A 130,572-nucleotide genomic window follows, 5' to 3' on the forward strand; every position below is an offset into this window, starting at 1 on the left:
TTCGTGAGCTGCTATGGCATCAATGCTACTTGTTTAAACTTGAACCGTGTATTAAACCAGGCTTACCTATCTTTTAAATGAATATACCGACATTTGTTGTTTTTATTGTTAGGTGCTGTTGAGTCTATTCCGACTCACGGTGACCCTATAGGACAGAGTAGAACTGTCCCACAGGGTTTCAAAGGAGGGGTTGGTGGATCCAAACTCCTGACCTTTTGGTTAGCAGCCAAGCTTTTAACCACTACGCCACCAGGGCTCCAAACTGACATCTGCTTGCCCTGGATTCTCTGTCTTGTTCTCCCTCCCCACTCCATGTTTTATTTTGCTAAAACTCTTTAGTATTATTCCATCAACATCACAATCACAGGACTCAGCCTTGAGTTCTGCACATTATGTTGTGACGAGATCTCTGCCTTTCTCTTGCACTGGTAATTTAAAAGCAATTGTGAGGTTGCATAGGCAGTATGATTTTTACACATGTCTAAATGAATATTTTCCTTCAAACTTATCACCTTCTTGAAATGTCTGTGGAATTATTTTCACATCCATTTCACACATTTTTATTAGCGTACAGTCGCAGGTTGTTTTCATGGCCAATTACCTCCTCCCCTGTTTGACTTAATTTGGTTACATCCCAACCTCCCCTGGCACTCTTGACTGTGGATTCAGACAGTGAGGTGGAAATGAAGGACACAAAAAAGTGGGCTATTTCATGGAAGCGTTTTCATGTATCAGCTGTTTGCCTGCTCTAAGTGCCTTATCAAACAAACCTGTTGCTGTCCAGTCGATTCCCAGCCATAGATTTTCAGAGGATCAGCTGGTGGATTCGAACTGACAACCTTTTGGTTAGCAGCCATAGCTCTTAATCACTGCACTACTTAGCAAATTATAACTGATTGTGTAACAGAAAACATGATCTGAGAAAGTCCAATTGTTATAACTCCAGGGGAACCCCAGATGCACTGCCCAAAGGCACTATATCATAGAAAACATAGATTTATATATTTATTATGACAATTTTCTGCCAAATCAAAGTACAGTGTATTGGGGAAGGGGAGCCTTTTCCAGCTTCCAACTAAAATGCCAGGCAGCCTAGCAGCGGTTTTACCCCAAGAGTCCCTATACATATGTGTACACACCCGCACATACAAACACACACATACATACATACAAAATATTTCCTCTTGACCTGTCTTTGTGCCTAAAAAAGTCGCTCTAAGTTTTCTTCTGTAATACTTCAGATGTTACGGGATCTGAAATGCATGACTTATTAGGGTTTGATACCTCATCTCAATCAATTATTAACCCATTATTGCCTTTTCACACAGCGGTCTCAGCAAAGCATCGGGTCAGATTCAAAGAACAATTATTACCAGGTGCTTTCCCAGTCTCTTGGTTATTGCAGTCGAAATACAGGATTGGCTTTAGACCAGACAAGGAAGGATGCTGTCCATGTGATATGGAAGCTTTTCCTCAAAATTATCTCCTTCATCACTTTTTAGAACCTGAGATCTCCCATAAAGTTTCTGAACTGGAAGGGAACTTGCAGATAGAAGAATGAAAAGCAAAAAAGTCATACATCCCATAGTGTCTGCCCCTTTCTCCTCAACCATGCACACATTACTAACAGATCATAGCACATTTTCCTACTGAGTCTAGATGCAAGAGCCCTTCCTAACTCAGAGCTCCAGGCAACCAACCAAAAACCAAATCTGTTGCTGTCGAGTTGATTCCAACTCATAGAGACCCTATGGGACAGAGTAGAACCTCCCTATAGGGTTTCTAAGGGTGTAATCAAGTCAGAAGTGACTCGATGGCACCTAACAACAACAACAATCTTTACTGAAGCAGACTGCCACATCTTTCTCCCACTGAGTAGCTGGTGGGTTCGAACTACCAACCTTTCGGTTAGCAGCTGAATGCTTAACCACTGCACTACCAGGGCTGGTTTCCAGGCAACCACTATATTTCTACTGCAGTTGGCATGCATTTGAAACATATTTGCCAACTTTGAATTCTAGTCCAGGAGTCTCATTAAAATGCAAACACCTGGGAGGAAAAATACCTTCAGTCTTTACTGAGTAACACTCCAGGAAGACATGTCACCCAGGCATACAACATCAGAGTTATACTTAATTTATCTTTCTCCCCTTTGATCTCTCCAACCAACTAGTTGCCAATTTCTGTTGTTCTACTTCTGAAATTACCATCAAATTTATTTACATTCCCTTTCACAAGAACTACTAGCTTATTTCTGCTCCTGTTTTCCCAGGACTATTATTTCCATTCACCTGGACCATTACAAGAGCTGTCTAAGTCATGCGCTTTTGATGAGGTGGTTTGCCCTCCAACCATTCCATTCAATGCTGCCAGAACAATCTGCCTTAGCAATAGGAGCTGTCTGCCCAATAATGGACATCATATCTCATTGTCTACAGAATAAAGACCAGACTCTTTACCCTAAAGGAGTCCCTGGGTGGTGCAAATTGTTAAGTGCCTATTAACCAAAAGGTTGGTGGTTCAAACCTATCCAGAGGCACCTTGGAAGAAAGGCTTCCGAAAGGTCACAGCCTTGAAAACCCTATGGAGTGCAGTTCTACGTAGGATCACTGTGAGTTGGAATCGACTCAGTGGCAACTGGTTTGGCTTTTTGTTTTTCTTTACTCTGATTAGGCTTAAGAAGATATTTTAAGGGTGACACTGGAGTACTTCTTAGGAAGGGAACTATATTTGCTCAGAAAGTTATTTTTATTAGTAGGTTGAGGTGAGGAAGATGAGGGCTCTAGGGTGTGACAGTATGGAGGGGAAACAAAGGTAGCCAAACTGTACTGCATAGAAGTAAGTGGGAATTCCAGGGGCATGGGGGATGGGAATGGGAAGCAAAGAAGAGAGAAGAGGGAAGGTGTGTGTGTGGAAGGTGAAGAGATGGAAAAGAGCTTGCACAGATAGCCATTCACAGTGGTGAAGTGGTCAAAAGACTGTACATACATGTATCCTATACCCATGCAGAGTGGAACTGAACAGTTAAAAAAATGGATGGTGGTGGGGTGGGAGTTGGGTCTCTCACTGTTGGAGTGAGAGTTTACATATAAGGGAGGAGGTAGAATGTTCCGTGCGGTAATGAATTTAAGTTGGAGAAATCAATATGAACTCATGTTTAGATAAATACAGACACAGATGTTTCGTTATTAGTTGCCATCAAGTTGATTCAAACTCATGGCAACCCAATGTGTACAGAGTAGAACTGCTCCATAGAGGTTCAAGACCGTGAACTTTTGCAAGCAGATTGCCAGGCCTGTTTTCTGAAGTGCCTTTTGGTGGGTTTGAACCAACAACCTTTGGCTAATAGTCAAGCATTTAACCATTTGCACCACCCACACTACCTAGGTACAGAGGGTTACCTGTATTTATAGATATATGTACACAGGTTGTTGTTGCGTGTCAGCGGGTTGATTCCAACTCATAGCAACCCTATATGACAGGGTAGAACTGCTCCATAGAATTTCCTAGTGTGTAATCTTTATGGGAGTAGGTCACCAGGTAGTTTCTCCCATGGAGCCCCTGGTGGGTTTGAACAAGGGGTTCAAACTGGAATGAACCAGTTCAATGATTTCTAATACAATTCTCCAATAAAAGGAATCAAGGCTCCCTGGAGAAATGACTGATTCTAGGATTGCGACAGAAATTTCTAGGTGGTGCAGATGGTTAAGGTACTTGGGTACGAACCCAAACATTGGTGGTTCAAGTCCACTGAGGTACCTTGGAAGGCCTGGTGGTATGATCCAAAAAATCAACAAATATCAAGTCAATATCAGGTCAATATCAAGTCATAAACAGTTCTACTCTGACACACTTGGGGTCGCCATGAGTTGGAATCTACTCAACAGCAAAGGACTGGGACAGAAAATATACTAGATGGGTCTGAAGAATGTTATAGTGCCAGAAAGTAAGGAAGTGCTAACACAAACAAACAAAACCAAAACCCCCCACAAAGCTACAATGATGGGGTATGTCAAAAGGACATAGGAGCCAACTGAAGAATTTCCAATGGCTAAAGCCAGAAAAAATTGAGCAACAAAATAAACAGATTATAACCCAAACTATAAAATAAATATCTATGCATTGATACTGATATAAATAAATGATTTAATAAATTGATAAACAGGAGAGAATAGACAAATCTTCCTTGCAGAAGAATAATTTATGTAGACACTCTATCCTCAAGGAGGTGCAGCCTAACTCCCCACTCCTTAAATGTGGGCTGCGCATAGTGACTGTCCCTCAGAAAGTACAGTATAGAAAGAGTGGCGAGCACAGTAACCTTGCAGTGGAGAAATCTGACAGACATTAATTCAGCCAGATGATCAGGTCAATATCAAGGCATAAATCACGTTGCTCGTATGTACCCTCGATATAGTGTAATGACACAAAGGCATCTGACTGTGTGGATCATAACAAATTATGGGTAACATTGCGGGAATGGTAATTCCAGGACACTTAATTGTACTCACATGCAACCGGTACATAAACCAAGAGGCAGTCATTTGAACAGAACAAAGGGATACTGCGTTGTTTAAAATTGGAAAAGGTGTGCCTCAGGGTTGTATCCTTTCACTATACTTATTCAAACTGTATGCTGAACAAATAATCCAAGAAGCTGGACTGTATGAAGAAGAACTCAGCATCGGGATTGGAGGAAGGCTCATTAACAACCTGCAATATGCAGATAACACAACCTTGCTTGCTGAAAGTGAAGAGGACTTGAAGCACTTACTGATGAAGATCAAAGGCCACAGCCTTCAGTATTACACCTCCACATCAAGAAAACAAAAATCCTTACAAATGGACAAATATGCAACATCATGATAAATGGAGAAAAGATTGAAATTGTCAAGGATTTAAATTTACTTGAATCTACAATCAACGCCTATGGAAGCAGCAGTCAAAAAATCAAATGACGTATTGCACTGGGCAAATCTGCTGCAAAAGATCTCTTTTAAAGTGTTAAAAAGCAAAGATGTCACTTTGCAGACTAAGATGTACCTGACTCAAGCTGTGGTATTTTCAATCACCTCACACACATATGAAAGTTGGACAACGAATAAGGGAGACCAAAGAAGAAGGAGTTGATGCCTTTGTATGACGGTGTTGGAGAAGAGTACTGAATATACCAAGCACTGTCAGAAGAAGATACAAATCAGTCTTGGAGGAAGTATAGCCAGAAGGCTCCTTAGAGGCGAGGATGGCAAGACTTCACCTCGCTTACTTTGGACACTTTATCAAGGAGGACCGATCGCTGGAGAAGGACTTTATCAAGCAGGACCAATCACTGGAGACGGACTTCATGCTTGGTCAACAGAAATGTCCATGAGAATTAACACAGTAATTGCAACAATGGACTCATACATACCAACAATGGTCAAGATGGTGCAGAACTGGGCAACATTTTGTTCTGTTATACATAAGGTCACCATGAGCCGGAGCTGACTCCATGGCTGTCATCAACACACCAGAGGGATGTTATAAGGATTACATAAGATGATACCTGAAAGCATCTAGCATAACAGTCCCTGGAGCATGGTAGTTTAATCAACGTTAGTTTTCTCCCCTCCTTAGTCTTTTTATACTCTAGGGGAGGCGCCCTAGTATGATTCATTTTTTAATTACCCCTGGCGTCAAGAACACTGCTTTGTAAATAGTAACTGCACAAAAAATATTGTTGTTAACATACCCACTGAAAGAAAGAAGGAGTGGATCAAAAGGGCAAGGTACGGGTGGGGAATGAAACTCAGTACCTGTGTGGGGAAGGAGGGATGGGTGAGTGGGTTGGAAAAAGGGAAGAGAAAAGGGAGGAGAGGAACATGCCTGAGCCCAAGGTTTCCCTAATGAGCTTGGAAGGGCCTCTTTGGCACCTCCTTTCCCTCAGGCCTTCTCTATACCATCTCAGTCTCACTGGTAAACACTTCTTATCTTTACGCCTCAATTCTGGCTTTGCTTGAGCTGGACATTAGTCTTAGGCTACAAACAGCCTTCAGGGTGACAATAATGACGGCAGCAGCAACCACTTTAACTGCAGCTGCTGATGGTATTTCCCTCAACTTATTCCAGTGGGACAGGAAAAGCTGGAGACAGTGTGTAGCAGCAGAAAACAAAACAAAACAAAACTAGGAATCCTGGATTTTAAGGTGATCTATATGGAAACCCTGGTGGCACAGTGCTTAAGAGCTACAGCTGCTAACCAAAGGGTCAGCAGTTCAAATTCACCATGTGCTCCTTGCAAACCTTATAGCGCAGTTCTACCCTGTCCTATAGGGTTGCTATGAGTTGGAATTGACTCAATGGCAAGGGTTTTTTTTTTGGTTACATAGAAATGGCACATGTCTCATAATATATCTCACATCTGCTTAAGTTGATAACAGATATGGGGAAACCCAGATGTCTTTTTTTGTTTGTTAGTTTTTCAGATTTGCCCTAAGGTCAAATCAGATTGAAGCTTATAAGATTTCAAGTGTATTAATACACGTGTCAGTCTGATTTGACCTTAGGGCAAATCTAACAAAAAAATTTTTTTACATCTCTGTTCTTCATGTTTAAACTAAAAATCATGGAATAGGAGGACTTCAGAGCTCTGCCTGCTCTAGTTACTTCTCTTTTAAAAACCACAGATCTAACTTAATAACAAGGAAACTCGGCACAAAAGAAGACTCTGTGACACGAGTGGTTTGCAATCAGCTGCTGACCGAAAGGTTAGCGGTTCAAACCCATCCACCCAGTGGCACCACAGAAGAAAGACCTGGAGATCTGCTTTCTCAAAGACTATAGCCAAGAAGATTGTAGTTGTCAAGGATTTCAGTTTACTTGGATCCATAATCAATACCCATGGAAGCGTCAGTCAAGAAATCTGCTGCAAAAGACCTCTTTAAAGTGTTGAAAAGCAAAAATGTCACCTTGAAGACTCAGGTGTGCCAGACCCAAGACATGATGTTCTCAATTGCCTCATAAGCATGTGAAAGCCGGACAATGAATAAAGAAGACCGAACAATAATTGACGCCTTTGAATTATGGTGTTGGTGAAGAAATTTAATATACTGTGGACTGCCAAAAGAACGGCAGTGGGTTTTTTGTTTTTTTTTTTAGCGGGCCAAAAGAACGAACAAATCTGTCTTGGAAGAAGAACTGCCAGGATGCTCCTTAGAGGCAAGGATGACGAGACTTTGTCTTACATACTTTGGACATGTTATCAGAAGGGATCGATCAGTCCCTGAAGAAGAACATCATGCTTGGTAAAGTACAGAGTCATCAAAAAGAGGAAGACCCTCAGTGACACGGATTGACACAGTGGCTGCAATAATGGGCTCAAGCATAACAACAACTGTGAGGATGGCACGTGAACTGGCAGTGTTTCGTTCTGTTGTACCTAGGGTTGCTCTGAGTCGGAACTGACTTGACGGCACCTAACAACAACATAGCCAAGAAAACTCTGGAGCCCTTCTACTTTGTGACACATGGGACCACCATGAACCTGGGGTTGATTTGATGGCAGCTAACAAAAACAATCTAATCCCAACATTTTAACAATGAGGAAACTAAGATTCACAGACAAAAAAAAAAGACTTGTTCAAGGCCTCTCTGCTGCTGGAGGCAGGGCCTCTTGGTTCTCACTCCAGAGGTCTACCTCAATGGAAGTTCTATCTAGCTGTTTCCTCGGATTCAGGATGGCTGGCATCTTTTAAAGAGCTTTGACTGCCCTTCCCTTAGAGAAATCATTCAGCCTGCTTCCTTCAATTCAATGATTCTCAATGTGTTTGGGGAGAGAGGTGGGGTGAGTGGGAGAGGGTGCATCAGAATCTTGGGGATTTGTGCTGTGCGATTTGCAATATGTACAAAATAATTATGATTTTATAGTATTTATTTTCCTTGCAAGTTTCTAATAAAGTTATAGGAGGGTAATCTATTGCCAAAAGAACTAGCATATCTGTCTTGCAGGAAGTATAGCTAGAACGCTCCTTAGAAGCAAGGATGGTGAGACTATGTCTCACATACTTTGGACATGTTATTAGGAGGGATCAGTTCCTGGAGAAGGACATCATGCTTGGTAAGGTAGAGGGTCAGTGAAAAAGAGGAACACCCTCAACAAGATGGACTGACACAGTGGCTGCAACAATGGGCTCAAGCACACCAAGATTGTGTGGATGGCAGAGGACCAGGCAGTGTTTCCTTCTGTTGTACACAGGGTCGCTATGAGTTGGAACCTAACAACAATTGCCTCTAGTGTTTAGCAAAAGGGCCGGGAGTTCCAGGAGTTCAGAGGCAGTGCTCTAATTTCTACCTTTGGCTGAAGGTCAGCACTCAGCCAGCAGCTCGCGAGCACTTTATATTAACGTCTCCCCTGACTTGGCATCACACAGATCCTTTCTCCTGTATGGGACCAGCTCTTCCTGTGGTTTTGATGAGCTTCTAATATCTCTGTATCCTTCGACACATCTCCTTGCTTACAGTGAGCATTCAATAAATGCTTATCAAAGAAATAAATTCAGGGATCACATACCAATCATCACACCACAACATATAAAATCAATTCACCCCCAAAAGTATGTTACCATATAGACACGCAACAAAAAGATTGCAATGATCGTCCCTGATGAAATAAATGTTCGGTGTTTTGGCACAGGAAAGGCAAGAGAGGATTTCATCCTTTCATTTCCTTTTTTTAAAATTTATCCTAAGTATACACCAGCACTAGTTTTTTTTTTAATAACTTCTAAAAACCTTGATTTTTCAAAGACAGACATCCTAGTTGGTCACAGCAGAGAAAAAAATGCACCTGGTTTTGCCTTCAGGCTGCTAAGGGATTTATCATTTTTGCTGCCGCCACGGAAGCCAACCAAACAGCCCAGAAAAAGTCAACTTTCTGTGGGAGGAGTTCAAAAAACTTCAAAGACATGCCAAATTAACCGTGGAGGGTTTTACACGGACCAAAAAACAGCGTAGATAAATACAGGACATATTTTGTTTCATAGCAACATTTGAGTGCCTACGACATCCCACCCACTAGGCTAGGTTCGGAAACCACCAAGGCCGTGGTCTTGCCTTCCAGGACGCATATGGAATTCTTTCGGGGACGCGCCTTCCCTACACAAATAAGGCAGCACCAATACCCAGCACAGCGCTGCGAAGGAGAAAACAAGACCCAAACGCACAGCAGGCTCCCGGCCGCGCATGCGCAGCGTCCGCGCCCAGGCCACCCCTCCCAGCCACATTCTTCGAAAACCGAGGTACGAGCTGCAGCGACTGCGCCTGCGGGGAAAGGCGCTGCTAGGGTGGGGTAGCGTGGAGGAGGGAATGGCGGCGGCGGAGACGGGGGCGGAGCTGCGCTTGCGCAGTGGCCCTACCGGCAGGAAGCCTGCCGCCCAGGGGCGGGGCCGGCGCGGAACAGCCGGGGGGCGGGGCTTACACACGGCCGCTGCCGCCGCCGCCGCCGCTGCCGCCGCCGCGCGCTTTGTGCAGCAGGCGGGCCCCGGCGCGCGGCAGGGTCCTCGACTAGCGCCGCTCCCGGGGATGGTGAGCAAGGCGCTGCTGCGCCTGGTGTCTGCCATCAACCGCAGGAGGATGAAGCTGCTGCTGGGCATCGCCCTGGTCGCCTACGTTGCCTGTGAGTGCGAGCGCGAGGGGCCGGCCGGGAAGCCCCCATTCATTCCTCGCGGGCGCCCGCGGCGGGGCCGGGGTCGGCCGGCGGCGGCGAGGCTGCGACGGCCGCGCCGCCTGGCGGTGTGCGCTCCCCGAGGGGCAGCCTTCCGGCTCCGGTTCTTCCCCTCAGCTCCTGGAGCCGTCTCCCCCGCCGCGGGCTGGACCTGCCCGTCCCACTCCGCAGCCCCTTCCGGGGGATCTGGGTCTCCTCGCCCCCTTTTTAACTCCAGCAGAACACCCATGGGTGAACTTCGCCGCAGACCCTCTGCTCCGCTTAGGCCCCGGCGCAGACGAGGGACCCGAGCGGAGTTACCCCTGAACTTGGGCGCGGTGACCGCCACTCAGGGTTGCCGAGCGCTCCGAGGCGTCCGCCGTCCTCGGGCAAACCTTGTGCGCGCGGTGGCTTCAGCCTCTTGCCCCGAAATTACCTCCCCGCCCCTGTCGCCTGGGACTCAGTGGCGGTTTCGGAGGGGTGTGCGCGGCGGCACCGCTGTCACGGCGTGGGGTCTGGGTGTGTGTGCGTGTGTGTGGGCGCGAAGCCTCCGTCTAGCGCCCCCGGAGCCGGCCACGTCGCCCTGGACAGCGGGCGAGGGTTCCCGGCTCAGCGGTTCCGGAGTTGTTCCGCTCGCCGGGGCGCAGCCCTCGGGGACTCCCGCAGCCGCGGCCGCCTTGTTGATTAAATCGGTTAAAAATACTGTTGCCGTTGGCAGAGCCCCCTGCTCGGACTGTTTGCTCCGCGGGGAAATTACTCAGCATTTAACTATTCTGGTACGAAATGTTACCAGCGCGGTGCCTCCTCCCCGGGTGCGCCGAGGTGTCCCGGGCAGTGGGCGGCGGCGCCTCCGGACGCGCGCGGGGCCCTCGTGGGCGGCGGGGGCGAGCGAGGGGCCGGCTCCCACGAAGACGGGGTGCTAGTGGCAGAGCTGACCGTGGCGGGGTGGGCCTGTCTGGAGCGCCGGGGGCCGAGCAGGGAGGCGTAGGGTGGTGGGAGGAACCGGGGCGGAGCATGAGCTCGTGGCTTTGGTGTTTTGGGTTCTCCTTTCTGTCATCGTTATACAGCCGGCTGTCTTGAGACAGGGTAGGAGGGGGGCCCGTTTGAAAGCAGGTGGTGGACCTTGTCTCCCTTAGAGGAGGCAGAAAGGGTGACTTTTTTTTTTTTTTTTTAAAGATCGATTCGATAGGCCTGTGTTTTAATTGCTGCTGTTAGTACTTTACCAAGTACCAGAATTGGGTTAGAAATAGCTCTCAGTGTGAGCTCCGTTTGAATCCTGGGTACTAGACAGACGGAAACTGAAACGAAACCACCTGCTAACTTGAGTTACTGAGACTCGATTATCAGGGGTAGGTACTGAGGAAAGTGACTTTAGTTGAACTCCAGGAGACTGTGAGTTAGACCAGCTTTCCTGGTACAGCCTGGCTCCTGCAGGAGTTGGAGCAGAGGAAGCTCAACTAGGGCTCCTGGTTAAAACGGAAGCGTTCAGGGCCCCCAGAATGAGCGCCTAGATGTGACTGGTTTTGGAAGGGAGAGAGAGCTGGTCTGAAGTGGGTATAGTCAATCGAGTTAAGTGAGAGTATATGCTGAGAATCGCAAATCCAGCAATGCCAACATTCTGAGAAACAGAACCACTTTATAGTAAGTTCTGGAGTCAAGCAGGCCTGGGTTCAAATACTCCACCTTAAAAACCTGTTATGAGGATGAAGTACGATAATGTAAATAAGGGGCACAAAGCAAACATTCAATAAATGCTATCTATGGTTATTAAAGAAACCCCGGTGACATAGTGGTTAAGTGCTATGGCTGCAAACGAAGAGGTCAGCAGTTCAAATCCACCAGGTGCTCCTTGGAAACTCTATGGGGCAGTTCTACTCTGTCCTCTAGGGTCGCTATGACTTGGAATCGACTCGACAGCAGTGGATTTGTTTTTTTTTTGGTATGGTTATTAATAGTTCCCTGAGTGGCCCAAATGGCTTGAACTCAGCTACTAACTGAAAGATTGGTTTGAATCCACCCAGCAGCACTGCAGAAGAAAGGCCGGCAATCTCTTTCCATAAGATTATAGCTGTTGAAGACACTCTGGAGCACAGTTCTACTCTGACACACACGGGGGTTGCTATGATTTGGAATTGACTCAGTAGCCAACGTTTTTGTTTGTTTTTTAATTTTTGGCATGGTTATTAATGAGGGCAGTGATGGTTCAGTGCTAGCATTCTCCCCTTCCATGCGGAAGACCTGAGTTTGATTCCCGGCCAAAGCATCTCGTGCAGCCACCAGCTGTCAGTGGAGACTTACGTGTTGCTGTGATGCTGAACAGGTTTCAAGAGCTTCCAGGCTAAGACAAACCAGGAAGAAAGGCTTGGCAACCTACTTCTAAAAACGAGCCCTTGCAAACCCTGGGGATCATAATGATCTGATCTGCAACTGATTATGAGGATAGTGCGTGATTGGGCAGCATCACGCATGGGGTGACTGTGAGCCAGGGCCAACTGGATAACAATGGCTTTGAATAACCGTTTTGCTCAATGAACTTTATAGTACATTCACCCATATTTCTGCATTTTATTGGAAAGAAAGCTGAGACCCAAGAGGAAAGCCACTTAAAGCTGAATAATTATTATTATGACAATAATAATACCTAAATCTGTGAAATGCTTGCCATGTATGTATAGGCATGATTCTTAGCACCACTGTCTCATTTAATTATGTCAGCAGCCCTAGGAAATAGGTACTGTGATTATTATAACTTCAGGGATGAGGAAATTAAGGCCAAAGGAGATTAGGTAATTTATGGATGATGGCATAGATGGTAAAACTATGGAGAGACAAGATTTCAGCCCAGGAAGGCCTGGGAGCTGGGGCAGAATCCAGGTCTTCTGAGAGCTGGTTAGTGGCTTTTAAAGTTAGGCAGAAGGATTTAGAGTTAGTAAGGGATATAGGGAGCTATGGAAAGTTTTTCACCAATCCATCATTCAACCAGGTAATCTTTCTGAGGCCTTACTGTTGCCTGGCAGTGTACTTGGTACTAAGGCACATCTTAGAGTGCAGAAAAGCACCTGTACTGAGCCACCACGGAGTTACAGCTTAGCCCAGTGGTTCTCCAACCTTAGCCTGCATCAGAATCATCTGGAGGGCTGTTTTTACAACACAGATTGCCCCCCCACCCCACCCCCGAATTTCTGATTCAGTAGGTCTGGGATGCTGCCTGGGAATTTGCATTTCTGATAGATTCTTAGGTGATGCTGGTTCTGTGGTCCTCTGGCCTAGAAGGGGAGGCGGGCGTGGATTGGGTAATCACCAAGTGAGGGTTTAGATTACAGACTGGCATAGAGAAAAGGAATCCATGAGAGTTTATGACCTGGGTTCCTGAGTTAGAGCAGTCAGGGGTGTTTGCTTCCCTGAGGAAACGGGTTGAGCTGAGAATGGAAGGGTATGCAGGAGTTAACAGGGGAAGGATAGAAGGAAGAGCCTGTGCAGAGGTCCTGTGACCACCAAGAGCAGGGAGTGTTCTGGGAACGCAGAGAAGGTTAGTGTTGGAGTGTGAAAGCCAAGTACAGTCATGCGGCTGCTCAGATAGATGGGAGCCAGGGCAGACAGGGCCTGGATGATTTTAGATATGAGGGGGGTAAGAGAAGGATAGAGGCGGTGCTCATGATAATGAGCTCGGGATGCTACATCTGAGACACAGGGAAAAACCACAGGCCTTCTTTCTGATTGATAGTGTCTGGGGCTCTGGAAATGTCAGAAGTCAACAGTGATACCTATGTGTCTAGTCTCTGCTTTTGCTTTTTCATAGTCTTGCCCCCTTCCCCCCATATGAGTTAAATCTCACCTTTGCTTGAAAAAACTGTCCATGCTTCCAGATTAGACATACCCTCATTGTTAGCCAGTTCCCCTTCTAGAAATGCCCTTCCTTTTTCTTCTCAAGTTCTTTCTTAAAGCCTCTGTTGCCTGCTCTGGCCTAGTCTCCCCTTTTCGCTACCACATAGCTCTTCTACACACACTGGGTGGTGATCGCATTGCAACTTGTTTTGCACTTGAGTTCTTTTCCGTGCATATGTTTTATTAATAAAACACCACATCTATAAGGACAGGTGTTGTCTCCTGTGGTTTTGCCCTTGCAGCACTTAGGGCATGGCTGTTAGCTCATCAGAGATGTTCAGTACCTACTTGCTGGATTGAATCGAGAATCATGCCAACCTGCTAGGGAGGTCCCTACGCGGACTCTGAGCTTGAGTTACCTTTAGTGCCTTTTTTTAATTTAAATAAAGTTACACATGCATGTACTGTATTTTTCATAAATAATGAAGTTAAGTGAAAGAGCTCTGGCATAGGGGAGTTAGCAAAAAAATGTTTAAAGCGCACATTATTTGAGTAAAAATATGGTAGTTTAAAAAGTCTTCAACAGTTTCTGCAAGGTTTCTTAGGAGAAACAGCATCCCTTCCTACCCAGAGGCAAGCATTTTAAGTCCTCTTAGCTGGTTATTTTGGTATTTGCTTTTATGCCGCTAAATCCTAAACGTCTTTATTTTTTAGTTGTAGATGTTACCTAGTACTTTCTGCTTTGGAAGATGGATGTTTACTCTGTTCCCATTTCTCCCCACGGGTGCTGATCCCTCTGCCCCTGCCCCCATGTAGACCTGTCATAATTTGTAGGAGACAATACTTAGTGTTTAAAAAAAAATAGTGTTTACAAGTATGATTATTTAAATGCTGTTCACAACGAGCCATGTCGTACATTAATTTTTGTTTTCTGTGCACCTTTTTGTTTTCCTCTAGAGCTAATAATTGACTTTTGTGTGTGTGTGTATGTATACGCGCTTTATTTTTTATGTGATGTTACTGTTTGAGAACTGTGCCCATGCGGAGTGTGTCTGTAGACCAAGAAGCAGTTGTTCAACAGAATAAGAGGATACCGCGTGGTTTAAGGAAACCCTGGTGGTGTAGCGGTTAAGGAGCTATGACTGCTAACCAAAAAGTCGGCAGTTCGAATCCACCAGGTGCTCCTTGGAAACTCTCTGGGGCAATTCTGCTCTGTCCTATAGGGTCGCTATTAGTTGGAATCGACTTGATGGCAACGGGGAATGGGCATGGTTTAATATCAGGAAAGGTGTACGTCAGGGTTGTATCCTTTTACCATACTTATTCGGTATGTATGCTGAGCAAATAATCCAAGAAAGTATATATGAAGAAGAACATAGCATCAGGATTGGAGGAGACTCATTAACAACCTGCATTATGCGGATGACACGACTTTGCTTGCTGAAAGTGAAGAGAACTTGAAGCACTTACTGATGAAGATCAAACACTGTAGCCTTCAATATGGATTACATCTCAACATAAAGAAAACAAAAATCCTCACAACTGGTCCAATAGGCAGGGTAGTATTATGGCTCACTTTTGTGTGGCCTTTTTAGCCAGGGTCCTGTACCTCCCGCCCAAGTGACTAGGTGGGACTGTGTGATAGGGTAATTGCGGCCCAGCCAGGGGATTGGTCAGTTTTCCCATCCCACTGGGCTTAAACTGAACCACTCCAGAGGTGGAAGAGAGAGAACCCAGCCACAACCAAGGAAGGGGACACCCGGCAGCAGGAGACAGTGTGGTGTGCTTCCCGGCCCACGTAGCGAGAAAGCTCAGTGCCTTTGGGCAGAGGCTGAGGGCCAGGGAGAGGCGTGCCTGTGAGCACAGCTGGAAAGAGGCTCTCCTGATGGAAGAACTGTACCCTAAGAGTTCCTGAACAAAAATTGTAACCTGTTATTTCCCTAATAAACTCCGTAATTGTGAGTATTGACTGTGCATTTTGTGTGGTTGTTGCAATGAATTATTGAACCCAGCAGAGAAGCAGAGAATGCTGTGGGAGAGACAGGCAGCATCAAGATAAATTGAAAAAAGATTGAAGTTGTCAATGATTTCATTTTACTTGGATCCACAATCAACACCCTTGGAAGAGGCAGTCAAGAAATCAAACAACATATTGCACTGGGCAAATCTGCCACAAAGGACATCCTTAAAGCGTTAAAAAGCAAAGATATCACTTTGAGGCCCCAAGCCATGGTATTTTCAATCTCTTCATATGCATGTGAGAGCTGGACAGTGAATAAGGAACACCAAAGAAGAATTGATGCCTTTGAATTATGGTGTATTCGAAGAATATTGAGTATACATGGACTGCCACAAGAATGAACAAACCTGTCTTGGAAGAAGTACAGCCAAAATACTCCTTAGAAGCGAAGATGGCGAGACTTCGTCTCTGGTACTTTGGACATATTATCAGGAGGGAGCAGACCCTGGAGAAGGACATCATGCTGGGTAAAGTAGAGGGCCAGCGAAAAAGAGGAAGACCCTCAACGAGGTGGATTGACACAGTTACCGCAATGATGGTCTCAAACATAACAGTTGTGAGGATGGCGCAGGACCAGGCAGTGTTTCATTCTGTTGTATATAGGGTCGCTATGGGTCAGAACTGACTCGATGGCACCTAACAACAGCGACAAAGACAACAGCTGTTTCGACTCCAAACTCTTTATTAGTTTTCTAAGTCTTGCCCCAGGATGTTCAGGTGCATCAGGAATTCTGTTGCTACGCCTTCCTGAAGAACCTCTCCCCTCCCCCCAGCACCCTCTGCTTGTTCCTCATACCTGAGAAACAACTGCCAGCCTCAGCCCTCCCTTTGCTATCCGTCTGGGGTGCCTTTCATAGGTCTCCTGTTTCCTGACTTCCTCTTTCTTATTTGTTATGGGTTGAATTGTGTCCCCCCAAAATTTGTATTGAATTGCTGGCTTCTATACTTATGGATATAATTCTGTTTAGCAATTGGGTTTTTTTTCATTAAATGAACTAGGTCATAACCAAGCAAGGTGAGTCCTAACCCTAATCACTTCTAAGTTATAAAAAGAACAGAATAGACATAACACACAGGGGGGAAACAGATGATGCCAAGGAACACCAAGGGTTGCCAAGGACTCCCACAGACACTAGAAACTAGAGAGAGGTTCACAGAAGGTACTGACATGGCCAAAACCTTGGTTTGGACTTGTAGCCTCCAGACTGTGAAAAAATAAATTTCTTTTCTTTAAAGCCACCTGCTTGTGGTATTTCTGTGATGGCAGCACTACACTAGATACCTAAGATGTTATTTTACTCCCTTGTTTTGATATGTGGAGCCCCTGGGTGGCGCAAACCGTTAAGCGTTCAACTACTAACTGAAAGGCTGGCAGTTTGAACCCACCCAGAGGTGTCTGCTTTGGAAGGTGCAGTAAACAGTGGATTGCCCTTCCTTACCTTGTGGCGTGGTGATCATGTGAGCATTCTGTCCAGGGAGTGGAAGTACCTTGCATGACTTCTGGGCGCTTCTCCCTGTATTCTAGGAGAGTAGGAGAGAGGGTGGTAAGTCTTAGCAGTAACTTAACTGTCCCAGTTGCAGTTGACGCTCCCCAGTCCAAAAGCCAAACCAAACCCATTGCCTTCGAGGTGATTCCAACTCACGTTGATCCTACAGGACAGAGTAGAACTGCCCCATAGGGTTTCCAGAGAGCAACTGGTGGATTCGAACTGCTGAGCTTTTGGATAGCAGCCAAGCTCTTAACCAGTGTATCATCAGGGCTCCTCCCTAGTCCAGAGACCCTCTCTTTTACATTCTCCAGAGATGGAGCCAGCAGCCTTCTGCCAGGGGGAGACTGGATCTGGAAGTTTTACTGCTTCTTAAGCACACTTGAAAGTAAAACTTAGCCTCTTAGCTGCCTCATCAACTCATTTCTGTATGCACCAGGTCTTCCTGATTTTCGACCCTTTCTGGTTACAAATGTGTGGTTGTTGGTTCTTGGCTTTTTCCGCATCCTCCCTCAGATTCAATTTTCTCTCAGTTTCTCTACCCCTCATTGGTTTTCTGTCTAGCTTCCAGGAAAACTTTGTTCCTGTTTTTTCTTTGCTCTTTTCTGTTCCATGTAGGTTTATACCTTATATGATAAGAACAAAAGAAGTCTATTTTCTGACATTTTAGTGGGCCTTGGGAGCCATTATCTTTTCACCTTCATCTCTTTGAAAACTAGAATTTGTGGTACCTAACAATAAGTATTTAATTTTTTATGTATCATGGATTTTGTTGTAATGAAAATTGTTTGAGGTACCTTTCTATTTTCTTGTCTTTCCTGTCACTGTTATTCATGGAAGGGAAAACACTAACTAAATTAAACCCAAACCAAAAAAAAAACAAACCTGTTGCCATCAAGTCGATTCCGACTCATAGCGACCCTGTAGGACAGAATACAACATCGCCATAGGGTCCAGGGAGCAGCTGGTGGATTTGAACTGCTGACCTTTTTGGTTAGCAGCCGAACTCTTAACCACTACACCACCAGGGCTCCAAATTAAACCCATCACCATATATTTGCTAGCTTTGCATTTATGATAATAGACCTCAAACTTCTCTGAGGTCGGGACTTCAGAGTACAGCTTTGTCCTTATTGGTATAATCAGCTCTTACATGATTGGCAATTGCCCTCATAAATTCACTCAGTAAACATTTACTACCCTGGTGCCTTGGAGAATATATAGCAAGTTGGACATCATTCTGATGCCAACAGATAGATGTAAACATACTACAGTATAAGTGGTGTTCCTAAACTTACCTGATTGTTAGAATCAGCTGAAGGTTGTTAAATGCAGATTCCCCAAATTTACTGAATTGGAGAAAGAAACCAGAGAATGTTCCCTCCCTCTCTTCCTTTGGGAGTTGGGGATGTGGCATAGTCTTGAAATGGTTTTGATCCCTTCAGCTTTTTATTTTGAAAATCTTCATACCTGTAGAAAGATTGAAAAAATAATTCAGCCAACACCTGCCACCTAGATTCACCAGTTTTTTTTATCTTTTTCCACATTTGCTTCATCTTTCTTTTTATATGTACTTTTTTGTTGTTGAACTCTTTGAAAGCTGCAGACATAACAATATTTCATCTTTAAATACTTTGTCTCACCAAAGAATAAAGACATTCTCCCATATAGTTAGGAGTTCCTGAGTCTGGTACAGTTAACCTGCTCGGCTGCTAAACTAAAAGGTTGGAAATTCAAGCCCACTCACAGGCACTTTGGAAGAAAGACCTGGCTGTCTACTTCTGAAAAATCAGCCATTGAAAACCCTGTGGAGCACAGTGCTACTCTGACACACATGGGGTCGCAGTGAGTGGAAGTCAACTCCATGAAAACCCTGTGGAGCACAGTGCTACTCTGACACACATGGGGTCGCAGTGAGTGGGAGTCAACTCCATGAAAACCCTGTGGAGCACAGTGCTACTCTGACACACATGGGGTCACTGTGAGTGGGAGTCAACTCCATGAAAACCCTGTGGAGCACAGTGCTACTCTGACACACATGGGGTCACTGTGAGTGGGAGTCAACTCCATGAAAACCCTGTGGAGCACAGTGCTACTCTGTCATGCATGGGGTCGCTGTGAGTGGGAGTGAACATCATGGCAGCTGGTGGTTCTGTATACAGGCATACCTCATTTTATTGTGCTGTGCTTTATTGCACTTTGTAGCTACTGTGTTTTTTTACAAATCGAAGTTTTGTGGCAACCCTGCTTCAGGCAGGTCTGTGGGCACCATTTTTCCAACAGCATGTGGTCACTTCGTGTCTCAGTGTCACATTTTGGTAATTCTTGCAGTGTTTCAAAAACTTTTTCATTATTATCTGTCATGGTGATATTTGATGTTACCAATTTAATTGTTTTAGGGTGCCAAGTTGTTTTGAACAGCAGCAATAAAAGGAGGTAAACTTACTCAATAAATTTGTGTGTTCTGACTGCTTCAAAGAACCAGCCGCCCCGTCTCCCTCCCTTTCCTCGGGCCTCGCTGTTCCCTGAGACGCAATAATATTGAAATTAGACCCATTAATAACCCTACCGTGACCTCTGAGTGTCCAAGTGAAAGGAAGAGTCAGCTGATGTGGCAGATGGCAGACTCCATTGTTGTCTTAGTTTAAGAAATTGCCACAGCCACTCCAGCCTTCAGCAACCACCATCCTGATCATCAGCAGCCATCAGACTTTTTATTGAGGCAAGACCCTCCACCAGCAAAAATATTACAACTTGCTGAAGGCTCAGATGATGGTTAGCATTTTTTAGCAATAAAGTATTTTTTAATTAAGGTATGTACATTGTGTTTTTAGACATAATGCTATTTCACACTTAGTAGACTACCAAAACCAAAACCCAAACCCAGTGCCGTCGAGTCGATTCTGACTCATAGCGACCCTATAGGATAGAGTAGAACTGCCCCATAGAGTTTCCAAGGAGCGCCTGGTGCATTTGAACTGCCGACTCTTTGGTTAGCAGCTGTAGCGCTTAACTGCTACGCCACCAGGGTTTCCAAGTAGACTACAGTATAGTGTAAATATAAGTTTTATATGCACTGGGAAACCAAAAAGTTCACGTGACTTGCTTTATTGTGATATTCGCTTTATTGCAACGGTCTAGAACCAAACCTGCAGTATCTCTGAGGTATGCCTGTAATCTCATTACTATTAACACACCCTAAAAATTAACAAATTATATCATCTAATATACAGTCCATATTTAAATTTTGCCCTACTTGTACCAAAAATGTCTTTTATAGCTTTTTCTGTTTTATTTTGTTTTTTAAATCTAGAATTCAGTCAAGTATTACACATTGCATTTGGTTTTTATGTCTCTAAATCTTTTATGCTATAATAATCACCTGATTTTGGATTCTTGCAACATTTACTTTTATTTAAAACAAAAAACCTCTGGGTCCGTTGTCCTATAAAACATCCCACATTCTGGGTTTATCAGATTGTTTTCTTAGGATTAAATTCAGGTTAAACATTTTTATAGTAATACTTCTTGATTTGGATTACATCAGGAGACATGTGATATCAGGGTTGCCCCCCCGTCAGTGATAGTCAGTGTGATCCCCTGGAAGGGCTGGCCACCACCTCGTTTTATTTAAAGGTGTGTTTCCCTAGTACACAGTCTGAGGGGATCTGTTGAGACTGTGAGCATCCAGCCCACCAGCCAGTGCTTTTCATGGCCATTGAGGAAATTTGCCTGAATCAGTTTTTATATTGGAGCTTGCAAAATGGTGATTTTCTAATTCTCTGAATCCTTCTACATTTACAAGCGGCATTTTTCTGAAAAGAACTCTCTCTTTCTTCTGTCATATTGATCTCCTTTGGCTGCTGTAATGAATGGAACCCTGGGGGCACAGTGGTTTAGAGCTCAGGCTGCTAACCAAAAGGTCGGCAGTTCGAGTTCACCAGCCACTCCTTGGAAACTCTGTGGGGCAGTTCTACTCTGTCCTGTAGGGTCGCTAGGAGTCAGAACTGACTCGACGGCAACAGCTTTGGTTTAGTTTTGGCTATAACAGATTATCGTAATCTGGATATCTTAAAACAACGGAAATTTATTCTCTCACAGTTCTGGAGGCCAGAGGGCCGAAATCAAGGTGTCCGCAGAGCTGTGCTTCCTCCTGAGGCTCTTCTGGTGGCTCCAGGCGATCCCTGGCTTGTGGCTGTGTTACTTCAGTCTCTGTTCAAGGCCTTCTCTTCTGCCTGTCAAACCTCCCCTGTGTGTCTCTTTTATGGGCACTTGTCAGTGGATTTAGGGCCCATCCAGTAAGTCTGGGCAAACTCTTCATCCCAAGATCCTTAACTTAATTACATCTGCAAAGACCCATTTTTTATGTAAGGTCAGATTCACAGGTTCTGGGGATTAGAATTTGGACATATCTTTTGGGGAGCTACCATTCAACTCACAACACTTCCACATTTTTAAATCACTGTGGTCTCATGGAATCTTTTAGTTTTTGACCTTTTCTTTGCTTTCCAGATGTTGTAGGTCCATCTTGTCATCTCCCTAACCCAAATCCAGAATCAGCCATTTCTCCAAGGATCCGTGCTTCCTTTTCATGGAGAATGTTGTTTAGAAACCAAGATCTGAGCACTATTTGTGCCCATTGCTATTAGGGTGTCGTTGCTTCCAGGCCCTGTCAGCTGGCAGAGCCAGGTAATGTACGTATTATTTTCAGTCATGGGATCATGTTGATACCTGCAATTTAAACCTTAATACCACAGGTTTTCTCCTCCCCTTCCCCTATTTCGTATTGCTACTCCTTTTTCCTATGATGAAAACCTTGTTCCCAGTGCTAATATATTTACTCATTTGCTCTATACTACCATGCAGGCAAAATAGTTTCAAAATTACTATATCAATACCACTACTAACAATCAACAGCCGTGGAAGCAGCAGTCAAGAAATCAAAAGATGCATTGCATCAGGTAAATCTGCTGCAAAGGACCTCTTTAAAGTGTTGAAGAGCAAAGATGTCACCTTGAGGACTAAGGTGCCCCTGACCCAAGCCATGGTATTTTCAATCGCATCATATGCACGTGAAAGCTGGACAAATGAATAACGAAGACTGAAGAAGAATTGATACCTTTGAATTGTGGTGTTGGCAAAGAATATTGAATATACCATGGACTGCCAAAAGAATGAACAAATCTGTCTTAGAAGAAGTACAACCAGAATGCTCCTTAGAAGCAAGGATGGCGAGACTGTGTCTTATATACTTTGGACGTGTTGTCAGGCAGGATCAGTCCCCGGAGAAGGACATCATGCTTGGCAGAGTACAGGGTCAGTGGAAAAGAGGAAGACCCTCGACTAGGTGGATTGACACAGCGGCTGCAACAATGAGCTCAAGCATAACAGCGATTGTGAGGATGGCGCAGGACCGGGCAGTGTTTCGTTCTGTTGTGCGTGGGGTTGCTATGAGTCAGAACTGACTCAACAGCACCTAACAACAACAACAACTAACAACAAACCTAAGAAAAGCCAGGATTTCTTTGCAGTTCTTTTTGTTCTTAGACTATATCCCACTAAAGGTGTACAGTTATTGTGTTCAACAGTGGCTTGAAATAATTTTTTTCTATTCCTGATAATCAGTTAGGTTCATTTTTTCCCCCATTGGTGTTCCTTTTTAGGTCTGTCTGATTGTTTAAAATAGGTAAGCCATTTACATGTTCAGAAGTCAAACTATATCAAAAGTTATACTTAGACATTTTGCTGTGATTCCCTAGCCCCTCCATCCTAGTCCCTTTCCATAGGTAACCATTTTTTATTAGTTTGTTTTATGTGTCTTTTTGCAAACATGGGTGTGTATCTGTGTATATCCATGCATAGATACTCGCATAGATTGCACATGTATTCTAATTTACTATTTGTTTTTCCCAGAGGTAGCATACTATATAGACTATTTCACATGTTTTTTTTTTTCCCCTGGTCAATATTTCCTGGAAAGCACCCTATATTGGTTTATAGAGATCACCTTCATTCCTCTTTATGGCTTATACTTCTTGGTACTGCCAGTTTTCTCAGGAGCAGTGTTTAAGTTATTTCAAATACTTGGTGCAATAAATAAACATATACACAGGCTCCCACCAACAGCGTATGAGAGTGGCTTTTTTTTCATAGCCTCGCCAAAAAAGCATGTTGACAAGCATTTGGATTTTCACCAATTTGACTGAAGAAAAAGTGATACCTTCCTGATAGTTTTAATTTGTCCTTTTCTTATTATGAGTGAAGTTAAGCATCTTTGCAGATGTGTTGGGGTTACTAAGCACACCCATGGTGGTGCAAATGGCTTGCACTCAACTATTAACCTGAAGGTTGGTGGTTCGAACCCACCCAGCGGTGATTTGGAACAAAGTCCTGGTGGTCTGCTTCCGTGAAGACTGTTATTGTTAGGTACTGTCAAGTGGGCTCCGATTCATAGCAGCCCTGTGTATAACAGAACAAAACGTTGTCTGGTCCTGTGCTGTCCTTGCGGTCGTTGCTGTGTTTGAGCCCATTGTTGCCACCACTGTGTCAGTCCGCCTTGCTGAGGGTAGTCTTCATTTCTGGTGATCCTCTTCTTCACCAAGCATGATCATAAAGAGTACAGCCAAGAAAACCCTATGGAGCAGTTCTACTCTAACATAATTGGGTCGCCATGAGTCAGAATCGACCCAAAGGCAACAGGTTTGGTTTTTGGGGGGGAGGGGGGGTTAGGACAGGACTTCTAACTGGTTCATCCTGGTTGGAACCCCTGCTGATAATTTGCATCTCCATCCCATATATACTGGATCAGAATCAACATTTTAACAAGATCCCTAGGTGATTCTTATGCATAACTTCCTGGGAACTTTTAGACATGCAAATTCTCAGCAGGGGTTTGAACCAAATGAACTGGTTCCAAGCCCTGATTTTGAGTTAATCCATCAGTTTCTTTGACTTTCTGATTAAGCTTTTCAAATCGCTCTAACCAAATAGACGAAATAAAGGAACAGAAAGCATTTGAAGCCCTTAAAACAGTCTTTTTCAGAAGGAGTTTAAATGTCCTAGCAAATGAAAATTTTGTTGTTTTTAGCAAATGAAAATTTTGTTAGGCTAATGGGATCTTGGGATTTTTTTTCTTAATTTCAGACATGGAAAAGAAAACATGCTGGTAGCATATCTGGATTTCTAAGCTCTAAAAAATCTTAGAATTTGGAAATTCAGATTGTTGACCTGGTGTTCATTTTTTTTTTTTTTAAGATGTGAGCAGACAGCTATGTTATATCAGCAACAGGAGACCAAAGTTGTAGGACAGCTTAGTCATTAACGAATGAGAGGAGAAAATTAATCTGCCACTCATCAAGGGCACCAGTGGTGTAGCTCCTGCAGAAATGGACATTAGCTGTAAATGATACCAAAAAAACCAAACCCGTTGCCATCAAGTCAATTCCGATTCATAACGACCCTATAGGACAGAGCAGAACTGCCCCATAGGGTTTCCAAGGAGCACTTGGTGGATTAAGGGGTCCTTGTAAATGGTGGTCCTCAGCATAATTTGTTAATCGCCAAATCGGGATGTGAGTTCTTTTCTTCCTCACTTTCTTTGGATGTTACATAGAATTCACTTCTAATTTCCTATTTTCTATACCCCCTTTCACAATGCATCATAATTATTTAAAAGACAAAATTTCTCTCCTGTGGTTCTTACTGAAGGAAAGTCTTCTCACCTGCTCCATACCTGCAGCTTTCTCGTAGGCTTCACTTCACCTGTGTTCCTTCCCACCCAGCCCACTGATAAAAATGCACGTGCAGAAATGCAGCTGTCGCTTTGCACACTGCGGCAAAGGGCGGGGGCGGGGGGATTCTCTCTCCATTCCATAGCTGAGAACACTGAGCACAGAGGTTAAGTACCCTGCCTCAGGTAGGTCTCAGTCTGGCCACAGAGTGATTCCTTGGAGGTGTAGAGGGACCTGAAGGTACCCCAAGGCTGCTGCTCCTTCACTTCTTAGCTTGGGTATAGGCTTTCGTGAAACATGCCCTGAAAGGAAGGTGACACTTTGAGGCAGTTCTCACTGATGGGGTACCTAAAGGATGGAAGAAGGCAGGGGGTATTTTGGCCAACCCCTGCCCACTCTGCCTTTGTCTTGTCGATGGGTGGTCCTGCTGCCTCTGGTCTTCTCATAGTGGGAGCCCCTCCTATTCTTTACACCTCTCATGTGGTTAATGGCTAGAGAGGGTGCTGGTCCCAGGTGACTCCTTGTCATCAGGTTCTGGATCGAAACCCTCAAAGTCCCAGTTTCCCCAGTTTAGGCGGTTGGAAGTTCTGTTCCTTTGGGTCCTGCACTGTCCTCTGTAGGCTGGAAACATGGGAATCTCACGGCTGGGGGCTGTGTCTCCAGGGGTTCTGCAATCCAGGAGTGGAGACCAAGAGTCTTGTGAGGAGCACCTGCCACTCAGGCTGTACACATGCTCCCGGCCTCACAGCCCCAGGCTCCCCAGGAGGCCTCCCAGCACAGGACCCCTCTTCACCACCCATCTCTATTCCCAGCCCACTCCTCCCCACACCCACCTTGCAGTGATAGTTCCCCCCTCCCTTTAGAAATTGTGAGAAGGTTGGAATTGACTTTTTCTTCCCAACTAGTATACCTTTTTATTTATTTAAAAACAAAACAAAAAATCCCCCCTTATTTTCTTTGCCTTAAACCAAAAAATAAAACAAAACAAAAAAACCGAACTCATTGCCATTGAGTCGATTCTGACCCATAGTCACCCTGTAGGACAGAGTAGAACTGCCCCATGGGGTTTCCAAGGAGCGGCTGGTAGATTCCAACTGCTGACCTTTTGGTTAGCAGCCGAGCTCTTAACCACTGTGCCACCCGGTCTCCTTCTTTGCCTTAGGCATTCTAAAAATAGATTCCATCAACCATTTTTTATTACCAGACTTAATGGATGGTGCTATTTCAACAACTTGTGCAGCAGAGCTGTTTACATTTCAGCAGCTTTCAGGGGAGGGGTTGTGGATTGAATCGTGTCCCCCCAAGATACATGTTATAAATCCTAACCCATACACCTATGGATGGAATCCCACTGGGGCTAGGATTTTTCTTTGTTGTGTTAATAAGGCCATATCAGGGTAGGGGGTGTTTGAAGGCACTCACCTTGGATATAGGAAAAGAGCAGCTTAGGTACAGAAGCAAGCGCAGAGGGGAAGGTACATACCACGCGCAGAGATCTCCTGGGAACGCCAAGAAGAACCCTGGAGGAGCTGAGACAGGGATTTTCTCCCACAGAGGACAGAGGGCCTTCTCTAGGGCTGGTGCCCTGAATTCTGATTTCTAGCCTCCTGAACTGTGAGAAAATGAATTCCTGTTGGTTAGAGCCACCCACCTGTAGTGTTTGTTACAGCAGGACTGAGTAAGGTGGACAGCATTGTCATCTTGGCATGTTTGTGGAGTGGCCTGGTCTGTGCTAGGGGCGCTGAGATGCCTGAGCGCGCTGCCTTTTCATTTCTTCTGTTTCCACAGGGAAGTGATTAGATCAGCTCGAGGGGAAGAACAGAGGGTTAATTTCAGAATGCACCAGTAAAACAGGAGGTCTGTAATGTGATTCGATACCTTACCAGTAAATGACTCTTTCCCTGCAGGCTCCTCGTCTGATGCTGACAAGTAGGTCTAGAAAGGCTTACTTTTCTTTAATGACTCTATCCTTTCTTTTCCATCATTAAACTAAGGGGATGCATTCGTTGGTAACCTCAAGGAAATATATTTTGTTTTTTATAATATGAGAGAAAATAATGCCCTGTTTTCTTAGGCTGACCTTACATCGGTTTATGTGGGGAGAAAATAGAAATAATACGGCGACGTTTTCTGCTCTTGGTATTTGTGAAGTCGCAGGGATGAAGAGAGTTCATTTCTTGTCACTCATATTTGTCTCTGGTAATTTGGAGAATAAAAAAGTTTACTTTTGCTGTCTGGATATCCGTGGTCTGGCATTTTTCTATCTCTTGTTCTTTACCGCCTACCCCAAATTTGATGCTATTATCTAGTGTTTCAGATTAAGAGATTTTTGAATGTTTACACGTATGGGGTCACCATGAGTCAGAGTCAACGACAACTGGTTTACTAATTAAATATGAATACTAAAAACCAACGAAAACCAAACCCCTTGCCATCGAGTCGATTCTGACTCATAGCGACTCTAGGACAGAGTAGAACTGCCCCCATAGGGTTTCCAGGGAGCAGCTGGTGGATTCAAATTGCTGACCTTTTGGTTAGCAGCCGAGCTCTTAACCACTGTGCAACCAGGGCTTTGATACTGTTAATACTAGAGCTTTAAGTAATATTTATGAATGGCATGTGTTTATCAGATTTCTTGGCGTCTTACTGTAACTAGGCAGAAATGGCGATTTTCTCTGATGAAGATTTGCAGACGGAATGGATCTTAATTCTAGCTCTCAGACTTAGTCCAGTAATTCGTATTGTACATGATACCGGTAGCTTTCTTAGTTATCTGGTGCTGCTATGACACAAATAAATACCACAAGTGGGTGGCTTTAAAGAGCAGAAATGTATTTTCTTACAATTTTGGAGGCTAAATGTCCAAATCAGGGTCTGGGCCTTGTCGGTCGCCCGGCATCCCTTGGTCGCCTGGCTTGTAGGGAATCTTCACGTGGCATCTGTCTTCCCCGTGTTTTGCTTGTCTCTGCGTCTAATCTGTTCTTTTTATAACTCAGAAGGGATTAGGTTTAAGACACATCCTACACTGGTATGGCCTCCTTAACATAAATCCACATCACATTACATTACACCACAGGTCTAGGGATTAGGACTCCAGCTTATATTTTAGCGGGGGACACAGTTTAATCTATAACACTTTGTTGCTGTAGGGTTGTTGCTGCTGAGTGCTAGGTTGAGTTGGAGAGCCTGGGAACCAAGGTATTTGGCAGCTAAGAGAGGTTAACAGTTTGGACTAAAAGGAAGGTGCAAATGGTATTGATATTTTCTATATTTGGGGGGTACTTGTTTTACTTGGAGCCCTGGTGGCACAGTGGTTAAGACTTCTGGCTGCTAACTAAAAGATCAGAAGTTCACATCCACTAGCTGCTCCTTGGAAGTCCTCTGGGGCAGTTCTACTCTGTCCTTTAAGGTTGCTATGAGTCAGAATGACTGGGTGACAGCGGGTTTTAGTTTTAATTAAGGAGCCCTGGTGGTGTAGTGGTTGAGCACTCTGTTGCTAACTGAGAGGTTTGCACCCACCAGCCGCTTCTCAAGAGAAAGATGTGACAGTCCATTTCTGTAAAGATTACAGCCTTGGAAACCCTGTTGGGCATTTGTGCTCTGTCTTACAGGCTGCTGTGCATCGGAATCGACTCGATGGCAATGGGCTTGGTTTTTTGCTTTTAGTTTTAATTCACAATTTAAAAAAATAAGAGTAAACATTCAAATAATGTGGAAGCATATGAAAAGCTCTGTCCCTCCCCTCCGGCTGTTTCCTACCCACAGACTACAAGTTGACAGTTTAGCACTGTATGTGAGAATCATCTAGATTGTTTCCTTTGCATTATGTGTTTGAAAAATATAATTAAAACAAAAAAAAAATTAGGTGCTTTTAAAATGTAAATGGTTTTGTGCCATAAATATGTTTCTGTGATTTGCTCTTTTACTTAATACATGAAGGCAATTTTTCAGTGCAGTGGTCTACCTCATTTTAAATGCATAGAACTCAGTGGTAGTTCTGTCAGGCTATATCTTCATTTAAATAAAAAGATTTTTGCATGGCCGCGGCTTCTAATGGGAGAGTTCTTTTCCATCAAACCGTTGCTCTTACAGCTTTCTGAATAAGAGTGGAACCCCTAAAGGGTGTAAGTAAATATTCGGAACATTAAAGCTATACCTTAAAGACCAAGGATCCCTGGTGGTGCAACTGTTAAGCATTCAGCTGCTAACCAAAAGGTCGACTGTTGGAATCCACGCAATGGCTCTGTGATCTGCTCCCCTAAAGACTACAGCCTCGAAAACCCTATGGAGAAGTTCTGCTCTGTCACACAGGGTCGCTGTGAGTTGGAAATCAACTCAACAACACCACCTTAGAGACTGTCTTGAGCTCCCAAGGTCAGTTGTTAAATGTTGTGAAGAAAGAACCTCTTACTACAGTTGTCATTCTTATATGATGTCATGTACAAGGATGAATAAGACATGGACCCTGATGTCTGTGTGGACAGGGCTGATGTGTGAACAAAGGGTGGCAGAGAGCCTGGGTGTAAGGTTCTGGAGTGGTACAAAGGAGGCTTTGGAGTGCGTGTCTGAGGGGTGATGAGACCCAGATAGAGTTTGAAAAGAGGAACCAAGTAGCAGATGGAGAGATCTGAGGGGGAAGAGCGCTTGTAAGCTTGTAAAAAGGGGAAGAACAGGGGCAAGGGCTTGACCATCAGAGCAGGCATGATGCGCTCAGCTACAGAGGTTCAGTGTTGCAGTGGAGGAGACTACAGCGGGTAGGTGGGTTGAAGGGGCTGCAGTCAGGAGCTTCATCATAAAGGGCATCCCTCCAGTATCATGCCAAGAAATATGGGAAGGGGAAGCCCTGGAATTGGTCTGGGTTGGAGAAAGTGCTCTGGCATGTGCTGTATGCATTGAAGGAGCCAAGGAAGGAAGGCCTGGAGATCCTTAGAGAAGAGAAAGTTGGACACGCCAGTGATTATGCCAGGATGTTAAGGCTCAGAGGGGATATAACACAGAATCCTTGCTCCCAAGACCATCCAGTCTGGCTGGGGAGACAAGGCACACGCGAGACCCATTGCTGAGCAAACTTTATCTCAGTGCTGTTGTGCTGTCCTTTAGAAACGAGTCCCATACTGCTTATTTCAGAATAAAAACTCAAAAACTCATTGCCATTGAGTCAATTCTGGGTCATAGCGACCCTATAGGACACAGTAGAACTGCCCCATAGAGTTTCCAAGGAGTGTCTGGTGGATTTGAACTGCCAACCTTTTGGTTAGCAGCCAGACTCTTAACTGCTATACCACCAGGGTTTCCTGTTTCAGAATGCAGAAGTGCAAATATGATCTAAGAAGCCAGAAGGCATTCTAGCAAGGGGGTAGGTTGGTGAGGGGTTAGGAAGGCTGGTGAGGGGTGAGCCTGCTTGGAACTAAATTGCTCTGATTGCCCCAGCAGGTGATGGAGAAATGGGAACGAGGGGGCGGGTTGGTGGTGAGGGCCAGTGTATATATGACAAGCTTTGAAAACCTAGCATCCTGTGGGGTGGGCTTTAGTGTGGGGGCCACTAGAGTGTGGGGGAGGGTGCAGAAACACCCAGAATACCGGGGTATTGTGGGAATGAATTTTGGAACTTCTCTGTTTTTTATTTTTGTATATGTTATGACCATATGTAATAAACTTAATACGGTGGTGCATATACTTTATAAGTAAAAACGTATGAAGGGCACACGTTCAAGATTTTTTGATAACAAGAATGGGCAATCAAAATAGTTTGGAGAACTTGGGAATCAAGAGCTATTGTAGATTCTTGAGCAGGAAAATGATGACAACAACCACAGGAAAGCCAAAAACCAACCACAAAGCCCATTTTTAGGATGAGTAACCTGGTAAAATGGTAAAGTGCCTTGTGGAGATAGGAGAAACACAGAGGGCAGCTACCTAAGTCCTCTGGGAGTGTGGTGGTCAGATCCTGGACATGGCTGGCACAGAGATGGAGCGGGGGGATAAGAGAGGAGAAGACAGAGAAAGGAAGACTCCTCAGGGTCAGCCCCTGGGAAGGAAGGGCAGTGAAGAGGGAGAAAAGGGACATTGTGAAGAATAGCAGTGCCTGCAATTGCTGTAGGTGTTGTCGAGTCCATTCTGACTCATACAGAGCGACCGCGTGTGACAGAGTAGAACTGTCGCATAGGGTTTCCTAGGCTGTAACCTTTACAGGAGCAGACTTCCAGGTCTTTCTCTTGCAGAGCCACTTGGTGGGTTCAAACTGCCAACCTTTCGGGTAGCAGCTGCTTAATCATTGCTCCATTAGGGCTCCTGTGCCTGCAATAAAACAAAACAAAAAAAAAATGTTGCTGTCGAATTGATTCCAACCCATAGTGACCCTATAGGACAGCGTGGAACTGCCCCATAGAGTGGTGCCTGCAATAGAGGGGGAAGATTGGGAGAGTGCTTATTTCTGACATTTATTTAACTGTTGTTTTTTGTTGGTGTCTTACCAAAACACAGATTATCTTAAGAGAATTTCAGCAAATGAGAAGTAAGGTGGTTCTCAGACTTGAGTGTGCATTACCGTCACCTGGAGCAGTTATTCGAATACAGATTGCTGGGCCCCACACTGGAGTTTCTGATTCAGGAAGACGGGTGGGGCCTGAGGTTGGCATTTCAAACAAATCCCCAGGTGATGCTGCTCCTGCTCACTGGGGACCACACACTGTGGTGTTGTTAGCAGACTTCAGGTCAGCCCCCGACTCCTGGCAGCCCCGCGCACAGCGGACTGAAACACTGCCCAGTCCTGCCCGCCCCGATGGATTGTGGGTTGGATCGCTCTGACCCATAGGGTTTTCATTTGTAACTTTTTGGGGTAGGTCACCGGTCTTTCTTCCTAATCTTGTCTCCTGAAACCTGTTCAGCATCTTAATAACATACAAAGCTCCAGTGACAGAGGCTGGGAATTGAAATCGGCTCTGGTCTAAACAACATTTGGTCCTGTCCACCTACAGTGGGTTTTGTAGAAGGCAGTTTCTCTTCTCAGCGGGGACCATTTTCATCCTGTGTGACCACGTGGAGTCCCCAGGTGGTGTAAATGGTTAATGCACCCTGCTTTTAAAACAGTTTTATTCCTTTCCCAGGGCTACAGAAACACAGTATCACAAACTGGGTGGCTTGAATCAGAAATTTATTCTCAAGATTCTGGAGGTTGGAAGTCGGAAGTCAAGATGTGGGCAGTGCCATGCTTCCTTCAAAGGCTCTAGGCAAGACTTGTTCCTGCATTTTTCAGTTTCTGGTGGTTGCCAGCTCATCCTTGGTGTTCCTTGGTGTTTCGGACTGAATCCTGTCCCCCACTGTTAGGTTGAAATCCTAACCTCTGTATACCCGTACACATAAACCTTGGTGGCGTAGTGGTTAAGTGCTACGGCTGCTAACCAAAAGGTCGGCAGTTCGAATCTACCAGGTGCTCCCTGGAAACTCAGTGGGGCAGCTCTACTCTGTCCTATAGGGGCGCTATGAGTCGGAATCTACTCGAGTGAGATGGGGGTGGGAGGGATGGGGGCGGGGTTGGTACCTGTAAACGTGGCGCTGTTTGGAAATAGGAGTTTTGTTATGTTAATGAGGTCATACTGCAGTAGGGTGGGCCCAGACCTAATCCCTTCTGAGCGGTTTCTAATAAAAAGAGCAGACTAGACACCATAAACACACACAGGGGCAGGACTGACAGACGCTATGTGCAGGTCCCTCTATAAGCCAAGGAATGAGAAGGAATGCTTGGGGCTACCGACAAGTAAGGGCTCCCCCAAAGTCCATGCCCTGATTTGGATGTCTAACCTCCAGAACTGTGAGTCAGTAAATTCTTGTTCTTTAAACCTGCCCACTTAGGTATCTGTGTTACAGCAGTGGCAGCAGTAGGTAACTAAAGACACTTGGCATTTGGCAGCAGACTCTCATCTGTACTTCCAGCTTCACATGGCCGTCTTCTGTGCATCTATGTCTACATTTCCCTCTTCTTATAAGGGCACCAGTCATTGGATTAGGACCCATCCTTATCCAGTATGACCTCATCTTAGTTTGACTGCCTCTCCAAATAACCCTATTTCCAAATAAGGTGACAGTCACAGGTGCCAGGTGGGCATGAATTTTGGGGGTATACTGTTCAACCCAGTACAACAGAGTAGTAGATTTCCTTGAGATCATAGTTAAATAAGTGGTTTTGAATTTCTGCCTCTTCTAACTTAGAAGTTTGAGGCATTTTAATGGCTCACCCTACCTTTACAGTGCTGTGATGATGATGTGAACTAGACAGGACAGTGTTCTCTACAGGCTTAAAAACTTTCTGCCTATGAGTCATAGAAATTAAAATAATACAAAAGTATATACAGTTTTTACCCCCGGCCCGCAGACTTGCTTGTATGAATAAGCAAATAACTCGTGTGTAGTTTTAAAAATGCTTCGGTATAGTTTGAAAAAGCAAAGCCCTGATTCTGCTATATGTATTATTCTACAAGTTGCTGGCTTCACTTCAGTTCGACATTTTTATGTGTAAAGGCATTTTTTAAAGGACCAGATGTCATTTACAGAGCCCATGGTTTCTTGCACTTTTAACCACTTTAAAAAAAGTAACATCTTAGGGCAAAATTTTTTCCCTATGAGAGGGCAGGTACAGTTTTATGAGGCGAGTCTTTGCAACGGTATGAGTCACTTAAAAAATGTTTTATAACCAGATTTCAGGACTTAGCAGCTGTAGCTCCAGGTGACTGCGGCGAGGTGAGTTGAAAGTACCTATGTCTTGCCTCGCTTCTGATGCTCCTCCCTGACGTCCTGGCCTCTAGGAGGGCTTAGAGCTGGATGAGAGCCAAAGGGAGGTCTGATAAGCAGGCACCCTAAGCTGGAAATGTGAAAACACCCCAGTTACCACCTCCTGCTCGGTCACCCCAAGTATCCTTTTCATTTGGGACCATTTTCATCCTTGTGTAACCACTTAAACCCAAAAACCAAACCTGTTGCTGTCGAGTCGATTCTGATTCATAGTGACTCTATAGGACAGAGTAGAACTGCCCCATAGAGTTTCCAAGAAGCGGCTGGTAAATTTGAACTGCTGACCTTTTGATTAGCAGCCAAGCTATTAATGACTGCGTCACCAGGGCTCCTATCACCAAGAATGAAGAACCAGGAGGGGAGTGCGGCCTTTGGACCCAGGGTCCCTGCACTGAGAATCTCCTAGTCCAGGGGAAGATTGATGACAAGGACTGACCCCCAGAGCTGACAGAGAAAGCCTTCCCCTGGAGCTGGCACCCTGAATTTGGAGTTCTAGCCTCCTGGATTGTGAAAGAATAAATTTCTCTTTGTTAAAGCCATCTACTTGTGGCATTTCTGTTATAGCAGCAGTAGATGACTAAGACAGGGTTTGTGTGACCTCTTAGGAAGAGCAAAAGCCTGGTAGGCTTGAGGGTGGTGGAATAAGACTTTGTCAGGCTGGTTGCAATTCAGTTTTATACTAAGGCTTCTTCAGTTTAGGGGTTGGGCCGAGTTCTTGGTTTAGTGACTGCGGCTTGTTGGTGTTCCTGAGCGGTGCAAACAGGTTAATGTACTTGGCTGCTAACTGAAAGGTTGGATGTTCAGTCTACCCTGAGTTGCTTCCGAAGAAAGGCCTGCTGATCCATTTTCAAACTGCTCTGACACTTGGGGTCGCAGTGAGTCAGAGTGGACTGGATCACAACTGAGAAACAAACAAAAAACCAAAACAGCTCTTCGTTTTATGCTACCTGACCTCTCAGGACCTAATTCTTGCGGCGGACACTGGAGACTGGAAAACCCTTCGCTTCCACACATCTGTCCTTCTTACTTGACGAATTAAAAATGGAATAATATTCATCTAATTTGTACCTTCTGATCAGTTTAAATAAAGCTTTTGATACACTTCTTATGAGTCATGCATGTTTTTATTTTTTAAGGTAAGTCAAATATTGGCTGGTTTCCAGAGTAGTGGAATGTTGAGGGGCGTCTTTCTTATGCGTATTTAATGTTTTGTTGGCTAATTGAGAGGTGGGTTTCTTTTTCAGTCCAGACGGGGCCTGGAAGTGTAGGGTCAGGTGGGGGCCGTCGGCCCGGACGGTGGGGGGCCATCGGCCCGGATGTTGGGGGTAGTCAGCATTTCTCTAGGACTTCAGCCTTGACCCAGGCTTATGACCCAGGTGGTGAGTCTCGGTGCAAAGCTGTTCCTTCAGCCTGAGGAGGGGGTACAGATGCCTTGGTAGGGAGTGCATCAAATGGGGAGAAATTTAACCCTGTGTACCTGAATTGGAAACCTATTTGGGATATTGGTTAAGAGCTACAGCTAACCAAAAGGTCAGCAGTTCAAATCCTCCAGGTGCTCCTTGAAAACTCTATAGGGTAGTTCTGTTCAGTCCTGTAGGGTCGCTATGAGTCGGGATCAACTCAACAGTAACTGGTTTGGTTTTTAAAAAATTTTTTATACCTAAATTAATCTGAGGGCTAAGACCGAGATTGATTTGAGGACTAAGACCAATATCAGAACGTTCGTAGATTAAAGGGAGACAGATGCCTGTCTGTATTTGTTTCCTGTTATATTTGCTGCTTAACCAGCTGCTTCAAGTCTTAGTAATATAAAACAACCTAAACCAAAACCCACCGCGACTGAGTCGATTCCGACTCATAGTGACTCGGTAGGACAGAGTAGAACTGCCCCATAGGGTTTCTAAGGATTTGAACCACTGGCCTTTTGGTTAGCAGCCAAGTTTTAAGCACTGTGCCACCAGGGTGCCCATAAAACAACCACCACACTGCTATGCTCCTGGAGTCTGTGGTTCACGAATTTAAAATGGGGATGGGTCTTTGTTTCATGATCCCTGGGACCTCAGTTGGGATGACTGAAACTGCTGGGGCTGGAGACTCCACCTCCAGGATGGCTTCTTCCCACACAGGTGTCACCTGATGGATAGACTCAGCTAGCACTGAGCACCTGAACATGGCCTTTCTAGTTTTGGGTTAGGCAGACTTACTACAGGAAGGCTCAGGACTCCGAGAGAGTGTTCCCATTAAACACGGTAGAAGCCACATGGCCTTTTATCATCCAGCTTCAACAGGCACATAGTGTCCCCTTCCTCTGTTCTCTGTGGGCGGAAGCAGTCCCAAACCCACCTCATTCAAGGGAAACCAAACCACCAAACCATCTGCCGTTGAGTCGAATTCGACTCCTAGTGACCCTGTAGGACAGAGTAGAACTGCCCCATAGAGTTTCCAAGGAGCGCCTGGTGGATTTGAACTGCCAGCCTTTTGGTTAGCAGCCATAGCTCTTAACCACTACGCCACCAGGGTTTCCCATTCAAGGGAAGGAAACATAAATCCCATCTCTTGATGAGAGGAATGTCCAAGAACTTTGGGCCAAGTTTTAGAAGTGTTGGGGTGGAATTCTCCTTTCCTGTAAAAAAATACAATGTAACTGTACAGCTTTGCAGTTAGAGTTGAGCAAACAAAAGTGTTACAGTTGGATTAAGCATTTTATTGCAGTTAACACTGAGAAAACCTTGAGAAGGACAGTAAGCAAAGTGAAACAATGGAACCATACAACAGTTGTTGTTGTTGTTAGGTGCCGTCGAGTCGATTCCGACTCATAGCGACCCTATGCACAACAGAACGAAACACTGTGCGGTCCTGCACCATCCTTACAGTCATTGTTATGCTTGAGCTCATTGTTGCAGCCACTGTGTCAGTCCACCTCGTTGAGGATCTCCCTCTTTTCCACTGACCCTGTACTCTGCCAAGCATGATGTTCTTCTCCGGGGACTGATCCTTCCTGACAACACGTCCAAATTATGTAAGACGCAGTCTTGCCATCCTTGCTTCAAGGAACATTCTGGTTGTACTTCTTCCAAGACAGATTTTGTTCATTCTTTTGGCAGTCCATGGTATATTCAATATTCTTTGCCAACACCACAATTCTAGGAAGAAGAACCCGGCAGTCTACTTCTGAAAAGCATTAGCCAGTGAAAACCTTATGAACAGCAGCAGAACATACAACAGTATCATACGTTAATAAGTATTCCTGGAATTTTATCTGTCAACAGTGGTTCTGTCCTGTGCCTGCCGGGCCTTTCCTGTTCACAGCAACCTCTAGGACAGAGGAGAACTGCCCCATAGGGTTTCTAAGGCTATAGAGAAACCTTATGGGGCAGTTCTCATCTGTCCTATAGGGTCACTGTGAATTGGAATTGACTCGATGGCAGTGGTTTTCAGAATCTTTACAGAAGCAGACTGCCACATCTTTCTCCCCTGGAGCAGCTGGTGGGTTCGAACTGCCAACTTTTCAGTTAGCAGCCAAGGGCTTAACCACTACACTACCAGGGCTCCTCCCTGTAAACAGCACTCACTTTAAATGAGCTCAAGGTGCCCTTGTTTTTACAGGATTTCTGTTTTGAACACTTCCGTAAATTGATGCGTTTTTGGCCTGAGGATGTGGAAGGTTGTGATCGTTATTAATTCTCCTCAGACGGGGAGCATCTGCAGCGTTTGAGTACTCTGCCCTTCCCCGCCTAAGGGATTCATAGAGCTTAATACCGCTCGTTTTCATTTTGAACACACGCTACACGGTGTCCAGGGTAAGGGGTTCCCTAGCTTAGAGGCTAGGGAAAAACGGCCGTGACACGTTTGGAAAACATTAAGATGCCTTTCTTCAGAGGCACTACTCTGTGTGTTCACAGATATGAATTACTCTGGAGCCTCTTGACAGATCTCAGGTCTTGGAATGAAGACCTCACACTTGGAAGTGGTATCATGGGGGTTTGGGTGGTTACTAGCTGTACTTTGAGCAAGTCACATAATACCTTTTGACTTTCATCTTCTCGCTTTGAAATGGGTAATAACATAACCTTGTGACTAGAAACAACAGTGTGTGAAAAGGCCTGACGTGGAATAAAACTCATTGAGGTCAAGTCGATTCCAACTCATAGCAACCCTATAGGACAGAGTAGAACTGCCCCATAGAATTAACAAGGAGTGGCTGGTGGATTCGAACTGCCAACCTTTTGGTTAGTAGCTCGTAACCACTGCACCACCAGGGCACCAGTCTGGCATGGGATAGGTGCTCAATAAATGGCAGCGATACTGATCTTGTTACTCTTACTAGAAGGCGTACCATGGCATTGTCAAGGGATCCCTCTAGGCTGTGGTTACCACCCAGTTGGATGTAGTGCCAAGTTCTAGTGAACTTCCAGTGTGTTAATTTCATGCAGGTCTCATGTCTGCATCTCTGACTGATGCTGATCTTCCAGGCTCCAGTCCCCAGTTTCTTCCTGCCTACTAGACATCTTTGTGTGGATCGCTGCAGGATAACTCTGGCCGAGCTTGTGCCTTTCCTAACCACTGTCCTCTTCACCAGTAGTCCTCCACCGTTGGTGCCCTTGTCTGGGTGACATCACCATCCTCGCAGTCATCCAGACCAGAAGACCCAGCGAATTCTGAGACCTGTCACCTCACCCTGACTCATTGCCCATCCCCAGGCCTTGCCAGCTCTACCCTCTGCATATATTTTTTAAAAATTTTATTATTTTGTTGTTGTTGTTGAGTTATACACAGCGAAACACACCGTTTCAACAGTTCCTACACGTACAATTCAGTGACATTGAGTACATTCTTTGAGTTGTGTAACCATTCTCACCCATCTTTTCTGAGTTGTTTCTGCCCCGTTAACAGTAACTCACAGCCCCCCTAAGCTTCCTATTTAATCTTTCGAGTTGTTGTTGTCAATTTTATGCCATATAGATAGTTCTTAAAAGAGTGTAATGCTCAAGGCAAACATTTTTTGCTAGTTAAGCTAAATCATTGTTTGGTTTTAAGAAGACTTCGGGGAGTATTTTTGATTTAAGATTTAAAGATTATCTCAGGCCAGTGGTTTCAGGGGTTCATCCAGCCTCCATAGCTCCAGGAAGCCTGGATTCCAGGAGAATTTGAAATTCTTTTCTCTGTATCCTTCACTTTGGATCACCTTTCCTGTACAGAATCTTTGATCAAAACGTTCAATAATGGTTGTGTCATAGTCATCGAGTGCTGCTGTAGCACAAATACCACAAGTCGATAGCTTTTACAAAGAGAAGTTTGGCTTCTCACTGTAAAGTAGGCTGAAAGTCCAAGTTCAGAGTGTCAGCTCCAGGGGGAGGCTTTCTCTCTCTGTCGACCTTCTCATCCATCTTCCCCCCGACTAGGAGCTTCTTCAAGCAGGGGCCCTGGGTCAAGGGATGTGCTCTGCTGCCAGTACTGCTTTCTGGGTGGTATGAGGTCCCCAACTCTCTGCTTGCTTCCCTTTCCTTTTATCTCGTGAGAGATAAAAGGTGGTGCAGGCCACACCCCAGGGAAACTCCCTTTACATTGGATCAGGGATGGGACCTGGGTAAGGGTGTTGTTACAATCCTACCCTAATCCTTTTTAACATAAAATTACTATTGCAAAATGGTGGACAACCACACATTGCTGGAAATCATGGCCCTGCCAAATCGATACCCACATTTTTGGGGGGACATAATTCAATCCATGATAGGTAGCCAGGCTCCACCCAGTTTTTCTGGTCTTGTGGTAAAGCAAGCAGTTGTTCATGGAGGCGATTAGCCCCATATTTCCTCCTCCTGTTTCTGACTCTCTTTCTTCCTCTATTGCTCCAAGCAAACAAGACCAATTGTTGTGCCTCTGGATAGTTGCTTGCAAGCTTTTAAGACCTCAGGCACTATGCAGTGAACTAGGAGGTAGAACAGAAGCAGCAAACATGTTATTAAGCCAATTAACTGGGATGTCCCATGAAACCATGACCCTAAACCTCCAAACCAAGAAACCAAATCCCATGAGGTGTCTGGTTGTACATAAGCAGCCTCGGCAGCTCTTTTTTTATTTTTTGTCATCATTGTAAATATGTCTATCACACAACTTTTCCCAATTCAACTTTTTACAGGTGTAAAACTTACTAGCAGCAATTACAGTCATTAGCTGTGTACCCCCTGCATTTACTCTCAGCCCCCACAAATTATTGCCATCAATTGCCCCTTGGCCTTGCTCACCGTTTCCCTTGCCCACTGTCCCTCACACTGCTGCTCGCAGTTAGGCTAAAACAGTCTGGAGCATCTCACTGTCCTTTATCAAAGTGGTTACTCATTGCCTACAAACCGGAGCCTAGCTTTCTTGGAATGCTATAAAAGGTAAAGCCATGGTGCCCACATTTGGTTTATTAACAGAATCGCCTGAGGGATTTGTTTAAAAAAAATTGTGCCGGCCCAAATTGACCTTGCAGCCTCCTCTTCCACTCCTGGGAACGCCTTCACTGCCCTCCTGTCCCTGTCTCCAGAGCATCTCTTTCAAAGCCCAGTACAAATGGCCCCTCCTACGTGCCGCCCACACCCATCTTCACAGGTGCCCTGTCTTCTCCTTTCTGCTCCCACAGCACTCTGGGGGGCCTTTCATTCTCTGACCTGTATTCTACCTAGGTGACTGTTGTCTGTTTCTCCTCAAGGCCCAGAAGCCCCTGGGTTGGAATTATACCTATTCATGCTCGCATTCCCTAGAGCAGAGGTCTGCACACGGTAGCTCAGAGGCCAGCCTAGCCTGCTGTCCTGATAAGGCCAGTAAGCTAAGAAAGTGTTCAGTTTTTAAATGGCTGAAAAAGGTATCAAAAGAAGGAAGGTGTTCCATGGACATGGACATTTTATCAAATTTAAGTTTCAGTGGCCATAAATAAAGTTGTACCAGAACACAACCTTGCTTTCGTGTATTTACTGTTGACTTTGTTCACCCCACAGCGGCAGATTTGAGGAGCTGTAACAGAGATCACGTGGCACACAAAGACGAAAATATTTACTTTCTGGACCTTTACTGAAAAAATTTGCAGACTCCGGCCTTACAGCGGAGGAGACTCTGGTGGCATAGTGGTTCAGTGCTATGGCTGCTTGCCAAGAGGTCAGCAGTTCGAATCAGCCGGGCGATCCTTGGAAACTCTATCGGGCAGTTTTACTCAGTCCTATAGGGTCGCTATGAGTTGGAATTGACTTGACGGCAGTGGGTGGGCCTTACAGTGGTGATTCCCTGTCATTTTGGGGAGCTTCTCGTTCACCATTTCAGTAAATATTTAGTGAGCGTATATTACGTGTGTGTCTCTCCGTGCCATAGATAACAGCAGTGAAGCAGACATAGGGAATCTTTGCTCTTTTGGAGCTTAAACATTTTATTGGGGGGACATAGACAATAAACAGAAATTTATAGATAAGTAGATAATGTATCTGACGGTGACGAGTGCTGTGAGGAAAAGGAAAGCCAAGTGAGGATAAGGAGGGAAGAGGTTGGGGTGGGAATACTATGGTAGAGAGTGGTAAGGGAGGTTTCTTGGAGAAAGTAACTTTTGGACTGAGACCTGAACGAAGCTATGGAGGGAGGCAGGTGGAGTAGAGTCAGTGCAAAGGCCCTGAGGTAGGAGCAGGCTTGGAAGTGGGAGAAACCGCTGGGGGCCAGAGTGGCTTGAGCCAGGTCTTTGAGAACAGAGAAATAGGCAGTGTGTGAGGTATAACCGAGTCAGGTAACCAGATCCCATAGGACACCTGGGACACTTGAGAATACAGATGCCAGGACCCCTCTGCAGAGATTCTTATCCTGGTAGTCTGAGGCAATTCTGAAGTGCAGGCCTCGTAGGGCCTGGGTCACCCTGGAAAGCACTGGATTTTATTGGCTGAGATAGGAGAATGCAGATCCCCTTTACTGCACCCCGTCCCCATTCTCCATCATTACTGGGCCTGGGAGAGCCTTCTCAATGCTCAAAATCAGCCTGGATTGGGAACCATTGCTGCAAGACCTCACATACTGCCTGGCTCCTAGCTGGGGCTCAGTAAATAATGTTGGAATTAAAAAGAGGCCTGCATTAGTGCCCTCTCTCCCCACCGTCCTCTCTTATGGCTGTTTGTGGGCAAGTCCCTTCTCCTGTGACTGCTCCACCCCTCAACAACTGGGTCTTAATTATCTGTGTCAATTCCCCAGCGCCTTGTCTTGCCCGTGGCTGGTGCTCAACTGTATCAGTGAAGTAATGCCTCTTTCCAGAGTCTGTGAATGGACTCCTACAGCTTCTAGTCAGCTTGGCCTCACCTTCCTGGGAAACCTCCTCCAGGCCCTGTTCTCTTGGGGTTCACCGTGCGCATCATATTGCATTCAGTTATAGTCCCTCTCCCGCAGTGGTTTGTCTGTGTTGCCTTCCAGGTGGTGAGATTGTTGTGCCTGCTCTCCTGTGCACGCACCTGCAGCACAGCTTGGTGGGTGAATGGCTAGTGAAGGAGCAAGTAAGCGTTGTACAGAGAGCTGTGCGTGAACACCAGTGCCGCCGGTGCTGTCTCACACCACTAGGCAGAGCTGATGAGCATTTTGCAGGCTGGTAATAAGAATGTTTTAGACTGTGGTGTGCTTGCGTGCGGGCACGCCGTGTATGCATTGTTACATAGGTGTGTGCCCTTGTGAAGGGGCAAGAGAGCAGCTTTCACAAGACACACTTCTTCTCAGGACTTATTATAAAAGTGTGTATGCTTTCCAGCTTAAAAAATGGATCAGAATACCCAATAAAAACATGCCAACCAGTACGGCAGCCGCCTAAAATGTGCAGGTTTAAATGGAATTGGTCGTCGTGTCTGATCCAGCATTATCCCGAGACTTAAGATACAGTAAATGAAATTGCTGCCCCAGGCCTCGGTTCCTTCCTGGTGAGAAATTTGCCTTGTGTGGCCTGCCTATTCAAGGACCCCCAAATCTCTTCCTTTCCTAAAATAAATGCACCTCTTAAAATTCCAGGCTTTTATTGGATTCTGAATTGCTGAGTCTTAATTTGTTTGGGGTCTTGAACTCATTTGGGAATCTTTGAAAGCCATGGATGCATGATGTTGCATGCACTTTAAAGGGACTCCCCTCCCGCCAAGACTTGCTGAAACTTATTCATGAATCCATAAAAACAGCAACATCAAAAAACCCCGTTGCTGTCTAGTTGATTCCGACTCATTACGACCCCACAGGACAGAGTAGAACTGCCCCATGGGGTTTCCAAGGCTGTAAATCTTTACGAAAGCAGACTGCCACGTCTGTCTCCTGTGAAGTGGCTGGTGGGTTCGAATCACCACTGCTGACCTTTGGGATCGCAGCCGAGTGCTTTAACCACTGCACCACCAGGGCTCCTCATGCTAAACCTGGATGGCTATAAAAGATCGTGTTTTCAATTCTTTTTAGTCAGACCAAACTCTTTGGAGTACAAAGTGCATTTTATCGTCTTGATGAACTATGATTTAGGTTTCTAAGCGAACTTTAAAATATTGTTTAAAATTGTAAAGATTTAAAATCTTATGAATGGGAATTTCTAAATGTCGTGAACTTAAATATTGTCTTTTTTTTTTTCCCTTACAGCTGTGTGGGGCAACTTCGTTAATATGAGGTAATTTTTCTTTTTTTTTTCACTAAGATAATGGAGTTGAGTTTTACAGACACATTTCACTTGTTACATATGATGACGTGGTTTGGGAGAAAAGTATTTTTAAAGGAAATGCTGACTTTCTTTGCTATTCGGTACACATCTGGGCCGTTTCTAGAATCCTCTATCATCTCGAACAGTGCAGCTGATTTTGATGTTTGAGGAAAGCCCGCAGGTAAAGATCAGTCTTGATGCGGCGGGCATCTGCTCCACTGTGTTGTCCGTCTCGTCCCGCTCCTCCTTGTGTGGATAGTAGACACTTAACCCTGCCTTTCACACTTCCAAGATGTGAATTGCATTTCTGGGCCACTTGAGGAGGAATACGGGGGCTTTTCCAAAACCTTTTCAGAAGAGAGCTGTCTTCGAGAGAAGATGGTGGTCCGTGGCCCCAGAGGGACAGACTAGTAGATACAGGTGGCCCCAGGAAGCCGCCTGGCGCGTGTGTGCGATATCTGCGCTTGTGATAGGTCAGGAAGGACACTTGTAAAATTCTAGTGTTGATTTTCTTTTTAACCAAACAGAAGATAACCTTTTTATTTTAACTGGACAAAAAGCAATAAGCATTCATTGTGAAGACAAATTTGGAGCTTTTAGTATAGTTTTAAATTTTCAGAAAAATCCACATTGCTTTGTATTTCTTTGTATTAAAAAATACGGGATAGCAATCATGATTGTGAGCTGATGAATTGGGACTGGAATTTTAATGCCGCTGCACACAAGCCTAGCTCCGAGGGTAACCTGTGGTTACTGTGCCCCCACTAAGCCTTCCATGTTGAGGTGGCTTTGCAAGGTGGGTGGGGCAGCGTTGATCTGATTCCTACCGTGGGGACCTGTGCCTGTCTCCTCGATAAAGAGACTTCTGTGGGGGCTAGGTGTGGTGCTCAGATCCATTTAAAGGCATTCTGTTTTTTTTTAAACTTGGAAAAAATTTTGCATTAAATTCCCAGGAAACTCCAGCAGATAAACATGTACTCCTGTAGATGAACTTACTATCTTTAATTTTATCATGTTAGGTGTAAGGTAGAGGTGAGATTAGTTTAATGGAAACAATATATTAGGTAAGATTGAGCATGTTCATTCATGATTGACTTGAGGAGATTCCTTCCCCCAAGTTGGCTTCTGTTTCCCTGAGGCCCCTGAAGGAAGTATGTACACATGACTGATGCCGGGAAGGAAGGTATGATCCTCTCCCACCCTACGTTTGTGTTACAGTAATTTATTCAGACACAACTCTTAAAGTCACAAAGCCTTTCAACTGATCTCAGTTTTGTAGTTTTTTGCTCAACAGGTCTATCCAGGAAAACGGTGAACTAAAAATTGAGAGCAAGATTGAAGAGGTTAGTCTATTTGCCATATTTTGCTTCTATTTTATCAACATATTTGCCAATTTTGCTTCCTCTGCTTGTGTTAGTGTCTTTATTGTGGCAACTTTATGGTGTTCTAAGATTTTGAAACCATCTCTCAAAAAATTATTCCCTTATTTGAGAGAAGACTTTGTGTTTGTTATCCAGCAGGTGCACTCTCTGAGTCAATATTTGCCCCATTTTATAAGGATGTGATATATCAAAGCAAATTCTGCCTGAAAGGTAAAATCGATTTAAACTTTTACATGACTTTTCAGGTGAGCCTTTCCAGAAGTCCTTAGAGAAAAGAAAGTAATTACCTTTACCAGGGATGGAGCAAGTGTCGGCATCCACTCACCTGAGAAGATGCTGAAAGAAAAAATAAGCACAAATCAGATGCCTGGACTTGACAGTCATAAAGAACATCCATATCTACACATGAGGAAGTCATACTGTCTACACATGAGGAAGTCATACCTAACTAATTGAGAACTAACACCTTCTGGTTGATTAAGGAGACCCTGGGTGGTACATATGTTAACATGCTTGGCTAACTGAAAGGTTGGAAGTTTGAGTCCACCCATAGGCATCTCGGAAGAAAGGCCTGGTGATCTACTTCCAAAACACCAGTGATTGAAAACCCTATGAATATAGCTTTGCTCTGACACACATGGGGTCGCCATGAGTGGCAGTCGACTCAGCGACAACTGTAATTGGTTGATTATGCACCTCGTGTTTTAAAATACGTGCTTATATTTTGGTCAGTAAATATAGATGTGTCAATTGTTGTAACAGGGATTGTGGGAGAGGTTGGGGAGTCATTCACTTGTTGAAGATTTGATTTGAAGCCAGATGGTGGAGTTGTAGGGAAGACCTTGGATTGCTCTTGCTTGTTCTGTCAGATCTCATGGGTGTTAACACACATGGACATGGCTTGATTCACAGCCTGTAATTTATGTGTTGATAACATGGACATAATTTATGAGTTGATAACATGGATACCCGACAAACCCAGTGCCGACGAGTCGATTCCGACTCGTAGCGACCCTATACAACAGAGTAGAACTGCGCATAATTGTTGAAATAAAATGTTAAGCTTTTGTGGACAACACTTAACGGAATTCCATTGTTCTGGAAAAGAAACTTAGGGGATTCTTTTGTTCCAGAAAAGGTGGTGGTAGTCTGCCTGTTTTTATGAGCCTGAAACACCTTTTGCATCGCTCCAAGTAAGATAAATAAGCAGAAAGGTTAATTTTTCTCAAAGACCTGGGCATCTGTTGAGTAAGAGTTCTAACATATAGTTTATTATCTAGAGTCTAGAATTTTGGTTCACGCAGTATGTCTTAATTCAAACTGGAAATGAATTATGTTGTTGTTAGGTGCCGTTGAGTCAGTTCTGACTCATAGCAACCCTGTGTACAACAGAACAAAATACTGCCCATCTTCACAGTCATTGCTGTGTTTGTGCCCATTGTTGCAGCCACTGTGTTAGTCCATCTCACCAAGGGCCTTCCTCTTTTTTGCTGACCCTCTACTTTGCCAAGCATGATGTCTTTCTCCAGGAACTGATCCCTTCTGATAACACGTCCAAAGTATGTGAGATGGAATCCCGCCATCCTTGCTTCCAAGGAGCACTCTGGCTGTGCTTCTTCCAATAAAGACTTATTCCTTCTTCTGGCAGTCCATGGTACACTCAGTATTCTTCACCGACACCATAATTCAAAGGCATCAGTTCGTCTTCTGTCTTCCTTATTCAGTGTCCAAATTTGCATGCTTATGAGGTGGTTGAAAATACCACGGCTTGGGTCAGGCACACCTTAGTCCTCAAAATGACGTCTTTGCTTTTCAACACTTGAAAGAGGTCTTTTGCAGCAGATTTGCCCGATGCAGTACGTTGTTTGAGTTCTTGACTGCTGCTTCCGTGGGCGTTGATTATGGATCCAAGTAAAATGAAATCCTTGACAACTCCAAACTTTTCTCCGTTTGTTATGATGTTGCTTATTGGTGCAGTTGTGAGGATTTTTGTTTTCTTTATGTTGAGGTGTAATCCATACTGAAGGCCATGGTTTTGATCTTGATCAGTAAGTGCTTCAAGTTCTCTTCGCTTTCAGCAAGCAAGATTGTGTCATCTGTGTATCACGGGTTGTTAATGAGCCTTCTACCAATCCTAATGCCACGTTCTTCTTCATGTAGTCCAGCTTCTCAGATTATTTGCACAGCATATAGACTGAATACCCAGTGCCGTCGAGTCGATTCCGATTCATAGCGACCCTATAGGACAGAGTAGAACTGCCCCATAGAGTTTCTAAGGAGCGCCTGGCGGATTTGAACTGCTGACCCTTTGGCTAGCAGCAGTAGCACTTAACCACTACACCACCAGGGTTTCCATAGACTGAATAAGTATGGTGAAAGGCTACAACCCTGACACAGATCTTTCCTGATTTTAAACCATGCAGTATCCCCTTGTTCTGTTTGAACCACTGCCTCTTGGCCTATGTACAGGTCCCTCAGGAGCACAATTAAGTGTTTTGGAGTTCCCATTATTTGCAGTGTTATCCATATTTTGGTCTGATCCATACAGTCGAATGCCTTCACATAGTAAGACACAGGTAAACATCCTCCTGGTGTTCTCTGCTTTCGGCCAACATCATCTGACATCAGCAATGATATCCCTTGTTCCATGTCCACTTCAGAATCCTGCTTGAATTTCTGGCAGTTCCTTGTTGATGTATTGCTGCAACCATTTTTGAGTTATTTTTAGCAAAATTTTACTTGCATCTGATAGTAATGATATTGTTTGATAATTTCTGCATTCTGGTGGATCACCTTTCTTGGGAAAGGGCACAAATATGGATCTCTTCCAGTCGGTTGGACAGGTAGCTGTCTTCAGGTTTCTTAGTATAGACGAGCGAACATCTCCAGCGCTGCATCCATTTGTTGAAACATCTCTTTTGGTATTCCGTCAATTCCTGGAGCCTTGTTTTTCCCCAATGCCTTTAGTGCAGCTTGGACTTCTTCCTTCAATACCATTGGTTCTTGGTCATATACTACCTCCTGAAATGGTTGAACGTCGACCAATTCTTTTTGGTACAGTGACTCTGTATATTCCTTCCATCTTCTTTTGGTGCTTCCTGCCTGCATCATTCAATATTTTGACCATAGAATCATTCAAAACTGCAACTTAAGACTTGAATTTTTTCTTCAGTTCTCTGAGCTTGAGAAATGCCAAGCAAGTTCTTCCCTTTTTGTTTTCTAACTCTAGGTCTTTGCACATTTCTTTGTAATACCTTACTTTCTCTTTTCGAGCTGCCTTTTGAAATCTTCTGTTCAGAGCTTTTACTTCATCATTTCTTCCATTCACTTTAGCTATTTATTCAAGAGCAAGTTTCAGTCTCTTCTGACATCATTTTGGTCATTTCTTTCTTTCCTGTCTTTTTAGTGACCTCTTGGTTTTTTCACATATGATGCCCTTAATGTCATCCCACAACTTGTCTGGTCTTCGGTCATTAGTGTTCAGTGTGTCAAATCTATTCTAGAAATTGTCTCCAAATTCAGGTGAAATATACCTGAAGTTGTATTTTGGCTCTTGCAGACTTGTTTCAGTTTTCTTCAGCTTCAGCTTGTACTTGCATATGAGCAATTGATAGTCTGTTCTGCAATTGGCCCCTGACCTTGTTCTGAGTGATGATGCTGAGCTTTTCCATCATCTCTTTCCACAGATGTAGTCAATTTGATTCCTGTGTTTTCCATCCAGTGAGGACCACATGTATAGTCATCATTTATGGTATTGAAAAAAGGTGTTTGCAATGAATAAGACTCTTGTAAAATTCTGTCATGTGATCTCCAGCGTTGTTTGTGTCACCAAGGCCATACTTTCCAACTACAGATCTTCTTTGTTTCCAACTTTCGCATTCCAATCACCAGTAATTATCCGTGCATCTCGATTGCATGTTTGATAATTTCAGACTGTAGAAATTGGTAAAAATCTTCAATTTCCTCATCTTTGGCATTAGTCATTGGTGTGTAAATTATAGAGGAAATTAAAATCTCTTTTGCATTATGTCATGCCAATTTGAAATATCACAAGGGGGTAAAAGTGGTAGAAGACTATGTTTTTCCTTTAAAACTAATTTTGGTTATTGTTATTATAGATTGTTGAGCCATTAAGAGAGAAAATCAGAGACTTGGAAAAAAGGTATGTGTACTTTTTGTTTTAAGTTTAGGAAAATGCCTATTTCTTAGTTACGGGAGTTAAATGTCTAGTATATTAAATATCAGATAATATATAAAGGTCAATATCTAAGTTTACCTCAACTGAGCAATTAATTCTATAATATAAAAGATGTAGACTACTCTCAAGGCATAGAACCTTTCCCTGAAAAGATAAATTTTTACTTTAAAGTTTTGGATCCAGCATGTTTTTAAACCCAATTGTTTTTCTTTTGTCATCAAGAGCCATTTCTGATAAGAACCATAGACTCTCCAGGAAAAGAAAGTTTATTTTATATATATATTCTTTCACATGAAGGGGTCTTCCTGAAGCCCAACTACATAGATCTCAAAAGACCTTTCTTTAATAAGTCCTTCCTACAAACTGTGGTGATTTAAAAAAATGTCCATATAAAATTTTTTGGTGTTTTTTCTCCATTTAAGTATAATACTCAAATAGTCAGAAAGTTAGAAGAAAAGGACGTAGGTTTGTTGACATCGTTCTTTTTCACACCCTGTGAATTCCTAAATTTCTGCAAATTCACTTCAGAGAAGTTGAGGCCTTACCTTATCTCCTGCAAAATGATTGGATGGTTTCTAGCATATAGTCTTTAAAACAGAATTTCAAAACCAAGGAAACCATTTGGAGGGCCTACAGTATAGTAGCGTGTAAGGAGATACGGGTGGAGCCTGTAAAATGTCATGTTCAGCCATTTATTTGCTTTTGTCACCAGAGTATACATCAGGAAGTGTTGGGGATTTAGACCAGGTAAAGTGGATGAGGCGGAAGAGTTGTATAATATGGTGAAAAAATTTATTTGAATCACAGATGCGAAAGAAAAGTCCTCCTCACCCTTTGAATTTGTTGCTCCTCTCCTGAGTTCGTGGCTCTGTTGCACATTCTTTCTCAGGCAGTTGCTTGTCTAAAACAGTTGCACTCAGGCACGGAAACTTTTTCCTGGGGAATATGTGGAAAACTCTGTATGGCTAGAGCGACGTTTGGGTCTTCAGAAGTTTAAGAAAGAAAAATGAAAACTTTTGTTGAAGTTTACATAATTTTTTTTCCTTGCACTGAGTTTTGACAATACACATCAGCATTGTGTGCGCCTTTGTCGAGGGCAGAATAAAAAGGAAGAAACCAATTTTAGTGTTTTCTTTAAGTGGTCAAAGGGGAAATAGGATGGAGAAGATTTCATCAAACAAAACGTGTTCATTCACTTTCTTCTTGTCCTCAACTGAGCAGTCAGGCAAACTATTAATTTCAGTTTATACTGACTGGAGTAAAAGTTAAAGTTATCAGCTTTTTTTTTTTTTAGCACATTTTATTTGGTGATAGACCAAAAAACCCATTACTGTTGAGTCGATTTCGACTCATAGCAACCTTATAGGACAGAGTAGAACTGCCCCATAGGGTTTCCAAGGAGCGCCTGGTGCATTCGAACTGCTGACTCTCTGTTTAGCAGCTGAACTCTTAACCACTGCGCCACCAGGGCTTCCTAAATAGAAGGTTGTTATTTGTGCTTTAGAATCTTGTTGGTGTGATTTGGTGCTGAATCTATGCTGCTTTTAACCTAAGTGAAGATTACATTTCATTGGCTGGGAGCCTCAGTAAGACTGGCATCATTTGAGAGATTTCAAGTGAAGCTTTTTTAAAATGTAAATTGTTTTTTGGTAAAAAAATAATCCACCACAGATTTTATGTTGATCAAAAACTCTGCCCACCTGTGATCATTTTCTTTAGAAAATAATCCTCACTTATTTATTTATGGAAAGAAAATTGACTCAGATAACGTCCCTAAGGAGTTGGCTTACGGACAAGATCTCTCAAGTTATGAGAATTATGGGATTCCCTTCGATATTTTTGCACTGTTCTTTGTGCTTTTTAAATCAGAAAGAGAACCACAAGTACAAATTTAATCTTAAAGAATTTACCAGTAAGTCATTCTTGTCAAGCTGTGGGAGCTGTCTTTCAAATTCAAATAGGAGAGGAGAATACGGGTTGCCAGTAGGGTCTGCTTTGCCAGTCACTCATTCTAAAAGTGGCTGTGTTCTGCAGGCTGGCTGAGCAAGTCAGGTGACAGATGAGCGAAAACTCTTGCTTCAGTTAGAACCTCAAGTATGGACATGACTAAAAAGGCTTTTTGGTAGAAATTGGTGGAGCTCTCATTTTTCCTGTTTGATTGTGTGAGAAGAACAATCAAACAATCACCTTGACGCTAGCAAGATAAGAATAACTTGAAAATGTTTTCTTGATGAGCTTGTCTGTTTGAGCCAAGTGGCTTATGAGAAATAAGGACATTTTTGAAAGTTGAGGATTATCTTTATACAGGGAAAAGAGAGGGGAGAGTGCTGAGAAGGCTGATTAAGTAGTTCTTTGCTAAGTGAATAATTGGATGAACCAGTGAGTTGGGTAAGATTTTAAGCTTGTTTAGATGTTAACCGACTCATAGCGACCCCAGTTGAAATCGGAATCGACTCAATGGCAGCAGGATTTTTTTTTTTTTAAGCTGCTAAAACAGGTCTGTATCTCCCGGTTGCCCCACTTGGCCCAGCCCTGTGCATGTGTGCAGGGGACTCTCAGTAACTCTGAGCTGCCAGCGGAAGGCGTGGCACGGCCAAGATCATCTTCCATAATTACATGCTCTGTCATCCAAGACTGCAAAGAAAGAAAACACAGTATGCATTGCATACTAAGGAGGACTCCATGCTGTTACTTACAGCTTTGTGTGCGTGACTGTGAGCCTTAACTGTAAAGGAAGAATGTCGATTATAAGATCATTTTTAAAACATTTTTATTGTGCTTTAAGTGAAAGTTTACAAGTCAAGTCAGTCTCTCATACAAAAATTTATATACACCTTTTATATACTCCTAGGTGCACTCCCTCTAAGGAGACAGCACACTCCTTCTCTCCACCCTGTATTCCCGTGTGCATTCAGCCAGCTTCTGACTCCCTCTGCCCTCTCATCTCCCTCCGGACAGGAGCTGCCCTCTTAGTCTCATGTGCCTACTTGAGCCAAGAAGCTCACTCCTTGCCAGTATCATTTTCTATCTTATAGTCCAGTCCAATCCCTGTCTGAAGAGTTGGCTTTGGGAATGGTTCCAGTCTTGGGCTAACAGAAGGTCTGAGGACCATGACCTCCAGGGTCCTTCTAGTCTCAGTCAGACCATTAAGTCTGGTATAAGATTATTTTTAAGAAGTTTAAGAATACATATGAAATCCAACACTTCGTTGCTACATTTTTCAGATAAACAAGGCAAGAAACCCATGTATTTTTATTTTTTTAAATGAAAACTTTTAGCATGTGGTGTCTGAAGTATTTATTAGGCCATCCTACCTCGGAAGCCATGTGTGTCAGCCAGTTTATGCTTTTGCTTGAGTTTTATTTCTTCCAAGTATATTTCCTACTTAAAAAAAAAAAAAAACTGTTTTCTTTATAGTGTAAGTAGCACCTCAAGTTTGATTTTTAACTTTCAGACTGGCACGACTTTAAGTTAGTGATACCAAAGTTCGTGTCAGTGGCCACCTTGGTGTACTTGGTGCCTCTGGGCACACGTTTTAGTCTTAATTCATAGTTTCCTCTCTCATCACTTCAGTTTTCAGTGTTCAGCTGTAATCCCATGTTCCCTGTGCCACTTTCTCTAATCATTGAGATTAAAGAGAATTTTGTTTCTCTTGAACTTCCACAGTGAATGGAAGAAAATGACGAGTCAAAGATGGTGCCACTGTTTCCACCAGTGTCCGAAGGAGTAGTTGTGCCAGTGAGCAGGTGGGAAATGTAGGGAGAGAGCCAGGCTGGGAGGAAAGAGAAATCTAGTTGTGGTTCAGAACTTCTGGAGTTAAGGCTGGAGTCACAGATGTGAGGAGCTCAGAGATCAGGGGACAATTGGAACAGGTGTGAGGGGCGCCTGCAGAAAATGCGCAGTTACTTTGCCATTTCCCAGCTGAACAAGTAAATGGTTTGACAAAAAATGCTACTTTCCATGGGCTGGGTGCTACGCTAAAGACTTAACAGCCTCTGATCCCAGCACCCTCTGAAGTAGGTGCCATTGTTACCTCCCTTAACGGAGCAGGAAGGCCTGATGTGTCTTCCTCAGGGGTCATGGAGCTCACAAGGGGGGGAAGGCCAGGATTTTTTCTCACCGTTCCCTCAGACTCTCCCACTGTGCCTGCCTGTTTTTCTAGTCTGCAAGAGTGACTTGACCTTGTAAGAATGTAGAAACTCTTAAGAAGGGAATTATTCTGCATAGCAAAAGAAAGCCCTTCCCCTCGAGTTTAAGCATGCTTCCAGTCTTCTCAGAAGCTGAGAAATACGTAGCTGTTTCAGGGTCTCCTGTGTAATGATCTGTCATGCCCTGTTCAGCTCAGCAGTCATTAAGGAAATGCATTCCCTATCCTAGCACTGTGTTCATGCCGGGACCAGGGAGAGGACCGGAGACAATGCCTCCTGGCTCAGCGCTTCTCTGGTTAAAATAATAAATATTAAGCTGATTCGTCTGATTTTACCTAAAGGATTTGTGTTTCTAGCTGGGCCACTTTGAGAATAGGTATTTCAAATCTTCCTTTAACTCTCATTTAATGTTTTATGATGCCAGTTATACTCCCCTATTTCTGTGGCTTGGGGACCCATGACGCCTTAGGGGAGGGAGCTGAGAGGGCTTTGAAAGATGAGGTGGGAGTCTTAAGATAGGCTCAGAGAAGACCATGAGGCCCAGGGAGTGTGGATGCCAGATTGTTTTGCCCGGGTGCATGGTTAAGGAAGGGAGATGATGGAATGTGAAAAATGCCCAGAAAGGGGCGAAGAAACTTGGTTCCTATTTTTCATTCTTACTCTTACAAGACACAGTGTCCTGCATTGGGGCTGTGGCTTCATGCAGCTGCTCTCTCCCTTCCAAGCCCCAAAGTAGCATGTTGAGACTCCTCCTTCCTCCCTCATGTTGTGCTGTTACTTGAATTGGTGGAGCTGGTGCCTGCTCAGCTTTTCCCGGGTAGACTCTCAAGGCATAAGCTAAACAAGGAGCAGGTGAAATGTGACTTGAATTCAAACCAGCCAGTGACCCTTTGGCTCCTACGGCACTGGTTTTGTAGTAGAGAGGACGAGTGAGAAGTAGCATTTTCAAAATCTGGTGTTTGTTTTGGTGGTCAGTGGTGGATATATTCACATGAGAGATCTAACTTTTTTTTTTTTTTTTTAATCTCTTCACGTTATACAGCTTCACCCAGAAATACCCGCCAGTCAAATTTTTATCAGAAAAGGACCGTAAGCGAATTTTGGTAAGTTTGTACGTCTGATTAGTAGTTGTAATGTTAAGAAACGTTCTTTTGTTGTTGCTGAATGTAGCTCACATACCATAAAATTCACCCCTCTAAATAAAGTGGTTAGTATAGTCACAGAATTGTACGACACCACGATCTAATACCAGAACGTTTTCATCACCCCAGAAAGAAACCCCTTACCCATTCATGGTCACTTCTCATTGCCTGCTCCCCAGCACCTAGAAACCACTCATCTCCTTTCTGTCTCTGGATTTCCCTAGACATCCCATATAAATAAAATCATATAACGTGTGGTCTTTTATGTCTGGCTTCTTTCGCTTAGTATGATGTTTTCAAGGCTCATCCATGTCGTAGCATCTATCAGTACTTCATTCCTTTCTCTGGCTGAGTAGTAGTTCATTGCATGGATGTGTACCACATTTTGTTTATTTTTGAATTGGAGATCTGGGGTTGTTTCTATGTTTTAACTTATGGATAGTGCTGCCGTGAACGTATGTGTACCCAAGTTTTTGTGTGGATGTACGTTTTCAATTTTGGGGAGCATGTACCTGAGAGTGGAAATACTGGATCATATGGTAACCCTATATTTAACTTCCTGAGAAAATGTGAAGCTGTTTTCTGGAGCAGTGGTATTTAAACTTTTCTGGCTCACAGAAAATTTTGATAAACATTCGGGTTAATAAACTTCTTGTTAAACATCAATATAAATTCACCAGTAAAAGAAGCCTGTTTAACTATTATGTAGCATAGTGTGTACAAAGAGATTGACACCTTTTGTGGTCTTTTCTTTTCAATAGCTGCTTTATTGAGATATAATTCACAATCCATATGATTCACCCATTTAAAGTGTACAATTCAACGTTTTTTGTATAGTCACAGAGTTGTGCAATCATCGTTACAGCCAATTTTGGAATATTTTCATCACCCTATAAAGAAACCCCATATGCATAAGCAGTCAATCATCATTTTCCCCCAAATTCTTCTACACCCCAAGTACTAGGCAACCACTGATCTGCTTTTTGTCTGTATAGATTTGCTATTCTGGATATTTTGTATAGCTGGAATCATAGAATATATGGTGGTTGGTTATTGGCTTCCTTCACTTAGCGTAATGTTTTCAAGGTTTATCCATGTCGTAACATATGTTAGTACTTCATTTCTTGTTATTGCAAAATTATATTCCATTGTATGTATGTACCACATTTTATTTATCCATTCATTGTATGGGTCGTCTGGCAACTGTAGGTTTTACCTTTTTGGGAACTGCCAGACTGGTTTCCAAAGCAGCTGTCCTGTTTCTCATTGTCACCAGCACTGTCTGAAGGTCCCAGTTTCTCCACATCGTCATCGACCTGCTCTTGCCTTAGCAGGTGTGAAGTGGGATCTCACTGTGGCTTTGATTGCCATTACCCTGGCAGCTTACTGTTGTCAACCTTGTGCTTCTTGGCCATTTGTGTATCTTCTTTGGGGAAATGTTTATTCAGATTCTTAATCCACTTTTTAGTTGTGTTGTTTTTCTTTTTTATATTGATTTGTAAGTGTTCTTTATACGGTCTAGATATCAGATGTATTCTTTGTAAATATTTCTGCCCGTTCTCGATGTTGTCTTTTCACTTCCTTGATTGCATCGCTTGAAACACAAGAGTTTTTAATGTTACTGAAGTCTACTCTATTTTTTCCTTTGTTGCTTATACTTGCTATCCTATTCAAGAAATCATTGTCTAATCCAGGGTCACAGAGATGTATGTCTGTGTTCTCTTCTAAGAATTTTTAGAGTTTTATTCTTATATTTACATCTATGATCCATTTTTTGTTAATTTTTTTTAACATGGTGTGAGGTAGAGTTCCAACTTCATTGCTTTTGCATTTGGATATCCAGTTGTCCGAGACTCCTTTGCTGAAAAGACGAATCATTCTCCATTGAATTGTCTTGACAGTGTTGTCAAGAATCAGTGGCTTATAAAGATAAGTCTTTTCTGGGCTCTCTATTCTATCAGCCTATGTGTCTATCTTTATGCCAGTCCCACATAGCCTTGATAACTGTGACTTCACAGTAAGTTTTGAAATTGGACAGTGTAGTTTCCAAGTTTGGTCTTCTTTTTCAAAATTATTCTGGCTATTCTGTGCCCCTTGTATTTGCATATGAATGTTAGGATCAGCTTGTCAATTTCTGCAAGAAAAATCAGCTGGGTGTTTGATAGGAACTGTGTGCAGTGAATCTATTTGTAGGTTGATCTAGGAAGTATCGCCATTTTAACATTAAGTTTTCCAGTCCATAAACACGAGATGTTTCTCCATTTATTTAGATCTTCTTTAGTATCTTTCAACAATTTTTTTGTAATTTCCAGAGTAAAGTTTTGAACTCCTTTTGTTAAATTTATTCCCAAGTATTTTATTCTTTTTAATGCTATTGTAACTGGAGTTGTTTACTTAATTTCATTTTTGGATTGCTTATTGCAGGTGTATAGAAATAGTTGATTTTTGTATATTAATCTTGTATTCTCCAGCCTTGCTGAACACATTGGTTAATTCTAATAGTTTTAATGGGTTCCTTAGCATTTTTTATATATGAGATCATGTCATCTGCAAATAGAGGTATTTTGACTTCTTCCTTTCCAATATGAATACCTTTTCTTTCATTTTCTTGCCTCATTGTCCTGACTAGAACCTTTAGTACAATGTTGAGTAGAAATGGCAAGAGCAGACATCCTTGTCTTGCTCCTGATCTTAGGGGGAAAGCACCGTCTTTCGACATTAAGTATGATGTTAGCTGTGGATTTTGCGTATTTGCTCTTTACCAGGCTAGGGAAGCTCCCTTCTAGTCCTACTTTGTTGAGTGTTTTTATCATGAAGGGGTATTCCCTTTTGTTAAAAGCTTTTTCTGTGTTTATTGAGCTGTTGCTGGTGGGGGAGTAGAAGTGGGACATGGCTCAAGGGTCACAGACTCTTGTGTTCTTACCAAGACTTAGCAGGTCTTAAATGTTTCTTCATTCGCGGTATTCAGAGACTTTAAATGATCGGTTTTTGTTTTGTTTTTCAATAATTTTCACCAGTCCTGGTGGTTTCGCTGGGGAATAGGTTTGAGGCATTCCTCACGTTGCTGTTCCAGAAGAACATTTTTTAGCTGTATCCTTGGTAGAAAAATGGTTAATATACAAGGCTGATTTTGGCTATTGTTCTTTTCACCATCATCTAGGTTTTAAAACCGTGCATCCCAATCACTTAAACAATACTTTTACTCCTGGGGAATGTCGGTTTGAGTCCCGCATAACCTCCCTTTTCTTCTGGAAGGTATACAAATTCGTTTGCAGTTTTGAGATGGCTTACGTAGATCTCACCCTGAGCAGACTCTAGCAGTCTGTTCTGCTCATATACCCACATTTTTGGGTTATTTCTGTCTCATCAAAATTGTGTATGCACTTGAACAGCAATTGAGAAATACATCAGTGTCTCTGGTAGCAGAGAAAATTAATTTTTCTAATCTTTTTGCGGCCATGTGTCAGTTTGGTTAGAAAATCTGATGACCTCCGCTGATGGACAAACCTTGTTCAGTCTTGCAAGGGTTATTATTATTCCTAGCAATAAAGTACTTCCATGTAAGAGGATCATCCTGTCGATGCCGAGTGCTATGGAATTTACTTCACTTTTCAAATAACCACAACAAACGGACTTGGTGTTTTCTAGTCATCTGACATCTCATAGGTTAAACCACGTTGTAGAGTCATTTGTTGCCTGTCTCTGGCATATGAGTATATTGTTGCTGAAACTTAAAGCTTTGTCAGTAATTGTCGAAGCCTTAGCACAAAGAAGAGATTTGTTTGGAAACACATTCTTTTTGCTAATTTGCCGAGCAGCCGTGAGTGTGAATGCTGAGTTGACTAGACCACTCTAGGTGCCTGTTAGTACCCTCAGGAGCAAGAAGTAAAAATACATTGAAATGAGCTCATCCAAGCCTGTGTAAATTCTTCTCATCCATTTTGTTGTAAAAGGTGTTATGTTATGTCTTTTCTTCTACTATATTTGAATTATTAACTCCTTGTTATTCAAAGGGTCTGCTTATGTTTGGTGATTATTTTTCTGAGGATCCTTTCTAAGTGCTAAGCTTCCTTCAGTTTTGTTTCCATTTTAAATGCTTGCCTAATGGCCTGAAATTGATTAGAAGAAAAATTTTATAAACATCCAGCTATGTTATATAAATCTCCGAGTGTTTCAGATAGAAGGGAATTACTTGTGAAAAACATCTCAAATGCATTTTAATCAAGACCGAGGTGCTTCAGATACTTTTATGGCACTACTAAGACAGTGAAACGTTGGAGGCAGTCATGTATAATTCAGTGCACCGCATCTCTGCTAGCTCGGAGCTGTCAGCTAGGTATTTTGGGCATAGTGATAAAGTTAGAGTGCCACAGAACATCTTATTTTAATAAACATTTGTATATAGATAGAGAGTTACATTAAAAGTGGTTAAATTTCTATTTAAGAAGATATGTTTTCTGATTAAAAAAACTGGAATGGTTAGAAAAATGAAGATAAAATAAAATGACATTCCTCCCTCAGTTAAGATCTAGTAATGAGGTAAATTTGAAATCAGTTATTTTTCTGGAAAACCTTTTTTCGTAGTCATTGTTCAGGCATATAGATAAAATGTAGGAGTCTAAACATAAAACACGAACTAGCAAATTGACAGGTAGTGGAGAGAATATGTAATTAGGAAAACTGTAGGTTTATTCTACCTTTACTAGTGATCTTGGGATCTTGAGCAAAAGCTCACCTTCCGTGGGTGTCAATTCTCATCTCTAAAGCAAAGGGGATTTGGAAAAATTTACGGTGCTCTCAGTAAAGAATAAATTGAGTGCAGTGGAAGTTGGTGATCAGTAGGACTTCTTTTCTCAGCCATTCATGTTCTAAACCAAATGTTAATATTTTTATCAAAGTGTATGCGAATATCTAGTTGGTGGCTGAGGAATAGTTCTTCTGGAGGCAGGCCTGATGCTGTCAGTCTTCTTTATCCAGGACATCTTTGCTTTTGCATATTATAAACATTGCAATGATTTCTGAGGTTTGTTTGAACAGAGGATGAATTAAATGTTTTAAAACCATAGACCTATAAGGTTTTGGGTGTTTTTATTTTAGGTTAAAAGCATTGGTATTTTTCCCACTAGTAAACCTTCTCATTTGAAACATGGAGTGAACTAGAGTTTTGCTCATGCAGAGAAGGCATAGTGGTGAGTAGAGGAGGCTGGAGGATATAGTTTCAGACTGCAAAATTGTGTTTCCTGTGACTGTTCTTTCTCTCCTACTCCCAGTGCCCTTTTCCAGAATGAGGTACTTCTTATTTGTAGAGCCCTTCCAGTTATGCCATATAATTTGAATAAAACCTTTTTATTTTTAAAGACATAATTGGCTTCTTACATTTGTTGTAGTTGAAGGTTTAGAAAACACGTTGTGGCTGAACTCCTGTTGTGACCCTGCTTAGCTGGGTCATTTGGGTGGAGAGTCATCACCACACAGTGTTTGTGTTCCTGTTCAGACATTAACCAAACCCAGGAACTTAATCATTTGGGACTTTAGTCCACAAAGAACACCTATTCTTTATTAATTTGTTCGTATAAACAATTTGAAAAATACTAGCTTTTTGTGACATTTTTGAGCCCAGTTTAAATATCAACATACTTTTTGGTAGTTCACCAAGTCTCTGCATTTTACTGATCTTTTTTTTTTAAAGTAATTCTTAACTGCAGAGTAGTAATATTAGAACTATATAAGTAACGCTCAACATATCATATCCATCATAAAACAAGAACCTTTTAATACTGTAAAATGCTGGGTCAAAGAAAATGTCCTGAAAATTGTAAGTACTATGTTTTCTGTATTATTTACTGAGTGATAGTTTTGAGTTTTAGTCTGCTTAGAAGTTTGGAAGGAAACCTGGTGGTGCAGTGATTAAGCCCTTGGCTGCTAACTGAAAGGTTGGCAGTTCTAATCCACCAGCCGCTCCACAGGAGAAAGATGTGGCAGTCTGCTTCCGTGAAGATTATAGCCTTGGAAGCCCTATGGGGCCCTTCTGCTCTGTCCTGTAGGGTTACTGTGAATTGGAATTGACTCCACGGCAACAGGCTTTTTTTAGAAGCTGGGAGATAGTGTGACTTATTGTTCTGGAGTAAGAATAAAGATGCTGCTTTTAAAACCTTCGCTGGCTTTCTTCCTTTCCCTGCTTCCAAGTTTTAAGTGTGGCTGCACCCAAGATGAAACCCTATTGGTGCAGTGGTTAAGAGCTTAACCTGCTAACCAAAAGGTCGGCAGTTCAAATCCACTAGCTGCTCCTTGGAAACCTTGTGGGGCAGTTCTGCGTTGTCCTAGGGGATCGCTATGAGTCAGTACCAACTTGACGGTAATGGGTTTGGTTTGGTTTTTTGGGCACCCACAATGTAACTCTGTGACGTCTGCCTTCATTGTGGCTTCTTGTATTTTTTTCTGGGAATGTTTTCCACACACTGACCTGCTGCAGATAACCGGAGGTGCAGGGTTTGTGGGTTCCCACCTAACTGACAAGCTAATGATGGATGGCCATGAGGTGACAGTGGTGGACAACTTCTTCACGGGCAGGAAGAGAAACGTGGAACACTGGATTGGCCACGAGAACTTTGAGCTCATTAACCACGACGTTGTAGAACCACTCTACATTGAAGGTGAGTGAAAATGCCTATGGTTTTTCTGAAAATAGTACACTATGATTATTTTGAACTCTGACAGGTGGCCCACCAGAGCAGCCAGATCCTTGAAGGTAAGCTGTTCGAATCAGCCACATAAAATGTCGTGTCGTCTGTTATTTTTGAAATGGTCTTACTGTATTCAAGGCACTCTCCTAGTTTCTGTACTAAAGAATGACTATAAAGTGCAAATGTCTTATCGTCACTATTACATGGCACCTTTGGTTTTGAAATCCATGGATCTGTTAAGGCAGGACTTGGGTGGTACGCATCCCTGTTGGTCTGCAAGTCTGATGCCGGCCCCACTTGCCCAGAGTTACTTTTTTAGCTTCTTATAGGTCATCAGCTAATTGAAAAGGCTGAATTAATAATGAAATCCCACACTTAACTACATAAAGCCTGGCAATAATGTTGCCACTTGAAAGGAATTGCAGTTTGGGAATCTTAGCCGTTAAAGGTCTCCGTTCTCTGCGATTGTCTAGGTTGTAGCGGTGAGAACTGCCACGAGTTGCTTTAGTGGGTTGCCGAGGCTCATACAAGGCGTTTTGGTGGTGCCGAGGTTAAGCTGCCAACTGAAGGGTCTGCTGTTGGAACCCCGCAGCCACTCTGCGGAGTAAAGACGTGGCAGTCTGCTTCCATAAGTAAATGTTACAGCCTTGGAAACCCTACGGGATAGTTCTCCTCTGTCCAAGAGGGTCGCCATGAGTCAGAATTGGCTCAGTAGCAATGGGTTAGGCTCACACAGACTTTGCATTTATTTTTGCTTAAATCTGACCATAGCCCTGAGAGGTGTAAGTGGTATCATCCACATTTATATATACGAAGAACTAGAATTGGGTCTTACCCTGTCAGAGTTACTGGGCTATAACGTGGCAGAGCCAGAATTCAGCCTCGGGTTGTCTGACTCCAAAGCATTATACTGCTCCCTCCTCCTGCATTCTCCTTTTTCCCACTATTAACAAATTGTGAATATTTTCCTATGTCATTAAAAAGTATCTGAAAGAGCCAATTTAATGGCTGAGTAATACTGGTATTTTGTTGTATGACGATATAATCTTATCCTTATTTTAAATTCTCTAGTGTTTTGTTATAAATATCTATGTCTGAATTTTATTTTCTTAGTAAAAGAAGTCTAAATATGAACCAAATACTAATATGTCTACTTCATTGTTTGGTGATTCCTATTTCACTTCCACATCAGTAGCAAATGACCAGTATCTTAAAAAACTAATAAAAATACTTTGCTAATTTGATAGAAAACCAATGGTTTGGTATACTTTCTTTGGTTACTAAAAAGAAATTTCCTACCTGTTAAGTCACAAAAGAAATCCAAATCGTTTATTTTCTTTTACCCATTTTTTAATTTGCTTTCAGAATGAGTTCTTTATAATAACATGTTAACAATTTGACATATATTTAGCATCTCCCCCCCAGCCTAGTGTTAGCCTTTTAATTTCATTGAAATTTTGTATCTGTTCATTTTCCCGTTGCTATTTCTTCTTCTTCTTTTAGGCTATAACCATCCCAAGATTAGATGAATATTCAGCCATGGTGTTTTTTGTTCTTTTTGTTTCATTTTTTAACATTTAATCTGTCTGAGATATATTTTGGGGTTAGGTGTAATTTTTGTAAAGCAGTCTTGTAAAGTGAAATGAATTATTTAGATAATAGACAAATTGGCTCACTGGCCACTAGACTTCCTTGGGGCTGCTGTGAGGGTTAATTGAGGTAATGCATGTGACCAGCTGGGGTAGGGGGTAGGCAGCATTGTAAAAGTGTGTCCCCAAGACTTCCTTCCCCCAGTTATTTAGTCAAAGACCAATCTAGGTACTGCTGTGAAGGGATTGATTGATGGAATTAAGGTTATGAGTCAGCTGAATTTAAGATACAGAGACTATCTCCTGTATTATCTGAGAGGGCTGAATATAATGACCAAAACCAGAAAACCAAACTGTTGCCATCGAGTTGATTCAGTGACCCTATAGGACATAGTAGAACTGCACCATAAGGTTTCCAAGGAGCAGCTTGTGGATTTGAACTGCTGACCTTTTGGTTAGCAACTGAGCTCTTAATCACTGCACCGCCAGGGTTCCAGTGTAATCACATGAGCCCTTAACACCAGAAGAAGAAGGAGAAGAGTTAGCGATTCCGCAGAAGAGACACATTGGAGAAATGAGGCAGGAGGGGACATCACAGAGGTTCAAAGTGGAGAGGAACTTGACCTGTTGTGGCTTTAAAGGTGGCTGTGAGAGAGGAGCTGTGGTGGCGCAGCGATTAAAGCAGTTGGCTGCTAACCAAAAGGTTGGTGGTCTGAACCTGCCAGTGGCCCTGTGGGGAAAAACGTGGCAGTCGGCTTCCGTAGTAATTTACAGCTTCAGAAACCCTGCCAGTGGCCCTGTGGGGAAAAACGTGGCAGTCGGCTTCCATAGTAATTTACAGCTTCAGAAACCCTGTGGGGTCACTGGGAGTCGGAATTGACTCAACAGTAGTGGGTTTGGTTTTTATCTTATTCAAGAACATAATGAAAAATTTAACCTTCTTCATTTCCTCGACTGCTTTATCTGTGTGCTCCTGGGCTTGTTTTGCATTTTGCCTGATCAACTTCCTGATCTCTTGAAGAGTTCTGTATATTAATCTTTTGTATTCTACCTCTGGTAATTCTAGGAAGATTTCTTCATCCAGGAGATTCCTTGTTTCTTTGTTTTGGGAGCTTATTGAAGCAATCATGGTCTGCTTCTTTATGTGATTTGATATTGACTGTTGTCTCTGAGCCATCTATGAGTTATTGTATTAATTTATGTTTACTTACTGTGTTCTAGCTTCTTGCTTTGTTTTGTTTTGATATGCCCAAAGAGGCTGCTCGAGTGAGCTAGCTTGATTATTGGCACCTTTGAAGCTCTAACGTCCTGTTGCCAGATGGCTAGGGATGTTAGCAGTGGGTTTGGTTTTTGGTTTGGTGAGCTAGAGTGTGGAGACAGCCTCTACAATCTCAGAGTGACCCCTAGCTGATAGCTAGCAGGGAAACGGGGACCTCAGTCGTACAGCTTCACGGAACTGAATTTTGCCAACAACCTAAATGAGTTTGGGCCATCCTACATGAAAGGAGTGCAGCCTTGCTGCGAATTTGATTTCAGTCTTGTGCAACTCGGAGCAGAAAACCGGTGAAGCACACTAACCCTGAACTTCTGATCTACTGAGCTGTGAGCTGATAAATGGATGCCATTTAAATCTCAGTGTTGATGGTAATTTGTTAGGGCAGCAATAGGAGACTAATATAAGGGCTTAGCACAGTGCCTGGCCAACTCAGGGAATAAGTGCACCCCAAATGATAGCCGTTGTTGTTGTTATTTTTTGTGCATGGCAATAAATGTTTGTTGAATGAAACTGTTTATTATATAATTTAAGTATCACAGAAAAACCAAAATTTAGTAAGATTGGAATATTGCTAAGAAAATTACTGCTTTGACACTTAATAGCTTCTCTAGACCATTTCCATTGCTTCTGGCTGTAGACTCTGTGTAGGGGTCACGCACACACACTGAACAGAGTCATACAACATATGATCAACACTTTTGTCCTTGGCTTGGAGTGGTAAATTCTCACAAGTAGCGTTCATGTTGGGGAGTATAAGGCATTCCTCCACCTGTGTAGTTTCAGGTTTATCTGTTACTGGGTTTCTCCTTCACTGTTGTTCTCCACCTTAGCATTGAGTTCTTCCATGTCCTTGATAATCTCCCCTTCTCCCACACCCAGTCCTCCCATCCTTTCACTCTTTCTGCCCCCACAGTGTGACTTGACTCTGAACTTCTTCAGTGAAGAAGTGTTTCATTTGATTTGCTGTGGTGATACCATTGTGCTTTTTAAGGTAACACTCCCTATTTTTCCCTCTGAAATCAGACAAAATTGTGCATTTGATGAGATGAGCTTAGTTTGGTATGCTCCCTTCTTTTCCTCCATTTTGCATTGTCTCACCAAGGATGATAACATTTACTGTCCACTCTGCTCTGTGCTGCTGCTTCGAACTTGGCAGTGCAATGGTAGTAACAATGCACTTGACCTGTACTTTTTTCCCTTAACTGAATTTTACAGCCTGTGCTTATCTGAAATGGAATCGCCATATGTTATAGTATGTAGTCCAGTCTTGTAGTAGCCATGGGCAAGTTGATGTGTCCTATTTATGTGATAATTTTTTTTTTCTTCTTTGCCTGAAACCCCCAAAACCAAACCCATTGCCATTGAGTCAATTCCAACTCATAGTTGCCCTATAGGACAGAGTAGAACTGCCCCATAGGGTTTCCAGGGAGTGGCTCGTGGATTTGAAATACTGACCTTGTGGTTAGCAGCCCAGCTTTTAACCACCGTGCCACCAGGCCTCCTTTTTGCCTGGTTTAAGAGTGAAAATTATCTCCCTCAAAGTATATAACAAAGCACGTACACCCACCTGTTTTATACATAGCTCTATTTCTATTTCTTAACATCTTTTTTCCTAATAAAAGAAACCAGTTGATTTCATATTCACACGGTAGCAGGGATGTCCTTAAGCTTTGAGAAGTATTTTGTGGGATTTATTTCTATCTATTTGTTTTTCTGTGGCTCGCGAGTTATTTGGATTAATGAGGTAACAATGGTGCCACTTAATTTGGCAGCTTCATTAATTTTCCTTCATCACAAATTTTCTACTGTTGTTTACGGAGTACAGCCTTTATGTTTTAGAAGCGAAGGTATCAGCCACATTATTCTAACTTTCCCTTTCTAATGGGCAGCTTGTATCGCCTGGACACAGAATGTGTGTAGAATTGCCAAAGAAGAGTGGAATAGCAGTGTATCGAGGATCCAGACTGAGAATAGGGTGTTGCAGAATTCAGGGACTGCCAGGTAGTAAGGAATTACAAAACCATTTAAGACAAGAGGTGCTGTGATTACAGAAAATCACAGGGGTTACGATGGGAGTTCTGTATTGTCTGTGTTGAAGTATACAGAAGGAATAGCATTGCATTGGGAGGAACTATAAGCACTCATTAAAATAACGTAACCTGAGTGTTATATTGCTGTTAAAAGAAATCTGGATTGGAATTTAACCACCAGGGGCATTTCAGTTTGAGATGTTCAGTCCACCCTGCATAATATTTAGTTCTGAAAAGAGTAAAGTTAATTATCTTTCCCACCCATCTGCTAAGGACATGGTAAGGTTTCTGAGAAGCCAGGTTCAGGAGTAGCAGGTGTGTGGATTCTCTGAGTGGGACAACAGAACCATCAAGGAAGCTAAAGTGGAGCTGCAGCGTTGCGGATGGCTCCTTGCTGCAGCGTTGCGGATGGCTCCTTGCTGTAGCCCAGAGGTTGGAGGACGAACGCTTGGCTATTATGAGGGCTCTGCGGAGGAGCCAGGATATGTGAAGGAAGAGCCCATGTGGTCTTGTAGGCAAGGATTGGTAAAGTACGGAACACCAAGCAGTGATTCTTGGAAGGGCCTTCAGAACTGAAGCTGAGTAAAGGACTCATTCAATAGGAAGCTCACTTAATAAAGTGTAATAGGAAGGAGCTACTTAGAACTGGAGGCAGGTTCTTCTTGGAAGTCCCTGGGTGGTGAAATGATGAACACACGTGGCTGCTTACTGAAAGGTCGGAGGTTGAAGTCCACCCGGATGTGCCTTGGCAGAAAGGCCCGGGGATCTACTTCGGAAAACTCTATGGAGCGTAGTTCTACCCTGACACACAGGGGGTCGCCATGAGTCAGGACTGACCCGACAGCAACTGCTTATGTCCATTTGGTTAAGAGAAAGAAAACGTTAGATTCTTAGTTTGGTAAAGAATGAGGTGGAAAGGAACCTTAAATTCTTCTCTCTTTTCAAGAAATTAGTAACAACAGTAATGCATACCTGTTGAAGAAAATTTGGGAAAGTGTTTTTACTAAAAAATAGAATTTTTTCTTAATCCTCTTATCTATATATAACCCATTATTAACATCCAGTCATTTCTCTAAATGGAATTCTTTTTTTAAACACTAAAAACATGCTTTATGGAAAATATAATTACATTGTCAGATTTTTTAGAGAAATTAAAAAAAGATGGTATATGAAAAGTCTTCCTCCTGCCTCTGTTTTCTGTATTCCCTTTTCATAATGTCCCCACCCTCCCCTGGAGGAAACTGCTATTAATAATTTCTTTGCATTCTTCTGGAGTTTTGATACGTGTACCAGCTAATATAAATAGGTATTCACAATTCTCTCTTTACAGAGAAAGCAGCTCATTATGTATTGTTCTGCATCTTATTTTTTTCCATTTGTTGTATCCTGGTGATCTTTCTATATCTTGCACAGAGAGCTACTCCTTTTTTTTTTTTTTAATGGCTGCTTAGTATTCTATTGTATGGCTGTATTAGATCTCTACACAGAGACATTTTTTTCCCCTCAATATTATTTTATTAGGAATTCCCCAGTATACTTCAGTTTATCTCATTATTCCTATATTATTGGATATTTACTTTGTTTGCAGCTTGGGGCCATCATAAACCTTGCTTCAGAAAGCAGCCCAGTATCCAGTCTGTATCTCTGTCATCATTATCTTAGGGTTCATGGTTAGGCTCCTGATACGTAGAACCCATGCCTCCCTGGGAGCCCTCCTGATTTTCTTCCCACCATCTGTATAAACAGGCACCTTGAGACCAGCATTTCTGTAGGGAGCAGAGATTGCTCTCATAAACTCGTGGCCGTCGAGTTGATTCCAACTCATAGCGACCCTATAGGACACAGTAGGACTACCCTATAGGGTTTTCAAGGAGTGGCTGGTGAATTTGAACTGCCGACCTTTTGGTTAGCAGCCAAGCTCTTAACCACTGCGCTACCAGGGCTCCACTATGCTCTCACAGAGAGTCAGATACCTGGAACTTGTAGTAATTGTGGAGAAGCTATTCAGGAAAATATAAGCAAAAAATGACAATCGCCAACCCTCGGTGAACATTTACTGTATTCCAGACACTATGCTTATTACTTTATATGATTAACAAAATTCACTTCTCACAATCGAGTGAGGTAGGCAGTTATTATCCTCATTTTGTAGGTGAGGACACCAAGACATGGTGCCCTTTCTGTTGCCCACTTTAAACCCAGGTACTTAAATCCTGTGAAAAGCCAAGAGGAGTAGATACCGAGAGAGGGAAAATGGGAGAGGCTGGGGCCGTTAGTACCCAGACATTCTGGAGTTGACCAGGCAAGGTGGGATGGAAACAGTGTTTGCCAAGGGTACTGGGTCCATATTTATGTAGACATTTGAGTGGTTCTGCTCTGATGAGAATATTTTTGTTGAATTACAATGTAGACATTTCTTTCTCAACTTACAATTTATATTGCAAATGTAAACATAAAAAGCAGAGGCTGCAGAGTGCAGAGATGCATTCGCTGTTTAGGTTGGAGCTGTGGAGGCTTTCTAAAGTGAAGCTCGGGCATTGTGAATGTTTCCTCACTGTGGTGGTATCACGGGTGAACCCACCAGCATTTGTAGGAGTTGCTGTGGGCTTGGTTACTGGCGTGCAGGAAATTGACAAGCTGGCAACACTAAAAGGTAACCCGTGGTCCCGGGGACCAAGCCAGACCTCTGGCATGTGCAGTCTTACCTTTGCATTAAGCAAATATTTTTTGATATGAAGTCAAGGCAGAACCCTCCCACCCTTATTGCTTCTTTATGCCAAGAGAAATTTGGTCTGTACACTTTGGAAAGTCCTGAATCTTCTTAAATCCTGTTTCCCATCGTAAATACTGGTATTGAGGAACAAGGGTTGGGGCTGTGCTACGGCATTCCGTGTTGTCGAGAGTGATGTCTTGTTAGTAGTATGGATGCCAGGTCCCTGGCTTGGACTGTAGAAAAACAGAATTCTGTAGCGACTGTCTTTATTTATGATGGCATTTTAGTGTATGCTAAATAACCATGCCAGTTCCCAGAAAGAACCAGGCCTTTGTTTTATATTTTATCTTTTCCATTGTCTTCAATCTCAAGGTGAAAATCCCAAGTTAGACCTTATCAGGGTGGAAATTCCGTAGAATGTGGCATGGATCAAGGCAGGAAGTTGGAAACTGGGTTACGTTAAGAACTTTCAATAAAACAAAAGTCAGTGGGAAGCTGTACAACGTGCAGTCAGTTTTTAATGTGAATTTTCCCTTTGGCAGAAGATAACAATGGGTTTTTTTTGTGTGATGGATTCTGGACATTAGATTTGGGTTGTCCTGATAGTTGTTCAATTTCTGTAGTTTTTTTTTCTTCTATATTTATATATCATTTACTACATGGATTTCAGGCACAATGAAATTTACCATAAAAACATATATATATATATATATATATATATATATATATAAAAAAAAAAAAACAGTTGCCATCAAGTCGATTCCACCTCATGGCAGTCCATGGGTGTCAGAGTAGAACTGCACCCCGCAGGGCTTTCAGTGACTTATTTTTCTAAAGTAGGTCACCAAGCTTTTCAAGGCACCTCTGGGTGGACTCCAACCTCCAACATTGCTGTTAACAGCTGAGTGTGGTGTTTGCCCCAGCCAGGAAACTTAACAAACAACAGCACCAACAAAAAACACATAACGATACCAGACCCACTGCACCACTGCCGTTAAGTCAATTCTGACTCCTAGGGACCCTACGGGACAGAATAGAACTGCCTGTAGGGTTTCCAAGGCTGTAAATCTTCACGGGAGCAGACTGCCACATCTTTCTCCTGTGCAAAAAAAAAAAACACCAAAAGCATATAGGAAGTTCATTTGTGGTTAGGCTAGTTGGGTTTTCCCTTTTCAGAATTTGCAGTAGGGCAGAGCAAGCTTCAGCTATTCCACCGCACGTCTGCCCTCTTCCCAACACAAAATAGCATGTGTGTGCTCCCAGAGGAATGCTGTTTGGAATCTATTTTAGGGAATTATGTGTAAAAGGGGGAAAAACTGGCTGGCTTTACCGTTTAATTTTTCGTTTCCTTGATAATTAATGTGAACTCTTTTAGGCTCCTTTCTTAAAGGTCTTATTTTGCTAGCTGAGCACAGGGCCCTTGTAAATGTGAAAGGGTTACGGGCGGTTCACTTGGCGGTCAGCATCTGGAGACGCATAGCCACCAAAAATGAATGGGCATGCCTGTCTTTCCCCTTTTTTCCTCCTCTCTCCGCCCCCAACTTAAATTTTTAAAGGCTGTGCTCATTTGGGTGTGCTTTGAATTGCACAGCTGATGTGCGTTAAGGGTTTTTGTTTCTGGTTGTGAGGGTTAACTTTGCAGCTTCATTTACGTTCCAGAGCTGGTCATTACTAGTATTTCTTAGTGTCTGCATAACACCTCTCATTGCTGGTTATTTTAGGCCTATTCCGAAGTTTCACCCTTCTCTCCTCTTGGTAATTCCTTACCAGATTAATTAATCGACAGACTGGTGCAGTGTTCTTTTTAAGATGAGAGCTGGAGTTCCCGTCATTTGAACCTGCGATATGTTGGCACATGATGATAGGGAAGCGGGACTGTTGAAAGCTTGGTCTTTCCCACTGGTAGCAAGTTTGGCTTAAATAGGATGCCACAGGGTTGCTACTTAAGTAAACGTCCAGAAGTAGTTCTATGAGACATCATCTAGCCTTTTCAGTGGAGATGGGCTAGGAGCAGCGGTAGGGCTAAACTGTCAAATGGCTTTTAAAAAGGGGGTGGGGGTGGAATAGTCTTTTGGATTAAAAAAAAAAAGACCCCGTTTATAGTTCATCTCTTCACTTGGCTAACTTTTATTGAGCACTGTTCCCAGGCTGGACCATGCCAAAGCACCTTGTTAGGGATGTTTATTTTAAATTGCAGATTTCCAAGCCCACTTAGAGATTCAGACGCAATCCATCTGAACAGGGCCCCAGGAACGACATCTGTCCAGGCTCCGAGGTAACTGAGGCGGGTCTGCCCTTTGAGAAGCACCGCTCGCCCCATGGAGTGGAGAGCTCTGTGGAAAATTATAAGGAAGAAACAGACCTGCTTCTTGTGCTCCATGAGCTTACTGTTTAGTGAGGAAGACGTGTGCGTGAGTCACTTTACAAGGCAAGATGAAGTAGTTGTCAGCTGGAGGTACAGACAGCAGGTTGTAGGAGTGACTGTTTCTGACCAGGGGCTGCCAGAAGGCTTCCCACATAAACTGACATTTGAATTGAGCCAGGAAGAAGAAAACTGGGACCTGAGCGCATAAGAAGGAGACAAGGGTGCAGCTTAAAGTTAGAATATTGTTCTATTTCATGGAAGGGAGTTACCATGCACTCTCCAAGGCAAACTGGTTTTCCTCTTAGTCATTAACACAATTTTCTTTCTCTTCCTGTGTATGTTGTTACCTCAAGAGTAAAAGGAGTGTTGAATACTTGTTTTGTAAGATCACAACCCATGCAAATTGATTTGCCCTGTCTTTGAGAGACTTGGGCCAGCCCCATCCTGTGGTTTGCAAATCAGGTGGCAAGCAAGCTCAAGTTGCAGGTACAGCCTAGTTGTGCCCTGTGGTTCAGTGTGAGGGGCTGAAGATATCTCCAGATTTTTTTCTGGCTTGAATCTGGCAGAGTCCCACTCCAGAGAGGCAGCAGGCATGATGAGGCTTTTTGCAAAGAGGAAACAGTGCCTGTTATGGATTGAATTGTGTCCCCGGCAAAAGAGATGTTGAAGTCCTAACCCCCGGCACAGGGAATGTGACTGTGTTCAGAAATACGGTTTTGGAAGATGTTACCAGTTAACATGAAGTCATACTGGAGCAGAGTGGGTTCTAATCTTATGTGACTAATGGCCTTTTATAAAAGAGGAGAAGAGGCAAAGAGATACAGAGAGAAGACAGCCAGGTGACAATGGAGTTATGTAGCAGCTGCAAGCCAGGAACAGCTGGGGCTGCCAGAAGCTGAGCCGGACAGGAAAGGATCTTCCCCTGGGTCCTTCAGAGACAGCCCACCCTGCTTATTCCCTGAATTAGAACTCCTACTCTCCAAAACTGTTAGACTATAAATTTGCATTCTGAGAAGCCACCTGCTTTGTGGTACTTTGTTTCGGCCACCCCAGGAAAGCAATTCATTGCCCAGCTAGTAAAGCTGATGGATGGTCCGCTACTTAAACAAGTCCTTGAACTTTTCAGCAGAGTTTGTAAGAATTGATCCATTTTCATACTGGTCATGGCTATACCTTAGACTCTAAAACTCGAAAAAATAAAATGGCCTCAGAATTTATGGGATTTTGTGAGAATTTGTTTAACAAAAAGATCGTGTTAACTTACAATTCGCATGATAGGATCTCTGCTTTTTATTTTTAGCTGTTTATCAACTCAAAATATCTTGCAGGGGTGGGAGAGCAGTTACAGGGTTTTTCTCTCATTTGGACAGATCCTTTCATTAATTTGTGTATTGAAAGACAGTTTTGAAAGGTTTGTGTTTGCTTAGTTTTCTTAAAGATTTTTTAAAGATTCATTGGTTCTATTTTTTAATTTATTTATTTAATTTATTAGTTGCTATTGTTATTGAGAATTTAAAGGTCTCGAATCTCCTGGTCTAGAGTAGGATGTCTGAGTGGGGCCTGGGCATCTTTCTTTCAAAAGCCTCTCTGGGTAACTCTGAACTAGAGTGAAAAACCAAACCCGTTGCCATTGTTGATTCTAGCTCACAGCAACCCTACAGGACTGGGAAAGGGAGGAGAACAAGGCTCAGGTAATTGGCCCAGCATATATTCTGGTTCCAGATAATTAGACTTTCTATTTTGTTTAAAGTTCTGATTACCCAGAGACCCCAGTGCTGTCAAGTCAATTCCGACTCATAGTGACCCTATAGGACAGAGTAGAACTGCCCCATAGGGTTTCCAAGGAGCGCCTGGCGGATTTGAACTGCCAAGCCTTTGGTCAGCAGTCGTAGCACTTAACCACTACGCCACCAGGGTTTCCAAAGTTCTAATTAGAAACGTAAATTAGTTTCTGTGAATAATGAGATGTTAACAACTAGAATTTTGGTGAAAGCGACCGGAACACCTTGGTTAGTACAGTTTCTAGGAGTTCAGAATTTTTTTAGTGTTTTTCTTAGAAATAATATACATATTACTAATATATAATATTAATTAATAATAATAATAATAAATTTCCATCTTGCCTCTTTTAGTTGACCAGATATATCATCTGGCGTCTCCGGCTTCCCCTCCGAACTACATGTACAATCCCATTAAGACGTTAAAGACCAATACAATCGGGACTTTGAATATGTTGGGTAAGTTGTCATTTTCTTTTTTGGCTGCTCTTATTGGGAATGTTTTAGAAGATTTCAGCTGTAGATAGTTAAGTGTTCCTTTAGTTTGATCTTGGCCTTGTCTCCTCCCTTCTCCCCCTGCGGTTGTGTTATTTGGCAGGTTGGCGGTGTTAGTTCAGGGTGACTTTATTTGTCATCAGAGTGTAAAGCTCCCTTGGCTTCACCTCGGGACTGTCGCCTCTGTGAGTCCTGCTTAAGTCAGTCGACCAAGATGGTGCAGACTTAGTCTTGGCTTTGAAATCTTTAAGCTCACTTGCTCTTGAAATATAGCATGTTGCGTATGCGAATGCACCAAATTTTAGAGAAAAATAACAAGCTTTTAGGAAGACTCGGGTGGTGGGAATATAAAATGGTACAGCTACTCTGGAAAACAGCCTGGCAGTTTCTTAAAAAAGTAAAAATGCAACTACCGTATGACCCAGTAATTTTACTCTTGGGTATTTATCCCAGAAAAGTGAAAACTTAAGTTCATACAAAAACCTGTAATGAATGTTCATACTGGCGTTGTTTGTAATAACCAAAAAATGAAAACAGCCAAAGTGCCCTGTAATAGAGTATTGACTGAATAACGTATACATCTGTGCAATGGAACGCTAACCAAAAACCAAGCCCGTTGCTGTTGAGTGGATTCCAACTCATGGAGACCCTATAGGACAGAGTAGAACTGTCCCATAGCTGCCAAGGAGCAGCTGGTGGATTTGAACTGCCAGCCTCTTGGTTAGCAGCTGGGCTCTTAACCACTGTGCCACCAGGGCTCCCAGTGGAATACTACTCGACGATAAAGAGGCATGCAGTATTGCTACAGGAAGCAACTTGGATGAATCTCAAGGGAATTATGTGGTGAAAAAATCCAATCCCAAAAGGTTATATACTGTTTGATTCCATTTTGAAATGGTATAGAAATAGAGAACAAATTAGTGGTTGCAAGGGGTTAAGGAAAGAGGAGGGAAGGAGGTGGGTGTGGCTATAGAAGGACACTATGAGGGATCCCTGTCATGACAGAAGGTTCTGTATCTTGACGGTATCAATATCAGTATCCTGGCTGTGATACTGTACTAGAGTTTCACTGTTGGGGGAAACTGGGTAAAGGATCTCTGTATTACTTTTTTTTTTATTGTGATAATAATATGTACAGTGAAACCTGTGAGAGCCGGAACTCAGTGGGACTGCCTTGTTTTTCCAGGCCTCAAAAGTTTTCCGCCTTTGACAGAGTGCAGTCTTAACACTTTTCTGTCACTCGTTTTAGTGAAAAATATTTGAGTTTTCACTGTCTGACAGGAGCCCTGGTGGCGTAGTGATTAAGAGCTCAGCTGCTAGCCAAAAGGTTGGCATTTTGAATCCACCAGCTGCTTCTGGGAAACCCTTATGAGGCAGTTCTACTCTGTCCTACAGGGAAACTATGAGTCGGAATCGATTTAACAGTAACTGGCTTGGTTTGGTTTCTCTGACAGGTTTCTGCCTTACACAGGTTCCAGCTTTTGCAGGTTTTATCATATAACACATTTCCCAGTTCAACATTTTTTGCCCATATAGTTCAGTGTCACTATGAATTCCTACAACTGCGTTTGAATCTGCAATTGTCTCACCATAAAAAGTTTAATAAACGAAAGAAAAAGACCAACCAAGTCTTCCTTTTGAAGCTACCACCATTGTCTCCGCTCAGTAATACAGCGTGGTGGTCCACCTCCCAGGCTTTTGTGGGGTGAAATTGGAACCATCTTGGTGTTGGTAGCCTATAAATCCCTTCTTAAATTGAATCCTTTTAATATTTTTCTGCCACAAGCAAATCTTGGGATTTGCATAGTTTTATCTTCAGCTCCTTTTTAGCTGCCCTCTTCTTTCATTCTTTATGTACCTCTTCGTGGCTCACTGCTTCCCTCCTCGAGATGTTCATTTACACTCTTACCTTTGGTACCTTCATGCTAGGACTCTTCAGTACCAGCCCGGCCTCCCCAGAAGTGCCCATAGGCTATGTATGGGTGCCTCATTTCTCCTAGAACACCTCGTGGGCAAACACTAGATTTCCACCCTGTGGGCAGTGTTTGATGCCTGGGAGGTGTGAGACACAGCCACGCTTCTCCCGTAATGGTGCACAAGAGGCTGTACAATGGAATACATTCAGGAAACGTGCGCTTAGGCAAAGGGAAATGAGTTTCTTTTGTGCAGGGCTTCACAGAGCCTTTGATGAATTACTGTACGCTGGGACGCTGAGTTTAAGAGAGTGTTTGGAATGCTTGTCATACTTTTTTAACCACTGGTTTAGAAAAGATTGATATTGATGGAAGCTGGCCCGTTGTAAGCCCTCTGGGTGGTACAAACAGTTAAGTGCTCAGCTGCTAACTGAAAGATTGGCAGTTCAAACCCAGCTAGAGGTGCCTCGGAAGAAAGACCTGGCGATCTGCTTCTGAACGGTCACGCACAGCCATAAAAACCCTGTGAGGCAGTTCTGTTCCACACACATCGGGTCGCCATGAATTGGAATTGACTCGATGACAACTGGTTTTGTTCTGTTTTTTTGGTTCACTCTAAGTGTGAGTGGAACCCTGGTGGCTCAGTGGTTAAGAGCTGCAGTGAGCCACAGCTGCTAACCAAAAGGTTGGCAGTTTGAATCCACCAGCCACTCTTTGGAAACTCTATGGGGGCAGTTCTGCTCTGTCCTATAGGGTCTCTGTGAGGATGGCAGTGGGTTAAATGTGAGTTGTAAATGCATGGAAGGGGATCAGAGCAGAATTGAGAAAAGGTGGCAAGTTGCTTTGAGAAGGTGCCATTTAAATTGAACCTTGAAGGAAGCAGATAAAGAAATGGGAGGATGGGGGGCATAGTGTTGCCCAGATAAGCAGGCACAGGGGCTCAGATAGAAGTTGCGAGAGTGTGTGCAGGAAGTGAGGGAATAGTAGCAGTTAGGGTGAGAAGGACCTTGCCTTCTGCCTACCGGTGTGAAGTTACCCGAGAAAATACTGAATGATGGGTGATATGCGGAGACAAAGGCGTCTTTGTGAAACTCCTAAGTCAAGCCTTATCAAACCAACAGATTTTGCATGTGTGTCAAGTTGGCCCTGCTTACAGCTCCAAGCCTGCAAGGAATGACTATCCTGACAATTCATTTGTGTTTTTCTTACTGTTTTTATTTTGGTTTCAAAGCAGATGCAGTAAAAGTGGCTAATTGAAGACGTGTGGATAACCAGATACCTTCAGTACTAAAACATTTCTTAAAGCGGCCACGAAAATGTGCACGTGCATGTATGTTTTCCTGAAATTCACAGCTTCTCGTCGTATTTTTGCTTTCTGTAGGGCTGGCAAAACGAGTTGGCGCACGTCTTCTCCTAGCCTCCACCTCTGAGGTGTATGGAGGTGAGTGAGGGGCTCCTACCTGGGGTAGTCGCTCCAGCCCCATTTGACTGTTTTCATCCTATCTCAGGTAAAAAGGAAGAAAAGGTGGTTTCAGGACTCCATTTCTCAGAAAGCCAAGCCTGTACTTCCTGTGGATGATAGCAAAGACACTCTTGTTTCAACCATCTCCTCCTCTGGGTGGGATGAATTTTTTTTTTTCTTTAAACTGCTGAAGCCATACCCTGGGAGTATTGTATCATGTAACCTTGCAAATCAAGGACCCACCATCTATGAATTCCCAAAAGTGGGCTTACCATTCTGCTCTGAAGGTACCCCAGAAAGCATTTCATTTTTAAAAACTGTTTAGCTGGCATATGTTATACAGTGGAAACAGTGCATGTTGCCTGTCTGACCCGCCAAGAACCTGCAGTTGGTGAAGACATGCATTGGTAACCTGAAATGTTTTATAACGATTCCTGGAAGAACTGTAAATGGGGTGTGCCAGAAACGTGACCCTGTTATACCACCCTGCAGCACTCTCAGCATCCCTTCCCCAGATCGACCAGTGATATGGTTTCATGCTTAGGGGGACTGAGTATCAGGAGTGGTGACTAGAGCTGTCCTTTGAATTCATGTTGATTTCTCTTCAAACCCAAAACCAGTATGAGTGCAGTGTTTCGGAGAACTGCTGGGTTGGCGCAGCAAAAGCCAGACTGACATGATGTAATTCTTCTACCTCATGTTATCGTTGTGGACGGAAGAAGTAAGGAAGTAAATGGGTAAAGCCTGAGATTTTTTTTAAAGTGAGGGAACCAAATGAGAGAAAACAATCACCGAAACAGAAATAGTCTGCCAAATGCAGCTACGTATCTGTAATTCCTATGAAAAGGTAGAGTGTCCTCCACTTCTCCTTTGAAATCTTTGGAAGTTAGGAGGGAAGGGTCTGCCTTACCTCATATTTACTCAGTTGCTTATGGAATAGGAAACCCTGGTGGTGTAGTGGTTAAGAGCCATGGCTGCTAACCAAAAGGTCGTCAGTTCGAATCCACCAGGCACGCCTTGGAAACCCTATGGGGCAGTTCTACTCTCTCTGTATAGGGTCGCTATGAGTTGAAACCGACTCGACGGCCATGGGTTTGTTTTTGTTTTTGTTTTTTCCCAGAGTAGTTGAGTGGACTCTTGCGGTCCCCCTCCCTGTTCATCCTCTATCGTGGTTTGTTCAACAAAGGATTCTCAGGTTTTGCTTTCTGTGACATCGGCTGGTTCACTTTTGGTTTCTCCGACTCGCTGCTTAATATATCACAAAAGGAAGGCTGTTGATACAGTGCAAAGGATTGAGTCTTAAAATATCCAAAGTATAAAAGTACTCATGTTACATGCTGAAAAGAACACAATGGCATCTCTCCCACATCCACCCTTCTTCCTCCATCACCTGATTGATTAGCTGCCCCGTTTGTTTTCTGGAGGGTTGTTAAATCACTATGTTGTAATTCATGGCGTTCACCCATTGCTTTAGTCTGATGTTTGGTAAGTGAAGTAAACAAGTTTTGTGGAGTGCTTGCTTCGTATGTTAACCTCGCAAAATGCTGAAAATAAGAGACTGATTGGAAATCAGTTTGGACTCTAAACCCTTGCTTTTGTAAAATAACAGTGATTTCGTGAGGGAATTTTCTCATGAACTTTAATATCCTGGACATTTCAGTTCAGACAGGACAGTCTGGGTTTCGAGGGGCAGGTTGGGTGTGCCCAGCTTCCTCTTTTTCATCCCTTGCCCCATCTCTGACCACCTTCGCTCTCAGGGGTCTAGCCTGCCCAAGCCTTGTCAGAAATTCCCAGAAAAAGGTCTGATATCAATCACCTTACATCTGAGTGAGTTTAGATCATTGGTTTTCTTCCCTCAGGGAATATTTGCCGTAAGCATTTTCTCTCATTGTGCAGTGAAAAATGTGTCCCTTCTTAAGAATTCTAAACCACAGCAGCACATAGAGAGGTCTTGCTCTCTGCCATGCTTGTACAATGCTGCCCAAGCTGACTGAAAACATACCGTTCTGCCCCACGTCCCCATTTCACAGATGAGCCAGAAGTCAGACTTCAGGTAAAGGATCAAGAATTTATAGATTTCTTGTGTCATATTTTTCTAGATTTCTTGGCAAAGACATATATCTTACAGCATGCTCATATTCAGAGTGTATATAAAATCCCTGCTGTGCCAAATAAATTTGGTATTAATTCATATTCCAAAAATATACCTGTGTTAAAAAAGAATTTTGTTACTAGGTTTCTTTAAATAACCTGTTCCCCTGGTACATTTAAAAGTGAGATTTGATTTTATGCACTAGAAAAACAGGAATTAGGAAATATAAAATAGGCATTAAAGGAACGAGCTTCCAAATGCCATTGGAAGACTCTGTCCCCCTGCCCACACTAGACCCAGCCTCAGGTTTTCTCCTCTGTGGTTCTCAGATGTGTTTTGGTGATGGCATATTTGAAAGTCATGGCGTTCCACGGAGATTTTTTTTTTTTAGTTTTCTGCTAGTTGAAAATGTTTTACTATATGTATTTTATAAATATAAGATTTAAGCCAAGTAACTCTTCATATAGATTATAGTTTGCATAAACAATCTAAAAGCACAATTTACAAGAGAGAGTAAAGACTTGGAAATTGAGAGCCTTTGATCTTTTAATTGATTTTTTTTTTTTTGCCTTCAAATAGGCAACTACTGTTATTATGTAATATCAGAGATAAAAGCACTATGTCCCACTGGTACTTAGAGATGGGTTTAGAACATTGAGGTTACTTCTTCAATGTGTCTGTCTCCATTTGTAAATGCTTACCTTGGTCTTTTCATATCCCTTTTGCATCATAAATTTGTATTGTTCGTCAGCTTATAAGAAAGAAGGATGAAAACAAAGTCCCGTTTTTCCCCCATCCATAGATCCTGAAGTCCACCCTCAAAGTGAAGATTACTGGGGCCACGTGAATCCAATAGGACCGCGAGCCTGTTACGATGAAGGCAAGCGTGTTGCAGAGACCATGTGCTATGCCTATATGAAGCAGGTACTGAAACAGGTTCTGGGGAGCTTGTGGTTTATACACGCAGAGCACGTATTCTTGGGGTGGATGGCTTTGATGTTCCTGAGTAGCATCAAACATGAATCAAATATCAAGGAATCAAATGCTGTGATTAATTGTGCCAGCAGGTGGGTGTCGGGGAAGCCCAGTTTTCACTGTTACGAATTAATGGTATTATCAACAGTTTTTTCCACGTGTCTCTTTTCTTTCTGAGAGATGACTTCCTTTGGATAATTTTTTATGTTTTGAGTACTGTTGTAAGACTATGACCCATATGCTTCCCTGGGGATAATTTTTTATGTTTTGAGTACTGTTGTAAGACTATGACCCATATGCTTCTCTAATGCCAAATTGCCCACCTACAGTAAGGGCATCTGTTTTCTTACATCAATGGATTTTTTTTTTTTTTTTAGCTTTCCTTTTGATAATCTTCTGATAGGTATAAAATGAATTCATTATTGCTTTAATTTGTATCTCCTTTGGAACTATGCTATTTATATGTATTCACCGTCATTTCCTGCTTTGTGAATTATGGTTGCATTCCCAAAGTGTAGTGTCATGTTTCAGGTTTGCTTGCTCACGTGCAGTAGTAGAAAGAGCCCACAGACCTAGGAGACCAAGGGTTTGGGTTCCAATACTGCCTCTGCTGCCACGTGACCTCACAGAAATGACCTGTCGGTCGCTCAATCCTCCTCTCTGATGTGAACTCTAATGTGGGGTTCATGCCTCAAAAGGAGCAGGTGAGATGGCGCAGATAAGGGCCTCTGAGCACAGTCAAGTGGTGGACCAGCTTACTTCATCCATCTTCTCAGTGACTGTCTTCACTGGGCTTGGGTTGGTACTTTCATATCCTCACACTTTATGGAAATAAGCCACTCGTCTCCTTCACTAAAGCGAGAAGCTTGTAAGTTAATGAACGTGGACACAGAAGGCTGTTCTGGGGTGGCCTGGTGGCATGTGCTAGGGCTGGTCCGTGCTGTCGGGGACGTGAAGATGAGTGGGTATCCATCCTTGTGAGCAGCATTTCTCAGCCTTCGGTCCAGACTGCGAGTGAGCTCAGAAGAGGTGGAGAGCAGTTGGCTTTGAGTGGGGAGGGCTGCTTCTTGGTGTCTGGCTCTGAGTTGTTCATGGCTGGGGCCTGCGCTGTCTTCTCCTGAGCGTCTGTCTCAGAACCCGAAGGAGCCAGCAGTGTTCGGTCTGCGCAGAAGGCCGAGCAGCCCTCTTCCTGGCATTCCCCATTCGGACTTCTGTGCCTTTTATTTCCGTAGTACAGGAGGAAGTAAGTCAGCCTCAGATCTAGCACATGTTGCTTCTTTCCCCGCCCCCCCCTTTTTTGAAGAGGATTGTCAGGGGGCTTTCTTTCTTGTCATGTTTTTCATGAAGCACTAACATTAAAGCAGATCTTTGAACTCCTTCATTCCGGTTCGAACCCCTGCTGAGAATTTGCATTTCTAACAAGTTCCCTCCTGAGAATTTGCATTTTCACCCTAGATAGCCTCTATCAGAGTCTACAGTTTAAGGGGATCTCCAGGTGATTCTTATGTATAACTTCCTGGGAACTTGTTAGTGATGCAGATTTCAGCAGGCGCTGGAAACTGAGTGAACCAGTTCAAAGCCCTTTATTAAAGATCCGTAAAATAACCCTGTGGTGATATAAGTATTTAAAACTTTCTGCTTTATTTCTTGGCCAGAAACAAAACTACTAGACTACTTTGGAAACTTGGCTTCTATTATATCTACATTCTGAGGAACGTTAATGAGTTTTTGAAAGGACATATCTTTATCATTTTTAAGTCCAGAATATCTTGCCAGAAAAGTTTAAGACGGTCCCCTCGTTCCCTAGGACAACCTTAGTGACTGATCGTGCTTATGAAAATTAACTGGAGCATGTGAGGGCCAAACAGTTCTGTTTTATTACATAATGAGTCAGAATCAGTGGCAACGGATTTTTTTTTTTTTTTTTAATAATAAATTTGAGGAGTAATATGGTTTCAGGTTTTTTTTATTGTATTTTTAGAGAAAATTTACAGATTCCCGTTGAACAATTTCTATATGTATTATTCAGTGGCATTGGTTGCATTTTTCACAATGTCAGCATTCTGATAATTTCTGCTGTCGTTGTTCCGTATCCATTAATCTAGCTTCCTTGGCCTCCTTACCTTCTCATCTTTGGTCTATGGTAAAGGTTGACTGTTAGGTCTCATTTAGGTGATTGTTTAGAGGAGCACAGTACTAACGGCTGATGCTATTTATTTTATGAGCCACTCTTTCTTTTGGCTGATAGATGACCACTGGGAGTGGTATGAGTTCCGAGTTTAAAGGATATGCCAGGGTGATAGCCTTGGGGTTCCTCTAGTCTCTCCTGGTCCAGTAAGTCTGGCCTTTTATAGGAATTTAATTTTTGTTTTACATTTTACTCCCATTCTATCCTGAACTGTCTGTTGTATCCTGGTCAGAACGGTCAGTTAGTGGTAGCTGGGCACCATCTAGTTCTTCTGGTCTCAAGGAAGGTGAGGCTGTGGTTTGTGTACACTATTAGTCTTATAGACTAGTTTCTCCTCTGAGTCTTTGGTTTCCTTCTTTCTCTTTTGTTCCAGACATGCAGAGATCAACAGTTGTATCTTAAATGCTGCTCGAAGCTTTTAAGACTCAGACGCTATTCACCAAAGTAGGATGTAGAACATTATCTCTATGAGTTATATTATGCCGATTGACCAAGTTGCCCCATGAGACTATGGTCCTAAACCATCAAACCTAGTAAACTGATCCGGCGAGGTATTTGGTTATGTCTAGGAAGTATCCATAACCGTGCCCTCCTATGTGCTTTATGTATGAATATGTACGCAACACACACAAACGTGTGGATTTGCCTACAAAAACACCTATACATGTGCTTCCATGTATTCAGATGTGCTAACCTGTGCATATGTAAGCATACCTATCTACCTGTGTAACCACTCACGTATTTTTTGGTTGTTAATACTGTTATTGCAAAATTGTGTATGTTGTGGCTTTTACCAAAGTCATCCTTCATTCTTGTATACTTTTTTGTGTCATGATTTACCTTGGTCAAATTGTGCTGGCTTCACCCTTTGGTACTGCCTTACCCATCACCCAAACTTACATGTGTCTACTATCTAGAAAGTGAATCCCCCTCTCTCTCCTTCTCATCCCTGGTTACCACCAAAGAATGTTGCTTTCTGTGCGTATTCCTGTTCTTGTCTTTTATAATAGTGAGATCACACAGTATTTTTTATTTTATTTATTTTTTATTGTGCTTTAGGTGAAAGTTTACAGCTCAAGTTAATTTCTCATTAAAAAATTATACACATAATGTTTTGTGACATTGGTTGCAGTCACCACAATGTGACAGCACACTCTTTCCACCCCAGGTTTCCTGACTCCATTCGTCTAGTTCCTATCCATTCCTGCCTTCTCATCTTGCATTTAGATAGGAATTGCCCATTTGGTCTCATATATTTAATTGAACTAAGAAGCATGCTCCTCATTTGTGTTATTTTTTTGTTTCATAGGCCTGTCTAGTCTTTGTCTGAAAAGTGGACTTCAGGAATGGTTTCAGTTCTGGATTAGCAGAGTGTCCGGGGGCTGTAGTTTTGGGGGTTCCTTCAGTCTGTATCAGACCAGTAACTCTGGTCTTTTTATGTGAATTTGAATTCTGTTCTACATTTTTCTCCCGCTCTGTCTGGGACTCTCTATTGTGATCCCTGTCAGAGCCGTCGTTTGTGGTAGCCAAGCACCATCTGATTCTTCTGGCCTCAGGCTGGTAGAGGCTCCGGATCAGGTGGTCCTTTAGTCCTTTGGGCTAATGTTTTCCTCGTGTCTTTGGTTTTCTTCATTCTTCTTTGCTCTGGATGGAATGGAACCAAAAGATGTATCTTAGATGCTGCTCTCAAGCTTTTAAGGCCTCAGACACTACTCACCAAAGTGGGATGTAGAACATTTTCTTTATGAACTATGTTATGTCATTTGACCTAGATGTTCCCTGAGACTATGGTCCCCAGCCCACAGCCCCAGCTACTCAGTCCCTCAAAGTGTTTGGATTGTCTAGGAAACTTCCATGGTTTTGCTTTGGTCCAGTTGTGCTGACTTCCCCTATACTGCATGTAGTCCTTCCCTTTACTGAAGTAGATGCTTGTCTAATTTCTAGTTAGTGATTTCCCTCCACCACCCTTATAAATGTCAAAGAATGCTTTTTTCTGTGTAAACCTTTTCTTGAGTTCTTTTAATAGTAGTCTCATACAGTATTTGTCCTTTTGTGACTGATTTATTTCACTTAGCACAATGTCCTCCAGATTCGTCCAGGGTACACTGTATCTTGAGAACTCATCATTATTTTTTAGGATTATATAGTATTCCATTGTCTGTATATACCAGGGTTTGTTTATTCATTCATCTGTTGATGGGCAGTTAGGTTGTTTCCATCTTTTTTCTATTGTGAATAATGCTGCAGTGAACATTGGTGTGTATATATCTGTTCCCGTCAGTAGTTTCAGTTCTCTAGGGTATACCTTAGAGTGGGATTCATACGTCATAGGGTTAATTGTTTTCTTTTTCTTTCAGTCTTGTGGCAGTATTTCTGTACTTGGTGAATTTTTACATAGGTAAAGCTGGTGGGCAAATAGGACTTTTTATTGAACTTTTAGTATTTATTAAATGATTAATAGTGTAACTTAGGTAATTTTGAACATATACATGTTACCTTAAGGTATGAGAAAAAAAAGAAAAAAATTTTTTTTATGATAATTACAGTGGTTAATAATATAAAAATAAAAACAACAGACCTGTTGCAGTTGAGTTGTGTGGTAGTTGTTTGTGTCAACTTGGCTAGGCCGTGATTCTCAGTGGTTTGGTACATATTGTATTATCATCCTCTATTTCATGATCTGATGTGAGTAACCAATCAGTCGAAAGGGGAGTTTCCTTGGGGCCGTGGCCTGCATCCAATATAGATGGATGTTCTGGCAAAGCTTATACCCTCTGGATCCTGCATCTGCTTTGTCATCCTCTGACCTCTGGCTCTTGAGACGTGAGCCAGCAGTCTGCCGTCTGACCTACAGATTTCAGGATTCACCAGTTCCTACAGCCCCTTGAGCTAGCAGCCTGTCATCTGACCTGCCAATTTTAGGTTTGTCAGCCTCTGCCACCACATGAGTCAGGAGAAGCTTCCAGCCTGACACCTGATCCATGGATTTGGGACTTGCCAGACTCCACAACTGCGTGGGCCATCTCCTTGAATTAATCTCTGCCTGTATGTATTTTGGAGCCCTGGTGGCATAGTGGTTAAGAGCTTGGCTGCTATCCAAAAGGTCGGCAGTTCAAATCCACCAGCCGCTTCTTGGAAACCCTATGAGGTGGTATACTACTCTGTCTTATAGGGTTGCTATGAGTTGGAAGTGACTCAATGGCAATGGAATTTTTTTTTTAAATATATTTCATATATATATGTATGTATATATGTACTTCAATGGTTTTGCTCCTCTAGAGAACCCAGCCTAAGACAAGTTTCTTCCAGCTCAGTGCAACCCTGTTTGTGTCAGAGAAAAACTGCACTCCATAGGGTTTTCATTGGCTATAATCTACATCACCAGGCTCTTCTTCTGAGCACTGCTGGGTGAATTTGAACTGCCACCCTGTTGGTTAGTAGCCAAGTGTGAACTCTTTGCACCACTCATGGAACCAGTAATACAGTAAAACTTGTGAAAGCTGGATCTTGTGTAAGGCATAAACCTGTCACAGAAGGAAACTCAAATATTTTCCACTAATAGAGAACTCTAGAAAAGATGTCTGTAAGACTAGGCCCTGGTAAAGGCAGAAAACTTGCAAGACCTGGGAAAGCAAGGCAGTCCCATCAAGTCCTGGCTCTCCTGGGTTTCACTGTAATATAAGCAGTTACTGAGCATTTACTATGTATCAGACACTGTCCTAAACCAAAACCAAACCAAACCCAGTGCCATCAAGTCGATTCCGACTCATAGCGACCCTATAGTACAGAGCAGGGACTCCGTCCTAGGCACTTGAATTCTAGATAGGATTTGAATTTCATGCACGTACTGATACTGGTTTCACCCTTCTCATATATTCTGTGCCCAGGAATGTAGCACCAGAATAACTCTAGAACTGTCATTATTTAAATTTCAGGCCTCACAGGGCCTCAAGAGTTTGATAACTTGGGTGAAATTGTCCTGAAAACTCTAAAGTAATGTACCTGTTATGAAGTCTCTCCTGTGAACAGCCATGTAATCCCATGGCTGATCATGTGCCCCCAACAAGAGCTCTGTTTGGAGGGTCTTCCTGTATAACAAGGAGCCATCCGTGTGAAGGAGATATTACTAACTCAACATCATACCTGTACTGTAACAGTCATCAGTCACGTGCTTTACACGTAGTAGGCTCTACGCAGAGTGCATTGAATGAGTGAAAGAGTCATGCCCATCACCAAGTCAGTAGTATACTTCTAGCTGGCCTGCTGTGGGCTCTAGATGGGGAAACAAACGTATGGATTATTTCCATCACGATAGTAGATTTGAGAATTGCCATGTAGAAGATACAGTCAGTGTTTTCTGGGACGGAAACCACAAAATTTAGAGTCCAGGCTGTTGTTGCTGTTATTAGGTGCAGTCGAGTCCATTCTGACTCATGGTGACGCCATGTGTGCAGAGTAGAAATGCTCCATAGGGTTTTCAAGGCTGTGACCTTTTGGAAGCAGATTGCTAGGCGTTTCTTCCCAGGCGCCTCTGGGCGGATTTGAACTGCCTACCTTTCGGTTAGTAGTCCAGCACTTAACCATTTGTGCCACCCGGGGAGTCCTAGGCTGTTGCATAGCCCCAGGTAGTTTATAGATTTCTTAGAGCTTGTCACTGTGCTTAGCATGCTTACCCACAGGAACTGATGTTTACCCAGTAAACTGTGCTGTGGTGGTGTCGTTGTGGCCCATCTGGACTTGTGAGCAGGTTTGATGTACTGCCTGACCCCGTATAGCCTGCACCCATCCCTGTATGGCTATTGGGTCAGGGAGTGCCGTGCTGCTAGTTGTGGGGGTGACAAGTCCTGTATGACTCTGGTGGCTTTGGCAGCAGGCAGTGGAAGTTGGGACCCCCTAGTGAGAGTGAACATGGCCAAAAGCATGGAGCTGGGCCAAGTCCATTATTGCTTTGGCAAAGCACTCAGCTGCTAACTGAAAGGTCGGCAGTTCAAACCCATCAGCCACTCTGTGGGAGAAAGATGTGGCAGTCTGCTTCTGTAAAGATTACAGCCTTGGGAACCCTATGGGGCAAGTTCTGCTCTGTCCTATAGGGTCACTGAGTTGGAATGAACTCTTCAGCAGCAGGTAGCTCTTGCAGATCCCAGTGCTGAGCACAGGGCATGTCCCAGACTGGCTGCTGTCTTGAGGTGACACATTTACTTGGGGATACTCTGCACTTGTAGGAGGTGTTGGCAAGGAGCAGGAACAGATGGCTGTGCTTCACCCTCCCGCAGGGGCTCAGCCTGCTGTGTCTCACTCATTCTGCACCCCCCTCTGAGTAGGGTGTGGTTAGCCCCATTTTACATGGGAGAGCAGGCTCCAAAACTTGTATCCAGCTGCCCAGTTTTACGCAGGGCTTGAACCCGAGGCAGGCTACCTGTAGCACTGTGTTCCTTCCACTTCATCTCCTGTGCCAGCAGGACTGTTCTAGAACAGGTCTGAAGTGAATCACTGGAGGGTAAGGAAGCACGGCTGAGTGAGAAGAAACGGGGCCAATGTATCTGAGTCTAAGGAAACTGAGGTTTCTTTAAAGCATTCACCATGGTGAGACTATCGCGAGAATAAGCAGTCTACAGCAGAGTTGCTCTAGAATTATCAGTTGCTTCTAGAGTGGTGAGATTAGTCAAAAAGGAGCTGCATTGTGACGTTGTTGGTTTAGAGTTCTAAGTGTGTAGCCTTTCAAGATAACGTGTTTTAGGAGAAAATTCAGAAGAGGTGTGATGATTTATGCTCTCTGTGGGCAAATGAAAAAAAATAAAAGGTCAGAAAGAGGAGTAAACAAGCGGAAAAGTATGTCTTTGGCCTATTTTTTAATTTATTGGTTTAATAACTGAAATTCTTATTTTTTATACATAATTACACATCCCTCTTAAGTATAGGTGCCCATTTTATTGTCAAGACCCCATATAGCACATGGGTATATCTTACTCTGAATAAACCTGTGATGGTTAAGATTGTGTGTCAACTCGGCTGGGCCATGATTCTCAGTATTTTGGCAGTTGTATGACGCTGTGATCATTTCCCTGTTGAAATCTGATCTGTGATCACCCCCATGATGGAATCTGCTGAGTGGTACTGGCGGGTACGGGGCCAGCGGTAGCTTACCGCCCCCCTCAGCCTTCTTCTCTCCGCCCTCCACTGCCTACTTCCTTCCTGCTTGCCTTGCCAAGGTTCTTGGCTTATTCTGGATCCAGCAGCTGCCTCTTGTCTGACCTCCAGTTCTTGGGACTTGAGCTAGCAGCTTACCTGTTGATCTCGGGATTCAGAGATCTTCACAGCCTGTGAGCAAGAGTCTTGCTCTCTGACCTCCCGATCTGGGTTCGCCAGCCCCTGCAGCTACACGAATCAGGAGAAACCTTGCAGTTTTGCCTGCTGACCTTTGGATTCCTTGACCTTCACAGCCTGTGAGTGGGAGCCCTGCTCTCCAACCTGCCTATCTTGGGTTCACCAACTTCTGTGGCTCCGTGAATTGGGAGAGGCCTCTATCCTGATCAACGGACTTGGGATGTTTGAACCTGTATGATCGTGTGAGCTGTTGCCTCGATATAAATCCTTCTCTATATTTATTTATACATTTTACTGGTTTTGCTTCTCTAGAGAACCCAGCCTAAGACAAAACCCAATATATATGAATTGGCCATATAAATAAGCTAAATAGAAGTATGAATAATCTGTTTATAAAAGTTTTTCCCTTTTACAAAGGATTCCCTTCTAGGTTTCTTTTAAAGAATGAAAACAGGGTATTGAAAATAGAATTTGATATCCCAGAAAAATCTACTTCACATACACAATTTTTGAAAACATCTCTTACATAAAGAGCAGCTGTCTTATATTTTCTTCTAGTGGGCAGAATAAGGTGGATGTTAGGATCAAAGGGCATAATCTTTCATGAATTGTTTGAACTTTTCAGAGATGAATTGCTGCTTTCGCACAGGTTTGGACATGGTGGCTTTATACATGTGGGACCTTACACGGTCTGTGGTCTGCTTTTGGTGTGCACGTGAGTTCACAGCCCCTACCAACATGAATTTTGACTCTCCAGGCTCTGTGACCCACTAAGTGGGTTGGGTCTGCAGAACAGACCGCAATGCATAAAACCATAGCATGATACAGCAGAAAGGAAAAAACAACTCAGATCATCTAGTCTGGTGGCTTCAAGGGTATGTTTTCATTTTATTTTTTATTATCAAAGTACTTTGAAAAATATCAAAGAGTATGTGTAATTTAGTTCAAAAAAACATTCAGCAATGTAATTAATTTCACTGACTCGTGCACTTAAGACTGGTTGAAACAGCAAAGTTTTTTACGATATATATTTTACTGCAATGAAATCTCAGCAAGCAGCTGTTGTTAGGTGCCGCTGAGTCCATCTCGGCTCATAGGTGCCTTATGTGACAGAGTTTCCTAGGCTGTAATCTTCTTGGGAGCAGATAGCTGGGTCTTTAGTCCTGCAGAGCTGCTGGGGTGATTCAGTCCTCCAACCTTCAGTTAATAGCCAAGCACTTAATGAGTCAAATGTTAGATGGGTATGATTCATACCCTGGTGATCTAGACCTGTGCCTCTGGACATGCCTGATGCTGGGTTTGTGTCCTGGCTGTGCCACTTACTTGCTGGGTGCCTGCTTTCTAGTCCCCACTTGCCTGCCAATGAATTGGCAGGAATAATATTTGCTCCTTCCTGGCCTCATGAGGTGAAATCCTGGTGGTGTAGTGGTTAAGAGCTATGGCTGCTAACGAAAAAGGTCATCAGTTCGAATCCACCAGGTGCTCCTTGGAAACTCTATGGGGAAGGGCTGTTCTACTCTGTCCTGTAGGGTTGCTATGCGTTGGAATTGACTTGACAGCAATGGGTTTGGTGTTTTGTTTTGTTTTGTTTCCTTTGGCTTCACGATGAAGATTAGCGTAGTCTGCTGTGTAATGAACACTCAGTGTTGGCCAACCGAAGTAATGTGCTCCCTTAAACAATCAAGTATATGAGACCAAATGGTCAACATTTACCCAAAAGAAAAGATGAGAAGGCAAGGAGGGACAGGGAAGCTAAATCCATGGAAACAGAACAAACAGAATGGAAATAATGAAAGTACTGACACATGGTGATAATTGTAACCAACGTCACAGAACAATTTGTATAAAAATTGTTAAATGGGAACTGAATTTGCTGTGTTAAACTTTCACCTAAAACACAATTAAAATATTAAAAAAAAAAAAAAGACTTCACCGGCATTCAGCTATAAATGTTTGTGTTCGTGAGTCTTTTAAAAAAAGAATGTTGGCCCGATTGTTAATATTAAAGCAAGTTTTTTAGGAAGATTGCCAAGCAAATACATACTTGTTTTCAAAGCAATTTCACGTATTGTCTTTGAATTCCTGTAATGTAGGCAAAATGGATATTACCATCTCCACTTTAAAGGTTAGAATCTTATGTCTTAAAAAACTTAAGTGACTTCCCCAAAAACAGAGCGGTATCGAGTGACAGAACTGTGACTGGAGTCCTCCAGGTATTCCAGGCTTCTGACCTTCTGTGGCCTTTTCTTTCTGCCATCACCCAGAGTGAATTTGAACTTTTTAGGACCTTTGAGAATCTTGCTTCAGCAAAGGAAGCTCTACATTCTAAATGATTACCTTAGTCATCTAGTGTTGCTGTAACAGAAATACCACAAGCAGATGGCTTTAACAAACAAATTTATTCCCTCACAGTTTAGGTGGCTAGAAGTCCGGATTCATGGCCCCAGCTCTGAGGGAAGGCTTTCTTTCTCTGTCAGCTCGGGGGGATAGTTCTTGTCTCCTTTCAGCTTCTGTGGGCCTGGAGTTCCTTGGAGATCTCCATGTGTCTTGGCATCAATCTTTCCCTGGATCTAGGAGGTTCTCAGTGCAGGGCCCTGGGTCCAAAGGATGCACTCTGCTCCCAGCCCTTCTTTCTTGATGATAATGAGGTCCCTTATCGCCAGGTAAGGAGCAGACCCCATCCAGATGCATTTATGAGAGGCCACAGAGCTCCACCTGGTCCTTTTGTTTTAGCCTTTCCCGTAACCAGGGGTGTGCATGTACTTCTCTCGAGGTGTGAGGAAGATTACAGAAGCATCACAGAGCACTGGGCTGCTGTACCTGGGAACACCTCCTTAGAGGCTTCTGTGGAATTCTTGCTCCTTCCATTCCCTGCAGATAAATATGCCCCATATCTCCTTCAGGACAAGCTGTAAGCAAAATGGTAAATGGAATGGCTCTCTCTGGAACTCTCAGGCCCCTGTTTCTGATGACTACGCCCTCTCCCTATGCAGCCTTTCTCTGTTTTCTCCTCCAGCTCCTTCCATCCGTGAAACCAGGGAGCATACCATGGTGTTCAGTGGCTTGGTATAATACTGTCCAATGAATGATTGCATTTTAAAAGAGAAATTTAGAGGAAGAATCCATTTATTCCTGGTAACGTTTTTGTGGGAGATATTTAGAGGAGGAAGCAGTTCCCTGTCCCTCCACCAGACTACTTGGGTCACTGTTTGCCCGTGAGCCCAGGCCTGCCATTAATTGGTTTGGTGTCTCAGGACATATGTACCCAGCCCCTCACCCCTCTTGTGGCTGCTACAAATGAGAAAAGGAGGCGTCTGATACCAGCTTACCCATCTTGGGTTGTACATTATTGGAGCCTGGTCACTGTTTAAAAAGGCCAGTTATTAAAATGCCTTCCGAAACTGCAGTTCTACCCCCTGCAGTCCTGGCTGCCTGATGGAAACGCTTCCTCCTCTAAATATCTTTACATTGGATCCCTTTACATTGGATCAGGGATGTGACCTTAGTAAGGGTATTACAATCCCATTGTAGTTTTCTTTAACATAAAATTACAATCACAAAATGGAGGACAACCACACAGAGTTCAGAGGCAAGTACCTGCTTCAGACCCATCACTGGGGGATATGCAATAATGATGACAGGTTTCAGAGCAATTTCATATATTTTCTTTGAATTCCTCCAATGTAAGCAGATTGGGTATTTTTATCCCCATTTTAAAGATTAGGATTTTAAGTCTTAGAAAATGTAAGTGACTTCCCCAGAAACGTAGCTGTTGTGATGACAGAGCCGAGACTAGAACCTTCCAGATATTTCCGTGCCTACTTCTGTGAACTACCCAATAATGCTGTCGTGTCCTAGTCCATGTGGTAGTGAACTTGGTGTGGTCACATGTACTCTCCCTATTTGGAGTACTAAGCATCCATCTGTCTTGGTTATCTAGTGCTGCTGTAACAGAAATAACAGAAGTGGATGGCTTTAACAAAGAGAAATTTATTTTCTCACAGTCTTGTAGGCTAGAAGTCCAAATTCGGGGTGTCAGCTCCAGGGGAAGGCTTTCTTTCTCTGTTGGCTCTGGAGGAAGGTCCTTCTGGTCAGTCTTCCCCTGGACTAGGAGCTTCTCCATGCAGGGACCCTGGGTCCAAAGGATGCTCAGTGCTCCTGGTGCTTCTTTCTTGGTGGTGTGAGGTCCCCACTTAAGAGATAAAAGGTGGTGCAGGCTATACCCCAGGGAAGCCCCCTTTACATTGGATCAGGGATGTGACCTTAGTAAGGGTATTACAATCCCATTGTAGTTTTCTTTAACATAAAATTACAATCACAAAATGGAGGACAACCACACAATACTGGGAATCATGGCCTAACCAAGTTGACGCACATTTTGGGGGGACAGAATTCAGTCCATGACACCATCCTTTCTTAAAATTCCATTTATTTTTTGCTGATTTAGCTTGAACTTGCAGATGTTATTCTTGTCCTTATTGATAAAAACTTGATGTTTACAGTCATACGTAAATGACTCATGGTTCACCACAAGGACAAAACCACAGAACACAAAAGTGAAAACGAGTCATTATTAAGAATGATTCAGCAGTTTGTTTTCTGAATTACTGCCTTGTGTATTCATCCATGATGGGAAACTCAAATATACCAGAATGGTCGTCTACAGGGATCTGTTGTTTGCAGATAGGGCTCTGAATGTTGAGTCAGGAGTTTCACTGATGGGTTTACTTGCTGACCATTCAGAGGAAGATTCTCTCATATGTGAGACATCGTGCCGTAGTGGGCACTTCCTGGGTTTTAGTCCTGGCTCTGCCTTTCCTGGGAAAGAGAGTTGGGTTTGGACACTGGCCCTTTCCTCAAGTCTGAGATGGGGAGTAATTATAATAATTCTGCCTTCCTCCAAGGCCTGGGCAATGGAAGAGCTACCACCATAAGCACCCCTTGTCCATGTACCTGCTGACGGTCCACCCCCACACCTCAGGACCCACTGCAAGGATTAGAAGTGCTGACTGTTGCCCAACGTACTATACATGATGAACAGGGGTAGCTCTTGTTTCAGGGTGAAGGGTTTCTTGACAATACTTAGAGAGAGATCAGCACACAAATCCAGAAGTTGTTAACACACGAGAGGAGAAAACAAAACAAAACAAAAAACCCAAACCCGTTGCCTGAGTTGATTCCAACTCCTAGCGACCCTATAAGACAGAGCAGAATTGCCCTGTAGGGTTTCCAAGGAACAGCTGATGAATTTGAACTGCCGACCTTTTAGTTAGCAGGGCCCTAATTTTCATGACCTTTGGGTTTATATTTCTTCTAAAAGAGTGCAGGCTTATTATGTAGCTAATTCTGCTGGCGTAAACTGGGCTTGAGTTCTTGGAGAAGTGTCTTTGCTATTGCTGCTGCTGCATCTGTCCAAAGGACTTGTCCTATTTTGCCTCACAGTTTTGGATCCAGATTGAAAAATAAAAACAAAAGCAACTCATTTAAGTGTCGGCTAGTTAATGTCTGCAGAACTCAGCTTTTAGTGAGGCTGTGTTCTGGAACATTGTTTCTGAGGAAAGAGAAGGTTAAAAAAAACCAAACCAAACCCATTGCCGTCGAGTTGATTCTGACTCATAGAGACCCTGTAGGACAGAGTAGAACTGCCCCATAGAGCTTCCAAGGAGAGCCTGGCGGATTTGAACTGCCGACCCTTTGGTTAGCAGCTGTAGCACTTAACCACTACGCCACCAGGGTTTCCAAGAGAAGGTTACAAGGATAAAAGTATTTGCTTTGTTGCAAACTTTGCATGGCCGGATGAACTTTCCCCCTGCCCAGCATACTGGTTTGATTATTGTAAATTTACCGAGATTTTTCTGACCTCTTCCTAGAATAAAGCTGTATTCATCGGCTTCTTATTCTTTCCTCGTCTTATCAATAAAATTAAAGTGGACACTTTTGAGTTATTCCATTTGAGATCAACACCAGTAGTCTCCGTGCCCCGCCCCCCGCCGCCCCCATATATTCTCTGCTTATTCAGTAGAGAAAGGAGCTGATTTATTCCTGGACTTAGAATTAATAGCTCATATCTTAGTCCTCAGAAAGCATTATACTGTATTGCTAGGAGGAGTTAGCCAAATATAGCACTCTGGTTTCAAAAAGGTAACTGTCCGCTCATCCGTGTTCCCAGCCTGTTTCATATCATAGCGCACATAGAGATGGCCCCTGTTTGTCTAGCACACGGGGGAAGTAGATGAGGCTGCTTGTGGCCAGAGGTGGCTGGCTGGGTGGCTCCAGCCCCTGTGAGACCCAGTGTGGGTCCTTGGGACACTTAACACCTCATTCTGTTTAATGCACTGTAAACCCGTTGCCGTGGCGTCGATTCCAACTCATAGCAGCCCTATAGGACAGAGCAGAGCTGCCCCATAGGGTTTCCAAGGCTGTAATTTTTACGGAAACAGACTGTCACATCTTTCCCCAGTGGAGTGACTGGTGGGTTTGAACCACCGACCTTTCGGTGAGCAGTCAAGCACTTAACCACTGTACACCAGAACACCTCTTACCTTACTATCCAAAAACCAGTTCACAGAATAGAACTCCCCTATAGGGTTTCCAAGGAGCGGCTGGTGGATTCGAACTGCTGACCTTTTGGTTAGTAGCTGAGCTATTAACCACTATGCCATCAGAGCTCCTAACTCACTATAAAAACTAAAAAAACCAAACCCACTGCCGTCGAGTCGATTCCAACTCATAACTCACTACACTGGTTGAGAAATTCTGTGTTAAATAAGCGCCATTAGCTAAGGAGTATCTATTAGGTTCCCAGAACTTGCTAGATCTAAGGTGGTAGAATTTGGGGGGGGGGGGGGAATTAACCACTTTGACTAGTAGTGACAACAATCCAAGAAGTCAAAGCCATCTTCAAATTATTTAATTATTAATTTCACAGACTGCTTTTCATAGATAAAAAAACTTAAATGTTTTTTATCACAAATTCAGAATTGGTGGAATTTTACTATGCACATGTGTGTTTTATGTGTTTTACCCATTACCCTATCAGCGATGGAAAGTGAGGACGGGTTGATGGTTAGGGCCTAGCTGGATTCAGTAAGATATTTTCAGTCTTTGTACTAAGAGAACCAAAAGTTGCTGTTAAGTGGACTCCAGCTCATGGCGACCCCATGTGTCAGAGTAGAACTGTGCTCTGTAGGGTTTTCAACAGCCGATTTTTGGAAAGGAGATCGCCAGGCCTTTCTTTCGAGGCACCTCTGGGTGGACTTGAACCGCCAACCTTTCTATTAGCAGACAAGCACAGAAACTGTTTGCACCACCCAGGGGCTCCCATGACAACAGTAGCAACTAGTATTTATCACTGGGCCCCTGCTAAGAGTTATGCATGAATGAACTTAATTTATACAATACAGTCATGCGCTGTTTAACGTCCACTATGTGTTCTGTGATATAAGACATTATGTGATTTGAACATTGTGTGACGACCGTATTATAGGCAGTCCCCGAGTTACAAGCATCCGACTTACGGACAACTCGTACTGAAGAACAGACTACCATAAAGCCTATCATATTAAAATTTCGAGTTAAATGCAATGGTTCATAATAACGAACACACACACTGCTCTGTGACACTCATGGAAGCATTGCTTGATTTGGAAGAGTTCCATATGCGTAGAAAGGCAATATAGATACTATATACTGAGACAAACATTTGACTAACTGATGCTAAATAAGAACCATATGTAGTTCCGACTTACTTAAAAAATCAGCTTAAAAGACTGACTTAGGAATGGATTTCGTTCATAACCCAGGGACTGCCTGTATATAAGAGACATGAGACACACGTGTTGCATGGGGGAAGCTGTTCCATTCTCCTGTTGGGACTTCTGAACTCTATTATAACCTCAGGAGCCCTGGTGGCACAGTGACTAAAGGGCTCGGCTGCTAACCAAAAGGTCAGCAGCTCAAACCCACCAGTGGCTCCGCAGGGGAAAGATGTGGCAGCCTGTTTCCGTAAAGATTTCCAGCCTTGGAAACTTGATGGAGCAGTTCTACTCTGTCTTATAGGGTTGCTGTGAGTCGAAATCGACTTGACGACAATGGGTTTGGTTTTTGGTTTATTATAACCGTATGGGACCACAGACATATACGCAGACAGACATTTCCCAAACGGACGTTATGCAGCGCATGGCTGCACTCTTATAAAGTAGGTACTCTTCCTCTCCCAGCTTTACTTGAGAACAGGAGAGGGTAAATGGTGTGCTTCACTAGTAAGTGGTGGAGCCAGAAGGTACACTGAGGCAGTGAGGAGCAAGAACCCGAGGTCCTCACACCACACCTTCGCACCTGCCCTGAGACACTCAGTAAGTGAACGGTGATAGGGTAATGGGTAAGCCATATAAAACACAGACCCGTTAAAAACCCGTTGCTATCAAGTCGACTATGACTCATACCGACCCTAAGGACAGAGTAGAACTGTCCCGTATGGTTTCCAAAGAGCACCTGGTGGATTTGAACTGCCAACCTTTTGGTTAGCAGCCATAGCTCTTAACCACTATGCCAGCAGGGTTACTAAAACATGCATGGTAAAATTCCAGCAGTCCAGAATTTGTGATTAAAAAACATTTAACTTTTTTATCCACAAAAAGCAGCCTGTGAAATTAATAATTAAATAAGACAGTTTGAAGATGGCCTTTGTAGTTATACTAAGTATGCTTCTGATTACATATTTTAAAAATATGCTTTCCCTGATGACAGCTGTAATACTTGTTGTAGGAAAAGAAAAATAAGAAAACATACAGAGAAGAAAATAAACATCTGTAGTCCCACCACCTAGAGATGACCATTTTAAACAATGTTAGTGTGTATTTTTATTTTTCCAAGCTGTTTAACTAATTACCTATGTTGGGCTCTTAAGTCTTCATTTTTTCACTAAGATAAATAGTGCTGCATTAACGTGGGCATGCCATAAATCTTTGTCCCTGTTTATTGCTCTTGTAGTGGAGTGGATTTCTAAAATGAGATGTTTTTGCTTTTAAATAGATTCTGTTTTAGATATAAAAGCTTTTACGTTTAGGTGACCTGTTAATGGACAGCACCGGGGTCTTGAATAGACAGGGCTGGAGAAACAGAGGGTCCTGACCCGGTGGACTTGCCCCATGCACGCGCCCTGGGGTGTGTCTCATTCCCAGCACACAGCCAGAGATAGTGAAGTACAGGAAGTCCTTGAATCTGTTCTAATTTTTTTAAAAAATGGTTTACAAACACTGGTGCTACTTTTAGCCACAATTAGTAACAAGTTAGCTGCGACAACCTCACAACTAATGGTGACATGTCTTGGTACCCTTACTGAGAACCACCGACCTACATGCAAATTTAAGGCAAAAGAGGCTGAAAGGATCTTGTATAGCCACGGGCTAGCTTTAGTCAGTGGACAAGGGAAAGCAATGGGGCAGCAGTGGAGTAGCCCAAAGGTATGAGGAGCAGTGCCAGAAAGCACAGTAAGAAAAAGAGATGGACCAAACCTGAAACAATGGAAGAGTAGCAAGGTGATAGGAGGCTGTTGGGTGTGTTCATGTACGCACTCAGTGATACAAAGGTTTTGACACTGTTTCTCCTTCCCTCCCTTATTCATTCTAGGACGTGATATTTGGGCTTCTCCTACCGGAGCCCTGGTGGCACAGTGGTTAAGAGCTTAGCTGCTAACAAAAAAGTCAGCAGTTCAAATCCACCAGATGCTCCTTGGAAACCCTGTGGGGCAGCTCTGCTCTGTCCTGTAGGGTTGCTATGAGTCAGAATCAACTCAAAGGCAACAGATTTGGTTTTGGTTTGGTCCTACCATGTGCCGGGTACCTTGCCAGCCTTTGGTGGGCCAGAATTTGAAGTTCTGTTCCACGTTTTTCACCCTTTGGCTCAGGATTCTTCTATAGAATCTTTAATCAGAAAGTTCAGTAATGGTAGCTGGGCACCTTCCAGTTCTTCTGATCTCAATGGGAAAGGAGGCTGTTGCTCATGGAGGCAACCAGACACACATTCGATGAAGTGCGTCTGCTTTGAGCATTGTGCTCTTTTAAAGAATTATTCGTGTGAGATCAAATTGACAACAGCAATTCCAAGAGTTGGATGGGAAGCTTAGGGGGCAGTGAGTTTAAGATAATGGTGGTGGAATCATTTGGAAAAGGATAGCAAGAATGGTAGCACAACTTGAATCACTGTCCCTGATTGTATTTGCAGAAATTGTTGAAATGGTGTCTCTCTGGCTCTGTATACTTACACACAAGCCAGAGCCCTGCCCTCCAGGGGCTCAGAGGCTAATTGGTGGCGGGAGCTTTGTACATCGTGTGAGGAGATGGTTTTTAAGTGGAGAGCTGAAGGCTGAGGAGGAGTGAGTGTGGGAAGGGTGCTGTAGGCAGAGGGGGTGGCAAGAGGGAGGCCAGAAGGAGTGACATGATGTTTGAGAAGCAGACAGAGGCCAGGGTGGCCTGCGCATGGTGAGCAAGGGCAGTGATGGGAAATGAGGGGGATGGGTGGGCAGGGCCTTATCGGATGTAGATATTTTCAGTCTTTGTACTACGATAGTTAAAGGGTTTTAAGCAGAGGATCAGAGGAACCCAATTAAATGTGTAGAAAATCACGCTGGCTCTTGTGTGTAGAGGTGAGATTGAAGGAAGAGGTGGAGAGCGCAGGCTTTGAGACTCTGACCAGAAGTGATGGCAGCTTGGACTCAGTGGTGGTGGCAAGGACGCACTGGACTTTGGAGGCAGAATTAAGGAAGGCTAGAAGTGACAGATGGGGGGGCGGGGGGGAAGGGATTGTAGAAGGAGCCCTGGTGGTGCAGTGGTTAAGTGCTCAGCTGCTAATCACAAGGTTGGCAGTTCAAACCTATGAGCTGCTCCACAGAAGAGACATAGTGGTCTGCTTCTGTAAAGATTTACAGCCTTGAAAACCCTGTGGGGCTGCTGTCCTGTGTCCTTTAGGGTCACTATGAGTCAGAACCAACTTGATGGCAATGGGTTGGGGTTTTTTTAGTTTGCGATTCAGTGTAATGGGCACATTGATGGTTAAGTGACAGAATTCTTGCCTTCCACACAGGAGACATGGGTTCAATTCCGGCCAGTGCACCTTATGCACAGCCACCACCCATTTGTCCGTGGAGGCTTGTGTGTGGCTGTGATGCTAATTAAACAAGTTTCAGTGGCACTCCCAGCGTAAGACACTAGGAAGAGAAGCGTGGCGGTCCACATCTGAAAATCTGCAAGTGAGAACCCTGAATCACAGAGGTCAGATCCACGACCGTTCATAGGGATGGCGCAGGGCCGAGCAGCGTTCCCTTGTACGTGGGCTTGCCACGAGTTGGGGGCCAACTTGATGGTGGCTAACCACCATAACAAGAAGATTCATTGTAGCTCTTTTAAGAACCTTTATTTTATGTCCCTTTTTTTCCAAGATACAGCACTCTCTTGTTTTTCTTCTTGTCTGCTGTCAAACATTCATTGACATTTAAATCTCTATTGAGTGATAAATTTGTACAACATATTATGTGAAAAAGATTATTAAAGAATATAGGTAGCATGATCCCATTTGGGAAAATAGATACTTACTGAAAATAAATTTATCTAAACACATTTTTTTCCCTTGCACTAGTCATGTCCAAAGTTTTCTGCCAGAATAATAATGGCAGTGACCTTTCAGTAGTGAAATGTGGGACACCCTTTGCTGTCTTTGGTATAACCTTGTGGAGTCCCTGGGTGGTGGAAACAGTTACCTCTCAACTACAAGTCGCAAGGTTGGCAGTTCAGATCCACCCAGTGGCACTGCAGAAGAGAGGCCTGGTGATCTACTTCTGTAAGATTCCAAAACCCAAAACGAAAATCATTGGCGTTGCGTCATTTCCAACTCATAGCGACCCTATAGGACAAAGTAGACCTGCTCCGTAGGGTTTCCAAGGCTACATGTACTCTTTACTGGAGCAGACTGCCACGTCTTTCTCCCCTACCCCAGCAGCTGGTGAGTTAGAACTTCCAACGTTTCGGATAGCAGCTGAGCACTTTAACCACTGCGCCACCAGGGCACCTTTTCATAAGGTTGCAGGTGTGAAAACCCCATGGAGTGCAGTTCTGCTCTGAAACACATGGGGTCCCCATGAGTTGGAATTGACTCGCCGGCAGCGGGCTATGTGGAGTCTGTAAATTTGTTTACAACGAGCTGTTATATAATCAGAACACCATAAAAACCCGCTTCCATTTCAGAATGAGACCAGGGTGCTTGCTGACACATTTTATGCACAGAGCACTGAAATGTAAAGAGCATAAATGCAGATGGTGAGGCGAACCCATTTTCCTTTTTCTTCTTTGTTTCAGGAAGGAGTTGAAGTGCGAGTGGCGAGAATATTCAACACCTTTGGGCCACGCATGCATATGAATGATGGGCGGGTTGTCAGCAACTTTATCCTGCAGGCCCTCCAGGGGGAGCCACTCACGGTAAGTAGCTGCCTCAGGAGGCACGGTGTGTTTTCCTGGGTCCACTTTGCCCCCCAAATCTGGACTGAGCCTACCAATGATGAAAGATGAGAAACTCTTGATCCAGGGCACAGCATTTCCGAAGTTGGAATTTTGTACACGTGTTTACACGTACGCCTCTACCCTTGGTTAACGTCCTCAGTGAAGGGGAGGTAAGTCAGGTGGGTAGAATTCAGGAGAGGTGTGTCTGCATCCTTCAGATGAGATGACTCGAGTCACCTTGCCTCTTCTGAGCCCAAAAATATCCTCAGACAGCTGCCTGCAGGTTTTGGCCACGTTACTGGTTCCTCAGGGTCTGTCTTCAGGAGCCTGCCTGCAAAGACCTTTCCCAACTCCCTCTTGGCATGTTGGCTGTAGCCAGGAGTGTATGTTTACTCAGCGTCTCTCAGATTGCCAAGAAGCATCACCACGTCAGAGGAAAGAGGAGATGAGTTGGGTCAGGTCTCGGCACTTGGCAATGCCCATAAGCACTCCTTCCCTTGCCAGTTGTTCTCCACCCGGGGAAGCTTCTGGAGCCCAGTGCAGAGATTCTGATGCAGGTGCCTGGGGCCAGTGGTTCTGATGTGCACCAAGGACGTCTGCTGTGACGTGCTGATTCTGATCACCTGCCTTCAGACCTGCGCAGCTCCTGCCAGGCCCTCAGATACTGTCTGTGGGGCTACGAATGGTTGTTCATTCCACATACAGGCTCTGCTCTCCCTCTGGCTGTGGGACAAAGCAGGGCTCACTTCGCTCTGTCGGGGATGAGTGCCCTTGGTGTGCCCAGGGAGTGGGGATACTGATCACTTGTGGTTGGTTTTCTTCAGTTTTGCCGCATCCTCATTCTTTTCCTCCCCTCTCCTCTCCGTGTCTCTTTCCCCTTGTCTTTCCTAGTCCTCTTCCTACCTGTCTGCCTCAACTTCTTTGTTCTTTCAACCTGTAGCCTCCTAAAGCCCTATAAAGCTCGCTGTTTGGTGGGTATCTGGAGGTGAAAAACATTCTGCAGGTCCTGCAGAATGATTCGCTTATCAACTGAGCATATTCCAGGAAAAGAGAAAATTACATCTGTTTATCTCTGCTTATCTATCCATTTATCTCTGTCTACCCATTTGGGGTCCCTGATTGGTACAAATGGTTAACGTGCTGCACAGCTGCTGTTTCAGTGAGAGAATTGAGTCCACCCAGAGGCACCTTGGAAGAAAGGCCTGGAGCTGTACTTCCAAAAAATGAGCCATTGAAAACCCTGTAGAACACAGTCCTGAGTCAAAATCAACTCAATGGGAAACTTTTTTTTAATCTACATTTTATCTATCATTTATCTATTTATCGTTTTCCTATCTTTTATCTAGATAAAGATGGTTTAGTGTGTGCCAGGCACTATTCTGTGCTCCTTACATTTATTAACTCATTTAATCATCTAATAAATCTATGGGTGTAGATAATATTACCTCATTTTCCAGATGTACATACTGAAGCACAGAGAGGTTAAGTAAATTATCCAAGCTGACACAGCCAAAAGGTGGTTGGCTTGGTTTTGAACCCTGGGAGCCTCGCTCCAGAGCCCACAGCCTTGTTCACTGTTCTCTGTGGTGTTTATTGTTCTTGTATGTGTTAGCCACTCTGTCCACCTCTCCCCACTCCCCAGGGCAAGACACATTTTATAGGTGAGTTTTGCTTAACATATTACAGAGGGGATGTGAATCCAGGCCCCAACTCTAGGTCTTCTGTGCCCCAAACTGGCTCTTCCTTTTCTTCAGATGCTTTGTTAACACACTTGGCTCCTCTCCTGTTCACACCCCACACATCTGATCCACCTGCAGACCCTAATCGCTTTGTTTTCTAAAGAGATCCAGAATCCAGCCCCTTATCACCACTGCCGCCCTGCTCCAAGCCTCTCTCAGTTTACCCCCACAGTATTCTGTGAAATTAGAGGGAGCAGTCCACAGAGCTCCCTCACTTCTGACACCGGTTGCAGGTTCAGGAGTAACCAAGGCCATCTGTAGGTTCAATAATTGAGTAGAAGGACTCACAGAACTCACTGAAAGCTGTTACACTCACAGTTGTGGTTTATTACAGCCAAAGGATACGGGTTAAAATCAGCACAGGGAAGAGGCACACGGGCAGAGTCTAGGAGGGGCCCCACGAGCTTCCAGTCATCCTCTACCCATGGAGTCACAGACCTGTTAACCCCTCCTGCCTGACAGCGAGGTGTGACAACATGCACAGAGTACTGCCAACCCAGGAAGCTCACCTGAACCTTGGTGTCCAAAGTTCTTTTGGGGCTGGATCACGTAGATGTGGTTGACCACTTGCATGGCTGACTTTAGCCTCTAGCCTCTCTGGAGGTAGAGCGGACACCGTGTGGCCCAAACCAGAATCGATCATAAATCAAAATGGCTCCGGGTAAGTAAAGATACTTTTCCTAGAGATCACCTTCCAGGCCACAGGAGCAAAGGCCAGACCTCTCTTTGGGTAAGAAGTTAATTCTTCACCTTCTCACTGGTCTGATTCTCTCTATTGAGCATATTCTAACCCAGCAGCCAGAGTGATTCTTATAAAAAGAAGCCAAAATCTTGAATGGCTTTTCGTCTTATTCAGAGTGTAATTCACAGCCCTAACTCTCCCCTGGGTAACTCCCACCCCACCTACTCCTCAGACCCTTTCCATTCAGCACCACGCCGTGCTTCCAGACTCTGTCAAGGCTTTGTTGTGGTTGTGGGTTGCTGCCGTCGAGCTGTCCCTGACTCATGGTGACCCCATGTACATGGGATCAAACCATTGTGACCCATAGGATTTTTATTTGCTGATTTTTCTGAAGTAGATCACCAAGCCTTTCTTTCTAGTGCTTTGTAGTCTGGATCAGTTCAACATCATAGCAAGGTGGAAGCCTCCACTGACAGACAGGTCAGCCGCACAGGCATTAGCTGGGAGTCAGACTTGGGTCTCCTGCTTGGAAAGTGAGAATTCTGCCACTGAATCACCTCTGCCCTCTCTCTGTCAGGGCTTACTTCCTCGCTTTTCTCAGGTCCCCGCTCTGTCGTCATCTCGTCGGAAGTCTTTCTTGACCATTCTGTATATGAGGGCACCACCATCACTCTATCCCTCCTAATCATGCTTTTTATTATTTCCATTGTACTTATCACCAGCTGAAATACTCATTTTTCAATCCCCTAATCCTTGCTGGAGTGTAAGCTTTTGGACATCAGTAATTCTTGTATTCATTGCTCCCAGAATTGTGTCTGGGCCCAAAAGGTATGCAGTAAATGTTGGTTGAAGTAATGATTGGGTTTATGGGTGGCCACTCTCCTTTATGATGAGTGCAAATGACTCAGTGACTTGTGTTCAGAAAGCTAGCTCTTACTTAGGAGGTGAGATTTACTATCATTCCATGTTTCCCTCTTGCCTGCTTTTTGGGGGTTCCAAGGTTCTACAGAACCGAGACCGCCCCCCCTCCTCAATCTAGTTGCTCTGTTGAGAGTTTTTCATCTTCAGTGATATCCCTGCTGCTTGTTCCAGCCACTGCACTCAGTAAGGCAACCTTATATCAGGAGATCAGAGCTGCTTTGTTTGTAAACTATTTAAAGCCTTCCAAGAAACAACTTCTTGATTTATTGCAGCCTCGGCAGCAGCCAGGGCTCCAGTGCTAGGTAGGAGAGCAAGTCCCCTGGCTTGCCACAAGAATAAATGTATTGTTGGCAGACAGTCATAATTTATGTGTTGACTTCATGCCGAGCAAGCGTCTGTGCCAATGATGGAACAAAAAAGATGGCTGGTGCCATCAGTGAGTACAGGAAGTTACAGAACGTGCCATAGTTTAGTCTTTTCTAGACTCCTCTGGTGGAAGGAGGGGCAAAACCATGGGAGGCTTTCCAGAATGTGTTTTCTTTTCCTTTTATCACACAGAATATTTCCCATCAGTAGCTTGATGAAACCGCTAACCTTTTAATCCTTTTCTGTCCCACTGAGTTACTGTTTCTTGTTTTTGTAAGCTTTTGCCAGATGGTTCTGTGGAGAAGTCTTGTGGGAAGGATCATTCTTCATGACTCTCTCAGCCCAGCCCACTTTGGAGAATACTTCGTTTATTAAGAAGGGAAATTAAGAAATATTTCTGTCCATCTTTTTCCCTTCCTGCTATTTTTCCAACGTATAATTTCTAACACTAAAGATCTCTTTAACGGTCACTGGGAACAACTCAATATGCTAGCTTCCCTCTTCCAAGCTGGGTTAATGTAATCTATTACCTTCTAGCTACTTTTTTTCAGAAACCCTTTGTTATCTTATCCCTTGGCAAAGATAATTCTTTTGGCACATCTAAGCGTCTTGAGTCCCTACCATAACAGATGCCCGTTATGATAACTCAGGGTATGTTCCTAGGCTCAGTAAGTCGTATTCTGTTTAAGTTGAATGAAATAGAAGCTCAAAAGGTTTTTTGTTATGCTTTAGTAGGCTTGGAAAATAGGTGAGTACGGTTCACATGAAGCTGGCTTAGTGCGTTTATTTTGAGATACAGTTCAGTTAGAATATACGCACACGCACACACACAGTATGGTTCAATTCTTTTTTTGCCACATTACTGTGATTTATTCCAGTTCATAGAGGAGAAAACAGCGTCATTGAGATGAGGTTGTCCAGGGACAGCCAGGATGTAGCAGAACTGGAATTTGAATCCAGGTCTGTCTCTTTTTGAAAATTTGCTTGCTGTTTTTCCAAAGACAAATTTTGGAGAAACCATTCTTTTGAGACCAGTTCAACACTGGTATGATAGTTACCGTTCTTAGCAATACTGAGGCATCTGAAGTGGTTGCTACCACTGGGCCTTTATTCACGGAGAAACGCGATGGTGTCTTAGCCACACAAGACACAGCAGGAGAGCGATGTGGTGAACAGAGAGAGAGGTGGCCCGCGGCTCATCTGCGCTGTCAGCTGCCTGGCCACCACTTCCCCAGGCTCGCCTTGTTCCCTCCCCCTTCGGCAGTTTCTGACTCGCCCTGCTGTTTTGACCTGAACTTGGCCCCTAATTACCCCAGTCTCTAATGGTGAGTTTGACTCTTTTTCATACATCTCCTTGTATCTTTCCCAGTCTATGAAATGAAACACAAGGTTCTGAATTTCATTCTGCCTTATATTAGAAAGAAGATAAGGGGCACTGGGGGGCTATGCAGAGTGCCAGCTTTCAGCAGCCGGTCTCTGCATATTCATTTCCTGAGACTATCTGCGTCCCTACTTTGTGCCAAGTTCTTAAATAGAACAGGGCCCTCTGCCCTTGAGTGCTTTATCATAACCTTCCCAATCCCCCCAGAACCACAGTTGCTGTCGAGTCATAGGGTGAGGGAAATAGAGGGTAAACACATAATTGCAGTGGTCCGAGAAACGACGTAAGAGGGGTTTGTGCAAGACTTCTAGGGGTGTGATAGCAGGAAGGGCTTTTAGGGGTGTGGCATACACATACACACCCTCTGGTGGTTTTTTACTTTTCTTTTTCACATTTAGCAACACAGCGAATATTAATACATATGAATTATAAATTCTCGTATCATAAAATAATGTGTTAGTGGTATAACAAAAAAACCCATTGCTATCGAGTCAATTCTGACTCATTTCAACCCTATTGGACACAGTAGAACTGCCCCATAGGGTTTCCAAGGCTGTAACTTATGGAAGCAGACTGCCATATCTTCCTCCCACGGAGCTGTTGGTGGGTCCCAACCATGGCTGTTTCGGTTAGCAGCAGAGTGCTTTAACCGCTCTGCTACCAGCGCTCCTTGTTAGTGGTATACTCACTGCCAATGAGCCAATTTCAACTCATAGTGACCCTGTAGGACAGAGTAGATCTGCCCCATAGAGTTTCTAAGGCTGTAAATCTTTCTCCCTCATGTTAGCAGCATGGGGAGGATTATTTAAACCAAAATCTAGATGAAAGATGTGATAGGCTATAGAAACTAAAACCCAACATCACTTTCTAAGGATTCCAGGAAGGAAGAGTCCTTGGCACACAACTCCAGGGGCTCCGTTCCCATTGTGTCTTAGCTGAATTCACACCTGGAGCACATCTTCCTAGGCTACATCATGAGCAAAGCCGCTGGGAGCTGTGCAGTGGGGGTCCACACATTCCTGCCTCAGCCTCTCCCTATTGTCTCTTCCTGTGATGGGGACTTCCCTTTCCTCTTACCCAGTGGCCATAAGAACATCAAGTGGGACTTCAGTGAAAGTTAGCAAATGGATGGCTGGAGGAGGGAGGCTGCTAGGGCCCTTGTCAGCAGGCCTCAGGGGAGCAGGTTGTGCTCCCTTGCACAAGTGTGGTGCCTGCAGTAGAGCTCCCAGCTCCCCAAGCCTTGAGATGGCCAAGGAGGTGCCAGCGTGGCTGGTGCATCATTGGGGAGGAGTGCCCTGGAGTCAGGTGGGAGAGGCTTGCCTGCCTTTCACTCCCGGAAGACACCTGGCCTCCTGGTTGTGCCTGTCCCTGAGGAAGGAACTGTGAACAAGGCAGTACACACCAAACTGTGGGTTATTTCAGTCTTTAGTAGCCTTTTTGCACTTCCCAGCTTGTAGCTCTAAACCCCTGCCTTAGTCATCTGGTGCTGCTGTAACAAATACTACAAGTAGATGGGTTTGACAAAGAAAAATTTATTGTCTCACAGTCTAGTAGGCTACAAGTCCAAATTTCGGGTGCCAGTTCCACGGGAAGGCATTCTCTCTCTGACGGCTCTGGGGGAAGGTCCTTGTTATCAATCTTCCCCCGTCCAGGAGCTTCTCAGCACAGGGACTCAGAGGCCAAAGGACACACTGTTCTACTGGCTCGTGTTTTTTGGTGGTATGAGGTCCCCGTGTCTCTCTGCTTGCTTCTCTTTTATATCTCAAAAGAGATTGAGACACAACTTAATCTTGTAGATTGAGCCCTGCCTCATTAACATAACTGCCTCTACTCCTGCCTCATTAATGTCATAGAGGTAGGATTTACAACACATAGGAAATCCCATCAGATGACAAAGTGGTGGACAGTCACACAATACTGGGAATTATGGCCTAGCCAAGTTGACACATTTGGGGGAGGGGGAGACACAATTCAATCCGTGACAACCTCCCTTTGGAATTAGGTGAAATTCAAGCTCCTGAGTGTGTGCATTACAATTACTGTTTTCCATTTCATTGAGCAAGTGTTTGCCATGATTCTTGGCAGTTCTGCTTAACCATCCCAGCCGGTCCCCTGGGTCGTGTTCCTTCCAGCACTAGGAGATCGGCAGGTTCGGTTGGCACCACAGGCTGGTTCTGGCTTTTCTTGTGTGGACTCAGCTCTGTGAAGTGGTGCATGACTGGGACATGCCAACTGTGAGGGGTCTTGCTGAGCCTTATATTGAACCAAAGACCAAGCCTTGAACAGGGTTGTTGAACACCATTGCCGCCCTGTACATGCATTGGGTTTTCTGTGAATGTTCTAGAACATACCAGCAGACCTGGGGACCCATTATTGCCAGTTGGCCCTGACCAAGCATGGGTGGAAGATGCAAAGAAGTAGAGGGAGGTGTCTGCACACCTTCAGCATTGACCAGGCAAACCCAAGAATGACAGGTATATATGCAGATGAACAGAAGGATAGCAGCACACCACAGACCTACCCACTAAGAATCTCCATAATTTGAGTAAAGGGGTCCTGCCCAAGTCCAATACCCTGGTGATAGCAAGCTTGGAGAATAGCCAGTGCCAGCTTGAGAGCCAGACTTGGAAAGTAGAGCTACTGACAGTTCTGTGGTTACGGGTGCAGCGCGCAGGGAAAAGAATACTGACTTCAGGTCAGGTTCAGTTCCACTCTGTGGGGTGCAAGCCACTCAAGCACTGACCTTCAGTGGCCACATCTCTAAAATAAAATTGTTATTAAAAAGTAAAATAAGAAAAGATAGACCTAAAATAAAAAAAAGAAGAGAAGGATCTCTAGGACACCACCACTGTGGAGAGTGGATTCCTAGAATGATGGGGCTGGCCGTGTGGTGACGAATGAGCCTTCTCTCCTGTTTAATCAGACCCACTGCCTTCTTTCTGCCCTGCCCGAGTGTATCATCAGCTTCAGGGAGGCCGAAGAGTCAGATTCAGGTAGGACTGTCAGGGAAGTGCCGCCTGCGTCTGAGAGGCCCCCCCTACGTTTTGCCTCCGTCTTCCTTTACTGAGACTTGCTGCCGCAGTTTCTGTATCTTACAGACAGAAACCACCATCAATCTCTATTCCCCAGCCTTTTCTCACTGTGGCCTTACCCCAAGGACATAACCTAAATAAATACCACTGGTTTACCTGTAAAATTGGCATATAGAAGTGATTATGAAGATGGCAGACACAGCCTTTTAAGCCTTTGGCTGTTGGCAGGGGGCAGCATTCGGGATGTGTGAGGCACGCTCCCCTTCCCCTTGCCTTCTCAAATCTGCTGGGATGCACTCCTTGGAAGCGGAAGCCATGTTGAGAAGCGGTGGTGTCTGAAGCAGACCACCAACTCATCTTTGCTGGCAGGTGACAGGTGGGAGGAGGGTCCAGAACTGTTACAGTCAGGCTTGGAAAGCAGTCCCTCTTCCAGCTGCCTTCTCTCCATCCCAAGCAAGCAAGAAAAAACTCTGTGTGTATGTCGACTGTCTGTGACTATAAGGTTAGCAGTCTCAGAGGACTCTTCCGTGGTGTAAACTACAGAATCCACAAGGTATCATTCAGGCACTGTGCTGGGCACCGGTACTGCCGAGATGAGTGAGACACAATGAGCTGGAGCTCAGGGGGAGACGGGCATGCCTAGTGTAGGGCAGAAGATGAGCAAAGGACTTCAGAGCACCAAGGACGGCAGTTCTTGCCTCCTGGGGAATCAGGAAGCTTCACAGGAGGTGGCATTTGAGCTGGTCCTTGAAAGATGAGCATTTTGCCAGGAGGAAACGTAGATGAACGGACTTAGACTAGGCAGAAGAAAGCGTGAGTGAAGGCACAAAATAGACGGTGTTGCCATGCCCTCCTTCCTGTCGCCTCTTTATTTTAGAGCCAAAGTCTCCTGTGGTGGTTCTCAATGTTGGCTGCACCTAGAGTCACCTGGGGAGCTAGATTTAAAATTGGGGAGAGAAATGCCTGGGCCGCCATCCCCAGAGATTCTGTAGAATTGTCTAGAGCTGAGCACCCAGCTAGTTCTCATGGGCAGCCAGGGTTGAGAATACCTGGTTAAGTGCACTGGTTACTGTTTGTCTATGTCTGTTAGAAATCCTGGTGGTGTAGTGGTTAAGTGCTACGGCTGCTAACCAGAGGTCAGCAGTTCAAATCTGCCACGTGCTCCTTGAAAGCTTTATGGGGCAGTTCTACTCTGTCCTGTAGGGGTGCTATGAGTCAGAATCGACTCAACAGCAGCGGGTGGGTATGAGTTTGTCACCCTAACTAGACTGAAATCACAGTCTCTAGAACCCGGTGTAATGCCTGGGACATTATAAAATTCGAATAGAATCCGATTCTTGTGGATAGCGTTTTTTGAGGTAGAACTCTGCCTACATACCCGTTTCTTAGGTCTTTCTGCCACCTTCTGACTCTCAGGGCATAATCTTAAAACACCAAATGTGAGCTGTGGGTCAGGATCCTTCAAGTCAGCATGGGCACTCCTCTGGGTATCAATTTTGAGGTCAGTCTGTCCCCCAGGCATTTTAAGAAGCCGTTTTCTGGTAATGGTGCTTTTTTTTTTTTTTTTCAGGAGGCCTAACTTTTCATTTCCTTCTAGGTGTATGGATCGGGATCTCAGACGAGGGCATTCCAGTACGTGAGGTAAGACATGTTTGCCCTGTCTGTGTGGCATGAAGCGCACCCTGGCGAGATGTTAGCTTAGCTGGAGCAACGATTCGGAGACAGAAGTCCGTAGACCTGACAGTCCAATGTCTGTTTTATCAGTTAATTGGCTATTTTTTTGACAAGTAATTTGGTTCGGTTGAAAGTTAATTTTAATCTTGAGATGGGAAAGCTCTTGCAGTTCTCTATTTAACAGTGAATTTTACATTTATATCCGTATCCTAAAGCTTGCTTTGTTTTAGCAGTCCATGGGCCAATGTCCAGTGACTCAGGCTTATCTTTTACTGCCACCTAGTGTTTCTTAGGTGAATATGCTCAGCTCTGAAGGTGACTTGAGTGATTTTAGTACAAGCAGATTGGAGGGAGAGATGACCTTAAGTATCCACCAAACTTAGAAATCATGAAATCTGACTCATTTTAAAACATGGCTTTCTGGGGTGGGTGAGATAAGGTAGAACGCGAAGTTGTCAAGCTTTGTACTGGAACTAAATGCAGATAAAAACATATTTGAAGAACTTTTAAAGTTTGACGATTTTTATTGTTCTCTTGTAACTACTTATAACTAACATTTTGTTGGTCAATTCAATTGGGAACTAAATTTAAAATGCAGTTTGGGTTCTGAGAGATGTATCGTATAAACAATCGCGTATACCAAAGTTGGCGCGGTGGTTAAGAGCTTGGCTGCTAACCAAAAGGTCGGCAGTTCGAATCCACCAGCTGCTCCTTGGAAACCCTATGGGGCAGTTATACTCTGTCCTATAGAGTCGCTATGAGTTGGAATCCACTCGACGGCAACTGGTTTTTATTCCTGTACTGAGACCATATTAATTGGACTTCTGTGTATTGAGTTCTATCTTTTCATAATAATATGCTTTCATACACCCTGCTTCACCCACCCAAAATCTGTGTACTTTTTTCAGGCAGCCTTGCAGTCTTCAGTTACATCGAGTTGACTTGAACTACCTTATCAATGCCCCCCCAGATTTCTCTAGTTTTAACACCACCAACATACTAACGAGAATTTGTGCAACAAAAGGGAAGCTCATTTGAGCCAATTCTGATTATTCTTATTTCAAAGGCATCAAATATGATTTTTTTTTTTTTTAATAGCTTCAGAGACTTTTTTGTGCTGGTGCTTAAAATATTTTCAAGCTTCAGCCCCTGAGGGAGCAGGAGAGCAGTGGGATGCAGACCCCAAATTCTTGTAAAAAGACCAGACTTAATGGTCCAACTGAGACTAGAAGGACCCCAGAGGTTATGGTCCCCAGACCTTCTGTTAGCCCAAGACAGGAACCATTCCCAAAGCCAACTCTTCAGACAGGGATTGGACTGGACTATGGGATAGAAAATGATACTGGTGAAGAGTGAGCTCCTTGGATCAAGTAGACACATGAGCCTATGTGGGTAGCTCCTGTCTGGAGAAGAGATGAGAGGTCAGAGGGGGTCAGAAGCTGGCCGAATAGATACGAAAATAGAGAGTGGAGGGAAGGAGTGTGCTGTCTCATTAGAGGGAGAGCAACTAGGAGTATATAGCAAGGCGTATGTGAGTTTTTGTATGAGAGACTGACTTGGTTGGTAAACTTTCACTTAAAGCACAATAAAAAAATATATATATGTATATATATTTTTTCAAGCTTCAGTGATATATTTGTCAAGTGCTCTCCCAGCTCAGTCCGTGGTGCCTGGCTTGCGCTTAGCGGGTACCGTTCACAGGCACAGGTACCAACACAAACATAAAAACGAGCCACCTGGAAAGAGAGCGTACTTAAGTAGTTACACTAGAAATGTTGATAATCCTCTTCGAGAACCCTTTTTTCTATAAATACAATAACATGATTTATTCTCCCACACTGATTATATTCTCAGGTTTCATGTGAGTGAAATCTGAAATAATGAGGCTTCAATATCTTACCAAACTTGGCACGGATTTTCCCAGCATATAGCTCTAGTTGGTCAAGGGTTAACTGAGATAATTAACTTACCAACATTTTGCTGTTTTTAATAGCCCTGTGTTTTTAGAAACTGAGGCTTTTTTTAGTTCACTGCAAATGCACAAATATGTGAGAATTTGCAGTTGCCAACTACAAAGTGATGAGTTTCTGAACCCCATGCTTGCCTTGCTAAAGGCGTTTCCGGATTCTGAGGTCTTGGTGATCATATGCGTTGACATTTTGGCATGGTGCTGTATGGTATTTTCATGGTCAGGTTATGTCTTCATTTGCATAAGAAAGGCGCGCTGTGGTTTTTGAAAAAGTCACTTTGTCAAAATGACACTTTTCAAGAGCTTCAGGTGAAATGAGTGTGATCTATACAATTTTGACCTTAAAAGTTGCCAGTGGATTATATAGAAGATGCCTGGCCTGCCCGCTCTTTCCTCCCCCAGTGCAAATGACTGCATGAGAATCTGTCATTTTCCAGTTTAACGTTGAATCCCCCTAGTTTCAATATTAAAAAATGTTGAGAATGCTACTGAATGGCAGCTTTTAATGTCTCTTTATGAATAATGCACAGACACATGCCATAAAAGAAGGTATTGTGGCATAACGATCACTGCCGTGGTGATGAAGTGACTTTTTGCCATTTCTAGGAGAGAGAGACCATCAAAGGCCAGCAGGTGTTTGCATTTGTGCTTGACTGTGAGAACACTGTGAGCATGTTTATATAAAGGACCCATTGGTCAGCAGTGACAAGGCAAAAATAATTTGTTTACTAAATACCCCTCCAAAAGTTTTTTTTTTTTAATTAGAACAAAAGCAAAAACCACCTCAGATTGTCTTTTGGAAGTTGATTATAACCCATGATAACCTGCTCCTCTTTTTAACGGTGGTTGGAGGAGGAGGGAGACATTTTAAAACATATTTCATTTGGATCACCAGGACAGAAATTTGAAAAGACTTCTCAGAAATAAGAAATAGAGCTGATTAAAATAGAGAAAGCGTTTGTGTGTAACAGTGAGGTGTCATTTTTACGAAGTAACTTTTTTTTAACAGAGCCACACTTTAAAGCTTCTGAAAATAAGCATCCAACCTTGGTAAGCGAACATCTGCTTACTTCTCTTCACCCTCATGGCCAAGTCAGTCACAACCCATTGGAATCATCCAGCTGTCCCTGACCGCTTCACATGAGGAGTTTTAGGGGTGGGGGTGTGAATCGAAGGTTGGGGTGAGGAGTTTATTTCAACAATCAGTGTTGGTGGCTTTATTTGTGGTTTGCCAGTTTGGAGTTACATACTGAAGTTCTTTCATCTCAGTGGATCTTATTATTTTTTAATCATCTGTTTTCATGTAGGCCGGGCATGTGGACTTTCATCAGAAATGTGTGTAAAGACCCCTCTTTTTTCTCTGTATGCATATGTTACTTTTTTTTTTTGTATCTTAATTGTTAAGATATCTCAGAAATATACAGAAATTGAGAAATCAAACCCCGTCCCTCACCTCCAGCCTTGTTTCATCTCCACCTTTACCCACTGAAAGCAAATTCCAGGCGTCATGTCATTTCATCCATAAACGCTTTGGCATTATAAGCACCCTGTTAACTTGTAGGATTTTACGTTGACATTCAGCTCTATAATTTGGGTTTCCCTTTTTGTTTTGTTGTGGGAGAGTGGATAAGTTACCGGTGGCTTGTATGTGGTGCCCAGCGCGAGCATGTGTTAAGCAGACAGCACTTGAGCTGGCCTTTCCTTCCTTTCCAGTGACCTTGTGAATGGGCTGGTGGCTCTGATGAACAGCAATGTCAGCAGCCCTGTCAACCTGGTGAGTACTGCCTCCTCTCCCTCTCTCCAGAACAGGTGAGTGTTTGCTCCCTCTGTGAAAGCACTGGCAAGCACTGTTAGCACATGCGTATTTGTTGCTTGCTGAATACTAGAGAAAACAAAAACAGAGAGTGTACAAAAAAATAAAATGTCTGCAAGACGTTAGTGAGAAACGTCATCAACACTAAGCTAACTCCCTCCTCCACCTGAAGGGTCTAAAAGTTGATAAAGCCCGTTAGCGGTAGCAGGTGGACATTTTTTGCGGGCATTCTTTTCTCTTGATATTATTTAATGTGCAGGCAAGCTTTGTAAGACTTGATTAAATGAGCTTTTAGAAGACAGGTGTGGTTAAGAGAGAATATTTTCTAGTTACTGACTGCATCTGTCACTCAGCTGTACAAATTACATTCATCATCATCATTGCTTTCTGTAGCCATAGAACTTACATGTTGGAAGTGATCCTAAAGGTGTTTTACCCAGTCTCTCAACCAGCCTGGAACACTTTCAGTGTGGTGAACCTGCTTCTCAAAGCACTTGATTCCATCTTTGGTCAGTTCTGACTGATAGAAAGTTCTTCCTTATGGTGAACTAAAATCTTGCTCTCTGCACATGCTCCTCGTTGGCCTTATTTCTCCCTCTGGGGCGCCACTGGGATCTAGTCTGATGCTTCTGTGATGCGATAGCTTTCCAAGAATTTGAAGGGCACAGTGATGTCCACCCAAATCTTCTGTCTTGAGCTCCTTTAGCCAGGAATCATATCATGTTGGGGTTCCCTTGCCCTCTTGGCCACTGTCTTCTGAGTAGCTTTATTCTGTCTCTTAAAATACGAGGTGTCCAGTGTATACTGTTCACTATACTGGATATTCTACTTCTGTCGATGGCAACCAACACAAGAGCCCATTAGCTCTATAGGGAGCCTCCTTAGCACTGCCTCACCTTAAGGTAATTGGTGACTAAGCCTTGAAGTCTGTTTCAGGGGCTTCGTCTCAACCACCTCTACTATTCCTGATGTTTTAAGGTTCGCAGGTTCACAGGTGTGGACTTGTCTGCTTTTTTCTTTGTGACCAGTAATCTTAAGCACATTCGATACCATTTATTTATTGGTGTGAAACTCTTACCGAGTACGCAGACGAGGATCCTGGAGCGGTCCTTCCCTAATGAGAGCATGGATGGGTTCGTGGCCCCACAGGTGGCTGCACGCATAAGCCCAGTACAGCTTTGATGGACTTTTAAACAAAACTTGTTTTTAGATGTACATTCAAAGATGTGGTGAAACCCATCTGAAATTGTGCACTACAGATAAGTAAGCAAACACAAGTAAGCCCATGTGTGCCTTGTTTTCTGTAAGTCCGTGTGTACCTGGCTTACTGGTTCACCTGCCCCCTGTTTATGGCGACCTTATACAAAACCTTGCCAGGTTCTGCACCATCTTCATGGTCGTTGGTATGTTTGAGTCCATTGGTGCAGCCATCACATTGGTCCATCTCACTGAGGGTTCCCTCACCGTTGCTGGCCCTCCCCTTTACAAACATGCTGTTCTCTAGTAATTGGTGCCTCCTGATGACGTGCCCAGAGTAAGCAAGGCAAAGTCTCAGACAGTATCTTGTGATCTGTAGGGTTTTCATTGGCCAATTTTCAGAAGATCACCAGGCCTTTCTTCCTAGTCTCTTAGTCTGGAAGCTCCACTGAAACCAGGCCACCACAGTACAACAGACTGATGGGTGGTGGCCCAACGAAAGTAAGCTTGCTTTATAAAATGCGTCAAGTATGCATCTCCGGCTTACCCAGAACACCCCTTGTTAGTGCATTTCATTTCTGTAATGGCTTTCATGTGCAAGTTTTGCAAGTTTCCATTAACATGACTTGTTAACACAGTACACCGAGAAGGAAACACATTTCTTAGGAGAGCAAATTTTGCATACCCAAGCTTTCGTGCAAGTGCCACTGAACATTAGAGTTACATTAAATACAGGAATTGTCCTGATAATTAAAATAGATATTATTATATCATTAGATATTAACTTGTCAGAAGGATGTTCTTGCAAAATGACATTAGTCGAAAGGTCAAAGGTAAAGATAGGTACGTTAGGCACTTTGCCAAGTTGAATAAACATCATCCTAAAGAGTTCAGAGCACCATGAAACGTGAAGCTCAAATGAAACTATGTAGGGAGGCAGGAGAGTCTGGTGACCTTTTAAGATGTCAGAGTCAGCCCACAAACATCTGCGAAGACGCGAATGTGGTGGTGGTTGTTTTAATTACATGTATAATGTGGTGGTGGTTGTTTTAATTACATGTATAATCAGGAACGTTTCTTCCTTAGGGGAACCCAGAAGAACATACGATCCTAGAATTTGCTCAGTTAATTAAAAACCTTGTTGGTAAGTAGGCTAAATCACTTCATGAGTGAATCCAGCATGCACTTACCCTATCAGTTGGTAACACCTTGACTAGAAAATGTGTAATTAATGCAAGCTAATTGAATTGGATAAAAGCAGAACTCTTTATCAGGGACACTTCATTGTTTTCTGATTCTTTAAGTAACGGAAAGATAATGACGATGGGGGATTGGTTTTTGTTCACGACTGTAATTGCAGACCTGTGCAGAGTGGTCAGAGGAGCTTCGTTCCTCATGTTGGAGATGTGGCAGTGTTAGATCGTTCTGCCTGTGTGCAGATGGTTTGATTTCCAAACACTGCCTTGTTTGCGTGGTATGTGAATGCTGGGAATAGAATTTCAGAGAGCAAGAGTGAGTGATACCACCTCAGTCCCCAGAGTGAGGCCCAGAGACCAGCAGCATCACCTGGGAGCAGCTTGGAAAGGCAGGATCTCGGTCCCCACCCAGGCCTATAGAATCAGAATCTTCACTTTGTCCAGATCCTCACATGGTCCATGTGCACATTAATTACCATTTGAGAAGGCTAATCTGAAACAGAAGAGGAACACAGGATACCCACCACGTGTACAGCAAACCTTCCCAGACCACAGGGGCTTAAAGCAAAATCATTTTATGTGCTCAAGATTCTGTGATCAGGGCTGGCTGCCTCAGCTGGGGGTTTCTTCTGCAGGTCTTGCTGATGGTCCCTGGTGTGGATTCATTCACCTGGCAGGCCAGCCGTGGGCTCAGCTAGGTTTCTGGAGGAGTGGGCATCTCTCTGTCTTTGTCCAGGTGGTCTTTCTAGCAGAGTAGCTGGATATCTTACATGATGGCTCAGGGCTCGCAAGGCCAAGTCTTACAAGATGTAGGCCCGGGACTGGTACAGGGTGATTTCCACAGCATTCTGTTGATAAACAAGTTAAAGATCAGCCCAGATTCCAGGGGAAGGGACTCCACAGAGCGGGAACACCAGGAGGTGTGGCTCTTGGGGGCTGTCGGTGTCACAGATGACTACACGCCACATTTGGCCATCTCATTTACTTTGGAATTGTCCCCCGTGGGCACTTAATGCATTTGTTAGCTGTTGGTAGATGTGGTGGTATGAGACAGGTCCTCTCATTTTACCGGAAGATAAACCCAGGCCTCTAGAGGCAGAATCATTGCCTCCCTACTCAGCAAGCTCTCATGGAGCTAGACATCAACCTGGGTCACCTGCACCCCACTGAGACTCAGCCATGGTCATTACAGACACGCTCCCTGGACTTCTAAGGAGAGCAGTCCCTTACGTTGCTAAGTGGCTTCACGAGAGACACATATAGGTCATCTGCCCCCTTAGTTCACTCCACAGATGAGATGGTAATTTTGCTGACAGATGGGAACAGTTTATATCCCAAATGGTTTGTGATGTCTCTCACTGTTTGTTGTTTTGTTTTTGTATTTTAAAAACAACTCAGGTAGTGGGAGTGAAATTCAGTTTCTCTCTGAAGCCCAGGATGACCCACAGAAAAGAAAACCAGACATCAGGAAAGCAAAGCTGATGCTGGGGTGGGAGCCTGTGGTAAGTGTGGCTGAGTCACTGCTGCCTGTGGACAGTTGTCTCTCCCTATCTCACATTCTGGGTCCTTGTGGAGAGCCCCCTGTGGAGTGAGTTGGGCTCAGGCGTTTGGGGCTGACAGAGTTTTCTCCATGCCATTAAGTGGTTTTTCGTGTATCATTTGTCTCTTGTTCTCTGTTACTGGGGAAATGGCTTTGGCCCGTTATGGGCTCTGTTTTAATGAAATCACACATGCATGGCTCAACCGGTGACATCAGGGTCAAGGGCAACGTGCATTCAGAGCCTCTGTTCACTGTTGGACCTGCCTGTCCCCAGACAGCCTACAATGTCCTTGGCCGGGCAAGGGCAGATGGAGTGATTGCATGAAGGAGGGCTGGCAAGTTCCCAGAATTTCCCAAGACACTTCAGTTCTCACGCTTTACAGCCTTAGTGAGTCTCCCAGGTGGAGCACCATGTTGAATGTGAGGGAGACTCAAGAGCCAGGAGAAAACTGAACCATCCTTCCTGTCTTCCTATTGCTCTTAAGAAAAATCAAACCCAGTGCCATGGCCTACAAGATGCTGAGAGGTGTGACTGCTTCTCCCTCTCCCCCTGCCACTGACCTGCTTCCTGCTCCATCAGCCCACCTCGCCCCCTGCTTTCTGCTCCGCCAGCCCACCTCGCCCCCTTCTTCCTGCTCCGTCAGCCCACCTCGCCCCCTGCTTTCTGCTCTGCCAGCCCACCTCGCCCCCTGCTTCCTGCTCCGTCAGCCCACCTCACCCCTTCCCCCCGCAGGGTGTTTGTACTGAGTTTTTCAGACAGCATGGGTCTTTCCCGTGTCTGCTTCCTTCTATGCCTAGTCTGCTCTTTTATGTCTCAAAAGGGATTGGTATAGGACACACCGTACCCTGGCAGCCCTCATTAACATAGCAAAGAAAACCTTATACCCAAATGGGATTACATCCATAGGTATACCAAAAAACTCAAACCTGCTGCTGTCAAGTCGATTCCGACTCATAGTAACTCTATGAGTATAAACCTAAAACCAAACCCATTGCTGTCGAGTTGATTCCAACTCATAGTGACCCTATAGGACAGAGTAGAACTGCCCCATAGGGTTTCCAAGGAGCAGCTGGTGGATTTGAACTGCCCACCTTCTGGTTAGCAGCCGAGTTCTTAAGTGCTGTGCCACCAGGGGTTAGGATTTACAACACATTTTTGAGGGACACAATTCTGTCTCTAATAATTTCCTTCTGTAGTGAAGCTCCAAGGGCAGTCTGTTAGAAAGACCTTCTGTTACCACGACCTTGTCTCTCATTCTCACTTTCTTTTTAAACAGGTCCCACTGGAAGAAGGTTTAAATAAAGCAATTCACTACTTCCGCAAAGAACTTGAGTACCAGGCAAATAATCAATACATCCCCAAACCCAAACCTGCAAGAATAAAAAAAGGACGGACACGCCATAACTGAACACCTCAGTTCCTGGGACAGGAGGCTCCCTGATTACACTTGATGGGATGTATTTTTGTTTGTTTTCCTTTTTATGTTTTTATTTTTGAAGAAGAAGAAGACTTAAACAGGTGTCATGAAGAACGAACTGGAATTTCATTCTGAAGCTTGCTTTAAAGAAATGGATGTGCCTAAAAACTCCCCTCAAAAAACTGCAGATTTTGCCTTGCACTTTTTAAAATCTCTCTTTTTATGTCAAATAGGATAGATGCATCTTTGCGTATTTTCAAGTTTTTTATCTTGCCGTGAGAGCATATGTCGTGACTGTCATTGACAGTTTTATTTACTGGTTTCTTTGTGAAGCTGAAAAAGAACATTAAATGGGATGAAAAAATGCCAATTTTATTTATAAACGTGGGTCCCTATAAATGAGCGTTACACTATGCATAAAGAAAAGAAAAAACTCGCAGTGTGGTCAGGTGGGCGGCGCACCGGCGTCTGTTGTTCAGGCCGACGAAAGAATTCTGTTTGAGAGCTTTGTTTCTTTCAATTCAGAATTTTTCCAAGGTCTAGTTTTTAGTTGCACACTTGACTTTGAAATACTGCTGTTGGTTATCACGATTAAGGACATTTGGAATCACTACTGTGTCGTGCTGCGTGTTCTGGGGGAAAAAAAGTTAACGTATTTCCTGGTTAACAGTGGTTGAATATGCTATTTTAATAAAATATTGAAACTTACCAGTTATGGACTATTAGTTTTTAAAGGTTGGTTTTCTGCTCTGCTTGGTGCATCGTTGGCTTCCTGAGAAAAATACTGGAGAATTTAGTTTCAAAGAAAGTTCTGAAAGCATCCGGGGGGAAAAAAAAAACCCTGCTGTCATCCAGTCAATTGCGACTCATATATGGACCCTATAGACAGAATAGAACTGCCCCATAGGGTTTTCAAGGAGCGGCTGGTGGATTTGAACTACCAACCTTTTGGTTAGCAGCCAAGCTCTTAACCACTTCTCCCCGAAGGCATCCAAGTTCATAAAATAGGCAATTTGACGTGTGGTGCTTTAAAGCTCTTGCATGTGACTTGGGCCAGATCTGTGCATGTCATATTAATTGCTGTGTGAAGGAGTTTTGAGATCTTCAGGGTTAGAAACGTATTGAGTCCTTCACTGGCAACGAAGACCAGATGGAGAACAACTGTCATTTGGCTTATGTAGAATGATTTGTGAACCAGGCTTATTGGGAGGAAATTTTGAGAGCTTTCATTTTAATTAACTCCTTCAAAGCTTTATATTAGAATTACATCTTTCTTTTTCTAATAAATGAGAGAATGACACAGTAAGTGAAAACAACAAATTTTCCACGTAGATCGGCTCTGTGTGATGGAGACAAAAACACAAACGGGCACAAAGGAGGTGAGCACGTCAGAAAGGTAAGCAGCACCTTGTTTCTGGGTATCAGAGGCATTTAGAAATGAAAGACCCTGTGATAACGCACTTCTAGAATGTAACCAGTGATTTGTTGTCATTTGCCATATACGCTAGATTTGTCCGTCAAAGTCACCTTCGGGTTTGTTTTTGATTTGTTATTATTGGACATGTTTTTCAAATCAGAATCTCTGGAGGTTGGGCCAAGGAAGCTGTGGTTTTGTGTCTTGGTTCTGCACGTTCCCCAGAAGACTCTGAGGCAGCCAGCCTATAACTGAGGCAGCACCTCTAGGATTAGTGCTAGATTGGGCATGGTGTGAGAGAAAGAAAGAGCAATCAAGGTTCATTTCTCATTTTTTAATTTCTATTCAGCCTAAACCAAGTGATATCCCATTTACTGAGGTACAGACAAAGGGGGATGAACAGACCTGAGACACTTACTTTTGAACTACTGGTGGTGACCCCAAACACTGATGAAGGAATGGAGACACATGGAGAGCTGGGAGTTTGGTGGAGCTAAGCTGTGTGGTGTGATTTGGGGGTATCCAACCACCCCACAGGCCGGAAGGCTCTTACCTTATTACTTGCTGGAAACATTGGTGGTTCAGTGGTAGAATTCTTGCCTTCCGTGTGGGGGATCGGGGTTCAATTCCCAGCCAGTGCACCTCATGCCCCCCATCTGCCAGTGGAGGCTTGGATGTTGCTATGATGCTGGACAGGTTTCAGCAGAGATTCTAGACTAACATGGACTAGGAACAAAGGTCTGGTGATCAGTCTCCTTTCTAAAATCAGCCAATGAAAACCTTGTGGATCACAATGGTTCTATGTGAAGCCCTTTGTGGGGATGACAGAGGACTGGGCAGTGTTTCATTCTGTTGTACTTGCAGCCTACAGCAGCTAACAACAATTACTTACTAATATCAGGAATTCTATGGGATTCATTGTTTTGACTTTCTTCTCCATGATTTTCATAAAATATTTGTATTTTCTGGGGAGAGGACAAGGAGGGCTGTGTCAGATTCACTCCAAGGAAAGTAGTAATGGATTCTGGGAAATCATGTGAGCTTTAAATTAAGCACACACTGATGTCCCAGGACAGGAGGAAGGTGAAGTTGAGGGGACCTGGAAAGGAACTGGTGAGTGAATAGACGGGAAACTCTATGGGGCAGTTCTGCTCTGACTCATAGGGTCACTATGAGTTGGAATCGATGGCAACAGGTTTTTGGTTTTTTGGCACCAAGTGATCGATCCGTGGTTGAGGTGTCCCTTCTTTTGGTTGCAGGGGTAAGAATGGTACAACTGTTCTTCCTTCAGTTACCGTCATGATGGGGTCAAACAAGGTGCAAATTACAGAACAGAGTCTGAACGTTCTGGTTTGCAGCTACAACCTCGTGAGTACTGAGCCCAGCCCACTGGCCCCAAGTAGAATCCTGTGGCATTGTGGCTACTCCTTGAGCCCTGACCATGTCTTTGATTATGGCCCTGGCACAGAATGGGCTGCCATTCTGGATAATGGTTTTTAGTTATGCGTGAGCTTGACTTCAGTTTCAGCCTAGAAATTGTAGTGAGTGAAATACTGTCTAGACCACCACTGGCGTTACAATTTGATCTCACAAGAGGGATCATGGAAAATTCTCAACCATTCCTGGGGAAGGGAAGGTGAAGGTTTTCATGTTCCCATTTGTATGCTAAAGCGATTTCTGTGCTTTACCTAGACTTCGTCTTTAGTTGACTGTTATCTCTGACAGGGATTTAAGACCTGAATTACCGAGGGGACTGTGACCACCGTACTCAAGGGTAGCGATGCATGTGCCTTGAAGGACAGCAGTAGTGTCTTATTGTCCTAATTATCAAGTAAGTATTTTCTCTGCCTTTAAAATTCTCATGTCCTGTTCGTATTTGAGCCATGTTGAGGAACACGGGTCACTCTTATCTAAAGTTATGGGAAGAAAGAGGTAGGGATTTTTATTATCAAGAACCTGAATGTTTTCTCAAATGTTACTGTTTTGGTACTTTTTTAATTTTGTGTTTCTGAACTTTATATCCATTTTATTCAAAGTAAAACTAATGCCATGTAGTAGAAAAATGCAGGATGTAGGAGTCAGAATATCTAGCCGTTACCATTTATTAACTAAGTAATGTGAGATCAGTTTTAAGGAAACTAAGCAAAGAAAAACATAAGGGTGAGACTGCACAGATGGTTGTGTGTGTGACTAATAGCTGAAAGGTTGGCAGTTGGAACCTACCCAGAGGCACCTCAGAAGAAAGGCCTGGTGATCTAGTTTCAAAAGGTCACAGCCTTGAAAACCCTATAGGGCACACATGGGGTCGCCATGAGTCAGAATCAACAACTAACAACAACAAAGCATAGCTGATAACCCTGTACATTATATACCAAACAAAGAGAAGACTCCGAAAGGTGAGAGAAGGCAGGCCAGCAAGAGACCTTGGAACCCAAGGAACAACATGGTGGTGAGTTCCTTGGGTTTTATTTTTTTTCCTCATGTATCCCAGACTGGGTGCTTGAGAAGCCAACAACCAGGAAACACCAACGGGTACAGACAAAAAACAACAAAAGACTGCTCTTTCTAGTCAGAGTACCAGGAGAGAGGCAGCCTAGCAAGACAAAACTTTTAAACAATAACAACCTTATTCCAGCCAAGCACCACAGGAAAAATGATGCCCCACGCCCCATGCCCACCAGTCTATAACAAGGCATCTCAACCCACCTGCTAGGGAGGTATCAGAAGGCCTAGTGAGGAGCTGGGATATTAATCTCTGCTGGGTGGTAATGACGCCACCTTCACGGTGCCAGCCTGGACTTTGACCCCCACCCAGCGGTAATGAGGCCACCTCACTCCCCACTGGAGTGGTGTCAGAGAAGGCCTGTTGGAGAGTTTGGACATTGCCCATTTTCACTGCTCACCATTAATAAGGCAGTCCTTTTTTTTTTTCCTCCTCCCCACCATTTCAGTGGAGTCCACATGGGGAGCATTAATGAAGTACCACTCTTCCTCCCAGTGAGAATGTTACCATTGGAGGCCTAGTGGGGAACCTGGGCTTTTATCCCCACCTGGCAGCAGCGAGGCAGGGCTCCCCTGTTCACGCACTGGAGTGATTTTAGAGGAAACCTACTAACTAATGCAAGATTTCAAGGAAAACCCAGACTTTTATAACATAACACTCAAAATGATCAGGATTCAATTGAAAATTGCTTACTATACAAAGAATCAAGAATATCCCAAAGTAAGAAGAAACAATCAAGAAATACCAACACCGAAATGACACAGATTTAGAATTATCTGACAAGTCGTTGTCATAACCAGAGTCACAAAATAATATATGTATTAATTGTTTAATGAGAAACTAATTAGCTGTGTAAACCTTCATATAAAGCACAGTTTAAAAAAAGTCATAAAAATGCTTCAGCAAGCAATTACAAATACTCTTGAAACAAAAGGAAAAAAAAACTTGGCAAAGAAATAGAAGATATAAAGAATTAAATGGAAATTCTAAAATTAAAAAAGAAAATGCCTGATAAATTCTGTGGATGCGTTCAACAGCAAATTGAAGAGGACAAAGAATCCACAAACCTGAAGATAGAATGACAGAAATTGACCAGTCTGGACAATAGAAAATTAACAGAGAAAGAAAGTGAACAGAACCCCAGTGATATGTGGAACTATAACAAAAGATCTAACATTCATGTCATCAGAGTCCCAGAAAGAGGGTGGAGCTGGAAAAATATTCCAAGAAAAATGGCTGATCATTTCCCACATTAGGCCAAAAAAAAAAAATACATAAACCAGCAGATTCAAAAAGCACGGTGAGCCCCAAACAGAATAAACCAAAAGAAATCCACACCAAGGCACAGTCAAACTGAAAACTAAAGCCAAAGAAAAAATTTTGAGAGCAGTTAGAGGGGAGCAACACACCACCTCTGGGGGAGAACAATTTGACAGATTTCTTCCTTTTTTTTTAAATTGTGATTTAGGTGAGAGTTTACAGCTCAAGTTAATTTCACATTCAGAAATGTATATGCATATTGTTTTGTGACATTGGTTGCAATCCACAATGTGACAGCATGCTCCCCCTTTGCACCCCGGGTTCCCTGTGTTCATTTGTTCTGTTCCTGTCTCTTCCTGCCCTCTCATCCTGCTTTTGGACAGGAGCTGCTGTGTTGTTTTACAGGCCCGTCTAATCTTTGTCTGAAAAGTAGGCTTCGAGAATGATTTCAGTTCTAGGTTAGCAGAGCATCCAGGGACCATAGTTTCAGGGGTTCCTTAAGTATCTGTCAGACTAGTAAGTCTGGTCTTTTTAGGTGAATTCGAATTCTGTTCTACATTTTTTCTCCCGCTCTGTCCAGGACCCTCTGTTGTGATCCATCAGGGCAGTCATTAGTGGTAGCTAGGCACTATTTGGGGTTTTTTAGGCACTATTTAGTTCTTCTGGTCTCAGGCTGAAGTCTCTGGTTCATGTCGTTCTTTAGTCTTTTGGGCTGTGTTTTCCTGGTCTCTTTGGTGTTCTTCATTCTATCTTGCTCCAGGTGGGATGGGACCAATAGATTTCTCTTCTGGAAGCATGTGTGGAACCAAGTGACGTAACATTTTTCAAGTGCTGGGAGAAAAGAACTGTTGATCTAGAGTTTTATATCCAGCAAAATATCCTTTACTAATGAAGTAGAAATCAAGACATTCACAGATGAAGGAAAACTAAGAGAATTTGTTGCTAGCAAAGCTAACCTAAAAGAATGGCTAAAGGAAGTTCTCTAAACAGAGAAGAAAGGATTGAAGAAGCAACCATGGAATAGCAGGAAAAAAGAAAGAACAAAAAATGTGGGTAATTGCAGTAGGCTTTACTGCTTCTTTGTAAATTTTCTAAAATTATGATCAGCAGTTGAAGCAAAAATTTTAACACTTTAATGTGGTTTTCAGTATATTAAAAAAAAAAAAACCAAACCTGTTGCCGTGAAGTCGATTCCGACTCATGGCGACCCGACAGGACAGAGTAGAACTGCCCCATAGAGTTTCCAAGGAGCATCTGGTGGATTCGAACTGCTGACCTTTTGGTTAGCAGATGTCACTTCAGTGTATATAGAGGAAATAAAAAGGAGCCCTGGTGGTGCGATGGTTAAGCTCTCGGCTGCTAACCAAAAGGTGGTAGTTTGAACCCATCCAGCTGCTCCATGGGGAAAAAAATCTGGCAATCTGCTTCCATACAGATTACATCCAAGAAAACCCTATGGGGCAGTTATACTCTGTCACATGGGGTTGCTATGAGTTGAAAATCAGCTCAACAGCACCAAACAAATAAAAAGAAGAATAAACAAGACTATTATAACTGACAAAATAAAGGGAGATAACATTGCTATATTTTACTTGAACTGGTAAAAGTTTACACTGGTAGACTTTGATAAATTATGCACATGTAACTTAATGCCTTGACAGCCACTAAGAAAGCTGTACAAAGAGATACGCACAAACACACGAAGTCAAAATAGAATGTTAAAAAATGCTAAAGCAATCCACAGGAGGCAGGACAAAGAAAACAAATGAAAAACAGAATGCAAGATAGAAAATACCAGATGTAAGCCTTAACATATCAATTATTACATTAAATATAATGATCTAGATATATCAATTATTTACCAGTTAAAAGACAGAGATGGACAGAGTTTTAAACAAAAACCTGGCCTAAGTATATGCTGTGTGTAAGAAACTCACTTCATAAATAACAATATATGCAGCTGGAAAGTAAAAGATAGAAAAAGTATGCTATGTACAAACCAGAAGAGAGCATATTTGGCTATATTAATATTAGAAAAAGTAGATTTCAGAGCAAAAAAAGGGAAAAACAAACAAAAAAAACTTAGAAGACACAGAGAAGAACATTACATCATGATAAAGGATCCATCTACCAAGAATATACAAGAATCTTAAATCACCAAGCATGCCACATGCAGTCTTTCTCTCTGAGAAAACTTGGAAAATTATTTTCAAATAAAGGGAAGAAAATACATTTGAGACATGATACGCATTGAAAAGGATTTAGTAGGAATCAATAATAATTACACAAAATGGAGTTGCATTCATTAGATATTAATGAAATAAAAACTCATTAAAGATGCACCCAAAAAAATGTATGGCTCGAAGTGATAACAACCTGATTTTCCTGCTTGGAAAGGTGACGGTGAGGAGGCAGTGATGTAACACAGACGCGAGGAGGGAATGATGATAATGGCGTTCCTTCATTACTTCCCAGAACAGCTGGCCAAGTGGAAAGGCCACAGATGGAGAGTTAATCAAATTTTTTATTCCTAGTGCCATCGATCAAATGGTAGGAGGTAAGATGAGTCTTGTCAGCACAGTAAGGACCCGCTCAGCGGTCTTCCTGTCAGCGTTTGGGCTTCTTCAATAATGAATGCTTACCACGTTCCATTTCACATTTCCCACTTTATTTTCACAAAACTTGATGCTCAGCAAGAAGAGAAAAGGAACTGGAAACCAGAGAAGGAAGAGAGTTCAATTTAAAAAAAAAAAAGAGGGCTGGGAAAGGCCATCCACAGCCCCTGTAGCAAAGCGTGATCCACACTTTTGCCATAGCCACCACATCTACTTCTCATACAGGCCATTCCTCAAAAAAAACAACCCAGACCTACTGCCGTCGAGTTAATTCCGATTCACAGCGACCCTATAGGTCAGGGTAGAGCTGCCTCCTAGGGTTCCAAGGAGCAGCTGGTAGATTTGGACTGCTGACCTTCTGGTTAGCAGCTGTGCCGTTAACCCCCGCACCACCAGGGCTCCAGGCTGTTCCTCAGCTTCGCTTTTAATGTGGATGACGACAACAACAACAACAACAATATCACCTGTTTTTCTCTGCCTTCTTCCCCAGGCCATCTTACCTTAGGTCTGTTATTTATTTACCGGAAAAGTATACTTCCAGTGGAAAGACGTAGCTCTTTATAAGTCCCAGTTCCCTGGCTGTGTTTATCTGAGGTTTGTTTTTTTCTGTTTGCTACAATATGACATGGGAAGGAGGGTAGATCACGAAACTACTAGCAAACTATTGGCCTGGCTGTAATCAAGACATTTTGTTTCCCTGGGCCTTAATTTCCTCGTCTGTAACCTGAGGGGGCTGGCAGATCCTGTCAGCGCTAACATTTCTTCCTGTATCTCATCTTGCCCCTGATCCTTATGTATACCCACTGTTAGTTTTATGAGAGAGTGAGTTTTAGTGAAGGCTTCAGCGGAATCAGATACTAGATCTTTATAAAGTTTCAGCAAGTATGGAGAAGGAAGTCTGTGTTGTGTATGAAAATCACCAGTTTGTATCCACGGCCTCAAGCTTTCAGAAACTTCAATCTTCAAATGCAGAAATTTCTAGAGTCCTGGGAAATAGTCACTCACCCTGCTGGGAGCACTTCGTGAAACAGCCCATTCCAGCAGTGGAGTTTTGAGGAGCCACTCATGGGTCCTGGTTGTTCCTGTGGGGCTCTGCAAGAATAAGGCCAAGTCTTATTTCTCTTGATGGCCTTTCACGTGTTTGAAAACAAGCAACTGTGGTACTTCTTGGACTCTGTTCTTCCAAGCTGGACATCCCAGGCTCCTTCTCTGCGTCCGCCTTTGGCCTGGGTTCTGTTCAGTGGCCTGATCACCCTTACCCACATGCCCTCCCTGAGTCTTATCTTTAAAAAGATGGAGGAGGAGAGGGATAGGAATGTGTGGGCACGTGCCATCCCCCCATTTCCAACCTTTAGTGCTTAGTATCCTCTTACATGGGAGTTTCTTCCACTGTGGAAGAATCAGCTTTATGTGGTGGTGGTGTTAGGTGCTGTCCAGTCGGTTCCGACTCATAGCAACCCTATTTACAAGAGGACTAAACACTGCCCAGTCCTGCACCATCCTCACAATCATTATTATGCTTGAGCCCATTGTTGCAGCCACTGTGTCAGTCCATCTCATTGACAGCCTTCCTCTTTTTCACTGACACTCTACCAAGCATGATGTCCTTCTCCAGGGACTGATCCCTCCTGATAACATGTCCAAAGTATGTGAGATGAGGCCTCGTCATCATTGCTTCTAAGGAGCATTGACAGATTTATTTGAAGAGGGACAGTCTGAGGGTATCAGCTGATATGATTTGAAAAGCCCTTGGAAAAACCGTCTCCCCTGGCCACCTGTGAGCTCAAACCATGGTCACATAAGGCTCCTGCTCAGAAGGCAGCTAGCTGCCAGTGTAGTAGTCACACAGGAGAAGATGTTACGTCGCCATTTCCAAGCCAAGCACAGGCTCAGGAAACTGGGGGCCCAAGAGGAATACTTCAGAGGAAGGCGATGGGACCCTGCCATGGTGCGCCATGGACAAACCTGGCAGGCAGGGTGCTCCTTGTCTGGGGGGGGGGAGAAAAAACATGTGGGAAAGACCCCCCAAGGCTGAGTTGTGATCCTCGCTCTGTTTCTAACTCATGCTGTACCCCAGGAGGTGTGTGTCATTCAGCCTCTTGGACGTTCGTTTTCCTCAGATGTAAAAATGAGCCTAGATCAGTTTTTCCCTTCTTGAGCGCTGTCAGGATCCCTTCAACACGTATCACAGGCCCTGTGCTAGGTTCTGAGGTGTCAATACTGAGCAGAGACCGTTGTGCTCTCTGTCCTGGGCCTCACCACCTAGCAGAGAGAAAGACGCCTGCCAAATAAGTACACGTGCTAAATACGTGGTGGTGACACAGTGGTTGATCCCTCAGCTGCTAACCGAAAGGTTGGCGATTCAAACCTGTCAGCTGCTCCACGGGAGAAAGATGTGGCAGTCAGCTTCCATAAAGATTACAGCCTTGCTGGACTGGACCAAAAGCAAAGAAGTTTCCGGGATAAACTGAATGCTTCAAAGGTCAGCGGACCAAGGGTGGGGGTTTGGGGACCAGGGTTTAAGGGGACTTCTAAGTCAATTGGCAAAATAATTCTATTATGAAAACATTCTGCATCCCACTTTGAAATGTGGCGTCTGGGGTCTTAAATGCTAACCAGCGGCCATCTAAGATGCATCAGTTGGTCTCAACCCACCTGGATCAAAGGAGAATGAAGAACACCAAGGTCACACGACAACTAAGAGCCCAAGAGACAGAAAGGGCCACATGAACCAGAGACCTACATCATCCTGAGACCGGAAGAACTAGATGGTGCCCAGCCACAACCGATGACTGCCCTGACAGGGAGCATAACAGAGAACCCCTAAGGGAGCAGGAGATCAGTGGGATGCAGACCCCAAATTCTCACAAAAAGACCATACTTAATGGTCTGACTGAGACTAGAGGGATCCCGGCGGTCATGGTCCCCAAACCTTCTGTTGGCCCAGGACAGGAACCATTCCCGAAGACAACTCATCAGACATGAAAGGGACTGGACAGTGGGTAGGTGAGAGATGCTGATGAAGAGTGAGCTACTTGTATCAGGTGGACACTTGAGACTGTGTTGGCATCTCCTGTCTGGAGGGGGGATGGGAGGATAGAGAGAGTTGGAAGCTGGCAAAATTGTCATGAAAGGAGAGACTGGAAGGGCTGACTCATTAGGGGGAGAGCAAGTGGGAGCACAGAGGAAGGTGTATATAAACTTACATGTGACAGTCTGACTTGATTTGTAAACATTCACTTGCAGCTCAATAAAAGTTAAAAAAAAAAAAAGATTACAGCCTTGGAAACTCTATGGGGCAGTTCTACTCTGTTCTTTGGGGTGGCTAGAAGTCAGAATCAACAGAATGGCAATGGACAGGGTTTTTTGTTGTTGTTGTTTGGTATATCAGAGCCTGAGGGATGGGGAAGCGACAG

The 130,572-nt window shown here is 43.6% G+C and overlaps 1 protein-coding gene across 1 annotated transcript; it reads left to right on the plus strand.

The window, feature by feature from the left end:
• The first annotated feature begins 9,474 nt into the window (after positions 1 to 9,474).
• Positions 9,475 to 120,072, plus strand: UXS1 (UDP-glucuronate decarboxylase 1). The gene is made up of 15 exons (XM_049856974.1): positions 9,475 to 9,652; positions 43,135 to 43,162; positions 44,487 to 44,535; positions 48,693 to 48,736; positions 53,963 to 54,023; positions 60,535 to 60,715; positions 72,851 to 72,955; positions 76,286 to 76,345; positions 79,261 to 79,382; positions 100,296 to 100,415; positions 110,155 to 110,198; positions 113,914 to 113,974; positions 116,297 to 116,354; positions 117,805 to 117,908; positions 119,224 to 120,072. Exons 1-15 carry the CDS (start codon positions 9,559 to 9,561, stop codon positions 119,353 to 119,355), a joined length of 1,263 nt encoding a protein of 420 aa, XP_049712931.1. The 5' UTR covers positions 9,475 to 9,558; the 3' UTR covers positions 119,356 to 120,072.
• The last annotated feature ends 10,500 nt before the right edge of the window (positions 120,073 to 130,572 follow it).

Source organism: Elephas maximus, chromosome 17 (genome assembly GCF_024166365.1).
Source record: "Elephas maximus indicus isolate mEleMax1 chromosome 17, mEleMax1 primary haplotype, whole genome shotgun sequence".
NCBI classification, from domain to species: domain Eukaryota; kingdom Metazoa; phylum Chordata; class Mammalia; order Proboscidea; family Elephantidae; genus Elephas; species Elephas maximus.

What these genes read in the sequence shown, in the direction of transcription:
- UXS1 (XM_049856974.1), top strand. Translation starts at nt 9,559, where the DNA reads ATGGTGAGCAAGGCGCTGCTGCGCCTGGTGTCTGCCATCAACCGCAGG. An exon ending in CACCTCTGAGGTGTATGGAG is followed by an intron (nt 76,346 to 79,260) that starts GTGAGTGAGGGG and finishes CCCCATCCATAG; the next exon opens with ATCCTGAAGTCCACCCTCAA. An exon ending in GCTATGCCTATATGAAGCAG is followed by an intron (nt 79,383 to 100,295) that starts GTACTGAAACAG and finishes TCTTTGTTTCAG; the next exon opens with GAAGGAGTTGAAGTGCGAGT.